The sequence below is a fragment of the Anastrepha obliqua genome, chromosome 1 (assembly GCF_027943255.1).
Source record: "Anastrepha obliqua isolate idAnaObli1 chromosome 1, idAnaObli1_1.0, whole genome shotgun sequence".
Classification (NCBI taxonomy): Eukaryota; Metazoa; Arthropoda; class Insecta; order Diptera; family Tephritidae; genus Anastrepha; species Anastrepha obliqua.
The window spans coordinates 135,127,841-135,272,019 of record NC_072892.1 but is presented as its reverse complement, the minus strand read 5'-3'; the positions used below and the strand labels follow the sequence as shown (position 1 = coordinate 135,272,019).

The window sequence follows — 144,179 nt, the reverse complement described above, 5'->3', positions numbered from 1 at the left end:
CGGGTGGTTTGATGTTTGAATGTTTTGAGAGCGTGCAACCTTTCATGCTCAAAAATTCGGTAAAATCTACAGATTTCTTTTTGCAACACGACCAACCTTTGTAGGCGTCATGAAAGTAAGGCGCTCCAGGATGATGACAGCAGGATTCTACGAGTATAAAAATATGTGCACATATACTTAAAAGCCGTAGGCTTCATATAGTATTCCAGAATGTTCTTGCCAAATATTTACCGTCAGTATTTTTTTCTGGGTCAAAAGTTTGCCCGCAACCGCGGTTGTAACACTGTTCCATTTTCTCTGTTTTCTGGATAATTTTTTATTGATTGGTTCAGCGATTTTATAAATAAAAAGCGTTTTTATGCACGTTTTTGTATGGCCACTATTCCAAAAGCTAAAATGCACAATTTTGAAGTTCCGAAATGTCAGTTGGATAAATCAAGGCGAATGTTGATTTGGTCAATTGGTCCAACTGCGGCGTTGCCACATTAACAACTGTGCCTTTTACTGTTAATTTGAGTTGTCGATAATCAACGATAGCTTTCGATAGTGTCTTATATTAAGTCGATATTTATAAATTCAGAGAGCGGTAGTGTGATTTACTAACTTTTAACGATTCGACAATTGTTATTTTTGCCTACAGTATTTGCCGTTTTCACTAACGATTTCGTTATTCACAAACTTATGTTAAGGGAGGGGGGTAAGGGATAAAAATCGATTTTTTTTGCATGTTATTGTAGTAAAACATTTCAAAAATACCGTGTTAAAATTTTAAGTCAATCCGAGCAAAACTTTTTAAGTTATAGAGCATAAAGCCGAGCCGTCTCAAACATCTGCCGAGACGCAGCAGTTGCGCGCGTAGTCCGTTACAAACTTTAAACGCGGTTTTCTCGAACCTTTTTTTTTAAAGTGCGTAGTCATTGGCATTTGAAAACTACTCAACCGATCCTTTTGAAATTTTGCACACATATTTTAATATAAAAAACCTCCCCCCAACGTTTTTTTTTCGCCATTTTTTTTTTTATATTAAGGTGGTTTTACACCTACAAAATGGCGGCATTTTTTCGTCAAAAATCACTTTTTACTTCAAACGACTACCAAATGGCAGAAAATGAAAATAAATCGCCAAAATAAACGTTGGGGGGAAGTTTAACTCATACTTTAACTAAATTATTCGATTTTTTTGATTTCAGATGATTCTACGCTGAGATATGCTGACTACTGCAAAATGTATTTTTGAAAAGACGTCTACGTTAGCGTTTATCCCTTACCGTTCGGAATCGGTCTAAAATTGTAATGAAACAACATCAAAACGCACGCCACAAATGGGAGGAAGAGCTCGGCCAAACGCCCAAAAAGTGAGTAAGCGCCAATTATATACATATATGTATATAAAATTTTAAGTTTCCGGAAGCTAGGTAAAAGTCGCATTTTTATGGACACCAAAGCGGGATTAAAATTCTCAACGAACAAATTTTTTTCTCTTTGAATGAAGTCGATAGCTTCCGCGTTATGTTGTCTTACTCGTGCATATTTTTCCAAATATTCAATTTCGTCCCCATTAAAAGTAGACATTTCCAGGTTGTTGCATACTTCACCTAATCTGTTTGTGATTTTTAGAAGTTTGAGAGTGCAAAATATATGAGTCAGCTTTTGACATCAAGAAGTCATGATTTATTTCGTTAAATTGGCTTAAGGGGTCCCGGTGGTATAGAGCTCGAAAATGTATGGTATTTTCAGGAATTTTTTTTACAATAAAAAAAATGAAAAATGATATTTAAATTTTTTAGGCTTTTTATTTAACTTCTTTTACCTACAAAAATGAAACAATTTTTTTTTTTTTTTTAATTTTAATAATTGTAAAAATGGTGCTGAAGTTGACCATCCTCAAAAATTGGGTCTGGGCGGTGTTGTATATTTTGGCTCTTCTATTTATCTGAAACACAAAAACCAAAAAAGTTATTATTAATCAGTATGACTGTAGCTACATATGTCCGACGATTCGGTTGAATAGTTTTTTTTTAGAACACCAGGCCGAAAAAAAATGTTTCGAGATAAATGAGTTTAAAGTTTGAGGTACAGGAGCGCCGGGACCGCTCTCTACCTAATTAATGGGCTGTAGAATCTTTAATTTTGGGAATTTCCGCATGAAAATTTCACAGTATGATCTTAAGATACTATACTTTCGAAATATCGAAAAAACCAAAAATCAATTTTTTGAAATTTCTAGACCACCGGGTCCCACCGGACAGTTTTTTCAGTACTAAAAAATTCTTAAGGGTTTTTGAGAATTTTTCCCTCTCGAGTGGCCAACCCTCTAATAACTGGACGCGGGCACTTGTTTTCCACCGAAAGAGTATTTTAATTCCTCATAACCGGACAGTCTACAACATGATTCTTACGCTGTTGCTTATTCAATAACACTTGTATGTATAGAGGGGAATCCCCTAAATACGAAGAAATGGTTTTTAATGAGTCTGCTAAAGCCCAAAGGTCTTAATATTGATAAATTGTGTTACGAATGGTTTGCGAAGGCACGAAATGAAGGCACTCCTTTGTCAGGCACACTTAAATGTAAGGAGCAAAGCTGAGAGAGCCAGTGAGACTCAATTCCGACGACTTTAGTGCATAATCCATCAAGATGATGCCAAAAGTTTTACCATATTTGATTGAAGGATATGATTTGCGAAACATTTATAATGCAGATGAGAGTGGCTTGTTTTTCCGAGCATTACCCGATAAGACATTTGCACTAAATGGAGAAAAAAGCACAGGTGGAAAAATGGCTAAGGATAGGCTTACGATTTTACACTGCGTCAATATGGCTGGAGAAAGAGAATGCCTTTTCGTTATTGGGAAATCTGCAATACCTCGGCCATTCGGCAAAATAAATTTAAACAATTTACCCGTTATTTAAATAATTTACCTTTAATATTCTTCTCATTATCTCTCATAAGCTCATTTTTGGATCAATGGGTACGTAAATAGGCAGAATTGTCCATTTTGGAGGGAATATCAGCCAGAAGAATTGCAAGAGCTACCAATGTATCCAGAAAAGGTCACAGTGTGGTGAGGTTTATGGGCTGGAGGTATCATTGGACCGTAGATCTTCAAAGATGCTACGAATCGTAATGTAACTGTGAATGGTGAGCGCTACCGTGAAATGATATCCAACTTTTTTTTGCTCAAAATGCAAAAGCTTGACTGGCATGACATGTGGTTTCAGCAGGACGGTGCCACATGCCACACAGCACGCGTAACAATGGACTTGTTGAGAGGCGAGTTCGGTGAACATTTTATTTCGCGTTCGGGACCTGTCAATTGGCCACCCAGATCGTGCGATATAACGCCTTTAGATTATTTTTTGTGGGGATATGTTAAAGCTCATGTCTATTCAGACAAGCCTGCTTCAATTAACGCATTGAAAGACAACATTAAAGCATTTATATGGGAGATACCGGCCGAAACATTGAAAAGAGTATGCCAAATTGGGCTAAGCTGATGGACCATTTGAAGCGCAGTCGCGGTCAACATTTGCATGAAATAATCTTCAAACATTAAATTATATGTACTGTACTATCGATTTGAAAAAAAATTTCATGCATTTTTTTGAATTTTACGTGTGGTTTTTTGAAAAACTTTCCTATAGCTTTTAAAAAATCACCCTTTACAAAAAAAAAATATAATATATTAATAATATAACTTCTGCTCAAATATGAACGAGACGGTATCAATAAAACGGTCCGCGGATGACATATGGCAAAAATAAATTTTTTGTTTTTTGGTAGGACTGTTATAAGCTTACATGGCAAATTTCAGCGTGATATGTCACACAGTTTGTTTTCTGTGCTACTGTAAAGAAGTCTAGCTCGAGTGTGTTCTTCGAATTTAATGATGGAAATTCAAGTTGAACAAAGAATTTGTTTGAAATTTTGTTATACCAACAAAATTTCGGCTTCAGACGCCTTAAAAATGTTGCAGACAACCTATGGGGACTCTGCTCTATCGCGTGCACGTGTTTTCCAGTGGTACAAATCGTTCAAAGAGGGCCGTACATCGGTTGAAAACTTGCCTCATGAACGTCGTCCAGCAACATCAGTAAAGGACGAAAACATCGGAAAAGTAAAGCAAATTGTGCTTGAAAATCACACAAATCGCAAAATCGGTTAACGCTGAATATTATTTAGACGTTTTAAAGCGTTTGCGCGAGAATATTCGTCTTAAAAGGAAGGAATTGTGGGACAAGAAGTCATGGTTCTTGCATCACGATAATGCACCAGCTCGCACATCACGTCTTGTTCGCGATTATTTGAACAAAAATAATGTTAATATCGTTCCGCAAGCACCGTATTCGCCTGATATGGCTCCCTGTTTCCCAAGCTCAAGTTGCCGCTCCGTGGAAAACATTTTGAGACAATTGAAGTTATAAAAGAGAATTCGAAGAACACACTCGAGCTTGACTTGTTTACAGTAGCACAGAAAACAAACTATGTAACATATCACGCTGTAATTTGCCATGTAAGCTTATAACAGTCCTACCAAAAAACAAAAAATTTATTTTTGCCATATGTCATCCGCGGACCGTTTTATTGATACCGTCTCGTTCATATTTGAGCATAAGGTATGTATGTATATACATATATATATATTGCTCTATATACATATATATTGCTCTAGCAACACAGAAACGCGGCCAGGTTTTTTTTAATGTGCAATAAAATCAGTAAATGCCATTATCAATGAAAGTAGATGCGTGGATTAATTTGGTTTAAGGTTATTTGTAATGAACCCATTAGTTGAATGTAATACGCCCAAGTTGCTAAATTCCATTCAAATAGCAGCTTATGAGATAATTTGAGGGTTGCAAGCCTCATTCGATTTTTTGGCTTTTTATTGGCCTTTCACTGGCAACGGTGTAAAATTTCATTAAAAATTTGCGGGATGCAATTCCATTTTCTACTGAATCTTATTTTGTTTCTGTGTTCTGCTGTACAAAACTTTACTTTAAAGTTATACAAAAATATATGCGCGGTACAATGATTACCTTCAATACGAGAGTTGCCTTTTACCTATATTTAGCGCCCAATAAAGGAAAAAATAGTAACATAAGAATGAAACTGGCTTTATTCTTTTTCAAAATATTCTCTTTGGCAGTCAACACTTTTGCATTCCCTTGAACCAATTTTTAAAGCACTTTTGTCACTCAGAAGTTTTGGAGGTATACTATAAACGAGTTGTTTAAAGGCTTCAACAGCTTCGCGCATTTTATTTCTGATGTTCGGGAACAAAACAGAAATCACTGCTGTTAGGCGGATGACCCATTAATTCGAACTTTTAAGTGCTCAAAAACTGTCGTGTGCGAGCTTATACGTGAGAGCTCGCACTGTCTTGGTGAAGGATGATTCGTCTTGGGCGATTGGTTTTCTTTAATTCTTGAAAAACTTTTGGCAAACAAATGATTATGCACTAGTCAGAATTGACTGTTTTAAAATTCTCTCTCATGACCAGATTTTCTGATTTTCTTTGAGGTGTTTTTTCTGTGTGCAACTTTTATTGGCTAAAGCTCGCCTCGGAACACCCACACTGTCGATTGCTGTTCTGTTTCCGCCTCATATGTATAAGTACAAGATTCGTCATCTGTTATGAAGTGTCATAGAAGTGCTTTGAGCCACCGCGGCTGAATTTCTGTAGCATTTCTTTACACCAACCAACATGAGCCCTCTTTTGGGCAATAGTCAAATTATGCGGTAACTAAAGAGAAGAAATATTCTTTATAACCAAATGTTCATGCAATATTGAATGCATTCTGGCCTCGAAATCCTGTAAGGATCGTCGACTATGCCTTTGCACTGGCGTTTCATAGTGGCTAAGTGTGCTGCTTTAATGCCAAAAGTCGATGTAAGTTAATCAATGGCGGCCCTGTATCGATAATCCACGTCGAAAATCGTAATAAGTCATCGCATGAATTCGAGGGTCGTTTGAAAAGCCCGTGCAAAGTCAGAGAGATGGCACCACTAGCGCGTATCGAGATTATGTTTAGTTAGTAGCATATCTTGGAAGAAGACACACCAAGTCTCAGGAAGATCGGCTTATTTCTGTGTGTTTGGCATTCGTTTGAATCGAGGAAATCAGGTAATTTTCCTTTTCCGCCTCAGCAGTTGTGCTGGCAAAATTAATGGACTTTGTATGACATCCCCTTTATTCCCTTGACTGGGATCCTTCGGACTACTATTTGTTCTCCAATTGAACAATGAAATGAAGAAATGGCTGGCGGGAAAAGGATTTTATTCAAACGAGGAGGTGCTTGCAGAAATGAATGGCTATTTTTCAGACTTGTACAAATCCTATTATGCGGTGGGGATTAACAAATTAGACAGAGTTGGACGAAGTGTTCAAGCCTAAAAGGAGAATATGTCGAAAAATAAAACAAAAAGTTTAACCCAAATGTTAAAAAAAAAAAAAATAATACTAATAATATTAAAAGGAGTAAATGGATAACGCAAGGTCTAGTTATTTCATGCAATACAAAAGAAATGCTCTACAATCTTTGGAGAAAAAACCCTAATGATGAAAAAAGTCATACATTATACGTGAAATATAATAAATTATTGAATAAACTACTAAAAATTGCAAAATATAATTATGAAAGAAATTGCTTAAACAATCTAAAATCTAATAAGCAATTTTGGAATTATATAAATAATAAAATAAACTCTAATAAAAAGAAAAATAAAAAAAGCACAATTGATTACTTACTCATAAGAAATGAAAAAGTAACAGAAAAAAAAGATATAGCCATAAAACCGTTTTTCAGTAGGTTGATGTGAACAATCCCTCCTAACTTCGCCAATTTCCATCCGATTTCGAATTTGTTTCTTTAGTTCGAAAGAACAAAAACAAGCCTTTCTGACAGTGTGTTGACATTTTTTCTGAAATGACAACTGACGAGACTGTAGACGGAAGTATTCGGAATTTTTTTATTTTTTCTCTATTTTTTCAACTTTGACATCATTTTTGCGATATTATCGGATATTGAAGATGTTTTTTAGTAGACTACTGTTATAGTGAATTTAATTCTGCGTTGAATGAGCTATATTTGACTATAATTGAATTAAAATTCATAGAGTTGTGCGAGTTGTGCGAGTTTTAAGATTTTATTTTTTTTACTAATTTTATAGCAAGTTTCAGTATAAACACATCATCAGTACGAAACAGTACAGGTTTAAAATTTTAAAAGATGTCGGGAAAAACTAATCTTCATTTCAAAAATGTTTGCTAGACCTGCTCCGTTTATAAGAGTCATCACAATTTTAGGGATCCTTGTCGGGCCTCAGATTCGAAAACTCATGCGAGATGAGAAATTTACGAGTAAGCTCAGTGCAGTGGAAAGACGGGCATGGGAAAGTTTTAAATCATTGTGTGAGAAGTTCCTTGGAAATAAAAAGAGCTCTGATTATGTTGAAGTCGTCAAAGAGTTTTTGAGTGCGTACGAAAAAATGGAATGCAATATGTCCATCAAGATATACTTTCTGCACTCACATTTGAATTTTTTCCCGGAAAACCTGGGCCAGATGAGCGATGAACAGGGTGAAAGATTTCACCAGGAGATAGGAGTCATCGAAAAACGTTTTCAAGGGAAGAACTCCATCAACATGCTTGCTGATTACTGCTGGTCCTTGAAACGTAAAACAAGTGATGACTCTTATAAACGGAGCAGGTCTAGCAAACATTTTTGAAATGAATATTAGTTTTTCCCGACATCTTTTAAAATTTTAAACCTGTACTGTTTCGTACTGATGATGTGTTTATACTGAAACTTGCTATAAAATTAGTAAAAAAAATAAAATCTTAAAACTCGCACAACTCGCACAACTCTATGAATTTTAATTCAATTACAGTCAAATATAGCTCATTCGACGCAGAATTAAATTCACTATAACAGTAGTCTACTAAAAAACATCCTCAATATCGGATAATATCGCAAAAATGATGTCAAAGTTGAAAAAATAGAGAAAAAATAAAAAAATTCCAAATACTTCCGTCTACAGTCTCGTCAGTTGTCATTTTAGAAAAATTGTCAACACACTGTCAAAAAGGCTTGTTTTTTTTCTTTCGAACTAAAAAAACAAATTCGAAATCGGATGGAAATTGGCGAAGTTAGGAGGGATTGTTCACATCAACCTACTGAAAAACGGTTTTATGGCCATAAAATGAGATTTTGGGGGTGTATTGGAAATTTCTCCTATACCATGTTTCTTAGTTTTACTATACCTACAAGTTGTACTAGGTCTCTATAAAAGTATAATTTCACTGTCGCACAGTGTACTTACTTTAATAGTGTAGGCACAGAAATGGCAAATAAAATCAAATATACAGGTGAAAAATGTGGTAAAAAAAGGGTCTTGATTAAAAATTCAATATTTTTATTTCCTACTCATCCAGATGAAATAAAAGAAATAATAAAATTATTAAAAAATGATACAGCAGTCGGAATACATGAAATTCCAACAAGCGTATTAAAAAAACTAAGTAATTTCATTATAAAACCTCTAGCTAACATTATCAATATATGCTTAGAAACAGGAGTTTGTCCTGATCATTGTAAAAAAGCAATTATAATACCAGTTCACAAAGCTAAAGAAAAGTATTTTGAATTTAATTATAGGCCAATATCATTAATTTCTAATGTAGCAAAAATATTTGAAAAAGTAGTGCATAAAAGATTACTTTCCTTTCTTAACAAATATAACGTGTTAAATAAAAATCAATATGGCTTTCGCCAAGGAAAATCAACAAAAGATGCATTAGCTCATTTTGCTGAATATATATATAAAAATCTTGATAATAGTAAACCAATTATTGCAATATTTTTAGATTTAGCAAAGGCTTTTGACACGGTTGACCACAAAATTCTAATACAAAAATTAAGCGATATTGGTATCCGTGGACTCGCCTTGAATCTTATAAAGAATTATCTTACTGGCAGAACACAATGTGTAAAGGTAGATGGTATTGTTAGTAGTGAAACGATTGTGGATATTGGAGTCCCTCAGGGGACAGTATTAGGACCTTTATTATTTTTGATATACATAAATGAAATATATAGTGCTGTACAATTTAGCCAAAAAAACCCTCACAATATAATATCGTATGCTGACGATACAACCATTCTTATAAGTGGCGATACTTGGGAGGATGCTGAATTAAATGCAAATTTAATTGCAAATAAAATATTTACATGGATGTGTCAAAACAAGTTATCTGTGAATATTAATAAAACGGTATTTCTAACTTTTGGAGTTTATAAAGATTCTGTACCTGGAAATATTAATATATTTATGCATAATCATGATTCTAACAGTAAATGTAACTGTATTCCAATAACACGGGTTGAAAGCACTAAATATCTTGGCATTTTAATCGATTATAAGTTAAAATGGGATTTTCAAATTAATTATTTAATAAAGCGAAATAGATATTTAATCTTTGTTTTTGCCAAATTAAAATATATATTAAACAAAGAACAATTATTAACTATTTATTATGCCGTATTTGAGTCAGTCACCTCTTACGGTATCGTAGCTTGGGGAGGTGCGTACAAATCTGAACTAAATAGGATTGAATTAGTACAAAATAAAATATTAAAAATAATATTTAAGAGTAAACAAAACTCAATAACGGATAATTCCTTAAATATTAACAACATTCTTTCGATAAAAAAATTGTTCTACTTTACAGCTTTAATACAAAATTACAATAACCTAAAGAATTCTTTTCTATCAAGGATAATAAATACTAGAAATAGACAAATTGAGCACATAAAATGTAAATTACGTATTGGTTCAAAATGTTACATAAACCATAGCATTAAAATATTTAATCAGCTTCCAATGAAGTTAAAAACCTATGATGTAATTAACGACAAAAATAAAAAAGATATAAAAATCTGGTTAACAAAAACTAATTTACAACTATGATATTTGTTAATATCGCGCTATTTCATTGTAAAATAAAAAAAAAGGAAACTTATTTTATGTTCTTCATAGAACCGCTAGATATAAGTAAGTTTGTTGTTAGTTAGTTAGTAAGTCAAATGTATGTTACGTATGTTGCATACAAAATTTATTTTGTTAAATGTTATATTTAGTTTGTAAGATTGTCATTATAAATGCTACTAGCCTACGAACAGACTTTTAATAGTCTCTGTAGGACTTACAGTTTATTGTAAATTATAATGTATTATTATACTAGTAATAAATAAATTCAAATTCAAATTCAAACAATTAAGGAGTTAGGGGTAGTCAGATGCCCGAAAAAATGATGATTTTCAATAATTTTTTTTTGCTAGTCAATTGCTTTATTTTACAAAAATAAAAGCATAACATTAATACATCATGTTTCGACTTGACTTAAGCAAAACTTCAATTAAAAAAAATTAATAAATGTAAAAGTTATCGCTGTTTGTGTGTAGTCCGTTCTCCAGAAGTCTCTTGCAGTGATCATCACAAGTTTTTGGTGATTCATCTAAAATCAATCGGACAAGAGAAATTAGTTTTATTGATAGATAATCTTGTGTCTGATCGAAGCTTTTTTTCCACAAATATATTAATATTTTTCAGATTTTCGAGAAAAAAACCGACAATTAATTAAAAGTCCATATTTAATATAAAAAACCGGAACAAATTTGCGCAACCAATGTTTCGTATAGAACTTGAGCCATCAGCAAAATTATTAAAAAAAGGCGAAGTGCATCCTATTTACAACCTGCGTTATCTACTGCATCGTAAAATTTCAATAGAAGAACCACTAAAACGTAAGAGTCCCGTACAATATATGGTACAAACTGCCACAAATTTGGCCACACTCGTAGCTACTGTACTTTACCAAGCGTGTGTGTGATATGCGGTGACTTACACTCCACATCTACATGTAGCAAACCAAAACAAGATGCAAGTGTTAAAAATGTAGCAATTGTGGAGAAAACCACACTGCTAATTATCGGGTCTGTCCTGTATTTTTATCAATAAAACAAAAAGAATTGCTGCCAAATAGAAAACCTGTCCTACCTACAACAGTAACAAATCTAAATTCTTTTAGTCGCCAACCAATAGCACAACCACAATACCAATTATATGCAAACGTCCTGAAAACCAGCCCAAATGTGGAAGCAAATAACACGAATAATTGCAGTATAGAATCTATGCTTCAAACACTCGTGCAAACTCTTAATCAATTTATGGTTGGATGCAAAGCATGATACAGGACCTAATTAGAAATCAAACCATTTTAAGGGGACTGCAGGGGACTTCAATGCCAAGCACCACTATTGGGGCTCTAGATTGGTCACACCTAGAGGGAGACAACTTTTTAGTTGTATACTAAGATCAAAACTTGATGTTGTATCTACAGGACAGCCAACATATTGGCCATCTGACCGCCAGAAGATGCCTGACCTGATTGACTTTGGTATTATAAAGGGTATTGATCGCAAGATTGTAACAGCGTCCTCATCCCTGGAATTGTCCTCCGACCATTCTCCGTCTATTATAACCATGGAAGGTAGTCCTTGCACCAGAACAGCGGGTAATCAGCTCCCCCATCCCAATCTCATAAACTGGCTTAAATATAAGAAATACATTAGCACTCATATAAAAACCAATATTTCTTTAAAGAATGATATTGATATCGATAGGCAGATATATACATTGACTGAACTAATGCATGGAGCTACTAGGGCAGCAGTGGCCACAAATAATAAAAGTAGTGTTAACACTCAGCGAAAAATTGATGAGACTATAGAAGATTTAGTTAAAAAGAAACGAGAGCTGAGAAGGTCTTGGCAACAATATCGTTCTCCAAAATACAAGAAACTATTGTATGAATACACAGTTAAGTTGCGTTGCGCCCTTAAAAAAGAAATGGAGAGGCATCTTCAGGATTTCCTTTCTAATCTTACTCCGACGAACCAAACAGATTACGCATTGTGGAAGAAAATATAAATCGGCCCATACAGTACGAATCACCAATTCGACTAGGTAATTGGGCACGTACGGATTCTGAAAAAGGGTGTGTATTTGCTGAACATCTGCAATCTGTCTTCACTCCCAATCAGTCTTCTGCAACTACTTGTTTAAAGTTAAAAAAAAATAACATATTCTCAGTTATTAATCAACTTAAACCTAAAAAAGCACCAGGTTACGACAAAATCACCCCAAAAATGCTAAAAGAGCTTCCCAATATCTCTCGTACTGCCTACTACCCAAAAGCTTGGAAATTATCTCAAATCACTATGATTGGTAAACCTGGGAAAGACTTAAGCCAAGCATCCTCATATCGGCCAATTAGTCTATTGTCCATACTTTCAAAGCTATTTGAAAAGTTGCTCTTGCAGAAAATAATGCCCTTTATTCAAGATAACAATATTATTCCTCAACACCAATTTGGATTTAGAGCAAAACATAGTACAACTGAGTAAGTTCGTCGCATTGTGTCATTTATACGAAAGTCCTTTGAGAAAAAACAGTACTGCACTGCACTGTTCTTAGACGTAGCACAAGCATTCGATAAGGTATGGCACCGCGGCCTAATTCACAAAATTACTAGTTTACTGCCTACGAATGTACACCTCTTGCTGCAAAACTATATCACTAATAGAGAATTTGTTGTAAAGCAAAAAGATTTTTTCTCTCGGCATTGTAGAATAGACGCTGGAGTTCCACAAGGCAGCGTTCTAGGCCCTATTTTATATGTATTATACACATCTGATATCCCAACGACGAGCCAAACAATGACATCAACATTTGCCGATGATACTGCAATACTTTGCACTCACACAGACCCAAAAGTAGCAACGTCTATATTACAAAGGCATATACTTGAAACAGAAGTATGGCTTAAAAACTGGAGAATAAAGGTTAATGAAACCAAATGCGTGCATATTACTTTTACTCTAAGAAAAGAAACTTGCCCTGCAGTTACAATAAATGGTCAGAGTATACCACAGCAAAACGAAATAAAATATCTTGGAATTCACTTAGATAGAAGACTCACATGGCGGAATATTGAAAAGAAAATGTCGAATATCAAGCTTAAAATGAAAAGCCTATATTGGATGCGTAATTCGAAATCAGTATTACCTCTAGAGCACAAAGTGCTACTGTATAAAGCCATGCTAAAACCAGTATGGACATATAGTATAGAAATGTGGGGAACGGCTACGCCCTCAAATATCGAAAAACTTCAGAGAGTGCAATCTAAAGCCTTGCGGATAATCACGGGAGCTCCATGGTATATAGAGAACGCTAACATTCACAGAGATATTTGCATACCTCGTTTAGCCGATGAAATAGTACGGTTGAGCAAAAAATACCTACAAAAGCTAGAAGACAATCCAATAAACTAGCGCGAAATCTACTTTTAGATGAAGGTCACACACGATTGAAAAAAAGAGACATCTTTAAGTCTGCACTATCTTAATTATCTCATCTCACACGAGAGTCCGTCCACAACTTCCTCCAACCACATCTATCACATTCGAAAAAAAAAAAAAAAAAAACAACAACATTTTCACAATCGACATGAGGGACAACGGAAGCTCTAAGGGAGACTGGAAACTAGGCCTTTCCGGCTCCCAGCTACGAAGAATCGGAGACTGGAAACCCGTCCTTTCCAGCTCCCAACTATGAAGAATTGGAGATTCACAACCGATTTAATCATATATGTAAATATATTCATTTGAGCAAATAATTCGTTTCTTAGCACTGGAAAGGAAACATATTACTCTAGTATATAAGATTTGTAAACTTATTGTTAGTTTCTTATACAAGAAAGATTCAATAAATACAGAAAAATGGGGAAAAAATTAATTAAAAAAAAAATCGAGATTTATGAAAAAAACCCTTCGATCAGCCACGAGTTTTTTATGTTTTTCAAAAGCAGTATACATTTTATTGAAATCTACCAAGCGGTTTTTCAGTTACAGTGATCACCAGTTCAAAATAAGTTTTGAGAAAAACGGATTTAAAGTTTTGCCATCGATTACCGGAGCGTCCGAGCGCCCTTTGTTCGTTGTTGAATAACTCGAAAAGTATTTCTCTAATTTTCACACAATATTTTTAAGAAACTATGCTTTAAGAAAATGCGAAAAAGAAAAAAAAAGTTTTTTGAAAATTCTGACTACTCCTAATCCCTTAAGCAGTTTTTATTTTTCCAAGGGCTGTTCAAACGACCTTCGTATTTTCACGTGTAAATCTCATGCTTTGGGCGAAATGAACTTTTCAGCTCACTGAAAAAAAAAAATAAATCTCTTAAGCGAAGATTATGCCAAAAATTACCAAAATTATCGATAAAAAGATCGGATTAAAGTAGTGTTACAAAGGCGCAAGAACAAAATGTAACCCTCGTAGCTTTTGAGTTTACTAAAAGAACCTGTTAAATCAATTGAAACCTTCTCACTGCTATCCACATCGGAATTGAACTATATAATTTGCCCCTAAATTTTTCTTAGTTCGAAGTTCACAAATTGCACAGTGTTGCTGCATCAAATACTCATAACAGTGCGCAACGCTTAAAATAATTATTTACGTACCACTTACAAAGATATCAGATTTTTATGTAACACAGAATTCATGGCATTCACGAATATGACCCACTTTTGAATAAATGCTTGCTGACACATACATATGTGTATGTCTGTATGTATATACATATCTATGCTGGTACATATTTTTTAAAGTACGCGCAACTAATCATATTTCAACACCATTTAGTTAATGCACCATTAAAAGCTTTCGTTGCAGGCAAATTGCTCGCCATTGATTTGCAGCAACCAAGCATGACTTCGCCTTGATTTACCTTGGCAATGATTTTCTGTTAATAAAGCATAAAATGAAAATGTAAAAATAATCATTTAAATATTAGGACACGTACGTACATTTGTATATCTTCAAATACAGACAAACGAGACATTTCTGGTAAAATAAAATACATACAATAAATATGTATATACGTACAGTTGTGTTCAAAATAATAGGAGTGCCCAAGCCAACTATATTCAATCATAAGTTTTTGGCAAGTAAGAAGAGGCATACAATGCACTCTTCTAGCGGTACTTCTAACGGCACTCGTTAAGTAATAAACGAATCATTATTACGAAGGGTGCCTTTTATATTTCGGGATTTGGCAACCCTAGTATTGCAATCTGGCAACTGACAGCTGTATCGCAAAGTTTGACATTTTTTGGCTTTTACGTACTCAGAACGTTTTGAAATACCAGCGCTATTTGTGTTGTTCACAGTAACTTAAAAGATTCATCTCGGTCCAAAAATGGAATTAAATCGTGAACATTTTCGTGCGATTATTTTTTACAACTTTCGACGTGGATTAACTCAGCCACATTGCATGGATGAACTTAATTCATTTTTTGGCGATGAAGCTCTATCAAGGACCAGTGTTTATCGATGGTATGGTGAATTCAATCGTGGTCGTAGTTCACTCCAAGACGAATTTCGTGAAGGTCGTCCAAAATCAGTTGTTGTTCCGAAAACCGTTGATGCTGTGCGCGAACTGATATTGCAAGATCGTCATGTGACCTATCGTGAGATTGAGACAATCTAAGGCATTAGTGGGACCAGCATACATTCAATATTGCATAAACATTTGACTGTCAAAAAAATTTGTTCGCGTTGGATCCCACACAATTTGTCAATCGCTCAAAAAAAGGCTCGTGTCGATTGGTCGAAGGAAATGCTCAAAAAAATACGATCGCGGGGCTTCGAAACACGTCTATGACATCGTGACAGGTGATGAATCATGGATTTACGCGTATGAGACCGAAAGTAAACAGCAGTCGACTGTATAGGTGCTTCAAGTTGAGCCAAATCCAACAAAAGTTGTTCGCGCACGAAGCACTTCCAAGCAAATGGTCGCCTGTTTTCTCAGAAAAACTGAATATGTTGCAACCGTACCACTAGAACAACGCAGAACAGTAAATTCTGAGTGGTACATAACCATTTGTTTGTCAGTTGTCTTCCAAGAAATTAGGAAAACCAATCGCCAAAGACGGATCACTCTTAACCAGGACAATGCGAGCTCTCACACATCGGCTTAAACAACTGCATTTTTGAGCACCCGAAACATCGAATTAATGGGTCATCCGCCTTATAGTCCTGACTTGGCACCGAATTACTTTTTTTTATTCCCGTAAGTAAAAAACAAACTGAGAGGTCAACGTTTTTCGACACCTGAAGAAGCGGTTGCGGCATTCGGAATGCATGTTTTGGAGGTACCTCATTCAGAGTGGCAAAAGTGCTTCGACAATTGGTTCAAACGCATTCAAAAGTGCATAGATCTTCATGGATAATATTTTGAAAAACAATAAAGTGATTTTATATGATTAAAATTTGTTTTTGTTCTCTAATCCCGACATATAAAAGGCACCCCTCGTATTAGCAGAAAAAATGATTATTTAAAATTATGTGTTGAAGACTGAAAAGTGAGTATAAACAATCAAATTAGGTAAGAATGAGTAAAATTTAAGCATTTCGCCTCGTTTTTAATTTTTTATAGTATGCTGTGCTATTTAAAACAATAGTTTTCCCAATTTTTAAAAAATGAAATGCAAATATAGCAAGAAATTATCGGGGAATAGCCTAATAGCAAGCAACAAACTGGATAGATGCTCACTGAATTTCATGCCGGCTTTAGAAAAAAGTACTCAACGGTGGATAACATATACAATCTTGCATCTACGAGTATAGTACATTTAAAGTTCAATGAAAACAAAAAAAAGTTTATGAATACTTTTTGCATTTCAAAGCAGCTTTCGACACGGTGCGAGGATATCATTAATTTATAAACTGCGACAGATGGGATTATGCAACAAAATAACAAATCTGATTGAAAATATTATATAATATATATTCGAATACGAGAACAGTAGTTTGGACAGGAAGGGAAGTATCAGATTACTTTGAAACTGGTACAGGGGTGAAACAAAGTTGTTCATTATCACCTTTGCTTTTCACATTACACCTGAATGATCTACTGATTGATGCAATAAATGTATGCCTTCTTCAATATGCTGATGATATTGTTTTCTTGGCGGATAATCCTAATGTCATGAAATCTATGATAAAAAAAAACTAGAAATATATTGCACTGAGTCGAGCATGGAAGTAAATTTAATAAAATCTGAGATGATGGCCTTTAGAAAAGGTGGTTAACTAGCCAAGGGAGAAAAATGGTGGTACAAAGGCGAGGAAATAAAAGTGGTAGCAGAATATAAATATGTTGGTGTCGTTCTCACATCCAAAATGATGTTTGCTAAACCTGTGCAAGCCAGAAAAAATTCAGCAAAAGCTGGCATTAATTGTACATGGAGCAATTTCTTAGCTAAGTCATACATCTCATACAAAGCTAAATGGAAGCTGTTTCAAGCTGTGTGCAGAGTCACACAAACATACGCTGCTCAAATCTAGTAGTCCGGGAGCAGGGGTCATTTTGACCTCATCATTTCATGCCGACTGATTTTAATACTGAAGGCAGATGCCATCCAATGGATGAAGAAGCCAACCGTCAGCTGGTCCAGTAGCGGTGGGTACGTGCGAGGGATGCGAAACGTGTCGAAAAAAATAATTTAATAACTCATTTAATACCGGCTGAAATTTTTTTTGGGTATTGTTGACATTTAGCAGCTGCGCTGTCGAAGCATTGAAATTTCCGCGCGCCGCCCAGATGTATGAACGCAATGATACATTCTTGCTTCGGTCTGCTGACCATCATTATTATATTTTCATATGTGTCCAAAATTATGTAAAAAAATTTCAATCGGCATAAAGTAGTTTTACTTTTTAATTTATTTTACAAGTTCGCCTGTTCAGCTGACGTATTTTCCCCCCTCTACGGCGCAGCTGACTATTTTTTTTTATTCTACTAAATGTCAACAATACAAAAACAAAAATTTCAGCCGGTATTAAATGAGTTGGTAGAAATTTTTTTTCGACACGTTTCGTACCCTCCCACAATCACACCCACCGCGGGTGCGCCAGCTGACGTTCACTTTCGTTATTCATGAAAGGTAAATCAGAAGTATAGTCAAGAATTTAACGGTATAAAAACGCAGTCCAAAATCTACCCCTGGCTCCCGGACTATAGGGTTATACGCTGTTTGGAGAAGTAAATAAACTTCAGCGTTATTTTATTAAAAGAATTTTCAAATTACCTGATTTCACCCCGAATTATGCAATAATGCATTATGCACTATCAAGCACGACACGAATATACAGGGTCCGCCATATAACGTTATGGAATTAAAAATGCTATAAAAAAGAAACTACTCAATATTTTTCCAAACTGTTTTTTTTATTTTGAAGTACAATCCTTCCGGTTAATGATGGAATGCAACTTCATTCATATGGCTGCCTCGGCTAGTCATGCACCATTCCATACGATCGGTCCAATTTTTCAACACATTTTCGATTGTATGAGGCTGTATTTCAGCTATGACATCGCGTATGTTGGTCTTCAGTGCATCAATTGTTGCTGGTTTGTTGGCATAACATTGGTCTTTGACGGCACCACAAAGATAATAATCTAACGGCGTCAAATCGCAGCTCCGAGGCGGCCAAACGATATCAGAATTTCGGCTGATAATGCGATCTTCGAAGACAGTGCGCAAAAGATTGATCGTAAAATTCGCTATGTTGCAAGTAGCGCCATCTTGTTGGAACCCAATGCCACCAATATCCTTCTCTTCAATTTCTCGGAACAAAAATTCGTTCAACATGGCCCGGTAACGCTCTCCATTGACGGCTACGGCCACTCCTCGCTCATTTTCGAAGAAAAATGGACCAATGATGTCTCTCGACCAAAATCCGCACCAAACAGTGACTCGTTGTGAATGCATCGGCTTTTCTTCGAGTGCGTGCGGGTTTTCTGAGCCCCAAATGCGGCAATTTTGCTTGTTAACATAGCCGCCGAGATGGAAATGAGCTTCATCCGAAAATATGATTTTTCGGTAAAAGTCTTTTTCGTACACATTCTGCAACATTACCATGATTTTCAAAGTAATGTCGCAATATTTTCCAGCGTTCTTTGAGCGTATATACAACCATTTTCGTTGAGCGGAAGAATAAAACTAATTTTCTGTCAAATCAGATGATAGCTAAGTGTTACCATTCTTCAAATAATAATATACCTAGTTCAAATCCGTAACGATAGATGACGGGCCCTGTATAAACACTTAGATCACTCAAAAGGAGAATCATACTTTAGAGAAGATATGCGGCTAGCTGACATAACTACAATATTTAAAGCAAGATGTGGTTTGTTAAAACTGAATGCCATAACTTATGGAAACGTGGTAAAAATTTGCACACTATACAACTCAAACGAAAAGAAGATGTGTATAACTCCTTAGGAAGGTGCCCTGTACTGAAGGAAATCAGACAAAGATATTTAAATGCAGAGAAGCTAAACGACACTAAGCCGAGATTGGAGAACACTAACTGGTCTCATAGACTTAGCCTGACACTTAAGAGCTGTGACAGACAACATCGTTTATGACACAAACATTTTTATTTATTTCTTTATTTACTTTAATATATTAAATGAATTAATGTATGAATCAAATCAATCGTTAACCATATTTTTTTTCAATTAAAATTCCTACTACTACCTACTACTACTAGTGGACTGCACTGTTGGAAAACCACTACAGCGAATAAGAACGTCAAATCACTAAAAATTTTCGAAAAGAAAAACTAAAACATATAGAGAAAAAAAATACTCCGGTGTTCTGATAAAATAATAATAAATAAAACCCTGTCGTATAGGGATACACCCGAAAACCTTGGTCGCAAACAGAAAACAACCAGAGTAGACGATCGGCAGAGTCACTTCAAGTCTATAAAAAAGAACCTTCAGCGTCAGCTGCAGAAATAAAAAAAAAATACCAGTCTAACGGTTAGACGCGATAGAAGTGAAACCTTCCGTAAAACAAACTGAGAGAGAATGAGGCGAAAGCAGCATTAGGAGCGGGATAATTATAGGTTCATTATAATATTGCTATAAAGTTCATATTTTATTTTCTTCATTTTATTATTATTCATCCTCAATGTTTTCAATTTCAACAAATGATACGAGTGGCTTATGATAGCTAAAATATGATACAAATGCTTTGGTTTCGATGTTGTCAACATATCTTTGAAATACCGCGTCAATGGTTGTTTTTGATCGTGTTGTCGATTCAGTGCGATTGTTACACATTTTTAAATTGAATGTTGTATTGAGAACGTCAATTAAAGGAACCGCTGTGTCCAATGCAAAATTTACGTTAAAATCGCCACTTTAAATCATTGGAACTTTATTGTAATCTTTTCTAAGTATCCGCGATACTTCTGGTGTATACTTTATTAAATTTTCATGAATGAATTCCGTGATGCTATTTATTGATTTTTTTTTCTGTCGATATTCACGACACTTTTCTGCATTATTTTTCGGCATAATTGCGGTAAATATTTAAAAATGAAAATATTTACGAATATAAAAATACACACGCGGTTGCTATTATGAGCGTCCCCAGCAAAACCTGCGTGACCGAAACACTAACACAATTACATTTTTTTGAATGTTACAAACACATATGCACGCAGGTTTTGCTGGGGCGTGACCGAAACTCTAACACAATTACACATATGCACTCGTATTTGTTTGAAAATCGACTTTTTTTTTTGGTTCTCCGTCACCTTTGGAAAATGTGTAAACAGTAAGCAAACTTTATTCATATATTTTTCCTCATTTTTGCATCAGTAAAATTAAACAAACGCCGTAGCCGAATGGGTTGGTGCGTGACTACTATTCAGAATTCACAGAGAGAACGTCAGTTCGAATCTCGGTGAAAACACCAAAATTAAGGAAAACTATTTTTCTAATAGCGCTCACCCCTCAGCAGGCAATGGCAAAACACCGAGTGTATTTCTGCCATGAAAAAAAGCTCCTCATAAACATATCATAAAATAAAATAAAATAACTGTATAAAAAAAATTTTTTTCTTGTGATTCGAACCAAGAATTTTGAATCGGAAGCTCACATTGCTAGCCGCTCGCCTATCGCGCCATGCTGTCGGCGCTGGCCTAAAAGTTATTTAGTTCGTCGCTACGTTTATATGTAATATTCGTAGCCAAGAGTGTCGCTTTTTTCGTTTCACTTTTTCTCAAATCACTCCCAACGATTCTAAAGAAGTTTTCACTTCAATAAAATAACTGTATAAAAAAAATTTTTTTCTTGTGATTCGAACCAAGGATTTTGGATCAGAAGCTCACATTGCTAGCCGCTCGGCTATCGCGCCATGCTGTCGGCGCTGGCCTAAAAGTTATTTAGTTCGTCGCTACGTTTATATCAACATATAATATAACGCTTCGTAGCCAAGAGTGTCGCTTTTTTCGTTTCACTTTTTCTCAAATCACTCCCAACGATTCTAAAGAAGTTTTCACTTCAAAAATTAGATCTTCATGTAAGTGGCGTAACAGTTCGTAGATGCTTGTTCGAGCACAAATTATATGCGCGAAGTCCACGAAAAGCACGTTGGGGCAACCTAAAAATTTGCAAAGGAATCCGTAGTCCGTTTACGAGATAAAGAAAAAATGTAGAAATATTTTGTGGACGAATGAAACTAAAGTCGTTCTATTTCGAGGAACTGAGTCTAGGCAGTATGTCCGTTGTGTGCGAAATGCTGAATATAGTCCCCAATACACAGTCAAGACAGTCAAATATGATGGTGCGAGAGCGATGGTATGGAGAAGTTGTTCTTATAGTGGCATTGGATAAATCCACTTGATAAAAGAAGCAATGGATCTGCAGGTATACATTCTCCCAAAAAAGTACCAGAAATTGCTCAATAAAACGAAGAATAATTATTTAATCACCAAAATTCATTTTGTCGCCTTCAAAATAGGCTTCATTCGAAGCAATACACAAATGCCAACAATTAGTCCAGCCATCCAACGCACCTTTTAAACGCGTTTGAAGAGATCTTCTTCAGCTCCTTCAGCGAATTCTACTTAAACGGCGTCCGTGGAGTGGCAATTTAAGTTTTAGGAAAAGGAAGAAGTCACAGGGGGCTAAATACGGTGAATACGGTGGTTGTTCGATGATATTTGTCGAGTTTCTGGTCAAAAAAGTGTTCAGAATATGAGCCTCGTGAGACGGTGCGTTATTAGGGTGTAAGATCCATGAGTTTTCTTTCCACGAATTGCGCCGTTTCCTACGCACACTCTATCTCAAACGTAGCATAACTTCTAAATAATATTTTTTATTTACCGTAGAACCATTTGAAACGAATTCCGAGTGCACAACGCCATGATAGTCAAATAAAATGAGTAGCATGGCTTTCACTTTTGACCGAGTTTGACGTGGTTTTTTGGGTTTCGGCTCATGTGCATAGCGCCACTCAGGCGCCTGTTGACTGGCTTGCATGTCAAACTCATATACCCACGCCGCATCACCAGTTATGATGCGCTGGATAAACGTGGGTCCGAATTCACTTGCTCAAGCATGTCTTCAGCCACCTTCTTCCGATGAATTTTTTGAAAGAAATTCAACTCTCTTGGAACGAGTCGAGCAGCCACGCGTCTCATGCCCAATTGATGGTGTAAAATGTTGTGCATTGATTCGTGAGACGCGCTAAGGTCACGAGCTACCTCCTTCAATCTTAAATGATGGTATGCCAGCACCATTTCCTTGACTTTGTCGATGTTTTCATCCGTTGAAGACGTTGATGGGCGACTAGATCGGGGCAAATCTTCCACGGCTTCTCGGCCCTCTGCAAAAGCCTTATACCACTCGTAGACCCGTGTTTGTGTTGTTTTGATAAAGCACACTCGCTGTAATGTTTTCAACGATTCGGCACACGATTCCAATCTCAAAATTTAAAACAAATTCGTTGTTCGATATTTTTATCCATAGTGAAAATGGCAGAGCTTACCTGCGGTTGACTGATATACATACACTGATTAAACACTAAAAACAAGCTAATTGATAGATTACGCTCTGCGACACTATAGAGGACAGTTGTAACAACATTCCAGTAAAAAAATTTTGACATTTGTGTAAATGAACAATTTCCGATATTTTTTTGGCAGAATATATGCATGTTTTTGCACTAACTTAGTTTGTGCTGAGCTTTCTCGAGGCCCGTTTCTCTAGGGCGAGTCCGAACGGGAAACTTTTTCATGGAAGGAATATTCTCGGCGTTAAGCCGTTGCTTGGCGATACCGAGGAGTCCGATGAATTTTAGGCGTTTGTTGTTTTTATTTTATAATTAAAAGAAAGAATACTCTTTTATCCGGGAATGTAGCTTCGGGTTCGGGAAATGATATGGACTTATAAAGCTTAGGGGCGCTCTAAACACCGTTCACGAAATCCTCAAGTGTTCTTAGAAGAATTTATTCATACCTTGAAATCATCTGGATGCTGTCGAGTTTTCTGGTAGTACCTAAATCTGATTGTCTTTTGACTTACTTTTATCCTCATTTTTCCCCAATCGCAATGTATGGCCCGTTGTGAAACCAATTATTGCTTCTACTTTGTGACAAAGAGGTGAGAAATCTCACTCCAGATGTTAAAAGTGTACGAGTAAGTGCTTTGTTGATGATTTGATGTGCGAAGAACTGTACCGATTTTTTTAATGCGACGCTTGGCTCGATAATTTTATCGATCCATCCAATTCTATTGTAATAGCAGATGATTCGGCTGAAATTACAGATGGCTGGAAAAGAAAACACTGCTTTTTCGTCTTACTCGACGCAGAGTGCGATATGCGCATCGGAGCGGTACAAGTGCTCCTCTGCATATTCTAAGGCGATGTCTGTTTGAGTCATCCCACTATTCTATTGAAAAGTAGACGCAAACGAATGATAGGTGGAAAACTCCAATGAAAATTGGGTTTAAGTAATCGCAATTTAATTTCTCCCTGGTACGCTGAAACTTGTGGACCTCCCGGATATTTCCCTGGTTAAACGGAAAAGTTTATAACGCCAAGAAGCACCGTATGAGTTTATAACAAGTTATGCATATTATGGCTATATGTGTGTGTATATACTGATTCGTTTATTTTATATTAATATCCATGTGTAAACTATAATAATTCCAACGACCCATTGTTAACCTTACGACTTAAAATGCAATTATCAACAATTAATTCCTATAATAAAATTTACATTTCACAGACTGCATATACATAAATATGTATGCATTTACACACAAATACACACACACACACGTACATACATACGTACAATTTCGAATTCTTGTAACCACGCGCATGGCTAACAATTACCAGCACGCCAGTATTAGTCTTATTGAGTTGGCTAATGGACCGTTGCTACCGCAATGCAGTGGCAATTGGACGGCTACCCGTCAACCGTTTCTAACGTCTCCCGACCACCAACCAAACGGCCAAGCGGTCAGTCATGTGTGCATTGACGCTGTGTTGCGATGGTCGCTTGGTTGGTTAGTTGGTCTACGTGACCGCCTTGAAGCCGTGAGAGATCTTGAGCGAACTCACCGCCACGGACTGGCACAATAGCGAATACAATTAGATAAATATTAAAATATATTTACTACTAACACATGCACTTTTTATTTACTGTATCCACTCGCTTATGTAAACTAAAGACATCTGATTTATTTGCATATTCTTCGAGGTGTAAATAACGAAGATGTGTCCATAATTCGAGCGTTTTCGTCGGAAAACCTTTTTGGGTCCAATATTTTATGGCCCAAACGGACCACACATTTACAGTTCAATATTTATGCAACCTTTGTTGTTTAATAATAGTTTTTCAACGAACATAGGCGGAAAAATAATTTTCCATAAATTATTGTAACTCTGTATTCAAAGGCTTTAAAAAAGTCATAAACAGGTGAAAAAAATTGCTTATTGCAGCTAAAAATTTTTGCTTTCCCCAATACCAGGAATTTTATTTCCCTTTGTCCAAAGTATTTTTATACGTCAGCAAAGTGAGTTATCCCCTTTCGGCTTTTGTGGCTGAATGCTTTGCTTTGCAGCGAATCAGTTAACAAAAAACAAAAAAGAACATAACAGGCTCTACTGTATTACAATTTAGTTCTGGTTAAAGTAGGTTTTTTCTTCTTCTTAGCTTCACAATCCGTGGTGGACCATAGATTCATTTCAATGTTTCGCCACTTTCCTCTACCCTTGGCTTCATCTCTCCAGTTGTGTACTTTCATTTCCTTAATCTGATTCGACGTCATCTAACCATCTCTTTCGTGGGCGCCCTCTTTTTCTTCCTCCAATCGGTGTGAAATAAAAGTTTCCCTAGCATTTCGCTCTTTCGGCATGCTCAGTACGTGCCAATCGATCTAATCCATTGGGCTTTGATAAAACGATTTGTCTCTGAAGAAGCGAATGCGGTAGGTGCCATCTATTGCTTTAACCGGAAAGGCGGTTTCTGAATAGCTCAACAGCTTGTCAGTAGATGTTAAAAAGACGTTTTCGGAACCTGAAGAATTTTCATTAAAGTCTCCAATTAGTCTGGCTGCTCCCTTGTATATCTTTCTTGTAGACCTCCCAAATGACAAACTGATTTTGTCAAACGAGAATAATAAGAGAACAACCTTAACAGTAAGGTAACGGGAAGTACCTTTATTGGAGTCAAGAAATAGTCGTAAAATTATTCTTTCCAAAAAAATATAAGGGGATTTCAAACAGAATTCGTTGAAGTTGTATTCGTTATTCGTAAAATCTATAAACTTTTCTAAGTGTAAGCACCCTCTTGCATTTTCATTCTCGTTAAAATGAAAATTAATATTGTACATCGACTGCGTCTCTTTGGTGTTTCATTTATTAGTGAATATAATGAAAAATATAGAATTCTAAAATCTAAAAATATTTGATAATCAATGCAGCTGAGTGTGTATCAAAGCTCTCAAGTAGACATTTGCTAGTGGCCTAAAGGTCAATAAGGACTTGAAATGTACCTATGGCAAAAATCAGCTGATGTGTTAACGAATTTCGGTAAGATATTCTTGAGAATATTATCAACTTGATGATATAAGTATAAGTATAAGTATAAGTATAAGTATAAGTATAAGTATAAGTATAAGTATAAGTATAAGTATAAGTATAAGTATAAGTATAAGTATAAGTATAAGTATAAGTATAAGTATAAGTATAAGTATAAGTATAAGTATAAGTATAAGTATAAGTATAAGTATAAGTATAAGTATAAGTATAAGTATAAGTATAAGTATAAGTATAAGTATAAGTATAAGTATAAGTATAAGTATAAGTATAAGTATAAGTATAAGTATAAGTATAAGTATAAGTATAAGTATAAGTATAAGTATAAGTATAAGTATAAGTATAAGTATAAGTATAAGTATAAGTATAAGTATAAGTATAAGTATAAGTATAAGTATAAGTATAAGTATAAGTATAAGTATAAGTATAAGTATAAGTATAAGTATAAGTATAAGTATAAGTATAAGTATAAGTATAAGTATAAGTATAAGTATAAGTATAAGTATAAGTATAAGTATAAGTATAAGTATAAGTATAAGTATAAGTATAAGTATAAGTATAAGTATAAGTATAAGTATAAGTATAAGTATAAGTATAAGTATAAGTATAAGTATAAGTATAAGTATAAGTATAAGTATAAGTATAAGTATAAGTATAAGTATAAGTATAAGTATAAGTATAAGTATAAGTATAAGTATAAGTATAAGTATAAGTATAAGTATAAGTATAAGTATAAGTATAAGTATAAGTATAAGTATAAGTATAAGTAACGGAATAATTTGTTTTTAATTAGTAAAAAAGTTATAAATGGATGATTAAGTTGTTTGTTTCCATTTGGAAATTAAAAGTGTTAAGTAAAGTTAAATATTTACTGTATTTAGTTTTACTACTTTCGGTTTTACAAGTGCCACACAGCCGAATATTTGACAATTTTCATTAGTTTTCAGAAAAAAGTTTTCGAATTGAACCTGCAACATTTTACAAAGAGAAGGCTAAGTTTTTATAATTATTGAGAAAGGAAATGTTTTCCTCTAAATCCTATAAAACCGTTTTAATTATACTTACAGTTGTGCTTTAAGGGGTTAGTCGTAGTCAGAGGCACGAAAAAATTATGATTTTCAATAATTTTTCAATTTTTTGAAAATTCTGACTACCCCTAACCCCTTAAGTATTTATGATTAAGCTTCATTTATACGAAAACTTTATTGTATTTGTCAAATCCCTTCTGAACTCGCAATAAACGAGCAACAGCAATGTTAGAACTTTCTTGTGAAATGAGCTCAAAACTCTATCACTTCAGTTTATTTTTATTTTGTTATGAATTCCGTAAAGGAAGTAACAGCACACGAAATTTGGAAATCCCTGGTGTAAGCCGTTGAGCAACATTTACTATTTCCAGGGAGGACTAACTGCTACGCAACAGAATTGGCTTTACCTTTTCCCGGTAAGAACGAATTTTACAAAAACAAGGCTCAAGAAAATTCAATACAAATCTGCCTTTTCACTCTTTAAAAAAAACCAAGAGAAAAAATTGTGTGGTTTTTCCTTATTACCAAAATTCACTTCAGCCAGTGTTCTTATAACTGAGTGGATACTGTATTTGCATATAATTTTCAGTAGTCAAAGTCAATGAAAATAAAATACTAACAAATGCAGTGGCTAGCGCCTCTATACATCGAAGGCACTTTGGTCAGCGGACGCGTACTTATGAGGCGCATGTGGCTTTGTGTTGGGGGTAGAATTGTAAAGTGTATTTGAGTGATATCTACGGCTCATTTTTAAGACAATCATTATAACTTTTTTCTTAACTGTTTTCTGTTTTGCTGCCTTCGAAGCGGCCATAAATACAGGTACGAGTGTAATGAATATGAGTTGGATTTAGCCGAGTTGCTAATCATAGGGGCTATATTTGTAGAGTCTGTCTTTTAAATGCTGCCCGATTGCCATTTGCATTGAAGAATGCGCTGATATTTAATAGCTGCCTTTTAAGAGAAATATTATTTAAATATATTTTCAAAAAAACGCACATACAAATTTATGCGCATAAAAACTAATAACTAATTTTTCATTTATCTATAAAATTTGGCAGCTTTTTTGGATATCTTTTTGTGTTCGAAAATATTGCTTATTAGCTTCTGAAGCTGCTTAATAAATTAATAATAGTTTCGTAACGGTATTAATTGTTTTAAATAATATGCAATTAACATATGCGCGAAATATGTATACTTTGATCGGCAATTACGTTGGTCAATGTGATGAGACAGCCTTTTGGCAATGGAATCTATAATGGCCCATGATTTAATAGTATATTATTTTCAGCAATAAAAGAATGCTATATTTAAATCGCATTCTTGCCGGTTAGAAAAAAATCGTTCTTATAAAATGCACACTAATACGAATTAATCAGAGTAGGTCTCAAGGCGATCAGTGTCACATAACTTTACACTCTCGTTATTTTCTGTTTTTGTTGCTGCAACATTTTAAATACAACGTTCCTCATAAATTTGAGGGCAAAGCTGCTGAAGTGATGATATTTCGTGATCTTATACGAATAGCCGCCGTAGCCGATGATAGAAAAGGGTTTTTCTAATTGCGGTCGCCCCTCAGAGGGAAATGGCAAACCTTCTGCCATAAAAAAAGCTTCATAAAAAACCATCTGCTGTTCGGAGACGGCATAAAACTATGTATAGTTCCCTTGATTTGCATCCTTCGTATTGTATTGCTGGTTCCCCCTGCAGTGCGTTGAAGAATTTAAAGACTTGGGCGTTTTATTTAATTCTAAGTTGAATTTCCTTAGAATAATATTTGATGCTCTCATCAGAGGTTCTGTATAATTTTTCATTAGGGCAGGGTTTTTAGGTGGCGGGTTCCAAACCCAGCGCACAACCACATATCCTGAGTTAATTCGCCTTCTCACATTAGCTCGCTCTCAAGCGGGTGTTTGGGAGCTATCCAAAGGATATTGGGCGAAGCCCGGAAGTTGTAAATGGCAATCAGGTACTTTCCCATTTGCGTGGACATCTAGACACGGAACCCTCCTCAATAACAAGTGTTACTTTGGACTAAGTAGACAATTGCGTAGTAAAGTCCTCTCGACGAACAAAACTACTCCATTGTATACTGCATTTATCGTGATGCAAGAGCCAATTTTTGTTCTTCCACAAATCCGGGCGTTTCTGGCGGATTGACCGTTTTACCCTGTGGCAAGAACTCATGATGCACAACGCCTCTGCAATCGAAGAAAACGGTAAGCAAAACTTTTGCATTCGACCAAACTTGGCTCGCTTTTTTCGGCCTTGGTTCGTGCGGCAGCTTCCATTGAGATGATTGAGCTTCGTTTTCCACGTCATAACCATAAACCCACGATTCGGCCCCAGTTATGACCGTCTGGAGCAAATTTGGGTCGTCGCAGACAGAGTCCAACATCTCATTAGCAATGTTCATGTGATGCTGCTTTTGGTCGAAATTGAGCAGTTTTGGTACGAATTTGGCGATGACCCGTCTCATGCTCAAATCATTGAAAAAAATCGAATGGCACGACCAAATAGATATGTCTAACGGTGATACTCATAAATGTTTTCGTCTGTTGTTGAAGTGGTCGGGCGTCCGGCACGCTTTTCGTCGTTCACAGCTTCTCGGCCTTCTGAGAACGTTTTGTACCACCGACAAACGTTGTTTTGGTCCAACGTAGCTTCTCCGTATGACACAGTCAACATTCGGAATGCATCCGCGCAGTTAAGTTCGTTTTTCACACAAAATTTGATACAAAATCTTTGATCCATTTTTTTGAATAGGTAAAAATCGAAGACGAGCCGAAACACGTGCAAGCAAAGCAGCTGTCAACAATTAACTGTGGTGCGATTCACTAACACATTTTATCGATATTCGCTTTGTTATCTTTCCTTAACCACAATTTTTACGATTTTGCTATTCAGTAACCCATTTCATTACGAAAATCGACAAGACAAAATCAGCTGTTTGGTTACGATGTCGATAATCGACAATAATTTTGGTGTTGTTAAATCAAACGATAAAGAAGAATTAGTGATTTTAATCAAAACTTTGAAATTATATGATCAAAAACTTATTTAAAAAACGCGAGTATGTCCTTTGAGTATTTGGCTTATGATTGGCGTTAGATTGTTGAATGCTTCCGCGGTCGCGCTTAAACCATTCCCCAATACGGCTATTGCCTCCGCCATCATTTTATTCGCCTGGGCACTTGCAGAGCTGCTTTCGGCTAAGATCTATTAAAAAATAGCAAGAACAATTAATAAAATGCCACCTTTATGTGTTGAAAATAAATTACCTTTAAAGCATCTGCTTGTTGTTTCGCGACTTCTACGGTTTCTACACTCGACTGGGCTAGCATCTATTAAAAAACAATCACCAATGGACAAATATAATAAAATTATTTTACATAAAGTTCAAAAGAAATTACCTTTAGTGCATCTGCCTATTTTTCTGCTATTTCCAAAAATTTCTTCCGATCATCACCGCCTTCTTCCATGCGCTTTCTTTTCAAGCTCGCCCGTGGTGTTCATCTTCCACTTCGATACCCATTTGGATTACCTAAAAATTTACACATTAGTAAGTTACACTTTAAAACATACACTTCATGCAATGTACCTCCTCTAGTGGAATATTTTCAGCTGTTAAATCGTACCCATTCATATATTCTTCCCCTAGAAGAGCAGATACCCGGCTTCCGTTAGGGGCTCCTCACAGATAGGCCTGTTTCCAGTTAAAGCTTGTTGCCTTCGCCGATTTCGTGCTTTGATGCTGGTGCGGCTTTTTAAGTCCCGCCATACCTTTTTAGGGAATTGATTAACATCTCTCTACTTTTAAGTAATAACACAATAATTACCGTGTGCCATTGATTGGCTGTCTTCACTGCTCCACCCAGACTATTTAACTTTGTTCCTAGCTCGCTCCACTTTTTGTCGCATTTGAACTTACCATGGAGGCTGTGGAACCTAGATCCTGCTAGACCCGGGACTTCCATTAGGTAGTAAAGCATACGATTTAGCCGCTCGGGTGTGGCACGGCTTCTTTTAGTAGCTGTCGATGTCATCCTAAAGCAATATACAAAAAGTATTAATAAAGCAATAAATTCAAATAAACAATTATTTTATTGTACTTACTTTATGCAAATATAATTGGTAAAAAACACTTAAAATTAAATCTAACAGCTTGGCTCGTATGTTTCTTTGTTCTTTTTCTTTGTGTTAGTCGCTCATTTTGACATTTAATTTGACAAAGATGCCACTCTCTATCAGTTTGAATAAATAGAAGAAAACAGCTGTTCAGTGTTAGTTAACATAAGTTGGTGAATAGCACAATCGACAGTGCAATCGACATATACTGTCGACAAAACAAACAATTGTCGAATCCATAAGAGTTAGTGAATCGCACTACTGAACATTCAAAATGGCCGAACTCGTCGGCATGATTGAGTGACATGAATACCAACATATCGCCACAAAAAATTCGAATATACGTCACCTGCGAAAATTCAAAATTCGCGATACTTTTTGAACACACCTCGTACAAGTTTATTCCTCAAAAGTGATATTATCATCTTCAAAGCGCTCCCCATCAGCAGCAACGCACTTATGCCGGCGTTTGATCCAGCTCTCGAAACATTTCTGGAACTCAATTTTTAGTATAGCCGTCTTCGATTGTTCCATTACCTCCTTGCGACTCTTAAAACGCATTCCTCTTAGTGGTTTTTTGACTCGATCAAACAGAAAAAAGTCTCAGGAAACTATGGTATATCAGGTGAATGCGATCGAATAGCCATGGTATTCGTTTCGTTCTTGGTCACAAATTCATGCCTTAGTGCATTCAAATAAAAGTCCTTAGCAACTACCTGACCTTCTGTTGAAAACTCATGGTGTACAATACTGTTACAATCCTTGAAGTTGAGAGCATCACCTTCTTTTTTAACTCAAGTGGACTTGGTGTTTTTTGGTATTGGTTCATTCGAAGCTCCCCACTCCCCACTTGTCGTACTCAAACTTACGTCTTGTCTCCAGTAATGATGCGTTTGATGAATGTTGGGTCGGATTCTGTCTTGCAAATCATGTCTTTCGCGATATCAGTGCGGCCCCTTTTTTGCATGAAATTCAGGTCCTTTGAGACCAACTTTGCAGCAACACCACGTAAACCCAAATCACCAGCTAAAAAGTTCTGAACGGATCCATAAGCAATGTTCAAGTCCTCTGCCAGTTTTCTGATGGTTAATTTGTGGTTATTGATTAACTTTTCTTTCACTTTATTGATGTTTTCATTTGTTTTCAATGTCGACAGTCTGCCACTGCGTTTGACAACCTCGATGGACTTACGATCTCTTCTTAAGCATTCATGCGACTCGTAAATGGCTGTTTTCTTTAGAGTATTATTACCGAAATAGCTTTCCAATATTTTTAAGGTTTTTCCCCATCGAATCATTTTTAACGCGAAATTTAATACAAACTCGTTGTTGCAAATTCAGATCCATTTTTAAAACTGTTAAATTAATAATACGAGGTAGATTTTCTCAAGATGTCTTAACTCTTGCAAAAGTCAAGCAATGGCGATAAATCGCTAAGGAAGGCTCTGCAAGCGCACCACTAGGCCCTGAACCCTTCCAAGGTGTCAATTCTACATCGATTCAACTATGGATTGATGACTTCATGAGGCCAACCCATAGAAGACGTTGGTGTAAGTTGGTCTCCTGCAGAGTAGCCAAGAGCTGTGTGAAAGAACCAAACAGGAAAACAGCGACCTTTCTCCTAAAACCTTGTAGGAGGGACCTGAGAGTATTGGTGGGTGTAATCGCAGGGCACAATGCCTGTGGTCAGCATATGGCTACCATGGGAATCATTGGCGGCCCAATATGTTTATTCTGTCTTGAGAATGAAAACACTACAGATCATTTTCTCCATAACTGTCCGACGTTTTCTTAAACCAGGCTTAGGCTGTTGAATCTCTAGCGAATCTCGTATGATTTATCTATGTATCAAACCAATTTTTTCGTCTTACCAGCCATACTTTGTCTATCCCGTCTCTCTATTCCTTCCCCTGTAATCTATCCAGATTGAGCTCTTGGTCTTGTCCAACTCTCACAAATCCAGTCGAATCTACTGTAATAGCGATAAAATTTTGGTGGGCAACTTAACATAAAAAACAGAACTCAAATCAGTTGAATTTGAGCGTCACCCGGCGATTGCTCCGGGAACATTTTGTTCAAGGTGGTATAAAGATAATTATGTATTAACCAATAAAAATTGGAAAATAAGATATGCTTCAAATAATTAGGTTTATATCATGCAATACATAAATACAAATGAAATGTATATACATTCTTCTTTGTTACTTAATTGTTTCAAATTTTTCCCATAAGACTTTACATTCTCTAAAATTTGTTGGCCAGTTATCGTATGTATGCAATAATTGATATTTGAATATTAAGGGATTGCCTCCAGCTGTTTAATTTTGTATTTTAAACGGTAATTATTATTACTGTGTACATACACACGCATGGGCTAAATATATTTAATCTCTTTTACATATTTGCCACTTTCCGCTTTTTTGTCGGTTCAACGAATTGAATGGCTAATTTTTTTATATCTCCTTTCGGTTTTGCTTGTTTTGTTGTTTATTATTATTTTTTTTTTTAATTTAAGTATTTCCTTTTGTACAATCACTTAGGTCTCTGAACTTTGAGCGGGAATTCGTGCGAGCAAACGCAAATTCATTTAAACACAAACACACACGTGCACACACAGAAGGTTTAAGATCAGGCAATAATCGCCAAACGAAACAAACCGGAATCACTGTGTGAACTTTTGATTTCATTTTAGTTTTTTATTGGCTCAGTTTGTTTTTTTATTATTTTTTCTTTCTTTCATTCGCACAAAAGCACTTACCATAAAATAGTTTATTTCAAGGGCAATGCTAGCCGGTAATAGAAAAGACAATCCAAATGGCAAAAAAGTACAAAAGTAAGACAAAGAAAAGTAGAGTAGCGGGGGGGAAATGGTAAAGTAGCTGTTTCCTCTTTCAATGCAAGCAGCAACCTAAAATAAGATTTTCGATTATAAACTTCAAATTAAAAAGTGTGAAGCTAATCCCGTTTAAAGGTCATGGCTGAAATGCAATGTTTTAGAAGTAATCAAGTGGGCAACAGCCAGCGTTGGCTGGTTGTAGTGCATAGAATGGTTAATACAATACGCGTGAGTAAAAAAAAGAAGATAAATCACTCACTTGCATTTGGCTCCAAATGAATATTTGCAAAATTTTATTATAATAAAAATGTATTACTGCCTAAAACTACCCAGGAGCGCACGCTGCTAAAACCCACAAATGCAAAATCGCAAAAAAAGTAGCTCAAAAAAATCTTATAACAGCACTAATACACCAACAGTAGCAAGTTGCTGACACTGACAAACCCACAATCGCAACAAATTGAACGGTTTTCTGTTGTACTTGTAGATCATGTCATAATTTGTTTAAATTTGAATTTGTATAGCAGGTAAAGGAGGCAAAAAATATAAACAGTAATGACAATGCGAAATTGTCAAAATGACTGCGAGGCAAATTAAGCAACAGTCACCACAAATAAAAAGAATAATGCAATAAAAGTGACATTAAGCGGTAAACAATTGCTTATTACACAATTTCGAAAAGTATTCGCAATCCGTATTGCAAAGATACTCGTAACCTCGTTGACCGCAAATTGATCACAAAAAAACCACATTGAGGCTGAGAAATGTAAAGTGAGTTAGAATCAGAACTTGCGAGCGGTGGCATATTTGGTGGAGATTAAATGATAGCACGATAAAAGTGCGAAAGCTAAAGTCCTTTGTTGCGCCAAATTCTAAATTGATTTTTGCGTTCGAATTTACATCTGTAAGCCTTTAGATTTGAAATAGAAAAAGTAAACCAGATAAAAGCATATACTTTTTTTATAGCTAGTGAATTGATTTCTTTCGATGCAAGTCCAAAGAATCGCCACGGTGTGAGCAGAAGAAGAGCTGCCCTCAAGGGGGTGTGCTGTCTCCATTGCTCTGGTGCATGGTGACCTCTACTTACCACCTTAAATGATGCTGGAGTTTACGCAAAAGCAGTACGGAGTACGTTGCCTTTTTGGTAACAGGTCCTTCGCTTAAGAACATCTGTAGGAAAATGCAGAATATGATTGACACTTGGTGCTGTCCTAATGGGCAATCGGCAAAACCAACCAAGACTGGTATTGTCCTCTTTACCAAAAGGAGCAGCTTCACGGACTCGTTCTGTCTAAGCTTAGATGAATCACAATCAAGTTATCCAAAGAAATCAAATATTGTGGAGTATATATATTATATATAATTGGCGCGTACACCCTTTTTGGGTGTTTGGCCGAGCTCCTCCTCCTATTTGTGGTGCGCGTCTTGATGTTGTTCCACAAATGGAGGGACCTACAGTTTCAAGCCGACTCCGAACGGCAAATATTTTTATGAGGAGCTTTTTCATGGCAGAAATACGCTCGGAGGTTTGCCATTGCCTGCCGAGGGGCGACCGCTATTAGAAAAATGTTTTTCTTAATTTTGGTGTTTTGTGGAGTAATCCTCGATAGTAAACTCATTTGGATGTCACACGTTGAAACAAAGACAGCCTTCTGCCAGTGCAAGGGTGTCTTTGGGGGAAACGTAGGGTCTTTCTTCTATCAAGATCCTACGGATCTGCACATCTATGATAAGTCCTATTATCACCTATGCATTAGTGGTCTGGATGAGTAGACTCTCTCTCGTGGGAGTCAGGAGGACCTTATTGAGACTCGAACGCACTGTTGCACCGGAGCTTTTCCGACTACTTCAGGCCCGACATTAGATGCTCTGATCAGTCTACCACCACTTGATATTTTCATCCAAGGAGAGACCTTGAAGGTCATCAGCAAGCTGAAACACAATGGGAATTGGTACGGTTCCTGTCCGGCATTGGACAACAGAGAAGGCATGGACTTCGGTCCAACGATTCTCTCCATGCCCCTTGACTCCATGCCATTAGGAGTCGTACTTGAAAAGAGATACAGTGTAGTGGTGCCTGAAGCTCAGTTGTGGTCAAACTCTGAAAATGAACCCGGCAAACATTGTTTTCGCATTTTCACAGATGGCTCTAAGACCGATCACGGTTCTGCCTCTGGTGTCTACGTGAAATCCAGCAGGACAATTTGCTCTTGGAATGTACGCCTCTGTGTTTCAATTGGATTTGTTGCTGTTCAAGAAGCAATTAACTTTGTTGTGAAAAACAGGTGTAGAGTCAGATCTGTAGATGTTTGGAGCGACAGAAAAGCTGAACTCATAGCCTTAGACAGCCCTCCAACCACTTCGAAGGTAGTTGAGTCCTTTAAGGGGTTAGGGGTAGTCAGAGGCCCGAAAAAATGATGATTTTAACGAATTTTTTTTTGCTACTTAATTAATTTATTTAACAAAAATAAAAACATAGCATAAAAACATCATGTTTTAACTTGACTTCACCAAAATTTCAAAAAAAAAAAAAATTAATAATTGCAAAAGTTATCGCGGTTTGTGTGAAGCCCGTTTCTCCAGAAGTCCCTTGCGGTGAACATCACAAGTCCTTGCAGATTCATCTAAAACCAATCGGACAAGAAAAATTAGTTTTATTAATAGATAATCTTGTGCCTGATCGAAGCTTTTTTTTTGTTTCAAAATGAAGAAAATGGCGGCCTCAGAAAATTTGTTCCAGATTTTAGAAAAAAAAACCAACAGTTAATTGTTAAAAAAAAATCGAAATTAAAAAAAAAAAAAATCATTCGATCAGGCACAAGTTTTTTATGTTTTTCAAAAGCTGTATAAATTTTATTGAAATCTACGTAGCGGTTTTTAAGTTACAGTGTTCACCAGTTTGAAAAACATAGTTTTGAGAAAAACGCATTTAAAGTTTTGCTATCGGCTCCGGAGCGCCCTTTGTTAATTGTTGAATAACTTGAAAAGTATTTGTCGGATTCACTTCAAATTTTTACACAATATTTTTAAAACATTATACTTTAAGAAAAGGCAAAAAAAAAAAAATCGATTTTTTGAAAATTCTGACTACCCCTAACCCCTTAAATCCAAGCTGAGCTACAAAAGTACATGTATCGGTAGACATAATATCCTGATGATAACATGGATCCCGGGTCACGTGGGTATCGCGGGTAACGAGTCCTCTGACTCTTTACCTAGGATGGGCTCTCAGAGCCACTTCTTTGGCCCGGAGCCCGTTCAGCTACTCCCTTCCGCAGTTAATAAAGCCGCGGCTAGCAAACAGGTTGCTTCAACCCACAAGCGAGCTTGAAAAGCTGAGATAGGCTGCAGATGGACGAAACTGATGCTTCCTGTCATGTCCGACCGACTGTCACAGATCCTCCTGTTATTAAGCAGAAAGGATTGTAGGCAGCTGGTTTGACTAATGACGGGCCACTTTCTGTGGACGAAGCACATGAAAATGGTAGGCATCTCAGACAGTGCACTCTGCCCAGCATGGAGAGAGGACGATGAGACAGCGGCCCACTTTCTGTGCGTCTGCCCGGCCTTTGCTCGAATCAGGATTGAAGTCTTTGGCACTGATGTGTTAAGAAACGACCCCCATGGCTCTTTGGCACCACAAGATCTACTCAGTTTTCTTCGGAGCTCGGGTAGATTTAAAGAAAATTAAATAGGGAACCCGAGTGCAGTACTATGGACTTAATGTTGTCTGAGTGCTGCATTTGCTAGTTGTTCCGACAAAAAAACAAAATTTATATATATATATATATATCATGTTTTTTTATAAATTTTCGATATTTTTTCACTTTCAAATCTCCGAGTGTATTTCTGTAAAAAAATTGTAGGTCACTCTGTTTGTAGAGCAACACCAAAACGCACATTAAGAATCGGTGGACGAACCCGGGAAAACAACCAATAAACGATGTAGATTATGCATATATGGAAAGTAAATTTAAATGAAACAGCAAGCAAATAAGATTAGAAATTTAGTTTGAAATCATTCTGAAGCTACATTCATTTCATACACATAAACGGAAAGTCAGATTACGTTATTCCACAAGTAAACTTTGGCAAGAGGTCTGGTTTTGTAATAGAACTGGATGGCTGACAGAAAACCCGATTACAATGCATACAATTTCTTTACAGATGGACCCTGAGATCTATGCTGTAACAAATCAGCTGAATTAGAGTTGGAATCTGCTCCCCTCGATACTCGATCAAACATCTTCATCGATAGTCAAGCTGCTATTATAGCTTTAATGCCTAGTTCGGAACGCGTGCAACACTGTAAATTCAAAATGGACGAGCTCTGCGAGAATAGACAGGGCACAATTTATTGGGTGCCAAGGCACAAGGGGAATAGAGCGAAATGAGAGAGTTGAAGAGCTAGCCAAGGTAGGCATCAGCTTTCCTGAGATGAGTACGTCGAGCATATGCAAATTCCTCACAATCCGTTTTGATGGCGGAGCTAGACGAGGAACTAAATCTGGAAGTACAGTTTATATGGGAAGACTCGACTTCCAACAGGATTGCCAAAATAATGCTGTGAACTTGCAACACGAAAACAACTAACTTTACTTTATTATTTACAAGAAGGAATGTAAAATATTGGTTGGAGTACCTACTGATGGGTCATTGTCTCACTCCATATGATTCAGCTAAAATGGAATTGTTAAAGAACGCAAAGAAGAAAGAGATATTGCTGACAAAAGTTTAAATTGTTTATTAAAAGCTCGTCAATACATGTATCGCGAACTAGGTTTAACACGGCTCCAACAACACTGGTAGCACTACGAACTTTTGTAGTATACTATATATGAAATCTATTCAGATTATACCTAACCTAACATATATTCGTATCATAAAGTAAGGAACAGCATATCACCCAGTTTCGCTGGTATGGCTTCAAACTGCCAATCTAATGTTTGATGTCTCGGTCTAATAAATCCTCAATTATTCCGGAAATATAATAATAATAATAATAATAATATTCCGTCGTAAATGTTGCCCTGAAGCTCATTTTAGTCGTTGTCTTGCTCTTGTAGAGTAAAGAATTAATGTAGGACCAGAGAAAATAATCAAACATGATAGAACATAATAATGGGAGGTGTTCACGTCGTTCTAAAGATATCATATTTTTTGTATGATAGCCAATTCATTAACCACCGACGTGATTCGACCCAAACGTTAATTTTTTCCTTCACAACTTCAAGCGTTTTGTCGCATGCATGGCAGGCAGAGCCATGTGGTTGAATCCGCAGCTAGAATATATGGATGTTTTCGAGCTCTGGAGACATAGCTCAATACCGAGGTAATGTTTCACGGGTAGATTAGATTAGATTTTAGATTTATTGGTAGTTTTTACTTCGATTTCAATGCCTTTTGCGTCCTCTACCCATCACAGTATCTCATTCGGACCCAGTTCTCTTATTAAACTTAAGATAGAGCTGGGTTGGACTGAGCGTATGTGCCTTTCTTCCAGCTGGAAATGGCCGAGATGTCTCAACATTTTTCGTGTTACAGCGCTGTATTCAAGGGGAAGGTGCTCCTGGGATTGGTCACAGAAACGACTGGAGTCAATGGACCAGTCTGAGATATGAAAAGTGCGACGACACCCTGATGTTAAATCGCTGACAAAGAACAATTCCCTTGTTTGATAAAGTGTATCTGGCAAAACAAGCCGTATATTTTTAACTTAAACATAAAGAACAAAATTGCCATTGATAAATAATCTAAAAAATAGTAATAGTGCAATGCTTGAGCCTTGCGGTAAATCAGATATCAGCGGATTTAGTTGAAAAAACTCAGAACCAATTGTGACCTGTCAGATACATAACTCCGAAAGTGGCTCTGTAGTTTAACATCTGAAGTCTAGAGCATAGTTGCTATGTAGTGCATGGCTAATCAAAAACTTTTAGAAGTCAAATAGGCATAATAAGTTGATTGGTTGATTTCTGCCAAAAATTACGCATACGTCGGCAAGAAGTTTTCTTCTTTTTAACACACTTTTATTAGCTCGGGTTGTATGTATGTATGTATGTATGTATGTATGTATCTAACGGAATCTTTGAGCTTAATTTTCACTGGCTTCTAAAAATCTGATCGACTTGAAATTTTGCACACCTATCAAGGACCGATGACAATGCAATAATTTGATAAAAGTTTCCCATTATCCTTATTAGGATTGCCAGGATTAATATTTTCTTTTTTTACCTGTGGGCAAAAAGTAAGGTGAATTTGGTTGTAAAATGAAAAATCTTTATTTCTAATGAAATCCGTCTTTTATGCGTATTTAACCCCAACATCTACCGTTTCTACTAAATGTGTCTTATAATACGTTCACATATAAGTAAATGATCTACTTTTTCGCGCTTAACTCAAAATCTGTTATTAAAAAGCGCGATTTCCCATACAAAATTTGTCTCCCAAAATCTGAGATTATAAAATAATCCTAAATAATAACGATATTTTTCGGCATACAACCCTGTGTTTTCTGTGTTATCGATAATTATTATTACGAATGTAAGGAGAAACAGCAAAATAAAAACTAAATGAAATGGATGCCGGGAAAGAAAACAGGTCTGTAAACATAATTCTAATAAAATTTTTGTCAAATATTATTATATAGGGATTCATTTTACAGAAAAAAGCGTGTGTCCATGAACGTTTTGTCCTCTTATTACTTATTATAAAATGTAATGCAGCAGCTAGTCCTTGACAATTTGCGCAGAATGCTTCAGGCCATTATCTTGCTGGAAGATCCAGCTCGAGCCTAGGTCTCATTTGGCATCAGGTTTTGTTCCAAAATGTGCTTGTATTAGAAGCGATCCATATTTCCTTCAATGAAAACGAGGTTTCCAGTTCCTATGGCTGCAACTGCTCCCCAAACCATGACACTGCCACCACCAAGCTTTACAGTCGGAATCAGATTCCTAGGATCCATGGCAGTGTTTGGTTTTCTCCAAACTTTGGTTTTGTCGTCGTATCCAAATATGTTGTATTTGGACTTATCAGTGAATAAAACTAGTTTCCAAAATTCTATTCCCTTATAAGGTACTTTTTTGCAAACTCCATACGAAGCTTTCAGTTTTTCTCGCTTATAAGGGGCTTCTTGCGAGGAGTTCTGCAGATGTTACCTTCATTATTAAGGGACCTGCTTATTGTACGTGGGTGGACAACAATTTGATACCTCTCGGCTACCTCCTGGGCCAAATCAGTAGCATGTATTTTCGGATTCTAATTCACTGCTTTGCGAATAAAGAATACATCTCTCCGGTTGAGCTTCTTGGACCGGCCACTACGCGGCTTAATCTCCAGAGAATTGGTTGTTTCAAAGTTTTTACAAACAGTTTGTACCGTAGACTTGCTTAAATGCAATAAATCAGCTATTTAACCAAAGGATGTCTTATTACTTCTGTACTCAACAACTAATTTTCTCAAATCAGTAGAGATTTCTTTGCGGAGCGACATTTTTCCGATCATACACAAAAGACAAAATGCCATAAATTTTAAGAAGAATGAAAAGTAGAACCACAAAATAAAATAAACGGTACTTTACAGTTAAGTATTCGCAGAAAAGAAGAGCAAAATAATTGTCCTAATATAACGTATGTACACCTTTGTCAGGGCATTTTTTTGGTTTTTCGTGAATAACTTTTAAAGTAACTACTGAAAATAATTTTTTTTTACATTTGTTAGACTGTTAAATAATTATACTTAAAACAAAATTGCATCATTACATTCCTTTTGTATGCTTTAGATCGGGAGAAATTAAGAATAAAAAATAGTTAAAAAAAACTAAAAAACACGGTTTTATTGCTAATCGAACTAAAAAGTAGAAAATAAAAAATAGTTTAAAAAAACTAAAAAACACGCTTTTATTGCTAATCGAACTAAAAAGTAGAAAATAAATTTTAATGACAAAGGGACCTATAATGAAGTAATAGCAAATCGAAGGATCAGTCATAGTCAACTACCTCAGAACAGAATTATAACAAAAATTAAGATACAAATAGAATAATTCAAATTAGAGTTAAAAGCGTGGGATGCATTTTGCTTCACTTTCATAACCCTCTGTGCATAGGTAGTTGCCAATAGAATGATTGTAATATTTACTATATCAAGCATCCCACGCTTTTAACTCTAATTTGAATTACTCTATTTGTATCTTAATTTTTGTTATAATTCTGTTCTGAGGTAGTTGACTATGACTGATCGTTCGATTTGCTATTACTTCATTATAGGTCCCTTTGTCATTAAAATTTATTTTCTACTTTTTAGTTCGATTAGCAATAAAAGCGTATTTTTTAGTTTTTTTAAACTATTTTTTATTTTGATTGGCGCGCTAACAATAAGCAATTTTGTCCGAGTGCAGCATAGTGCGCCAGCCGTTTCTCTTTCATCCTAACTGGCATTAGTTCAACAAACTAAGCCAAGCTCTTCTCCACCTGATCTTTCTAACGCAGAGAAGGACCTTCTCTGTTTCTGTTGCCACTTGAATACTTTCAGAGCCGGACCATTTATATACATTAGGATGACATGGCATAGTCAACGGAACCGCTAGATATGTATTTGACGCAAAGTTCCAAAATTTTTCTTTGAAATACTCGAAGGGACACTTCATCAGATGTGGTCATCGCCTAAGCTTTTGAGCTATACATTGGGACGGGCATGATGATTACTACTCAATTTACCACTTAGTCCAAAGTAGCGGTTGTGGGCAAGAGAGATTCTCAGTTGAATTACTAGGCAGATATTATTGTTGGTGTTAATGCTGGTTCTCAGATAAATGAAGGCCTCGAAACCATAACTGTTAACAGTGACGTGGGTGCCTTTATGTGAGTACATCGACTGTCTGTTTGATGGTAAGAGTACTTCGTCTTGCCTCGTTCACTATCAGGCCCATTCGTTTTGCTTCTTTATTCAACTTAGAAAAGGCAGAACTAACATCGCGGCTGTTAAGACGAATGAAGTCAGTATCATCGGCATACGTCAGCAATTCTACGCTCTTATAAAAAATTGTACCAGAGCGATTAAGGTCTGCGGCTCGTACGGTCTTTTCCAATATCAGGTTAAATAAGTCGCATCATTCTCGTTTTGTATCAAAGGTCTCGGAGAGGTTTTTACTAATACTGATGGTGCTACTGGTATTGATCAAAGTCATCTTGCATAGCCGGATTAATTTTGCAGGTACGAGGTGTGTTCAAAAAGTATCGCGAATTTTGAATTTTCGCGGTTACGTATATTCGTATTTCGATTTTTTTGTGGCGATATGTTGGTACTTATGTCTCTCACTCATGCCGACTAGTTCGGCCATTTTGAATGTTCAGTTAATGTTCAGGATGCATTCCGAATGTTGACTGTGTCATACGGAGAAGCTACTTTGGACCAAAACAACGTTTATCGGTGGTACAAAATGTTCTCAGAAGGCCGAGAAGATGTGAACGACGAAAAGCGTGCCGGACGCCCGAGCATTTCAATAACAGACGAAAAAATTGATGAAGTGAAGAAAATGGTATTGGCCGATCGTCGAATCACCGTTAGAGAAGTTGCTGAGGACCTAGACATATCGATTGGCTCGTGCCATTCGATTTTTTCAGTGACTTGCGCATGAGACGGATCGCCACAAAATTCGTACCAAAACTACTCAATTTCGACCAAAAGCAGCATCGCATGAACATTGCTAATGAGATGTTGGACTCGGTCCGCGACGACCCAAATTTGCTCCAGAGGGTCATAACTGGTGACAAATCGTGGGTTTATGGTTATGACGTGGAAACCAAACCTCAATCATCTCAATGGAAGCTGCCGCACGAACCAAGACCGAAAAAAGCGCGCCAATTCGGTCGAATGTAAAAGTCTTGATATCGTTTTCTTCGATTGCAGGGGCGTTGTACATCATGAGATCTTGCCACAGGATAAAACGGTCAATAAGGAATATTAACTGCAAGTTATGCGCAATTTGCATGAAGCAATCCGCCATAAACGCCCGGATGTGTGGAAGAACAATCACGATAACGTCCCTGCTCACACAACGCAACGGCTTGTGCGCGACTTTTTGGCCAAAAACAACACACTAAGGATGCCACAGCCACCGTATTCCCTAGATTTGGCCCCCTGTGACTTTTTCTTGTTCCCGAAACTGAAGAGGCCCACGAAAGGACGACGCTACGCTACGATTGACGAGATGAAGACGGCATCGAAGAAGGAGCTGAATAAGATAAAAAAATGATTTTTTAAAGTGCTTCGAAGATTGGAAAAAACGTTGGCACAAGTGCATAATATCTCATGGGGATTACTTTGAAGGGGACAAAATAGATATTAATGAATAAATAAATAATTTTTCAGAAAACACAAAATTCGCGATACTTTTTGAACACACCTCGTATATCAAATTCAGATCTCGCGGCTTATAGGCAACTGCTTGAATGCGGTTTAAAGATCGCGCTTGTCGACGAAGAGATGGTGTTTGTCGATTCTCTTTTCACTGGGTTTTTCCAAGATTTTCCATATTGTGAGTATCTGGTGAATATCGACAAGAATTGTCGACTTAAAAAATTGTTTATCAAAATTTATGTCTGTTGGCTAAAACTAAAAGTGATGGAATTTTTTAAGCATAAATTCATATTGTACTATAACATAAAACGCGAGTCGAATAAAAATCGAATTTGTTTTTTATTATTTATCAGATATCATTTATATATATTCAAAGTATTAAATGGAAAAAAAAAATCGAAAACTCCGATTCACAAATAAATTAAATAAATTTAAAAAAATTATTCAGTTTTTATAATATTAATCCAGCCTTTACCTTTGTCTAGTGTACAAATAAATAGGCACATGTGAATTTTTAAAAATCTCTTTTCATCCATGTCCTCCATGCATTCTCAACTAAAATTATTTAGCATTTTCTTTAGTCTTATTCTTTTATTATTAAAATGTACACGGAAGCTAAAAAAAAAACAAAGCGCAACATCAAGCACAAGCACAAATCACTTCATTTCAAATTATTTTGGTAATATATTATTTCCCAGTGGCAACAAAAAAACTCAGTAATCACTCAACCAACACAGCGCCGTCATGGCCGCCCTCTCGCATTAAACTGTTCTAAACTGTCGATTTAACAATTGTTCTGGCGGTGGTTGTTGTTGCTACCACAAATTGCTATTATTGCTACAAAATGTTTTTTCTTTTTATTGTGTCTAACGCCAGCAACTCGTTGCATTACCCAAAAGCGCATTGAAGCCATTAAAAGTACACCCCTCAATTTTTCGGCTGTTACCCTAGTTAACTGTAGGGATTGCTCATTGACTGACTCGAACACCCAAAGTGTCGTAAATCACATTTTTGAATGGTGCGGCGATTGAGTTTGTTTTTTGTTTTTATTACCTAATGGCGCTACTTTAACTTTAATCTGTTGGTTGGTTGTTCTTGTTTTTGGTGTTTGTAAATTTCAGTGCGGTATTGATTCATATGCAACAATTAGAATTTTGATTGTGTAAGTAATTTGTTGTGAGGTCCGCTAGCTGACTAGCTGGCTGGCTAATTGTATCGACCAAGCCAAATGGCCGCTGACTCAATGACCATTGACAATTACATGTGAACGCGAACTCTCAATTAATGACAGGCATGACTGTGAGATAAAGGAAAGGAATGCTTATTGATGAATTTATTTTCATAATTCAACGCATGACAAGATTACTTTAAGGGGACAGATACTTGTAAAATTTCAAAAAAAAAATTTTTTTTTTCATAAAATATTAATATAGATGCTTTCCATTTCAATTCAACCGGGCTATTCGGGTCATGTTCTTCGATTTCGATGTAACTTAAATATGATGCTCTCTGGTCAAAATAATGAGACACGTATTTTTTTGTTCGCCCGAAAAAATTTTTTTTCAAGAGTTATCGGCAATTTTGTTTTTCGGCTCAAACTCGATTTTTTTTAATTATATAAGAAACATTTTTTTTTTAAATGCCCATAACTTAGTCAAAAATGAACCGATTTTAATAATTCTGGGTTCAAAATGATCGTAATTACTTACACGAGCGACTTCATGTAGAAACAATTGCAAACAAGTAGTTGAAAATTTTTTATTTAGCAAAAAAGAACAAAAATTTAATTTTTTTCGAAATTCAATATTTCAAAAAGTGTATTTTTTTTTTTATAACTTTTTCCAAATCAAAAAGAATATCTCAAACTTTAATTGAGCTGAATGCCTAGTAGCTAAAATGAGTTGTTTTTGAGTAATGAATTTTTCAGTAAAAACCGTGTTTCGCATTTTTTGTTTTTTGCAAAATAAAAAATTTTCAACTACTTTTTTGCAACTGTTTCTGCATTAAGTCGCTCATGTAAGTAATGGCGATCATTTTGAACCCAAAATTATTAAAATCGGTTCATTTTTGACTAAGTTATGAGCATTTAAAAAAAAAATTTCTTATATTATTAAAAAAAATCGATTTTGAGCCGAAAAACAAAATTGCCGATAACTCTTGAAAAAAAATTTTTTCGGGCGAACAAAAAAATACGTGTCTCATTATTTTGACCAGAGAGCATCATATTTAAGTTACATCGAAATCGAAGAACATGACCCGAATAGCCCGGTTGAATTGAAATGGAAAGCATCTATAATCCTTTAAGAATATGTCAATTCTTTGCGTTCGAGCGCTGGGAGAGGTATAGTTATGTATTCATACTTTAGGCGCGTTTTTCTCAAAACTATGTTTTTCGAATTGGCGTACACGATAACTCGAAAAGTTATTGACCGATCTCCCTGAAATTTTGCACACATCTTGTGTATAATATTACTTTCCATGTGAATATAAGTTTCCGAAATTAATTTTTTCGAAGTAAAAATAGTAGGAAAATTCGCCCCAAATTTCATTTTCTTTTTAAGCATTTTATTCCGCGATTTTTTTTTCCATTTATTGTAATTCATATAGAAATTATGACATTAATAAACAAAAAAATTTTTAGTTTTTTGTATTCAGGTCACTGACGCCGATGCTCCAATGCCTGTCGATTGAGAAGCCCCGCTGCGACCTTCCTGGAAGAAGTGAGTGTACATTCGCCATTTTAAATGATTAAATTAAAAAAAAAAATTATATTATTTTAATGTATAAAGAATGTGTATGCCAATTTTGAAAAAAATATATTGACTTATTCATTTTAAATAATTTTATTGAAAATCGGGGAAAATATGGGCGTTTACAGGTATCTGTCCCCTTAACTCTATTGGCACAACGTGTCTTTGAAAAGTACGGAGTCGAGTTGGATTAGGCATAAATTTATGTACTTTATATGGGCTCTTAATTGCATACCAAAATAGGTAGAGAAATGCATGAAGTTATGTCAGTTTCTAAGAGAAAGCAGTAAGTTTAATACAAATTTTAAGCCCTCTATGGAACGCAGTGTATTCGTTTGTTGTTTTGTTTTTTGGTGGGTGAGGTGGTGTTCAAAATGCTGTCGTACTTACAGCGACCGTCGTCTGCTACGTCACGTGGTTTGGCCACTAAAATTTTCCGTCCCCTCCTTCTGGGGAGACACCCTTCTCGGGGACTATTGTTGCATTACTTCGGGAGGGCCCAGAATGGGATCCACAAAGGACCAATTCTATTCTTCCACATCTGAGACCACCGTATTTGTAGCCAGCTTTCATGCTATAGGCTCGTCTTCTTGTGTCTCTATCTGTGCGACTTCGCTTTGTTTTACTATGTCGAGGTCTACCCTTTTTTTCCGTAGTACGTCCTCGATGAATCTCTTTATCGGGTTCCAGCTGTCCTTGCGTTCGAGCATTTTGCTGATTATATTACTCGGCCCGATGTCGCCAATCTGTTGCCTCAGAGAATCTATTTCCGCGTACCATCTGTCACAACTAAAAAACATGTGTTAAGCGTCAACGCTTGGCGCTTCGCAGTATATGCACTTGGGATCGCTTACCTTGCCCATGCGGTATAGGTATTTCCGGAAGTACCCGTAGCCCGAGAGGAACTGAATTAAGGAGTAATTTACTTCCTCGAAGTTCCTTTGGACCCATTTGCCTATTGATGAAATGAGTTTCGCTGTCCATCTGCCAGTCGGTTTAGTGTCCCATTGCCTTTGCCACCGCATCATGGTTTGACATCTTCTTTCCGCGATGCTAATGATGAGGTGTTTCTTCTTGGAGTCGCACGCATCCATTTATTCCGGGACTACGAGGTCGACGAGTATCTCCCCACTGATCGCAAAGACTGCAGCGCCAGTTACAGTGCGGTAGGCTGAGGCAACTCTGAGTGCCGTTGTTTGCTGCACAGCCTCCAATGCTTTGTTCTTGGCTTTGCAGTTTAGCTCATTTCTCCATATTTTGCTGCCGTACAGGAGAATTGAGTTTGTGACCGCCATTATTAGCCTTCTTTACCTTTGTGTTGGCCCACCGATGCTTGCTATAAATCTGCTTAATATTTCCGTGACCTTTGCTGCTTAGTTTTGCATGCCGTATCTGGGCCCAGAAAGTAAGCGTGCAGTTAATTGCAATACCTAGGTATTTTCCTACTTTCTGGGTCACTAGGGACGTTTCGCTTTTACTATAAGACGGTAACCTGTCAATATTTCAATATTTTAATATAAAGATAAATCATGATGATGAGTTATTCTGACAACCCCATGAGAACTCTTTATGGCTCCCTAAAGGGGCACTGGACATATAAAGTTTCACTCTGTTCGAACAAAGATAATTCTACACTTGTTTTGGGTGGTTTGCAAAATGGCTTATACGAAATTTCACTTACTCAAATGCCCAGTTTTTAATTTGAATTTTAATATTACTTTTTATATCATTCCCATACGCGAAAGTATCTCAAATACGAACAAGAAATATACGACCGTCAGTGTTCGCCTATTGAAGTTTTCACTGTTGAATTGATTTGAAAGCCCAAATTCGTAAGCTTCAGGCATGCAAAGTTGCTCTAATAGTTGATCTGTACTAAATTGTGCTACTAATTTTCTACTTGAACTTAATTTTTCTGGTACTTTAAAGAAATTAGGGTGAAGGTAAAAACTGCCGCTGCGCTTATTAAAAATGTAATGAAAATTCAAAGCTTTATTATCAAAATTAATTTAAACGCTTAATTATAAAAGTAAATAGCAAGGCTACATATTCGGCGTGAATAATACTTTTTTCACTTTCAAACAACTTCAAACTTTTCATTTTTTTGTACTATTTTTCAACTAATTGTGCATTCCGTGTAGTGCCACGCTCTTAACCAATCTGCTTACCACAGCTTGACATTCTACACTATTGTTTGTGTGAATTTTTTTCTTTGCATTTATTTAAAAAATTCACACGTACCCTATCTCGCACAGAGCCATGTTTAGTTGTCGGAAAATGGAAAAATTTCACAAAATCTATTTTTTTCATTTTTTTCTTCTGCCAATATATCTTTTCTGTTGTCTTGTTTTTGATACCCGCGCATTTGTACCCAAGGGTATTATAATTTTGCTCGCAGTAGAAAGGAATCGAGATAGATGTAGGCATATACACCAAAATTCTCAGAATTAGGAGAGCAATTTTTGGCAAACTATAATGTCTTTAGTAATGAAACTTGGTGGACATGTTTGGGAGGCGTTAAGGAACAATCTTTATAATTCCAAATTATTCGGGAAATAATAATTTCGTAATTATTTGCCTTCAAAGTGCCCTCGGGAACTTCACTATAGTTTGGCACATTGCACTATATATTTTTTAACACTTCACTAAAATTCAATAAATATACACTCACACGCGTGGTTTTACTTATTTTTATCGTTAAATTCGAATTATTTTCATTAAAATTAAATGCAAATGCATTTGTCCATACAATCTCTTTGCAATTTTAAACGCGAATAAGAAGAAGATTGGAATGACAACAGTATGGTGTTGCCGGATGCATGCAAATGAAAACAAAAATATGAACAAAAATGAAGTATTTGAGTTTAGTGTTAATGTTGGGGATGGGGGTTATTGTTCCTCCTTACTACATACACGCATATGACGTTTTAATTTTGGGTTCAATGGTTTTAACACGGAGAGGAGCTCCACGCAAAAATACTGCGTAGCCGAAGTTGGATTGATGAGGGTTATTTTGTTGAAGCGCGGCCGAAGGCCGCCCATGCGAAAAAAATTCTATGCATGAGGACCCGTTTGTAAAACTGATCGAAGAAATACAATACACTTATAAACCGTAATTTTTTTGGCTTTTATTTACTTTATTATTTTTTGTGGTACGCTTAACATTATTGTTTTTAAGTTTCGAGGAGTTGTATGTTTTATTTTCCAAAATATTTCTCAATATTAAATTACAGCAAAAAATACTGCAGTTTTACAATCAACCCTCCACTGAACATCTCTGCATACGAACTTCGTTTTTATTTGAGGTGTATGGCAACACCAACTTTTTGCTAAATTGCAGAATTTTATCATTAAATTACTTAAAAACTATAAGCCTCCGGAGGGTGCGGTTTTCAGTTTTAAGATGGAGACACATCCCTCTATTCCCCCTTTTAACCTTTTTTTTTCAAAGCAATAGACATTATACTAAATATTTCCCTTCACACGTAGTAACGACGGTTACTGTACCAAAAGGAAAAAAAAATTATTGTGATCTACGCAGGAACCACTTGGCTTGAAGTCATTTTGTTCTCTACGCGCTTATGCGTTGAGGATGGGCGATATTGTTTTCAATATGATGAACGCTAAAACTTTTTGTACTGTTGGAAGTGCTGTGATACCGTGCCAATTACTTGAATAGTTGGGCTGGTAGATCGTCCGGCCAGCAGATTTGTGGTTTTTTAATTTACTTACTTGGATGTATAATCCAATTAGGGTTTCTTTTAATTGCGTTCTGTTCAGGTGCTATGATCTCTTCATTAACGGCATCGTCATTGAAAAATTCTGTTATAAACAAAACAAAATTACTCACATTGGTACAACAAAGCCCGAAGAAAAAATTAAATTTTTAAAAAATGCGTGTATCTCGAAAACGGCTCGAGATACGTGCAAGTATTAAGCTCCACCTCTTTAAGATCCAAAATTTATATTAATGCCACGCCCTTTCCTAACATGCTAAAACAATATTCTTGTTGATCTCTCTGCTGTTATAAGTTATAACTCTCATTTTGTTTCCAAAAACTAACAGCAAGCCTAAATTAAATTTTCCTAAAATGTGCGCTGGTATATAAAGTTCGGTCTGGACCGAATTAAGCCTTCCTTACTTGTTTTTCCTGCCTTTGTTTGCTCTTCATTTCCATGCCACGTAATGCAATGTGATATCGACATGACAGCACTCGCTGCGCGCACTGGCGCTTCGCATGCATAGCGTTCAACTTGTAGGCATGTGTGCGTGACAGTTGTTGCACATGCGCTTTTGCGTCGCGCAACATTTTTCGCATAGTCACAGTATGGCTTGTTTAAACGCTACATCTAACTTATTCACACCGCTACCGGCTACTCCAGTGGCTTACTTTCAGCTCAGTCGGCCGCGGCGTTCACGTGATGCGGGGGAGCCACCCTCACTCCGCTCACTGTGTGCAACAGCTTCTGTCGAAGCCATGTGCGCGCGCGCATGATCATCGTGCGTTCATTATAGCCGCGTCATCAGCAGCTGTTAAATGTAATATAAGTATGAATGTAAGTGTGCACGCTGCTAACTAACTGCAGCCACTTTTGTTTCATTGGTCTTGCCAAAATATGGTAAAAGTGTGCAATTTCATGCCATTTTCTGGTCAATAGCAATTTTTTCTTTATTTGTATGTTTATGGCCGGCAATTTTCTTTATCCCCATTCAACGATATTTATATACGTGCGAGTACTTCTGCTGCTGCTCTTACTATCCGCAGTGCAATTTGCTGTCCATTTATGGAAATTGCACTTATTTATTTACATTTTCGCATTTGGTTTGATGGTAGGAATAAATGATTGCCGAGGGATGGCGAGTAAAGAGGGAAATGTCGAATAATCAAGTTAAGTTAATCAATTTGATAACAACTGGCGGTTTAAGTGTGTATATATCTATTAGGGGGTAACACCACTGTAGAATTTTCAAAATTTTTTTTTTTTCATTTTTGTAGTTTTGGTGGCAAAAAAGCGTAAAACGAGCATTTTTGGCGAAAAATTTCGCCATATTTGTAAGTGAAAAACAACCTTAAAAAAAAAAATAAAAAAAAAAACAGTGTAGGGGGGAGGTATTTTTGATTTAAAAACGTGTGCCAAATTTGAAAAGAATCGGTTGAATAGTTTCGGAGTTGTGATTGGCACCGACTTTTAAGAAGTCGTTTCGGGAAAAACGCGTTTGAAAAAATGACTCTGAGAAATTATCGATGCTCCGCATTCGAGGTAGAGTGCCTACAAAGGCTATAACTTTGAGAGTTCTGCTCCGATCCACTTAAAATTTTGACACAACATTCTTGAAATGATTTACTATAAGATGAGTGAAGAAAAAAAATTTCGATTTTGTGACCCCTAAAATATGATACAAATGCTTTGGTTTCGATGTTGTCAACATATCTTTGAAATACCGCGTCAATGGTTGTTTTTGATCGTGTTGTCGATTCAGTTCGATTGTTACACATTTTTAAATTGTATGTTGTATTGAGAAAGTCAATTAAAGGTACCGATGTGTCCAATGCAAAATTTACGTTAAAATCGCCACTTAAAATCATTGGAACTTTATTGTAATCTTTTCTAAGTATCCGCGATACTTCTGGTGTATACTTTATTAAATTTTCGTGAATGAATTCCGTGATGCTATTTATTGATTTTTTTTTCTGTCGATACTCACGACACTTTTCTGTATTATTTTTCGACATAATTGCGGTAAATATTTAAAAATGAAAATATTTACGAATATAAAAATACACACGCGGTTGCTATTATGAGCGTCCCTAGCAAAACCTACGTGACCGAAACTCTAACACAATTACACATATGCACTCGTATTTGTTTGAAAATCGACTTTTTTTTTGGTTCTCCGTCACCTTTGGAAAATGTGTAAACAGTAAGCAAACTTTATTCATATATTTTTCCGCATTTTTGCGGGTAGTAAAAAACAAATGAATAAAGTAAGTCGTTTACGACTATACAAGTATATTTGATTTGGTTGCGAGCAACTCAAAATGTTATCCCAGGAAGAAACTACTTTGGAATTTTTATAAACATGTATACTCTGTCATCACATTATACATAGGTGAAGAACTTTACTTGAAAATCAATTTTTTTTCGACTCATTTGATGTGGGAATTTTAGAGTTAATTTACCAAGCAATATTTTAAAACTATTTAGTCAATTAGAAAATTTAATTAAACTTCCCTTCTTTAGTATTATAAATTTTTTATTTATTTCAATTTTTTCAAATAACATTTCTTTAACTACAACATTTAGTACATTTCTACATATAACTATGACTGGTTTCGGACGCATTCAAAACAAAGTAAACTGATGCGAGTATGGATTGCTGAAGTAGTTAAACGCTGTGTACGAAGTGGCAGGTACTCGATAAGCGGTGCTGTAGTATGCTTCCGCAGAATCTGAAATGAGAGATAGGGAAGAAGGGTTTTAAAAATTATTTTTTTTTTTATTTTTTTGCCATTTTAATATATAAATCATAATACGAGTACCAACTGTTAAAAGAAAAATGCAACTCAGGTGCAAATAAACAACTTAATTTTAAGTGTCAATAAATGGTAGTGACCCATTGTAAAACAGTTTTAGTACAATGGCAGAAGTGTAGTCGTATAATATAGATAAGTCAATAATTATTTTATGCATGCATTAATCTTAGAAGCTTGCATGTAGGTATTAGTTAACAAACTGGTAACGCTTTACACCAATAAACGCTAATTACAGCACACGCGCAGTTAACTGCATACCTACTCGTTTATTGCATATTGATGTATGTAAACCTGAGTGAATATACACACAAATACATAGTCATATATGCAAGCATTGGCACGTTAAACATCTGTTAAGCACTTTGTGTTGTTCTGTTTACTTTTTTTTTGCTAAATTTTTTAATTGTACTTTACTTTCTGCTGCACCTGTCACAGCAACATTGCGGCACAGATGTTTGATCGGCTGTGGTCAGAGTGGGTGTAGCGACTCATAACAGATTTTTGCTCTTAGCAACAAAGCAATTACAGACTACATTTGTGCTTTTTAAATAGCAACACCTTTAGCAATTATAATCGGCATGCTGTCATCCTCCGGCAATCAAAACTGAATTAATAAATTTATAACTACATCGGAAAAGGGCATTAAGAAAACAAGTGCAGCGACTTGGATAGAATTGTAATTACTTTTTAGCAACACAAAAAAAAGAAGAAAGGAATAGCTACAGCTGCGCTGAATTTTACATTCTAGTAAAATGTAGTTATAATGAAGATTACGTGCCTTTCTCTATCGATAATAATCACTTAATTCATTTATGATTCAGCCTTGAAGATAAATCCCTCGATTACACCTTTCATTTTTTTAGTAAGTAAAAGTAGCATTTTTCATACTTCCAATTGCTCAATAGGTTAACAGTGAGGTTTCAAACCTCCTATGAATAGTTCACTGAGATCTTATAGTAGTTGTAGGCTCCATAATATTCTACGTCTTGATGAGTGTCAAAGCTAAAGAAGGCAAAAATAGTGGTGTAAATACACAAAAAAAAGCGACTGATAATAAATTGAATTACAATAACAATTTATTGTCTTTACTAGAACAAAACGGTGACAACATAATTAAGTGTCTTAGGAACATAGGAAACATAAAACACCTGCTCTTCAACAAATACCGGTGCGATGTCAACCACACCATTGAAGCACTGTATGCGATATTAAACTTACTTCCGGTAGACCTGCAGGCAAGGTACATTGCGCGCAGAGCGGCAAAAAGGCTGAACACTCTAAGTAAGTGGTCAAGCACGGATTATGGTCACGGTAAAATCCTGGCTGGCACTTTGGGGCTTACCGGACTGGTGGACTATGCATTTCCGCCTATACTTGCCATTACAGCGTTTACGAGCCTCCTGCCCTCAAGGGAAGAAAGGGAACGGGACGATGTAAGACAGGGCGAGTATACACTATAGCTCAAAGCTAAAGAGCAGGTTGGGCGGAGGTGTATACTTCGAACATCTGGGGATCTCCTTCAGTTTTCAGCTCCCCGACTACTGTAGTGTCTTTCAGGCGGAACGGATGGCAATAATGAAAGCCGCGGCACTGATACAGTGTGATGCGATATCCGGAAATGATATCTACATTTTCACTGATAGCCCATCGGTGATAAAATCCCTCACAAAACAGTCGACCACCTCCAAGGCAGCCATGAAATGGCGAACATAACATGGGTTTCTGGCCATCGCGACATTGAGAGTAACTGTAGAGCCGATGAACTAGCGAAACTCGGTGAGTACATAGACAATGACATAGGGATACCTTTACAAACGTGCAAGCTACTTATCCTTGAAGAAATCGTAAGAGCAGCGAACGACAGATGGAGTAACGAAACCACCTGCAGAATCGCCTGGCAACTGTGGCCGATTCTCAATGCTACACGCGCAGTATCTCTGCTAAGCCAAAATTAACACGGTCTTAGCACACTGATGTCAGTCATAAGGGGCCACCGCTTAATAGGTAGATACACACAAAGGATGGGTGTGCAAACACATGACTTCTGAAGAAGTTGTCGAGATGAGGACGAGGAAGAGAATCTCGCACCTACTGTGCCACTGTCCTGCCTCTATCCAGACACAGGTTTACTATTGTAGACAGACAATTTTTTAATGAGTTAGAAAATATCAGTTCTGCAGAAATCAGAGATATTATATTTTAAAATTTTTGAAAAGCATACATCGGTTTTAGGAGAGATAGGAACAAGCTCCCCACGCGGCATCACAATGGGCTATGAACCTGAGGGTGTCCCTCCGGACAACCGCTTCAACCCAACCTAACCTAGCATAGTAAGAAGTAGGCACTTTGTATCATTGGTGTTTCGGTGATAGAAAGGAGAGTGCAAAGCGAAAGGAACAAAGTGAAATGCAGAATAGTGTAGGCACCGGCAAATAGTTACATATCGAGGATGGAAGGCTCGACACATGTATTTGGGCATATTTTTTTTCGGTTATAAAGTATCAGAAGCTCCTTCCACTTTTTATTTATTGCTCAAAACAACCGCGGCCATTTCGCTGCTTAACACGTTGACTGCCGCGCCGGCACCCATTGCGCATGGCTTTTCAATGGGTGCCGGCGCATTGTTTTTGGTGTGGTGGTGATGCACACTTGCGGCGCTGTGTGATAACCTGCAAATTTCGCTCGGCAGTCAACGTGTTAAATATAAAATTATTTAAAAAAAAAAAAACGTAAGTAAATAATGCTTTAACTTAAAATGTATGTGAATTTTTGTCACAAAAGTACTCGGAAAGGTCGGGCTGGAAACTAAGTAATTGCGAATTTCACTCATAGATGGCATCAGTTGAATTTTTAGGTTCGCAGGCGTAGTACAAATGTAAAACACATTTTGTTATTTGATAGTTGGCGACTCAGCTGTCAATCAGTAAAAGAAGTTTTTTGATCGGTTGCGCAGTTCTCGTTTGGCGTTAGTTGAAAAATTGAAAATTAAAAGGAACATTTTCGTCTTATTTTGGTTTTTTATTTCGGCAAATTGAAAACTGCATCGCAAGCTCATACAAAGTTATGTGCTGTTTATGGTGACGAAATCTTATTTCATTCTGGTGATTTTTCACTCAAAGATGAAAATGCTCTGATCGTCCAGTTGAAGTTGATGACGTCCTAATCAAATCAATAATCGATTCGGATCGTTATAGTACAACACGTGAGATTGCAAAGAAGCTTCATGTATCACATACATGCATAGAAACTCACTTAAAACAACTTGGCTCTGTTCAAAAACTCTATACGTGGGTTCCTCACGAACTGAAAGAAACGCATTAACAGCTGCTAAAGAAACGTAATGAAAATGATCCATTTTTAAAACGGCTGATAACTGGCGATGAAAAATGGGTTGTTTACAACAATGTCAAGTGGAAAATATCGTGAAGCAAGCCAAGTGAACCAACTCAAACAACATCAAAAGCTGGTATTCATCAAAAGAAGGTTTTGTTATCAGTTGGGTGGGATTACAAAGGAATTGTCTACTTTGAACTCTTACCACCCAACCGCACGATCAATTCTGATGTCTACATTGAACAACTAACGAAATTAAACAATACAGTTGAAGAGAAGCGGCCCGAATTGAGAAATCGAAAAAGGTATTGTATTCCATCATGACAATACAATGCCACACACAACTTTGGCCACTTGGCAAAAATTATTGGAGCTTGGTTGGGATGTTTTGCCACTCCCACCTTATAGTCCTAACCTTGCACCATCTGATTACTTTTTGTTTCCATCTTTACAATACTCCTTGAGTGGTAAAAATTTCAATAATGATGATGATGTCAAATCGGTTTTTTGCTAATAAAAATCAGAAGTTTTATGAACATGGGATTATGATGCTGCCTGAAAGATGGCCAAAGGTCATTGATCAAAATGGGCAATATATTACAAAATAAAGTTATTTAGTTCCATGAAAAAATTGTCTTTGATTTTCTAAAAAAAATCCGCAATTCATTAGCTGCCAATCCAATATTATGACAATCCACATTGTAATCTTTTTCCAGTTTGAATTGAAAACTACCTGACTCGCGGCGTTTCATAAGCAAAGGTTTTAATTGTGATGAGTGATGAGATGAGCTATGTTGGAAGTTAGGTATCTATTAGAGCCAAGAATAGGCAACAATCACTTTGCGACGACCTTCACCAAATTTGTCTTGCAGCAAAGTATAACTACGATTGAACTTGGAGAAACATCGTCTCGAGATGTTGCTTGGAAATCAGGACGATATTTACACAAAATCCATCGCACAAAATCCTCCACGATTTAATTCTATTTTAAATCAAGAAATAAACAACAAAATAGTAATATACCCGTTCTGGGGATGATTATTATTAAAGAGGTCAAACTTTGTGAAGCCAGTATCAGGTTTAATATATGGTATTGGTGTTGCCATATCTCAAAACTTAAGCAGCAACCTATTAACAAATATTCTCACAAGGACTCTTAAAAATTGCATATCAAATGTCTATCAAAATCGGGTCGGCCGTTTCAGAGATTAGTCCATACCAAAATACAGGCAGGTAAATTTTTTTAATTTTATGGGCTTAAGGAGAATCGACACGCACCATCTTTTGTAAATATTAAAGCTGCATTCGACAGCACGAAAAAGAGTTGCCTCTATGCCGCGATCTCTGAATTCGGTATTCCCGCAAAACTAAAACGGCCGGGCACGATGGCGTTGAGCAACACCAGCAGCCCCGTCAGAATTGGAGTATCGAGTATTGTAGGCGATGGAACGATGAGCTGCATGAGCTTTACGGTGACATACGTAGACATAATGTAGCGAATAAATATCAAGCGGCTCTGCTTGCTAAGTCATGTCATCCGCATATATACAAACGCTCCGGCTCTGAAAGTATTCGATGCGGTACCAGCTGGTAGTACCAAAGAAAGAGGAAGGTATATCCTGCGTTGAAAAAATCAGATCAGAAGCGCTTGGCTTCACTTGGTGTGTCGAACTGGCATCGGTTAGCACGAGAAAGGAAAGACCAAACTCGGCCAAAATCACGTTAGTGATTATCGCGCCAGTCAATCAGAAGAAGAATTGCAATGCAGAATATGTGACAGCAGGCGTCTTCTTTTCGCGAAGCGTTCCCAAGTGGCGAATAGATGAAGCAACTGGTACAAATGAACAGCGTTGGAATAGAGTTGCCTAAAATTGCATTTGTTTGTAAAATAGTGAGCTATACAAGATGAGGTCCACAATAAATATGACTGAGCTAAAATAGAAACGACAGGAGCTTTGTTCTGATAACTTCGACTTTATTTATTCAAAATAGTCCCCTCTGGCCTCGATACACCGCTTTGCGCGATCTAAAAGCTTTTCGAAAGAGTGTTTCAGGTCATTGACCGGAATGTTCTTCAAGATGTCGGTACAAGCCTTTTGGATGGCCTCTGCGGATGCAAAACGTTTTCCTTTCACGACGAAATGAAATTTTCCGAATAGGTAGAAGTCACAGAGAGCCATATCAGGCGAATACGGTGAGTTTTTGATGGTTAAAATGCGATTTCCAGTCAAAAAATCAGTTACAAGAGTAAAACGATGCAATAAGCGCTAGCTTCCTTCTTCGTGGTATTCCGGGCGAATTCGACGAATGCGATGCAACAAACGCTTCAAAACGCCAAGTTAAAAAATTGCATTGACGGTTTAGCCCATTGGCGCGAAAGCCTTGTGAACCATTTTGACTTCTCCAAACGCGATTTTTTGGGTGGTGGCTCGTCTGGGGCATTCCATCCGGCACTTTGACGCTTAGTTTCATGTTCATGTTAGAAACGCCATGTTTCATCACCAGTTACAAGTTCTCGTCTTTTCTCGCCTCTTTAATGAGGTCTGGCAAATGTTGAATTCTGAGCAATTTTTGGTCCTCAATTAACTTGTGCGGAATGAAACGAGCGCAGACCTTTCGCCCAAATCCAAATGATCAGTTAAAATGCGATAAATCGATGTTTTGGAGATATTCAACTCCGATTTAATGAATTGCAACGATGATTTCGGTTCATTTTTGATACATTTACCAACAATTTCCATGGAGTTTTCGGTGATTACTGATTTTGGGCGGGCCGTATGTTCATTGACATTTATGTCCTCACAACCATCTCTGAAACGTGTAAACCACTCATGAACTCTTACAGGAGATAGATAATCATCGCCATCAACTTTTTCCATCAATTCAAATGTTTCGGTAAACGTTTTGCCGATTTTAAAACAAAATTTGATATTAGCTCTTTGTTCGAAACTCATTTTTGTACCCATGACACAAACATACTGACATTTTAGACGCAATAACTTCGCTTCCACTGAACTGAATGTGACCAAGCTTTCCCTAGCTGATGTAATTTCCAACGCACTAACTAATTAAAAGGATGGCGCCATCAAAAATATTTCCAAATTTTTCTTCAACTGAGCCAAGCAGAGAAGTGGCGAATAGAAAAGGCCTAATTATTTGCGGTGATAAGCAAAAAAGAGGTTACAACAGTGCTTATGTATGTATGTGTGTATATGTTTTAACAGCGGTATAGCATGACATAAATTTCTTTCTTCACAGTGCAGAATCTTACATTATTTTATCTTTGCAGATTTTTTAGAATATCGAATTGTGACCTAAAGAAATTTAGACTGCTTAAAATTTCTTTCACATCTTTTCCAGAATTCTCATCCATAATATATTTAAATATTTTAACGCAAGTTTAAAGACCGCTCCCTTGCTAATACAGCACTTAATGGAAACCATTTAAGAAAATATAAAACAATCACCCCATTAGTGCCACATACCAAGAAAAATAAGTCATCTTACAAGCATTTAACTATCAATTCAATTCAACATTTTATAGCTTTTGCCATTAAATCCAAACATCAGAAAAGAACAAAACTCAACAACCGCACCTATTTAAGCATAAATTGCAATATTGATTTATTATTTGCCTAACATGAACGGAAGGTTGTCATATTAAAAGAACACAATCGTTTAAGTAATTTATGTGACTACTTACGTAGTCCTATCAGCAAAACGAAAAGACCAAAAACAAAAAAACGTCACGTGTATTTCCAATATTTATTGGCACTTAAAAACTTCAACAACACCCACAACGTACAGCTACCATTTAAAATGCTAATAAAATGAGCAAGTGGAGTCAAAGCTTAGCATCAACTCTGAACTAACATTTTTTAAAAAGAAAAGAAAAAATGAAATTTACACCAAACAGCTGCCCACTAGAGCCTCTCGTAAGTACAATCCGAAACGCAACAAGTTCGTAGCTTAAGTCTTTCGTTGTTGCTCGTTGTTGCTAGACTACACGTGCCACTAATATGCAGTGGAAGTTTTTGTTTAACTGCATTTTTGTCTTGTGTCATTGTAATTGGTTAATTTCATTTACATAAAAAGTGAAGTGTTTGCATAACGATGCTAACAGGCTGAAATGAAACCAGCACAAAAATGGCAACGGCTAGTGAAATCGGCAGGGAAAAAAGCTGGAAAAAGCTGCTCAACAAAAGCAATAGAAAAAGGTGAACAAAAATCGATGCACTATTTTGGGCAACTCTCCTGCAAAATTGGTATTTTATTTAAGCTAATATTTGTAGTAGTGCGCGCTGCTCCTGCGCCTTTGGTTTTAGGCTATGCTTTGTCTTACTTCGAGAATAATTGCGGCGCATGCGCACTTCAAATGGGCTGGCAGTCTGCGAACATTCATATGCATTAAGCTGCACAGAGCTTTAGGACGCCGAGATTAATGTTCAAATGTATAGTACAAATTAAACTTCGGACTGTGCGCATTCCGGCAAGCATCCAATGGCCACCACCATTGGACTGCCTAACGCTTATGCTTCAGTTCGCAACCACCCACAGCAATGCTCTAGTTGCAGGGGCAACTGCTCAGCTCATTTGATTTGCGCACACATGTCCTCACATGCAAATTTCCAACAAACGTAAAAAACCTTCTGCTGCCAATAGTTACAATACATACACACACATTTTGTTGTTTTTGTTTTTTTTTTATTACCTTGTTGCCTACCTTTTGCCAGTCATTAGGTCAATAAGTGTGCGAGCGTGTGCAATCACACAAAAATTAAACGGACAGTGCTTGCAATTTGTATGCAGATGAATGTGCGATGATAAGCAAATTTTAGCATTCTTGTGCAGTCAAAATTTCACAATAGGTAGAAAAATTAAAATAAACAAACAAATTGACAAACGTGCCACACAAAAATGCGAATCAAGCAAAAAACACATCAATTTTTCAAACGCAAGTGTTAAAAAATGACAACTGCCAATGTCTGTTTGACAGTCGCATGCAAAGTTAGAAATCAAAAATCGCCAAATCGCTAATCAGCCAACAAATAATTGACAACACTACGCCCAGTTGATGGTGATTAGTTTTTTCTTTTTTCGTTTTTTGTTTGGCTTTTTTTAATACTACAAATATTTGCCTACTCAGCCAAGAAATCGCAGCATAATATGTTGCTATAAGCTTATAATAGAATGACAAATCACTTATTATGGCAAGAGAAAAACATAGCAAAAAGTTGAACTGGAACAGGTGCACTAGTAACTAAAAGTAGTTTGAAGCAATGACAAGGCCAACACTGCCAAATTGGTGGCAAATCGTAGCTCAATATTGAAGGCGCTGGTCTTCATTTCAGCGTTCAATTAACTCGAATATATTTCGTCACATAACGCGATAGGTAGGTAGGTCGGGTGGCCGTCGCAAAGAGACTCTTAGACCTTTCGTAGACCCATTGTGATACCACTGGAACCTTATACTACGGACTCCTTTTTAAACCCTTCCATTGCTCTTATGAATGAGCAAAGCTTCGTTAGTTTTAGATGCGCTATATCCGCCACATCTATTAGGAATGCAGTATCAAGATTGCGAAGCCTCCTTTTGGCTAAGCCTTAACACTCACATAGGAGGTGTCTGATTGTTTCCTCTTCTTCAGTGTTAAGACAGCTTCTACAAAAATCGTAGTATGGGTATTCTAACCTTCTGGAGGGGTTACCTGTTGGGTGGAGGAAAAAGTTGATAGCGTTCTTATAGTTTCTTTTGTATTACAACGATGCTGTTTGGCAAAGGGTAATATAGAGAGAACTCTTTCTGCTCTACAAAGCTATGTTCATTGTATTTTTGAGTTATTTAATTTTTTATTAGTTTTGAGGCATAGAAATGGAATACCCAGGAGGAAAAAATTAACATTTTCGACACCTGCTCTTCTTCGCTTTTCATTGAGCTCAAAAAGCTGCCAAAGCAGGTCTGGAGATTTGCGACGTGTATAGAGAAGGTATCATAGGCGAGTCTAGGTAGGTAGGTAGGTAAAATGGCAAGAGTGTCACAGGCACACTTCAAGTAGCACTTACGTGCCGTTTTGATACCATAATGTGGACCATTACCTGTGCAAAGAAAAATTATTGAGAAGAGATAACCTTCTACAGCCATCCATTGCTGTTGATTAGGGGTGGGATTATTTTCGAATAATATTCGAATAAACATTATTCGAATAAAACGAATAATACTATTCGTTTCAAATAATTCGAATAGTTTACTAGTTTAGTAAGGTATTCGAATAGTGAGGTATTCGAATAGCATTATTCGAATAAACGAATAAAAAATTCGAATAAATATTATTCGAATTGCGAATACCTCTCGAATAAAAGATTTTATTATTCGAATAATTTTTATTCGTATAGTCCCACCCTTACTGTTGATGTAGTGGAGGGGAGAAAAGGGATCTAGGCTGGAGAATTTCTTCAAGTCATCCCCAAAGGGCATGTTCCAAGCTGCTCCGCATGAGTACCGATCACCCAGTGACCAGTGACCACCGCAATGAGTTTGGACAATTCCCATCACTTTAAGCGTTCTGTTTCTATCGTATTGGGGCCATAGTGTTTTCGAAATACCACACGATGAAACAGACCTCCATCTGTCTTGCGCTTTTTTAGAAAGAAATTGACAACGGATAAAGGGACACCGATGTCTGAGAGGGGGACAGTTGAAACTGGTTTTGTCCATTCCTTCCTGGCAAGCTCGTCGGCAATTTCATTTCCCTCTATATTCCTGTCCCCAGAAGCCCAGATAAGGAAGATGTTTCTTGCTCGATCGAGAGGTTTGAATTCCTCCTTACAGGAGTTCACCAGAAGAGAGCTGCAATACGGCGACGACAGGACCTTGATCGCAGCTTGGCTATCGGAAAAAATAAGCGAGCCTACAGCATGGAAATAGTTTGCAAAGTTCAAATATGGAGACTTTGACGTCAATGCCGCGTCCCGTAGTGGAAGACCTTCTTAATTCGATGAAGAACGTTTCAAATCACTCATGAATGAGAACGCTCGTCAAACTAGTCATGAGTTCGTGGTAAAAAATGAACTGCGATCATAAAACGATTCTCAATCACCCTCATTCAATGGGATTTACCGAGAAATTGTGAACCTGGGTGCCTCACGAGCTCAACGAAAAAAAAATAAAGAAAGTTGCCTTCAAATTGCTTCTCATAATCTCGCCCGTCATCGAGCAACACGCGGTCATAAACAGCGCTTTTTGTACCGAATCGCCGATACATCAATATGAAACACAGAAAGGAATGGGTGGAAAAGACGTCAAAGCCGAGAGTCAAACCGGATCTTCATCCAAGAAAATCATGATATGTGTTTGGTGGGTCTGGGGAACCATGGTGCACTGGGAAATACTCGAAAAGAATGCCACGGTCAACAAAGAGCTCGTGAGTGAGGTTATTTGACTGAAAATACCTCATTGAAAAGGACAAAGAATGCTCCTTCACGACAACGCCAGGCGCCATGTTGCATAAGTCGTCAAAGTCACACTCCAAGTGCTCGAATGGGAGGTCTTTAAGCATCCATCGTATTCTCCGAACCATGCACCGACCTATTACCATCTTTTCCGCCCTCTGTCGAACCGTATGAAGGGCGTTACCTTCCATAACAAAGAGGTATTGCAAAACTGGCTCAACAACTTCTTTGACACCAGACCAGGCGATTTTTGGCGAACGGCATCAACAAATTGGTCGAAAGGTGGGAAGGTGGTTGTAAACAGCAACGACGAATACATAATTGGTTATAGCTTCCCTATCTATCAGTAATTTATGGACATAAGAATCAAAAGTCTGGATTCTAGCTCTTTTATAGTTGCTTGACTGACTGAGTAAAGGAAGACTTCATTTGTGAATAATACTCTCGTTTTTATTACTGCAAGCCCCCCTTTACGGCCTTGACTTCCGCTTGAAAAACCCTGCAATAATCAGGGAGGTGAAATGATTGGTTAATATCAAGCTCAACAGAGTACACCACTCCGTCTATTTTATTCCATCGGTACAGATGGTTATACACTTTTTTTTAACAATAAATTCTCTTTCGAAGGAAACGCCGTCATGCAGAATTTATTCAAGCTATGTATATCCTAGATCTTACAGAAATACGTTATACCAGGAATGCAGGAGAATTTTTCAAAGATTTATGTGTGCCCTCTAGCGTACTCGATTGCTCTCAATCTGAGAGCTGACTTGGCAACTGTATAGATAATAGGTTGAGCATAATATTGAGTGCCTCTGTAGGTCTAGTCCTAAGGGCCCCGGAAATGCAAAGACTGGCCATCCTTTGTACATGATCCATATAATGTTCCCGTTTGATGCCCCCCTATCTAAAGCCGGCCACCATACCAGAACGCCGTAGGTTAAGATTGGTCTTACTAAGGCTGTGTACAGCCAAATATACGATAAAAGGTCAAATACCCCAATTTAACCCAAACAATTTTTCACAAGATTTGAGTGCTATTGTCGCTCTTTTTACTCTATCTTCGACATTTGACTACCATCTGAGTTTTCTGTCTAATATTGGACCTACGTAGCGGGCATCATCCACCTATCGTTGGAGGAGTTATTTCAGGAATTCTATGTTTCGTTCTAAATAAGATGAGTTCCGATTTACTGGGGTTGACGCTTAGCCCATTTGCTTTTGCCCAGTTTTCAAACATGTTTCGTAAATCTTGCATGATTTTACAAAGTGTATTGGGAAATTTCTTGCTTTCTACCATCGCTACATCAACCACATAAGCTACGGTGGGCTGTCCTCTCTCCTCTAGGTTCTTAAGCAAGAAGATTATTGCGAGTACCCAAAGGGGAATGGATAGCACTTCACCTTGAGGTGTTCCTCTACTGACTCTTTTTCTGATCTTCGAGGCTATTAAGGTCGCGATCACAAATCTTAACCAGAGTCTCAGAGATCTTGAAATCGGTTAGTGTCTGTATTATGGTGCCCGTTAGGATATCGTTGAACACGCCCTCGATACCGAGGAAAGCATGAATTAAAGTTTTCTGCAAAAAATAATGTTTCAAAAACACGGCTCTAATTTACAGTCTGTCGGTCTGGAACCGGCTAAATTCAAACTTAGGGTGCAAGCCCCATGGAGGATGTCTCTGCTTGCTTGACTTCGAGAACTGTCAAAAATGAATAGAATAATACTGAAAACAAGGCAAATTGAGTACTATAGGTCGTTTCAATATTTTTCTCGAATTTGACAAGTCTAACGTCAGCTCCCTTTCCAATACAAAAAAAACGAGCAGAACAAACAAAAGGAGGAGAAATTACATGTTTGTAAAAATTCAGTGGATTCAGCGCTTTCACCCACTCTTCCGCTTCACAAACAAGTAATTCCCCTTCCTTTTGCTTGTTTATTCATGGGCTCTTATGACACGGCGAATTCGGAATGCGCAATCTTGTATTCTATTAGCTTTGCTTGAAATGGTTGAAGTACGGCGAAGTTTCAAATAGCTCAATGCTCTTTTTGCAGCGCTTTTGATATTAGGAATTGAACACCCCTGCCATCCATTTAATTTGATTTGGTGTAGTATCAATTGTGAATTTTAGTTGCAGACAGACCGGAAGCGAAACCGAAGACGAAGACAAATACGTTTCGTTAGTGCTGGTAGCTCATAGCAGTACTCATTTTCTATTATTTAAGAATTTTAAGTGTTGTAGTCACTTGTGTCAGTAGTTGGAGTAGTAGTAAAAGGCTAGCAACGCGGGAAAAGCCTAAAGACATGCTTGGTTTTTACAAATAATGAGGTATTTAGAGCAACTGTTACCTGTCCCAAATATATAAAAGTGGAAAAAGGTTCACAATCACTGTTATTGGCGTCTTATATTGTACATTTTTACTATTAAAAGAAAAATTCGCGAAATCTTAACATCCAACCAGCTTCTAGTTAACATCCTGATTCAAAAATGTATTATGTTTTATTGAATATGGCTAACATCTCTGTTTCCTTTTTCCTTTTACGAATCATCTGATTGTTATGATAGCGTTCAAAGTGCCCATTTGGCCATACAAGCTTTCAAAGTCAAGCAAAACAAGTACAGCAAGCAAAGCCAGCTTGCATTGGGCCAGCACCTTTAGAGTTCCGTTATAAAAAAATGGTAAGTGGGCGTTTCCTTTCCAATACCCGTTGCGCAATTTGTTAGTTTTGTGAGAAATTTATAAAGCATAAGTCGTTTTTGCAAAATGAGTTCCGCTCATGAAAAACGATTGAAAGCAGTGTGAACAGCTATGTACACACCGAAGGTTCACAAATTGAACGTGCAATAGCAGCAAAATATTTGAAGAAGTCGAAGACGAAATGGGTGCAATGGTATACCGAAGTTAAAAACGTTAACGACTTCTCGAATGAGGCAAAAAAAAACCTCTCGAAAGCAAAATTTGAAGATTATTGATTTTATTGTGACAAAGCCGAATTTACCGTTGCAGGTTTAAAGAAAAGTGGTGATAATACATCCAACGACACGATTCGAGAACGTTTTCATGCTGAAGATCTGAAATTCCGGAGCTCATTGAAAAAACCGCTGCTCTAATTATCACACATTGAAAAAGGGCTTGCAAGGGCTAAGGGGACTGTAGGAGACTGGTTGGACTGTTGACGGCCACTTCCTATGGGCGAAGCACATGTAAAAGGTAGGCATATCATATAATGCACTCTGCCCAGCATGGGAGAGGAGGGTGAGACGCCGGACCACTTTCTGTGCGTTTGCCCAGCCTTCGCTCGAATCAGGCCTGAAGTCTTCGGCACTGATATGTTAAGAAGCGGCCACCTTGGCTCCCCGGCACCACAAGGTATACTCAAATTTCTTCGGAGGTCGAGTAGATTTAAAGAAAATTAAAAAGGGAATTCGAGCGCAGTACAATGGACATAATTGTGTCTGAGTGCTGTACTTGCTAGTCTGTCCCGACAAAAAAAAGGACTAAGACAAATTCAGAACGAAATTGGGCAAACGCATTATTCACGGACGAATCTTCTTTTTGAGCGAATAGTTGCGTAAGTTGGTCTTAGTGTACTATTGATAAACGACAACATAAATCATTCAGTGAGGCTCATGTTTGGGGCTTTTTTCCGAAAAAGTCTTTAGCCATTTATTTATGTTTACCGCCAATTTGCTTGCAGATGAATAAAATATACCTAAAAGTATCATTGCCATAGACTGCAAAGATGTTTTGAAATACTAGTCAACCTTATACTCTGAAAGAGGACAACGTTCCCAAGCATCGAAACCGAAGGTGGGTGGAGTGGAAGCAGTAAAACGCGATTGAAATGTTAGATGGGCCTTGATTGAAAATGTTTGGCAATAGTTAAGCAAATAGTCAAAAGAAAGCAAAAAAATACGGAGGTTAAAATACGGGGTTACCAAGGCAAACTCGGCTCAGTTGGAGCCCATTACCTCCACAACTTGTGTGGGAATTAACACAAAAAGTCCTGGTGGAAGAAGTTATATTTTCCAAGTTATGACGGCCACGTTTCTAAAGTGTGATCAATTTAGAGGTATCGGATCTTAAATTGATATAAAACAATGAAACAGCTAATTTATTGGACAATCTTTATTGTTTTTGTGTAGAACCATTCATGACATCTATTTCTTATTTCTTCTATAATGTTGGCTTCGAATACCTCAATCGAAGCTGGTTTATCCAGAAAGCATTTAGACTTTACATATCCCCACAAATAAAAGTCCAAAGGGGTGATATCACACGATCTTGCTGAGCAGTCCACTAGTCCGAGACGAGAGATAAATTGCTCACCAAGACGAGGACGCAATAAATCCATTGTTTCGCGGGCTGTATGGAAAGTAACGCCGTCTCTGTTACATTGGTGCCAGCCTCAACTTTTAAGAAATATGGGTCTACGATTCTTTCAGCCCTTAGGCCTCACCAAACGGTTGTTTTCAATGGATATAATGGCTATTCCTGAATGGCTTCGGGTTGCTCTTCAGCCCAAATACGGCAATTTTGCTTATTGACGTGTCCATTTAGCCAAAAATAGGCTTAATCGCCATAAGTTGGCATGAGCGCGGGATGGAAACTTTTCACAGAGCGTCGATTTTCGTAAAACAATTCAACGATTTGGAAACGTTGTTGACGCGTTAGTCTTTCCATGATGAAATGCCAATGAATACTGATAAAAAATGATGTAACGGGTGATCAATCATGAGGTGCTTTTTTCAATAGTTAAAAAAAAACAAAAATGTAAATTATGTTCAAAACCTTTATTTATCATTTGAAAGGACATTCTTTGACATTTACTTTTTGAATATGACTTCATTCAAATGTTGGCCGCAACTACGCTTAAGGTGGTCCATTCTGAAGGTCCAATTTTCAATCATTCGACTGGTATGTCGTGAATAACACGCGTAATGTTGGCTTCCAGAGCTTCAATCGTAGCTGGTTTATCAGCATAGACCTTGGACTTCACGAATCCCCAAAGAAAAAAGTCCAAAGGTGTGATATCACAAGATCTTGGTGGCCAACTCACAGGTCCTAAACGTGAAATCAGCTGCTCTCCGAAATGACTTCTCAATAAAGTCATTGTTTCACGAGCTGTATGGCAAGTGGCTCCGTCTTGTTGAAACCAAATGTCGTAGAGATCATTAGATTCAATTTCAGGTAGCAAAAAGTCCAATATCATGGTACGGTAGCAAGCACCATTCACAGTTACGTTGCGGCCATCATCATTTTTGAAAAAATATGGACCGATGATTCCACCAGCCCATAAACCACACCAGACCGTTGTTTTCTCTGGGTGTAAAGGTAGCTCTTGAACCTGTTCTGGTTGCTCTTCATCCCAAATACGGCAATTTTGCTTATTGACGTAACCATTGAGCCAGAAATGCGCCTCATCGCTGAACAAAATATTGCTCGCAAACAGCGGATCTTCTTCAATCTTTTCAAGAGCCCAATCAGCAAAACGGTGACGTGCAGGAAGGTCATTTGGCTTTAGTTCTTATACGAGCTGTATTTTGTATGCTTTTAAATGAAGATCCTTCCGTAAAATTGACCAAGTTGTTCCATACGACAGTCCAAGTTGCTGAGAACGGTGCCGAATCGATTCATCGCGGTTTTCACTTACACTGTCTGCTACTGCCGCTATATTCTCAATGCTTCTTGCTGGACGTGGTCTATTCGGTCGAGAATTATCCACCAATGAATATTCGGATTCAAATTTGTTGATGGTATGTTGAATAGTGTTTAAGGCAGGCCGATTATGTTGACCATAATGCGGTCTAAGCGCACGAAAAACATTTGTCACAGAACGCTGATTTTCATAATACAGTTGAACAATTTGTAGACGTTGTTGCGGTGTGAGTCTTTCCATGATGAAATGCCAAACGCTGTTCAACAAATCCACGATGACAGTTTGCCACAACTCGCGCGCGATCTGTAAAAAAAACGCAAATGAAAAAACTCCTCTTAATTGATCACCCGTTATTTAGTTTGACAGTAGTCACGCGTGATCTGTCAAACCTATTGGAAAAAGTACTTCCAATCTGATCACCCTTTATTAGACATACTGTTAATCGGATATTGAGAAATATAAATATATATATATAATTGGCGCATACACCCTTTTTGGGTGTTTGGCCGAGCTCCTCCTCCTTATTTGTGGTGTGCGTCTTGATGTTGTTCCACAAATGGAGGGACCTACAGTTTCAAGCCGACTCCGAACGGCAGATATTTTTATGAGGAGCTTTTTCATGGCAGAAATACACTCGGAGGTTTGCCATTGCCTGCCGAGGGGCGACCGCTATTAGAAAAATGTTTTTCTTAATTTTGATGTTTCACCGAGATTCGAACCGACGTTCTCACTGTGAATTGCAAATGGTAGTCACGCACCAACCCATTCGGCTACGGCGGCCGCCGTATTTAAATTTAATTAGTTTATAAAAATATTAAGACGGCCATTGTAGCCGAATGGGTTCCTGCGCGACTACCATTCAGCACAGGATACCCAAAAAGTTTTAAGCGTCTTGGTTAAAATATTGAAAGTTTTGTAAATTTTTTTTTTTAATTTTGTGCATGGTTTGAAAGTTTAAGTTATATGATTTTTGTTGTAGTTTGAACTATATTTACAAAAAAAAACAGTTGTGGTGTGTTTATAATTTTGTATCGGCAGGCGTAGCAAAGAAGTAAGAGCCAAGATGTCTGGATCTTAGCCCCGCCAGAGCAGGGCAGCTAAAGAGAAGGTGCGGGGATGATTCCACCTCAGCCTCCATACATCCATCGCAAAAGGGACTTGAGGTAATTCCAAGCCTTACAGCATGCATTCCTCGCGCATAGTGACCGGTAAGAAAACCCCATGAGATGCGAGAGCTGATATTTTGCCAACCTCAGAAGCTCGCCCGAGCGCCCCCGTGCCACACGTGGCCATCTTTTCAGGAGCAGACCGCAGATAGTCAGAGGGATCCCCATTCTCTCCTTTCGCGGGGAGATGACCTCACATGTCCCTTGTCTGGCCAGCTCATCCGCTTCGCAGTTTCCCACAATGTCGCTGTGACCAGGAACCCAGATGAGGCTAATGTCAAAGAATTCGGACGCAGTGGAAAGTGAGGTCTGGCATTCCCTGCCCCCAAGTGTAGCCCCCCGTCTACTCTTCCCTTGATGGAATATGAGTGGACCTTGTTTAAACACCGATATGAATTTCGATAAGCCTACCATTTCATGCCCAGCACTACTGGGCCAGCTGATCTCACCATGCACAAACATCTCACTTAACCTTCACTGCATGCCCAGAAAATACCAGAGATTGCCACTCTGTGCATGCAATTTTTCTAAGAGCTAATAATCTAGCATAAATACCGTTATAAATATCCAGTACATACATACAAAGCCATGCATGTAGTGTAGCCTACACGTTCATACGTATGTTTATTTTCGTTTGTTTTGTTTATTGTTTTGCAACAAAAACAAGAACCAAGAAGGTTTATAATGCGGGCAATGGCATACCATGATGCCAAATTGTCAGCCAGTAGCACTTATGCCGAGCAGCAACAGATCGAGCAAATAAATTGGATTACAGCAAACACCATTCGTCTATCTGACCTTCTAGCGAATATGAAATATTACCTGGCATTAGCTGATTCATGTCGGCTTTACCTTCACCTACAGCAGGACAAAACATGCGATTCGCTTGATCTGACACGCAAATGGCACGCGTGAGTTAGCTTCCTTGCAAACTATGATACTAAATTTACGATTTAAAAAAAAATTTTTTTTGAGGCAGCGTAACTAACTCACTGTCACGTGTCACATCCCGTTTGAAGCGGCTCCCCTAAACGGAGCAATGGCGCCACTAATGTCGCTACTAACACACCAATATGTCAATTAAAATCGTGCTTAGGCGCATACGCGTCTACACTTCAATCACTTTCTTCACAGCCTTCACCACTTTTCGCTTTCTTCTCACAGTTTTGTCAGCAGACATCGAAAAGTCGTGGGTAAATTGTCAAATTAGAAAAATTATCTCAAGCTCAACTGATTATGTACATACATATATACATACATGTGTGGGTATACACATGCAAACATATGCAGGCCACAACTAGCGCTGCCATTACGACATTATTGCTTACAACATGCAAATCTGCTTACGAACAACGCTTGTTGTGCATTTTATCAGCGCATTTTTATTATGCCATCCAGTGCAAAGCGTTTAGCATTTGAAATATTTTGCAAACAAAATTGCATAAAAATACCCTCACCATGCGAAAGAAAAAACTGCAACCGAACAAAAAAAAAGCACAACAAAAAGGTAGACGAGTTATTTGCGCACGCTCGCTCGCATACGTTCGTCCACCTGCTATTGGCATGTTTTGTTTTCATTTTCGCTCATTGCCAACGTCACCCCTGCCTGCACATGCATGCACAAGCATATCCAGCATCCAACCGCAACAGGCCAAGCGCGCTAGTGGCCAGCATTCATCCACGCGTGCATTTATTCAGTTCAGTGTGTCATTTGGTTTTTGGGTTGCCGATCAGCTGGACACCAGCTGCCCAAATCTCGACAAGCTGCAATTGTGAAGCTTTGGTTTGTGGTCTGTGCGAATTTCCATTGTCCGTCGTTGTGATGCCGCCGCTGAATATGAGTTCTTTTGCCAAAACAAATGAGATCTGATCGCTGCACGCGGCTCTTGTGCGCACGAAGAACTCCAACAATTTGAGCTCTGCTGATCCACTTAGCTATGCATATTCGTATGCACATACACACATACATGCGCGTATAGGTGTTTCGGTGTGCTGATATGCATGAATATCTGTTTGGCTATTAATTTGTATGCAAAATTCTGCTAATTGACAGGCGGCAAAAATGCTACCGCACAAAAGGAAATTTGTGCCACACTCGTGTTGCAAATTGTCGGCGCATTGGTGCTGTTTTTCTTGCAGTTGTTTGATTTGAATATTTTTCAACTTTTCAACTTTAGTATGAATGTACATAATTGTTAGAATGCTGGTGTTTTCGCTGAATTTTCTGTCCCATCAACGCTACGGCCTTTGCATTTTGACAATTTAATGGACTGTTCCTCTGCGAAAATTTAATTTCAATGAATGAATTTTATTATTTGTATCCATTGCAATTTGTTTTTATAGCAATATCACTTTTTGCAATTAATTTAATATTTTTCTTGAAATATATTCGAAATAAGTTGGCTTTCATTGATCAAACGGCGCGATACAAGTTTATATAACAAAATCACAAAAATTACAGAAAAAAAGATTGCGCCTTCTGAATTCAAATAGAAGGAAGGGAAATTACTTTTTTGCAAAGAGGTTAAGAGTAGGTCTCAAACTGGCACCATATACACCGATTTTTCGAAAGCGTTTGACACGGTTTTGCACAAAATTATCCACATTAAACTTGAAAATCTGCAAAGTGAAGTCCAAAATAAACAAGACGGGCATCATAAAAATGTTTTTGATGGCGCCATCTTTTTAATGAGTTAGTGCATTGAAGGTTACACCCCTAGCTAAGCTTGGTGACACTCGGTTCAGTGGAAGCGAAGATATTGCGTCTAAAGTGTCAGTATGTTTGTGTCATCGGTACAAAAGCGACTTTCGAACAAAGAGCTAATATCAAATTTTGTTTTAAAATCGGTAAAACCGAAACATTTGAATTGATGGAAAAAGTTTATGGCGATGATTATTTATCTCCTGTAAGAGTTCATAAGTGGTTTACACGTTTCAGAGATGGTTGTGAGGACATAAATGACAATAAACATACGGGACGTCCAAAATCAGTAATCATCCTAGTTTATGAAAAATGAACCGAAATTCATGGAATCGAAGTTCAATATCTCTAAAACGTGCACGTTTCACTGGGGACCAAAAATTACTCAGAATTCAACATTTGAAAAGACCTCATTAAAGAGGTGAGAAAAAACGAGAACTTCCTTTACAACAGACGAGCCACAACCCAAATAATCGCTCCTTTGTTTTTACGATTCTAAGGCAACTATCCACAAAGAAATCGTGCCAACCGGCCAAGCCGTCAATGCAATTTTCTATCTTGGCAGTCTGTTGCATCGCATTTGTCAAATTCGCCCTGAATACCGCGAAGGAGGAAGCTGGCGCTTATTGCTTGATAATGCGCTATTCTATCGATCCACTCTTGTGAACTGATTTTTTGACTAGAAATCGCATTTTAGCCATCAATCACTCACCGTATTCGCCTGATATGGCTCCCTGTGACTTCTACCTATTCGGAAAATTGCATTTGGCCATGAAAGGAAAACGTTTTGCGTCCGTAGACCGGTCAATAACCTGAAATACTCTTTCGAAAAGTGTATCGCGGACTGAGGGGACTATTTTGAATAAATAAACTCGAAGTTATCAGAACACAGCTCCTGTCGTTTCTATTTTAGCTCAGTTTTGTTTATTATAGACTTCACCTTGTAGGTATTTATTGACCATACACCTTTTGAATTATGTAGGCAAGCCTTAGAGACAATCGAGCAAATTGAAGAAGTGGAAAATAACGCTCGCTATCAACAAAACGAGAAACAACAAAAGTTGTGGTTCGACCAGATAACGGCTGAAGTGTGGAAGCAATGTTGTATGGAGAGAGTAAAATAGCTAAAGCATCTGTTTACCAAAATATACAAAGAAAGCCATTTCCGAATGCAGGGAGAAATGGCTACCTGATTCCAACATATAAAAGCAAAGGAGATTTACAAAAATTTGAAAATTATCGAGGCGTCAAACTTACAACCTTAAGATATGGAAAATGGTTGTGAAATATTGCCTTGAAAACATGGCAGAAAAAACACCAAACTAAGGAAGATTTGTAGCCGAGAAGCCATTAACAGATGAATTATAGGCAATTAGAGCACTAAGGGAGAAATGCCGCAGTAGGAAGAAAAATTTGCATATGGTTTTTGTAGATCTAGAGAAGGCTTTCTATACTGTACTTAGACAATTAGTATGGCTGTTCTTAAGAGCCAAAGGAATACCAGAAGAATAAATCAATCTGATTCAAGATGTACCACGAAAGCACCACGAAAGTATGTACACCTGGCGGACTAACGCAAATCTCCCAGTCATGGTCGGTGTGCACCAAGGTTCAGCACTCAGCCCGTTGATTTTTAAGATTGTTATGGATCATCTGACAGCTAAAGTTCAAGACAAACCGCCATGGAATATCATTTACGCGGACAATATAGTTTTAATTACTGAGGATTCCACTTGCCGGGAGAGAAAATTGAACGCTTGGCATGAAATATTGACACACAACGGAATGCGCTTAAATGTAATGATAACAGAATACCTGCATCTACCATTCGGCGAAGGGGGAATAGACCAACGAGAGGTGCCCTGTATTAAGGATATGTCCTGAGCGTAAATGGAAACATAGACGAAGATGTGATACACAGAGTTAAGGCGGCGTGGTTAAAGTGGTGCAGTCTGACGGGTATCTCATGTGACAGGAAAATGCCATTAACGTGAGACCAGTAATGCTGTACGGGTCGGAATGTTGGGCAACGCAAGCTAAGCACAGCCAGAAGATGCACGTGGAGGAAATGAAAATGCTTCGCTGGGCAACATGAAAAACGCGTGTGGACAAAGTGCAAAACATCAACGCACGAGAAGATATGAAAATTGTACCGATCTCGGAGAAAATGCGGGAAGGCAGGCTAAGATGGTACGAACATGTAATGGGTAGAGTGGAATACCACATCGTCAAACTCATCATGCACATAACTGAGCCAACCAAAACTAGAGGAAGACCACAATCGACATGGCTAAATAGACGACGCAGGACAGAGGAACCTGGCGCATGAGGAGAAGGATGGCCGATTCAAAATAGGGAGAAGGCAAAGAGAGAGAGAGAGGGAGAGAGAGATTAATGACGTTGGTCGTTGCTTTAAGTATTTGAAATATTTACTCTACGCAGACGATTTGAAATTTTTGCACAGAGTTTCCTGTCTTTGGGTACATTGTCATTACAGAAAGACTTGAATGCTCTGAATGATTGGGCTCTGCAAAATAAAATATGTGGTAATAGTAGTAAGAGTTATCACACGACGTTTTCCAAGTCCATGATTACCCTTTTTCAAATTATTATGTTTTAAATGTAACTATTGTCTCAGTCTATGAAATTCGTTTCCTGGCGTTATATTTAATTCATTCTTACGTTCGATATCCATATTAAGAGGCAAAGCTCATCCAAGCAACCAACAAATGATGTATGCAAAAAAATAAATAAATTTTCTTATTTTGCTTGACCCCAAATTGATATGGTATTCAAAAAATAATGTGCTAATTAGGTTAATAAATCTGTTTATCAAACGCAAATCTCTCCTTAACGGAAGAGATACCATATGATTCTGGAAAAGACCCAGAAGTACATAATGCGTATATTACTTTTTTGAAAAAAGTTAAAGTCCAACATGTCTAACTTTTTTACAGTGACCGAAGTTAAAAAGATTTTATTTCATATGTAAAGTATCTAAGTCGATTTTCAATACAAAATTTTAATAGAATTCCCCGAGCATTATTTTTGCGGAATATTTTAACATCACAGCTTCCTGCTCGAACTAAATGATGACGGGTCGTTAGATTTGAAAATAAAATTGCGTTTTCTTTCGATGTTTCGTTTTCAATATGAAATTATACATTATGCGTTGGTGAGCAAAATTCGATCTGCATGTACGGATGTGACTATTGCGTGGTCGTTTTGGCCCGTTTCAAAGTCTTAGCAGGAGAAATTGCGCTTTAGCACTTTCTATCTTTACGGTGCTCAATAATTAGCAAGGAAGATGAATTTCATGAAAAAAATTTTCAAGGCAAAAATACACCCGGAACCATAAATACATTGCCTGGTAAGGGGCGACCGCAATTAGAAAAAATATTTTCTATAATTTTTGTGTTTCATGGCCACAGTGGATTTGAATGGTGGAAATACCTGTTTGGTGTGGTATGAAATGTATGACTACCTCATAGTAGTCCCGCAATACTTCATTTGGTTATGACGACCGATTTAAAGATATATGTATGGCACGAAAAATGTATCCAAATATATTAAAAAATATTCACATATGGAGAAAGGCATAAAATATCATGCTGGCAACTCTATGTGCATATGAATTATAAACAAATTTAATGCAATCATATTCATTTTTAATATAATGTGTACTAAGGTGTATAATATAAGGTGTTTTTTTACTTTACTATAGCAGTACTGATTTTCGTTGTTTAATGCCTGACATCTCTACATGCCGACATCCAGTGAGTACTTAATAAGCCATTCTATACCTTTTTGCAATTTTTTGTGTTTGCGTTTATCTCTTTGCAGCAGTATTTGTTATATTGTATTCCGTTTGATTCATGCAAAAAATATGTTTAAGAAATATTTTAGTTCATTCTACCAACTTCAAGGCTTACAAAATATGAATACATGCACGCGTCGCCAAACATTCCTTAGTACTCTCTATGAGTGATAACGAAGTCGATATTTCGCTGACTCTTTACCAAAGCGAATTTATTAAAGGCAGTCAGCCGAGAATGAAACAAGACGAATTCGTTTTTTTATTTTCCACTTTACAGAGGCAATCAAACGTACAAAACTTTGTTGTCGGTCTAGTGCCACCACCTTTAATGAATGCGCCTTGCCTTATAAGCACCTGATGCGGCTCTCGCATTTTAAGTCGTTGTGTTCAAAAACGCAACTCCAGTATGGGCGGCTCAAATTATCTTCAGCCAACACTACCAGTCTTCGAACAACCTCACATTTGATACACTTTTCAGCAAATACAAAAAAAAAATGTATTTAAATGTGTATTTCGTAAACTTAAGTGAATATTCTAAGCCGTTAGGATGGTGAGTGGTTAAAATTAAATCTGAAATAAGTTGACCAGTAAAGTAGAGAGTAGGGTTTTGTAAATCAGTGTTGTGTGTTTCAGATTGTTTTCCAAATGATTTTTGACCCTTTTTTTTGGCAGATTTTTGAATTTTCACAATTTATACTAACCCAAGTATTCCGAGTGTCTACCATCAGCAAGAGTTGTTGTCTTTAAAGCTCGTTAGTAGCTTTTCAAGGCAAAACTAAGCGGTGCAAATAAATTTGTGCTGTGACGGCTACTGCATAAGTAAAACATAATTCAAATATAAATAAAATGAAAATTATGCTAAAGAAAAACTTCAAAGGTTTTATTGCATTACAAAACTTTATTTCTAATAACTATAATAATTTTGCTATGAAATAAACAGTGGGCAATTAAAATAAGGCGTACATAAAAAATAATGAGAAAACCGTAATAAATAAAAAATAAAAAAATAATAGGAAAAAAAACAAAAAATAATAATAGGTTAACGGTAATAAACACAAAATAAAAAAAAATTGGTAAAAAATAAAAGATATGTAAAAGAAAAATCAAATAACAAAAATAATAGATGAAAAAAAGTATAATAAAGGTAAAAAAAAAATTGAAAAAATTAAAATCAAATGGAACAAAATTAAATTTAAAAATAAAATTATAAATATAAAAAGTAAATAAATTTTTTGTAGGTAAAAAAAGGTAAAAGTAAAAAAAAAAAAATAATAAAAAAATAAAAACAAATGGAACCGGATTAAATTTAAAAATAAAATGAAAATTATGCTAAAGAAAAACTTCAAAGGTTTTATTGCATTACAAATCTTTATTTTTAATAACTATAATAATTTTGCTATGAAATAAACAGTGGACAATTAAAATACGGCGTAAATAAAAAATAATGGGGAAAAAGTAATAAATAAAAAATTGGTAAAAAATGAAAAAATGGTAAAAAAAGAGTAGGTAAAAAGAAACAAATTACAAAAATAATAGGTGAAAAAATAATAATAAGGGTAAAAAAATAATTGAAAAAAATTGAAAAACAAATGGAACAAAATTAAATTTAAAAATAAAATGAAAAATATAAAAAATAAAAAAATTTTGTTTTATACAATCAAATCAAACAATAAATAAATATCGAAAAAGCTGTGAAATAAAAATATTGCTTAAAAAATTAACACAAAAATGTACAAAGTATACAAATTATTAATGGCTTAGAATCATATTTAATAAATTTTGTTGTTTTTTTTTCTTTCTCTTTTATGCATTTAACAATTTTGAATGACTACATTAATAAACGATAAAAACTTAAAGAATTTCTCTTTAACAACTAAATAAAAATAATTAAATAAAAATTTAATATTATTGATGACTAATGTTTAGTAAAAATGACTGATTGTGCATTGATTGCTAAGTAGGTGGCTGGTGAATTAAGCTGTGTGTTGCGTACGATATCTGAATTTACGAGAAAAATAATTTAAAGGCTTGTATATCCGCTTCCGTTTGCAAAGATGCAAATTTCTCTATAGACTCCTGTTACACCAATTACATTTTTTTTTTTTTCAAATTTATTATTTTACCTACATACAAATGCCCAGTGAATGTTGTTTGGTATTGTTGTTGCCATACTACGGCCGCCGCTGCTGTTGCCCATATTGATGTGCTTATTTTTACTGTTATTTGTGCAACCGGTGATATTATTTTGCAATTAATCAGTGCGTTAATAATTTATTTAAACTTAATTAGCGATAAAAATGGCGTTCAATCCAAGCAAAGCTTATGCGTGTATGTGTGTGTGTGTGTGTGTATGCAAGTGAGGTTCAAGCATACGTTGCGCTTAAATATACTTTTGCGTGTGACTTATATTTATTTATACTTATATATTTATGTATATATATATATACATATATATATATTTATATGCGTGTGTGTGTGTGTGTGTGTGCGTATTTCGATAAGCTTGTAAGCGTGTTGCAGTGCTGCTGTATGTTGGCTGTTTTAACTTTGGCGATCGCTTTTGTGACTCATAAGCATTTAATGCTTAACCGCGTACGAATCCTGTTAGAAAATAACAACAACAACAATGATTGTGACATATTGATTAAAATGTATGGATTGCACTGTGGTATTAATTAATTATTATTTATGTATGTGAGTATGTATGTATGCATGCATGTGTGTGTGTGTGTATGTGTATATGCAATATAAGTAATACCGCCTTTCGTTTTGCATGGCTACTCAGAAGTGCTCTAGTTGCTTTCTATTCTTTCATTTCCAATACAATTGTCTCTACAAGTATACACATACACATACACATACACCAGTATGTAGAACAAAAACAATATTGACTTATTCATTTATCTACTTATGCATAGTATTTGAACTAATAAAGCTTTTGTTTTCTTTGTCCTTCGTATTTTTGCAATAATCTTTTGCTTCGATTCACTTTCAAATTGCAAGAAAATTATTTTTGTTTTTTTTCTATGTTGGGTGATTTGCTTTTTAATTTGGTTGGTTGATTGAGGAGGTGTAAAGCTTTAGTTTTTTTTTTCTTTTTTGTTTGTTTTATCAATAGTTTTTGGTAGGAGAATATGTGTGCTTGAGTGGGAAGACGGATGTATGTGGCTGACTATATGGGTGGTAATTGTTTTTTAAAGTTTACTTTGTTGTTGTGGCGGCACGAAACCATATCCGGAAGCGCCAACGATCACGCCGCTGGTCTCATCGTAGGGATTTGGTGGCGATGGTGGGAAGAGTACGGGACCTGGTGGGAAAATAAAAAACGAGAAAGTGATAAATTATGCGCTAAGAAAGGATACAATTATGAATTTAATTACATACACTAAGATATTCTTTTTTGGAAGGAGTATGAAAGTTTGTAAATTAAAATCGTAGACCGAATACAAAAGTCTGTGCAAAGTAATGGTATAAGGTATTAAACAAATTCCTAGACTATTACTACTATTACTTTCACAAGCTTTGCTCTCCGGACCACTGTAGTCTTTTCTAAGCGGAAGTAGTGGATTGGTTGCTTTTCTATAATTACAGTAAAGGATGTAAATATCTACCCCGACAGCCAAGCGGCAATAAGCGCCTTGGGCTTGTTGCTTATTCGTTCGAAATTAATCGGGGAGTGCCTGACTTCATTCTCAATTGCATCCGCATACTTCGATATTAAGCTCATTTGGGTACCCGGTCTTAGCGGCATAGAGGGAAACTGCTGGGCTGATGAGCTGGCTAGACAGGGGACCCTGGAGATGGTTTCATTGCAAACTTAGAGGTTATGAGCTCTCCTGAAAACCTATGGTCTACTTCTGGAAAGAGTACTCCTGATTGTGCACTCAGCGAGCGCTGGGCTTGTTCACTATCCTGCAAAGTCGCGAGATGCTTGTGGTTACGGGTAGATCGGGAGCGCTCGAGGAAACTTCTAAGGCTAACAAAACCGTAGGTCTCGATTTTGGTATGTATCCTTGTCGGACATAGCGCCGTCTTGATCAAAATAAACGTTGTCCAGATCAATACCATCCAATTCCGGCCATAAAAAATCGTTAATCATCTGTCGTTAGCGCAATACATTCACCGTAACTGTTGCTCCAGCTTCAGAAAAAGTAAGGTCCAATGACTCCGCCGGACCATAAACTGCACCAAACAGTCACACGTTGAGACTTTTCAACAATAACTCTTGGGTTTTCTGAGCCCAAGATTCGACAATTTTGCTTGTTGACGAAGCCATCGAGGTGGAAATGGGCCTCATCAATCAAGATGATTTTTCGATGGAATTCCGGATCATTTTCATGCATTTCAACGACCAAATAGGCAACGACACGACGTTGTTGCTAATCGGCTGACTTGAGTTCTTGTGTTAACTGGACTTTATAAGCCTTAAGACCCAAATCTTTATGCAAAATACGGTGTAATGACGTTTACGGAATGCCTAATTCCAAAGAATGACGAGGAATGGACAAACCTGGGTGTTCTTCAACACTTTCAGCTACAGACGCAATATTTTCGGCTGTTCTTGAGCGACGTGCACGGGTTTTATTCTTCACATCACTAACTTGTCCCAACAGCTCGAATTTTTTCATCAATTTTTGTATTGCGGTCCGACAAGGTGCTTCACGATGACCCAAAAATATTCGAGTTTTACGAACCGTCTCTGTGTATCGTTCCATTTTTATTAAATGGCGTAGTTTCTATGTACTTGTCAAATATCAAAAAATGACAGCTTCAAAAGTGACATCTACCGAAATAGCGGGCTATTCAAAATAACACCTGTTATTGGAAAAACCTTTCCTCTTCCGAAGAAACGTTTCTCACTAAAATGTGTATTATAAAAAAATGGCGCTTCATCGATTACCAGTTATGCTTACCTCGGTCATTGCGCGCATCCCGGATTGCATTTGGAGACGATAGACCACCAGCGCCCAATGGGTTGTAGTTGAACTTTGTTGGAATGGGGAAGAACTGTTGACCGGCAACCAGAGCCAGTGTCATGCAGATGGCAAGAAGGCAAGCGAACTGCAAAATAAATGGAAAATATAAATAAATAAAAGTATAAATTTTACCATAATAATTTAATTATAATTAAAAAAAAAAATCCAATAGGTGTTGCGCAACATTTCAAATGAATAACATTTTGCTCGAGTGGTAGTATCAAGGTAATGTTTCGTAGAGCATTTACTTGTTATAAAGTAATTAACCATTAATTTTTTTGTTTGTTTTGTTTTTTTTTTTTTGTTTTGGTTTGCGCACATTTTTGTTTTTTGTACCACTTTGTCTGCCTGCCATCTGCCTAGCCCACTAAATGTGCGCTTTAGTGTTTATCGAAGCGTTGCCAATTTGTTGAAACAAACGTGGCGGACTTGAGTTTGATTTATGCGCGAATATGCGCTTTTATGTATACGCGTCTTCTTTATTATTTATATTTTTGTTTTACTATTTTTACGGGAAATGAAAATTGTGTGTGCCAACGTTTGGACAGCCGTCAATTAATTTCAAATATTAAATGATAGTTTGGCATAATATCTTTTCTAAAATATTAAGTTCAAGAAGTTAAAAAGTTCATGTTTCCTTTTTCTGATAGAAAAAATTTCGAAATTTAGATGTAATGGTGTTGTCTATATACACACACTGAAAGCCTGCGGATACCGTATAGAGCAGTTTGAATGTACGCACTTTCAGTCAGGTGATCCATAAGTAGAGTTTAAGAGGTGTGTCGTGTAAGTGAGGCTATATAGAAGGTTCACCCTTAGTGGAGGATGTATAAATTTTGTTGTAGGTTTGACACTTGTGAATGAGGCAGCTGTAGTATACAAAGAAACAAGCACCATTTTTTTGTTATTTAGTAAAAAAGGATTCGAAATCAAAATTGCATGATTAATTTTGCGCCACATATGTATGTCTCTATGATAAGATAACCCTCTTTGGATGATTAATTTTGTGCCACATATGTATGTCTCTATGATACCTTCTGCTCAAATATGAACGAGACTGATTTAATAAAACACAAACGGTTAATTATTGTTCGATTTTTATTTTATCTCCTTCAAAGTAATCACCATTGGAGGCGATACACATATGCCAACGTTTTTTCCAATCATCATAGCATTTCTGGAAGGCCGATTTCGGTATGGATTTCAGTTCCTTCTTCGAATTCTCTTTTATGACTTCAATTGTCTCAAAATGTTTTCCACGGAGCGGCAACTTGAGCTTGGGAAACAGGAAAAAGTCAAATGGAGCCATATCAGGCGAATACGGTGTTTGCGGAACGATATTAACATTATTTTTGTTCAAATAATCGCGAACAAGACGTGATGTGTGAGCTGGTGCATTATCGTGATGCAAGAACCATGACTTGTTGTCCCACAATTACTTCCTTTTACGACGAATGTTCTCGCGCAAACGCCTTAAAACGTCTAAATAATATTCAGCGTTAACCGATCGGCCTTGCGGAAGGAACTCCGAGTGCACCACACCTTCGTAATCGAAAAAAACAGTCATCATAACCTTAATTTTTGAGCGACTTTGGCGTGGTTTCTTGGGTTGATGTACGGCCCTCTTTGAACGATTTGTACCACTGGAAAACACGTGCACGCGATAGAGCAGAGTCCCCATAGGTTGTCTGCAACATTTTTAAGGCGTCTGAAGCCGAAATTTTGTTGGAATAACAAAATTTCAAACAAATTCTTTGTTCAACTTGAATTTCCATCATTAAATTCGAAGAACACACTCGAGCTTGACTTGTTTACAGTAGCACAGAAAACAAACTATGTGACATATCACGCTGAAATTTTCCATGTAAGCTTATAACAGTCCTACCAAAAAACAAAAAATTTATTTTTGCCATATGTCATCCGCGGACCGTTTTATTGATAAAGTCTCGTTCATATTTGAGCAGAAGTAGAGTAGCCCTCTTTGTCATCACAGCAAGACCAACAAGGATATCAGATGTACAATGCAGTTGGAATGTAATGAAATGGAATTGTGAATGCCTGAAAATTTCTTCCAAGCACTGAGGGGATATTACCCATTGCACTTAAAGCTAAGAGAGCAGATTTAACGGATAATGAAGGGCAAGTGGAGTGTGGATTTTTTTATGAATCTTAGCGCTTTGATTCGTAGAAGAGAATGGAGTTCGTTCATTGCCAATACATCCGATTCAAAATTGTACCATCTCAGCTTGGCTGTCCGATTGTTTTTTCCTTGTTCACTCTACTCGGAAGCATAAGGCCTCGACAAGATTCAGTCTTGCGTTGGTTTCGTTAATATATTTGATTTCTGATAGGGTAGGTGATTAGCCTGCCGCTGCAGACCTGTCCTAAGTAGGCGGAATGCCTACCTGTCGTTGCTTAGGAACAACGCCTTCTTACTACTTGGAGCGCCATCTGTGTTTCACATTTTTCTGGCAGAAGGATCCCACAGATGATTGACGACTCCGCTACCACAATTGCCCACTTTCTCTTGCTGACGCCACTGTTGCAATGTGTAACTGTGCCTTTTTCTTTTGTTTTTTGCTTGTTTTAGCAGCCACAATGCAAGTAATGTGCTGACTTTTGTGCGGGAGTAAGGATGGAAAGGATAATGTTGTTGGGGTTGAGGAATGAAATTATTACTTTTTTTTATTTTTTATGAAAAACTAGGAAAGTAGGTAAGTTTGGAAAAGTGCGAGGACCGTGCTTTACGTTTGATTCGAACCCAGAACCTCTGCGATGGCAGGCTAGTGCACTTACGTTAGACTACCGAGGCCGCCTTAGCTGTCTGATTGCACTTATTTAATTATTAGTAAAGGGTGGACCATATAGCGGTTTCTTAAAATTAACAAAAAACAATTCCTGTATATTATCCATTTATTCGAAAATGTAAACATTCGCATTATTTATGGAACATGATTTCATTTATGTGACTCTCCCAACTGGTTTCGTGGGAGTGGGCCTTGTTAACCCAGGTTTGCAAGACTTTGATGATGGTCTCACGAAATGTTTACTCAATACTCGTCTTAAGGGATGGAGTTAATATGTATTCACGGCAACTAATGAAAAAAACAGTCTAACGGCGTCAAATCATAGCTCTGAGCTGTTGAATTCAACTGATCAACTACCAGCGACCTCACAGTTGTTATAACGGGTCACTGCACTATTGGACCCTAGCCAGTAGAATCGGTGTACCTCTAAATGATTTCTGCAGAAACTGTGGACGAAGAGATGAAGAAGAAATTGAGTCGGTACAACACCTCCTCTGTGAATGTCCTGTGAATGTCATATCTTGTCTCCCTGGAGGTAACTAGTCCCTCCTTCTTTAAAAGGTCTAAGTGGTTTAATCAACTTAGTTAAGGGAAGGAAAACAAATGCAAGTACCACAATGGGCCTTAAGGCCGCCGAGTGTCTTGTCTTACACAAGCAACCTGACTAACCTAACCTAACGGCTCCGATTGTAGTTTCTCCTAGAATTTTCAGAAGGCATAGAGGCATAAAGAGTTACAGAGTTTAATATGAAAATGCAGGGTCATTGGATTCTGTTAGTAGACAGAGGGATCAATTGAAGAATATGCTGGCGAGTAGTCCAATAAAGAATGGAGCGAACGAAAATGACTTTTGATATCCTATATGAATACCGAACTGAGAGTGAACTCATAACCAAACTAAGTTTTCCAACATTCATAGTATATAGGAAATTTGATCAGAATTGGGAATGAAGAGCAAATTGAGAACCATAACAAGGAGAGAAAAAGTGACACATTTTAAAAAGTTTTTCATTATTAGAAAAACTTGTTTCCTCATTTGATGCTTCGTGCCTTGGTGCCTCGAACCCGTGCACTTCCGAACGGTAGTCACGTACCAATCCACTCTGCTATGGCGGCTGTTTTTAACCGCGGCGAGAATTTTTAGTTGTTTTTGCAGCATGTTGCAAAGAAATTGTTCACTAAGTTACTTCCTTCCAGCTACTTATACGGCTCTAGAATAATCGTATTTGTAAGCTAATTGAAATGCAACCCTTAGAAGGTGTTAAGACCAATGAAAAATAAAAATATGTTTGTGTAACATTTTTGTAATTTTAATTTAAGGGAATAATTCAAGCAATCTCCCGTATACACTTTTTTTAATTTCCTTCTGTATTTCAGTACCTGCGTGTCCTTTATCAGTTGGTGCCGTTTTGTCTTTTTATTCCCATTATTCTGTTCTTCGCCCTCTGTTCTGTTCTTCGCCCTCTGTTCTGTTCTTCGCCCTCTGCTATTCTCTGTGTGGAACAATGGATTCTTTAGGGCTCTACATGATCAGCCAACCTAACATATCACAGATAATTGTGCTTGATAGTCTGGGTCTGGTGATGAACAAGGACAAAACGAAGTACCTCATGTCATCAAACAAACAGTCGGCGCACTCGCGTATCGGCACCCACGTCACAGTTGACAGCTCCGATTTCGAGGTTGGAAAATACTTCGTTTATTTAGGAACCAGCATTAACACCGATAAAAATGTCAGCTTTGAAATCCAACGTAGAATTTTTCTTGCCAACAAGCACTACTGTGGACTAAGTAGGCAATTGAGTCGTGAAGTCCTCTCTCAGCGAATAAAACTTACACTCTACAAGGCTCTCATCATGTCCGTCCTAACGCATGGCCCAGAAGCGTGGACGATGACAATATCCGATGAAGCGACGCTTTTACTGTTTGAGAGAAATATTCTGCGTAAGATTTTGGGACCTTTGCACGTTGGCAGCGGCGAATATCGCAGGCGATGGAACGATGAGCTGTATGAGCTTTACGACGACATAGACATAGCGCAGCGAATAAAGATCTAGCGGCTACGTTAGCTGGGTCATGTCGTCCGAATGGATACAAACGCTCCAGTTCTGAGAGTATTCTCCTTTGCGTTGGAAAGATCAGGTGGAGAAGGACTTGACTTCACTTGGTATGTCCAACTGGCGCCGGTTAGCAAAAGAAAGAAAGAACTGGCGCGCTTTGTTAAACTCGGTCAAAACCGCGTAAGCGGTGATCCCGCCAATTAAGAGGAAGAAAAATCTTTACATGGCTAAAACGCAGTGCATGGGTTTTGGCTTTTGGTTTTGCGTTGTTTTAAATTCAACTTACTTGTTTTTGAAGGCATCGAGCGATCTGTTTCTTATATTTTTTCTTCTTATCTCTGCCTTGGTTGGTTGGTTGGTTTAAGGGTGACCCCGCATCGGAGTGCCACATAGACTACAAGTTGGGTCCGTTGTGTTGCCCTAGAGCTCATTATCTTATTTGATTTCCCCACCTAACCGAGATTTTTATTGTAGATTTTGGTCAAAGATATTAATTCGTTTCGAGAATTTGATGAGAGATTCGATTCTCAGGTCCGAGAGTACTAAAAGATTGTCAATTGTTGGAGAGCCTAGAAGAGCGAGTCGACTTCTGTCTAGACCGGGACAACTGCACAGCAAATGTCTGCTCGATACTTCCTCATCTTCGTCCTCGCAGTATCTGCACAGATCGTTTTGAGGAACCCCGAGCCGACTTGCGTGAGTGCCCAAAAGGCAGTGGCCGGTGATAAGAGATATTATATGCCTTAGTTCGTGTTTCGAAAGACTTATAAGGGTTTTTTTCTGTTTCAGATTGTAGGATGTCCAGATTTGTCTGGTCGTAACGCAAGTAGTTTCCACTCGCCACCTCCGATCAGCAATGCTGTGAAATTCTCGATCAATGAGTAATTTACAATGATGAGCAATTGCATTTTAACATAAATAAGTTACATCGCCAGCTCTGTGGGCTTAAATCGATTTAAATTTGAACAAATTTATTAGAAAATAGATTAGCACCAAAAAAGCCCAACTTAATTTCCAATGGATGTATAACAGATTATTTTCATTTTTTTTCAAAACTTTGAGCTTTAAACTTTTACTAACAAATTGAATAAATAAATTTTTTCAAGCAAAATCAGAGCATTAATGAGTTTTTGAAGATCATTTTTGCAACTAACTTCAACTATTTGCTAATTTCAACCCGCATAATTGCTGCACCTGCTATTGCACAGCCATGTTTGCTTGCACACGCAGATATATAAATATACATTTATATATATGTATCATGTTGTATATATATACACATGTTTTGCATTGATTCGTGTCTGTCCATTGTCGCACTCCCGCACCGCTGATATGCAGCCAAGTGTGAGAATATATATGGGCGTACTTGAACTACTTCTGGTATATGTAAGTGCATACATGCATATATCCATATCTATGTATGGACTTTTTTGTAACTACATGTTTCTGTACACATATTTTTATTTAGATGCTTGTGTGTTCGCATTCCTTTCGAGGCCATTATCACACACAGTTTTCGTACACTTCCACTTGGTGTTGACAATCTTGTTTTCGCCCATTTGAATAGTTTTCGTTTTTTTGCTTTTAATTTTTGTCCTCTAAGCACCGCTTATTACGAAAACAAATAAATCGCAAATGAAAACAATTAAGCAACTTTTGGTTGATTGTGCGTTGTACCGGTGGCAAATGGCAGGTAATTACATGGGCACCCAGGCGTATGAGTATCATTGCAAGTGCAATACCGTGCAATAGTGACAAGCACGCGATTCTAAATTTTATTATATAGCAGTGTTAATTACAACTTTCAGCAAAGTACCTACATATTTGTTGTTCTCAACATATGCACACACACATTTTTCGTATGTGCATTGGTGTGCGAGTACCATTGAAAATTTCAGCCATATTGAAATTTAAATGTATGACCGGCGGTAGCTATTCGCGCCATTTACCACAATTTAAATATAGTTGCAGGCATAATAATGCAGTGTACATTGTATACGGGTATGTCATTGTTCTTTGTCAAAGTCAAAAGCGTAGTTTCTTTTTGAAATACACACATACATACACATATGCACATATAGGCATTTTTCTAATTGATTTTTCTTTTCATAATTGTTGGTTTTATTGCTTTTACAGTTTTTTATATATTTTTCTATTTTTTATACTTATTTTGACTTCAATTCAGTTGAACTGCGCTTACGTTCTGTTTGCCATGTCTCGTGTTTGCTGTCTGTCAATTTTGTTATTATTATTGTTATAACGACTATTATAACAATAACGAGTTCTGCTCTTTTAATTTTGTCATTGGCATACACGTTAACAAGTCTATTCGAAATCAAATGTTGACCTAAACGTTAATAAAAAAAAATACCTCAAGAAAATATGAGTAACATTCGTCGATATTAGTCCACTGAAGTGACGTGATTTTGCAGTTGTTGCGCAGACAATAATGAAATGTTCAGTGTCAGTGAATTCTTAAATTGTTGCCGCAAGAACACAGACACATAATGCAGCAGGCAGGCACAGACTGTGGTGCACTAAATGACATATCACACATACATATACATATATTATACTTACATATATATGAATGAATGAATGAACGAACGAATATGTTCGCTTGAGATTTCGATAAGTAAAAACGTGTTTGCTTGTAAGTAAAAATATTTAAGTAAATGCAGTTCTTTGTAGTCATGTGTAATTCCCACCTTTACATATTTTATTGATTATTTGACTGACTTTGTATTTAATTTATTGATTTTGACTTTTTTTAAGATTTTTTCCTCCCACAGCGAAAATTGTGGAAGTCGTGCGAAAACACCCACAAAATCAAGATAGTTGGTAAAGATAATATATTATAATTGATTATAAATAATATATGAGGCACTCAACCATTTGAAATGTTAGCGTAAAAGGGGCGATACAAAAAGTCAGCAGAATAAACCGCATATTTGTATGGTAATTGACCAAAAATAGTAGCAAAGCGCAAAAAAAATTTAAAGCTAGCCATTTTTTTGGCAAAAAAATTGTACAAAAACAATTCTTTTTTTTGTAGGAATCTTAATTTTTTTATATAATAGTAAGAAGCTCTATATCTTATAAAATAATGTGCCGAAATTGTATGCAAACAATTAAATGTAGTATAGGTTCCAAGCATCATTTAGGTATCTCGATCTCCAACTTCCCTAGCTATCATGTCAACGAAAAGGGGAACAGATAAACTTGGCTAGAAGTTATTGCTCTCGCCTATATCAAACTCAATGCAATTAGACTGTTATAAACAACCTCAACCATCTGTGCGATCCTTCTGGCAGAAAAATGTGAAACAAAGATGGCGTTCTAAACAGTTGGAAGGCGTTGTTTCTAAGCAACGTCAGGTGGACATTTCCACTATTTAGGACTGGTAGCGGCAGGCTAGTCATCTGTCACCTACCCTGTCAGAAATCAAAAACAGATTAGCGAAACCAAAGCAAGATGGAGGCTTGTCGAGGCCTTATGCTCCCGAGAGGAGTGAACAAGCAAAAAAACAAACGATAAGTGGATAAATTCCCGATGCCATTGGTGCAAGAATCAAATTGTACGTTAAAATAAACAAATTGCTCACCTACTCAAGGTATCATAAAAAGATATTATTCGACCAAACTTAATAAAATATTGCATAACTTGGTGTCCTCATTTGCTAGTACTAAATTGTATTTATTTAGAATTAATTAATTATTCCAATAAAAATAATACAAAAACAAAATTTGCGTGAAGAATAAGTTCGTATTTCTTACTGCTAGGGATAGCCAGACATGATAAAAAATACTAATAAAAAATATAAAAAAAAATTGTCAAATAGCGGTCCCCCCTTGACAGGCAATAGTACATTTTTGCCATGAAAGTTTCTTATAAAAAACGATCTGCCGTTTGGAGGGCCCATCATTTGTATCACCACATTAAGCCACACACCCAAAAGTGGAGGGAGAGAGAGACGAAGAGAATCTTGGCTGTTTAAAGCTTTTCAGGATGTTTTCTAAAATCCTGATGTTTCATTTTTTTTTTATTACAAACATAGATACAATATAGAATACATAACACTGTTTGTTGACACTGCAACTAGTTACACATGAACTAACGAGCAGCACAATTTTAGTAACATAAAGAGAATTTTGTGAAGAGATTTTAATAGTTCCTTTCTTAAGTTAATAGCCATCATGCCAGGTCATGTGGTTTCATTCGATGGAGTCATCGGGTTAGGCCTGTGGTATTCAGTAGTTTGTTAGCTTCCTCATTCATGTGCCTTTGAAACCTGAGGGAGTGGGTTTCTGCTTGTTTTTTAATTTCTTCAGCGACTGTAGGGATCTTGAGGTCACGATGAATATCTTTATTGCGAACGAACCAAGGTGAGTTGAGAATATCTCGAAGGATTTTATTCTAGAGTCATTGTAGTATATTTATATTACTTTGACTAGCGCAACCCCATAGTTGCGTGCCATGGGACCATACAGGGTTTATGATTTGTTTATACATAGATTATTTTTTATATATGGATAGCTTTGATTTTCGTCCAATTAGCCATTTCATTTTGATTATCTTCAGATGGATTTCATGCCGTTTGAGTTTTACATGCTCCTTCCATCGAAGCTTAGCATCGAGGTATTTTGCAGTATTTGCATGTGGTATTGCGGCACCTAGCAGTATTATTGGATTGTGTTTCACTTTTTTGTTGGTGAAGTGTACATGAACTGACTTGACATTGTTCAATTTTATGCGCCAAGTCTTCGTCCATTCTTCAGTAGCGTTTGTTGCAATTTGAAGTTTGGATGTTTCATGTGCATATTAATAATCGAATCCAGTACCTAATATTAAAATATTTCTTACAATGCACTTTCTTCTTATTCTAAAATTTTTTTTTTTTTTGAAAAAAGTGCTTTCACATATCAAACATTGAGTAGGTTGCGTTACTTTGCTTTTAGTTTTTTTGTTTTTTTTTTTGTACATATTTTTTACTTAGCAAAATTTCGTACTTCACCTACTATTACCATTACTTTTTGCTTGCATTACAAATTAGTTGCATGTCGCAAGCCGACTGCGTGCCGTCGTACTATTTTCGCTTTTAACTACCAACATTCACTTGGCAAATTTGCATGTTAAAAGGAATTTTACTCTTTGTTACAAATTTTCAGCATTTAAATCAACTTAGTAGCCTGAGTGTCTTACCAAACGATTTTGCTGTAGCTAAACGATACGATTTGCATAATATGCTAAGCAATTAAATACTTCACTCTTCCAAGGCAATAATCCATGTATGGAATTTCGTTACGAAAGATTAATACTTAAAAAATGTTTAAATAATAATAATAACTAATATTATTTAATATTGTGATATTATTATTATTTAAATTTATATTTATTAATATTATATTTATCCAGCTGACTAAATTCAATTTGCTTTTTTAGAAACTAGAGAACGGAATAATCATGGAAAGTTGCCAGAGAGGTAGATTTAGGCCAGCTAACCTAATATGGTAACGCATAAGTTAATCATACCCATCTAGAAGAGACACTCAAAGTTGATGGCATAGTTGAAGGGTGACCTGTTGATTGGTGTGGCTCAAATCCAAGATCTTTTCTTATCCACAAAGGTGCTATACTGCGCCAGAAAAGCTATGCGAAACTTGTTTGTTGAATACTGATTCGGAAAGTAAATGTCCATGTCTCAAAAGCGTGGCGCGGGTGCAGGTTTTTGTGCGATTATTTTTCAGAGTATGTCGAAAAATAATGGAAAAAGAAAGCTACAATATTTTTGAAAAATTTTATAACGTCCGACATATACATACCTACGTGTGGGGCACTGCTCTTCTCAATGCTTCTTCCAAAAGACTGAATGAGTTTTGTTAAGGGGGGGGAGGGGGGGGGGGGGGTAGGGTCACAAAATCGAAATTTTTTTTCTTCACTCATCTTATAGTAAATCATTTCAAGAATGTTGTATCAAAATTTTAAGTGGATCGGAGCAGAACTCTCAAAGTTATAGTCTTTGTAGGAACTCTACCTCGAATGCGGAGCATCGATAATTTTTCAGAGTCATTTTTTCAAACGCGTTTTTCCCGAAACGACTTCTTAAAAGTCGGTGCCAATCACAACTCCAAAACTATTCAACCGATTCTTTTCAAATTTGGCACACGTTTTCTAAATCAAAAATACCTCCCCCCCACACTGTTTTTTTTATTTTTTTTTTTAAGGTTGTTTTTCACTTACAAATATGGCGAAATTTTTCGCCAAAAATGCTCGTTTTACGTTTTTTTGCCACCAAAACTACAAAAATGAAAAAAAAAATTTTTATTCATGTGGGGGGGAGCATTACGTCATACTTTAACTGAAAAATTGGACTTTTTTAGTTTTAGATGATTCTACGACGAATGCCGATTGGCACCGCAGAGCACCTCTCGAAAAACATATCCCCAAAAAAACTATGTCATGGGCTTATTTGTCAATATTTTATTATTATAATAATATTTTTTAAAAACTTATTGAAAAGATGTACAATAACATGCAACTGATTTTATTAAAGTATCTTAAGCCATATTTCTGTAAAAAATCGAATTCGAACCTGCAGCTAAAAGTATGAGATGTTTGAAGTCCCGATGATTAATTTTTAGATGCTGCTTACTCATTTTTTTATTGCAATTTGTAAGCAAAGGCTTGCCAATGCTTGACTGATTATTAATATTTTTCAACATGATGAGTGGCAAAGAAAGTGTCGACCAGAAAAAGTTAAAGCACTGCACCGATTGAATGTAATTTTGCGGATTATATTTTATCGATAAAATTGTAAAGTAATTTTCTGAAAAGTGGCCACCCTACATAGAACGTAACAATATTGTATTATCTTTATCTACTTTGTCGGAAAAGGTAGATTTCAAGAAATCGATACAGAATTGTTAGCCAGTCGGCATGTCATAGAATTGGATGACCGAAAATTTTTGTCGAAACACTCACACAATATGCAATGGGCAAGCACTTAAGACCAAGAGCTGTGATTTAAAATAATAGAGGGGGTAGCGAAGGGCTTGCCCCAGTGCTGCCCTGAATATTGTTTTGCACTTACTTCACATCGACTTTTACGTTATTTAAAGGAGGTGGGCCTGTGGAGACAATCTCTCAAGAGACATGGTAGCATTTTTAGCCGGTTAACACCGTATTTCCCTGAACTTTGGACAGATTTCTCTATTCGAAAACTGGAGTTTGAGGGTCGTGCCAGGGCAATCTTTCCAAGTAGACTGGATTATAACGAGGGAAAAATCTGCACCGTAGCTGGCAACTTCATATTCACTGACGGGTCCAAGATGGAATGAGGAGTCGTAGCAGCGGTTGCCTGCTAGAATTTTTCAGGAACAAGTCTTACCGAACTTGCAGCCATGCAAAGTGCCTAGGGGACGTGGGAGCTCGGGAGACATTAAAATTTTTTCCGATAGTCGGTGCGGATCCAAACTAGTCAACTCCTGCAGAAGGAAATCAAATATCTTGGGTGTGCAGGTAACATTTCTCTAATCTGGGTTCCAGGACGTAGGAACATATTGGGAAATGAAATTGCTGATGAGCCTGCCGGGAAGGGGACTGAATTGGTCTCAGAGATTTTCTACCCTGGAATTCCACTGTTATTTCGAAAACCCTCTGGCACTAGTACAATAGACAAAGTACTCAGAAAGTTCTGGGAACTCCACGCCATTCGATTTTCAAGCTCGTAGCTGTGATTACCGGTCATCGGACGATCGGCACACACACCCAAAGGATATGGTTACCATTTAACCCCAACTGGAGAAGCTGCAGACCTTTGAGAGCAGTAGACTGGAGAAGAATACTTTCTTTGTAAATGTCCGGGTTTAGCAACTATACGATTAAGGTCTCTGAGAGCTCATTTCTTCGGCAGCCTGGGGCAATGCGTCCACCTAAATCCCATCAATCTTCTCCATTACATCAGCAGCTCAGATAGGCTGCATCAATCTGCCTGTTGGAGGTCTCATAATGGTATCAAAATGGCGCTTTAGTGCTACTTGAGGTGTGCCAGAGCATTTCATCTACCTACCTACCTAAATGATAGGGAGGGAAAGGTGTGGTGGGATTTCGCTGCTCTTCAGCAAATTTTTTAAATTTTCGTATCCAATCGAAATACTACCTTTCAAGTTTTGCAACAGTAAATATACCCAGAATGAATGATTAACTGGATGATTTAGTATTGCTTCTACAACAACAATAACACGAATAGAATGTTTAAAAGTCTACTTCTGTTAATTCTCTCTATTAGTTCTTTATCGAAATGGAACTAATTTTTCACATTTCAAACATTTTATATAAATTGTAATCAATTAAGAAAAAAACATTGCAATTGTTTTAGAAAATCTCTGCCACACATATTCTATTACACCAGCAAACCATGCGCAAACATTCAGAGTTTAAAAATCAAAAGTCTACCACCTCACTGCGCACGTACTCGTAAAATCACTGTTGTCAATTTGCCGTTACCGTTGCTGTCTTGTCGATTTACATTACTCATTTCGAACAGAAGCTGTCACAGTCGCTACGAGCGAATATCTGTCTGCCATCAAACACGAGTCTCTACAGCTCCTGCTGTTAAATGACTGCCATTGTTGCTATGTGTGCATGTGAATATGTAGCGATAGCATTGTTGTGTTTCAAGTCAACGGCACAATAACAATATTCACTTATAATGTTGCTGACGCAGTTGATGCGCATGATAATGTTGCCGGAAATATTGTTGCTAAGCTTTGCCTATTGTTAGTTGTTGCACTAACAGTTGATTTATTGCAAGCTTTGGACATAATTTATGAATGTGTATGCGTATTCGTGATGTTCATATGAAGATAAAGCTCAGGGAGGCGCTCTTTTGTAATTTGTTCTGAGGATAATTAATAATATTTCAATTTAACTTAGAAAAATTGGTAAAGGTGGAAATGTGGGCAGCTGTATTTTTTTTTTTATTTTAACTTTTAATAAATTTATTTTTAGCATTTGCTTGAAAGCAGACAACGTTTTTAACATAAATTATTTAACATGCATGCAGATATACTAATTTCTTCTTCGTTAAAAACTCTGTTTAACGCAAAATGCTGGTCATTTTATTCGCTAAAACTTCTCATTGCTGTTATGTCCACGAAATCGTGTGGTATATTTAATTTTTTATTTTATTTTTGCTTGCGTGAAAAATTAGATGATATTTGTTAAAACATGTGCTGCACAACATGTCTTTTTTCAACTTCTCCGACTTTAACTTCGTTTTTGCCTCAATACACAGCGTTGTGACGTGTAGTTGAAGTTATTTGTGATGATGTTATTATCGCTCTTGTTACTGTCAGCTTTTCGTGCTCGTTTACATTTTTAAGCTGTCAACAGTTGTAAATGTGACTTGTCAAATGAGTGCAACTAAAAATTTAGCAGTTGCTAAATTTCGCCTCGATTTTTGGTTTTCGATTTTCATGACTTTTTTGTTGGTTACTTTTTAACATTTAAAATGTGGCCTCTTTTGTATTTTTTAGTTGGCAATTTTAGCGCTCAAAAAGTTTAAAAGTTGCTGTTACAATCCATGAAATATTTGGAAGTGAGGAGTATGGAAATGCAGACATATTGACATAGTCAAAATAAAAGGTTCTCGATCAGTGCCTATGTGTTTGACATTCTTTCATACAAAAATTAGTGAATCTCAAAAATTTAATACTGTTTGATTAGATCCAAGAGGCACAGATTTCTGCCTATGCGAATGTTATCATAATAATAGCCAAAAAAAAAATAAGCTCTGAAAGAAACATTTATGCGCCTACAATCATCTGCTAGGATGGTAGAATCTGCCGCGATCAAGCCGCATCTTAAATACAATAAGGCAGCTATGGCCTTGAAAAAGTCAATGGATTGCAGTAGCCAGGGATTATCCTGAGTGCGCAAAAATATACATCAATTACCATATATGATGCATCAACTACCATACATGACAGGATACAACTGCAAAAAAATCTTACTACGTGCATACAAAACTGCTAAAGTCGAGACTTCTTTCAAGAAAATTGAAGCTTCGAATATATAAAACCGCCATAAGGCCTACACTCACATACGGTTGCGAAGTCTGGGTGCTGAAATCAAATGAAGGCAATCCAAAAATTTGTTTGGAAAGAAATACTCTCAGAAAGATAGATATTTTGAAGATGAAACCTACCGCATTCGGTACAATGATGAGTTAGGCGCACTTATCAGATGTGCAAATGGTATCAGATGCGTTAAAGCCCAACCCAACGTATGGCGCAGACAATATCTAATGAGCCGTACCTTGGAGTGCTTAACAGAAAGATTCTGTGGAAGATTTTTAGATATTTTCACGTAGGTGATGGAACAATGAGCTGTATGAGCTTTACGACTACATAAACATAGCGCAGCGCATAAACATCCAGCGGTTTCGTTGGCTGGTTCATGTCGTCCGAATGGATATCAACGCTCCGGCTCTAAAGGTATGCAATGCGGTACCAGCTGGTGGTAGCAGATAAAGAGGAAGACCTCCTCTGCGTTGGAAAGTTCAGGTGGAGAAGGACTTGGCTTCACTTGGTGTGTCCAACTGGCGCCGGTTACCTTGCGAAAGAAATGACTGGCACGCTTTGTTAAACTCGACCAAAATCACGTAAGCGGTTATCGCGCCAATCAGAATTGAGAAGACAAGTTGCCACTTCAATATGGAATAACGCTCTCAACATAGTCTTTAATGGAAATGTTACAATAGAAAATGAATTTTTGTGCTTTCAGAAAATCAATCATGGACATCAAGTTCTGTGTACGGTTCTGTGATTCTTATTTATAGTCTTTAGTTGGTATATTCGAAATGGGCTGTGCAAACTTTCTTCCACTAATATATTCCATATTATTATTTTACTCTTCTTTAAATATAAAGTAGAGTAGTTTGATTGAGAAGTGGAATGCTAGTAGAAAAGTTACTTTCAAGGATTTAGTTCCACGCAGGGCAACAGCTCGGCAGTACTCAAAAGTATTTTACTTCGCCAATAAACAAACTCAGTGGAACTATTTTCTACTTCATCTTATAATCATTTTATTATAATGCCTTCCTTTTTGCTTCATACTTCAACTTACGTGAATTCTTATCCTAATCTATCACTCTAATCTCTGGATTAATTGTCCAGCCGCTTTAATCATTTCATTTCTACTCAACGCACACTATCAATTTTATACGCACCAGCGCTTACAACAACAACTAATTGAACTAATTTGCAGCAGGCGTCCATAAATATATATTCCGAATGCGCGTTTAAAATGAATTACCATGGCAAATTGTGGCGCCAATTCGACTCAATTCAGTTTAAAACCGAAATCAAAACAACACCCAGGCGTATGAGTAATCCACAATTAATTGTTTTCACACTCGGCACGACTAGCAAAGTAGCAAATAAAATAGTTTAAAATGAATAATAAATTGAAAAAGTAATGTGCCGGGCATTTATTTTGTGAAAGGCCAAGCGCAGACAAGCAGCCCACTAAGCTGCCCAAATTAATAGCAAAAGAAGCAAATAGCCAGCAAACTAGAAAAGCAGTCATTCAACCCGCCAACTGCTAGTCGTACAGCTCTTAAAAGCCGTAATCAAAGTACTTATACATATTTGTTGAGTAGCTTTTCAAAATGCATGTTTGAAATCGTATATCCCTGGCAGTGATAGTGACTAAGCTCTTTCTGGCTACATTTCTGGTCACTTCAAGCCATTCCAAGCCGTAGTAGTTAGGCGCATGCTAATTGCACTTTTCATATGCAGAACCCGCACTCACTCACTCACTTACTTATACTCATTTTTGCGGTGTATTTATTATAATTTGAGTTATTTATTTTTAGTTGTTAAATGCCTGGCAAACATTTTGTATGATGTTCTTCACTATCTTTGCGGTCGCATCGGCAAATGGCTTTGCTGTGGTCTCTTGGCGTGCATTTGTTGATATCAACATACGTTTTATTGGTAAACAGATACGGCAGAGGTGCACGCACACTGCAATACACACACACAGAAAAACCCACATGTGCGCATAAACTACAAGTCATGTGCTTCGCTAGCAATAAATGCAGCCACATGACTAAATATTCAGTGCACATGTATGTTTGTGTCTGTGTGTGTGTGTGAGTACTTATGGCAATCCACATATCTATATATTCAGCTCATATGTATGTTTCTATGGGCTTGTATGTGGCAGTCCAATCGGTGAAATGCATTCAAATGAAGTTATTCCGTTGTCTACTTAACGAGTTTCGCGCATGCGCGCTTCACTGCGCCAAAATAAATAGACAAATTTAAAGATGTGGGCATGTGCCAATGTACAAATACATGCTTATATATGTATGTACGTACAATAAATGCAACTATTTACACCCTGCAGGTACCAGTTGGGAAATGTGGCTTTTATGAATAAACCGATTTATTTATGTGGGAACATTTACAGAATCGATTCAAAAATGTGCCACAAATATAACTGACCATTTTTCTAAAAAGATTTTTGTTAATTTCTTTCTGAAAAACACAGCAAGACGGACACCTAGTCACTTTGAAACTGCAGGAAAGGAGGCCGTAAGTGCTTTTCCCCTATGTGGTCTTTAATAGGTTTTGTGTAGGGATCTAGTAAATCATTGGCTATACTTGGAGTAGAATAAGCATAAATTAAATTTGGCAAAAAGCCTAGCGTCTTTATAGCGAAAATTTACATAATTTCTTTACAGATGGGTTCGAAATGGCGGAAGAAGTAGAAGCGGCTCAATTTGGTCTCCAAAAGTCTTTCAGACTCACTAATAATTATAGTATATAGAATTCTCTGCCTTGTTGATTGGTGCGATAACCGTTTACGCCAGTCGTTTCTTTCTCATACTAACCGGCGCCAGTTGAAAACGCATTTCCTCCCCTTCTCAACCTGATCTTGATAACGCAGAGGAGGCCTTTCTCTTCCTCTGCTATCACCCGCTGGTACCGTATCGAACACTTTCAGAGTCGGAGCGTTTGTATCCATTCGGACGACATGACCCCGCCAACGAAGCCGCTGGATCTTTATTCGCTGCGCTATATCTATGTCGTCGTAAAGATCATACATCTCGTTGTTCCATCGCCTGCGATACTCGATATTGCTAACGTGCAAAGGTTCAAAAATCTTCTGCAGAATCTTTCTATTAAAAACTTCAAGGGACGCTTCATCAATTTCCGTCACTGTCCACACTTCTGAGTCATACAATAACCCAAAGCAGCACTTGTTGGCAAGATAATAGAATTAACTCCTCTTAATAAACATTTTTATTGATAGTCAAGTGGCTATTAAAACAATTATGGCTCCTTGGACTAACTCAGAATGTATTCAACAGTGCAGATTCATGAACTCTGCGGAAATGGGCAGCTCACTATTTACGGGATAACCAGTATACAAAATAGAATAGAAGGAGATAAGAGAGCCGAAGAACACGTCAGAAATATACCCATCACTCACCTTTCTCTAAACGGAACTGAATGAGGAACTAGCTCTGTAAACCAAGTCGATATGGGAACACTCAACCTTGTAAAAAACTGCCAAAATTATTCTAGAGACTTGGAATACGTAAACCACAAACTTTATTTAATCACTCTCTGCAAAATATTGGTTGGAATCTGACGGGACAAGGCGAATTACGCAGCCAAAATGGGATAAATCCAAAGCGAGGTGTGTAACAAATGATGATGCAAAGCAAATGGGTACCGGTTGGCACGAGAACGAAACAATTAGCGAGCTTTGTTAAACTCGGCCAAAAACTTGTAAGCGGTTATCGCGCAAATCAAGAAGAATAAGAAAGTTTTGCACTTCGCCCTGAAAGATCTATTGTGACCCCTATAAGGATTCAGAGTATTTCTCTGAGCCCAACCTCCACAATAAATTTTAGTATTTGTCCTCTTCTAATTGAAGCTTATTTTCTCCTCTCTGTTTAGCCAGGTGTTTGCCATGCTTATGTATGTATGACTGCTGTGCACGATGCCAGCACTATTTGGCGATTTCGTCTTCATTCCTGCAGAACCTGCTAGTTCCATTGGAGTATATTCCCAGTTTAGTAATACCAAAATTCAATCTACAATGCCATTTTAGTTTCTGTGATGGTTCGAATATATATTTAATTCCATACCATCTCTAAAGCGATTTAGTCGGAAGCCACCTATCACTGATTTTGATTGCGAATGTGGTGGAAAGAAGGTCCGCTACGGCATAGCTCTCAGTAACACAATAAGCCTACAGTTACTTTCTGACTGCATTCAAGCTCAATGTGCACGTGCTATATCGGAATGGCCGGGGCGGGTTGTTTAGTAATCATTCCACCCAGTCATGTACCCATATTAATCTGGCATCTTCAGACTGACCTCTCCAACATAGATGGCGCTAATAGTATACCTAAGCAAACCGATTGTGCCCGTCATAAATGTACGCGAACCCAACTACTAATTGGCAAAGTTTATGTACCAATGAAGGGATTAACCGGTAATAGAACGTTCGGTCCCACCAGTGCCTAGACCTTATCTAAACTTGTTGGTCCTTTAGTGATTTGTGTATAAATGAGCACCAATGCTGAACTACACCTATAGCCTGATTTTGTACTATTGCCAAAGGGATAGATCGAGGGCGCGGTTAGCTCTTCGAAATGTTAAAGAACTAAAATGAAAGCGAATCCCATGAATCATAAACGGTGGATTTACCTGCAGGTCACTTTACTCGTAGCAATATGGCTTGATGCCCACATATGGTTGCATTTATTATTTATTTCTTACCGCTATTGCTCTTTTAATTTCGTTTACTTTTTCTATGGTTTTTGCTGTTTTTTGTATTTTTGCTTTTAATTTTAACTCCAACATAACTTTTTATATTTCTTTTGGCGATTTTGCATATTTTTCGCTGTTAACAAACAAGCACTGCATTGTTAGATTTATAGATCCTATTAGCATTTTAAGCAATATCATGTTTCACTCAGCGGTTAGCCCGCTGGCCACCGCCAATTGGGTTACTTGAAGTTTTTTTGTTTGTTTATTTTTGGCTAAATTTAATATTATACTATTTTCTTTGGTGCAACGACTTTTTAACGAATATAAATTTATTGCATATTTTAGTTCAAACAGTGCAGTAGTTTGGAATATTTCGTTAAAGTTATGTAAATGTGTTTGCGTTTATTTTGACAACCGCAGTAATATTTAATTATGCCACTTGAATGTTTTGCATCAAAAAGTCAGCATCACTGGCTAAACACAGGGTAATTGCATAAAATCTGAGAAAAAATTTGTATCAGATAGACAATCAAGCCAATTATTTGAATAATTTTTGGATAAAAAATATTACAGATATTCCGCGTTCAAATATTCAAAATCAGTTAAAAAGTCGACTTAGAAAAGATAGTCACTAACTTATTTAGAGTATTTAAATAGCCCTTTATGGCTGTAAATATAAATACTAATGATACAAGGGAATAAAAATTACAAAAAAAAAAATATAGCAAGAACAATCGACCAACCAAACCAACGACTAAAGGCTAGTACTTACTTCACAGCTGTGAAATGTTGCCAGCAACATGCATTTGGCTTGTGGTGAAATGTTGTTAGCAACATTGATTGCAAATGAGAAGAAACGTCAAAATTATGAGCATCGCTCCAGAAGCAATTGGCAAATTCTGGTCAGAAAAGTGTTTTAAAACAAACTACCACAAAACAATATAAATATAAATAAATTATACTAATAATAAAAAAATTAATAAATAAATATTAAAACTCAATTTATATTGATTTGCACAAAAATCTTTTCAATGTAAATGAAATACTTTACTTAATTCTTTATATTGTTATATTTGCGAATTAGTTTTTCAAAAATAAGACAATTTATATGAAATTTAATAAGAAATTATAATGAAAGTGGTCTAAGTCAAAACTTAAAAAAATGACTTTATCAGTTATTTCACACGACATTATTTTAAACTAAATTTATTTATTTATCATTATTACCATATCGTCTAAAATGAACCTTTAGATGGTTGTTGTAATTTCAACATTATGTGGAGTTCATTAATGAAAGAGGTCCAAGTCAAAAATTTGAAGAAATTATGTTCAACATAACTTGAAAATGGTGCTTGGCTCTCTTTGATGCGTTGCTGAACTGCATAATTAGCCGATAAATGACAAGCAAACTAACTAGTATAGCTGCAATGGTTTCGAGAGCACCAAGTAGATTAAGGAAGGGATAGTTCCGGTAGTATCACAAGGGCCTAGATGCGTCGAAGAACAGCCACTTCACCTAACCTAACCCAAAAATCAAATAACAACAGAAAAAACAATTTATTCGTTTCTATCTAACGATGTAACTTAGTTGGGCTCTTCAGAACTAATTGTTGGCGGGAAATAATTTATATATTTTACGACTAAGTCAACAAATAGCGGTTCAACTGCTTTGAGAGGTGCACAGGAAGTATGATAGTATCATGCATTTTAGTGCATATGTCAAACATCGCAACATTAAAGTAGAATTGAGATGGATAAAAATTACGCAGTCATCAAATAATAATATTGAAAAAAATACACCACAAATTTTTGATATCAGATAATTCTTTTCTGCCGAATGGCCGTGATTTTGGGTTGATAGAAATAAATATAGAAAAAGCAAATTATTTATACAATTTTGAGCATTATTAGGAACTGATAAAAAAATGTCGAAGAAGAAATACATTTTGGACGAAACGAATGCCACAGCCAGATTTTCTTTCAACGAAATCACTTGAGGAGTAAAAAATGCCGTGGGCGAAGCAGTCTCTTGGTAGCAAATACTAAAGTTGAAAAATGAATCTTATAAAGTTTGCTATACAACTTCTTTAGATTATTGTAATATTCCAAGTTTGGATATTTTACTTAAAAAAGGAAGACCAAACATGTACGAAAATATTAAATTAGTTTCATTATACACCACCCATAGACCAGTAACGCAAGAAAAACATAAGATATTATGTGTTTACTCCAGTTTTTCAGGAACATTTTAAGAATCTTAAAAACTTGAAATTATAAAAATAGATTACTTTTTTAAAATAATTAATAAATGTTCATGAATTAATACTCCAGTTTTTCAGGAACATTTTAAGAATCTTAAAAGCTTGAAATTATAAAAATGGATTACTTTTTTAAAATAATTAATAAATTTTCATGAATTATTTCATTAAAGTTTTTGTTTCACATAAAACTCATAGTTTTTATTGCTATAAGTCGTTTATAGGGGCATTCAGTTAATTTTGAAAACAATCTAAGTCAACTCCAAATTTCAAAACGAAATTCGTATGAAATTCACACAAAATTTCATATTCATAATAAATTTCAGTAAATTTAAACTAGTAAAACTCTAAATAAAAAAGTCATATAATGGAAAAATATTTTTTAATTTATTCAACCGTAAATCATTAAATATCTCGAAGCAAGAAATATATGACTGAGACCACTTTCACAATTATGGGCACATATGAGACAACGATTTTCGAAAGAGATTGTTTACTCGATTTTTTCGTTGTAAACTAATGTCATATAATCTGAAAAGTATTAAACGATTTTCGGCACATAGACACATTTACTAGAATATTCGTTGACTTTCGCAAGTTTATAGATGAAATAAATAACCTTAGACGCGCTCATAAAATTCTCACAGATAAAACGTAAAAGATTGAAATGTGAACTATCGACTCTTTTGAATGTAGTAGCAAAACTAGCATCTGTAATGTGACAGAAATCTAGTTTATAGTTAGATATAAGCAGGGCATAATCTTTTGGCTGCACATGCGTACAAGACAGGAATTGCTAACACGGACAAATGCAGGAAATGCAGAGAGGATGTTGAGGAAACTTTAGAACACCTTCTGTGCGTTTGTCCGGCATTATTAAAAACGCGCTTAGAATGCCTGGGAGCTCCACTGTTTGAGTGTCTGGAGTACGTCTTAAAAGCGGATCTCCCATCTCTGCTTAGATTCGCTAAAGGCGTTGACATTCTACATGATGTCTACTCTCAGTACTCATAGAGGTCGGTCTCCATCTGGTATCGCTAGGGACCAAAAGGTCTATGCATGACTTATTGCAATCCAGGCTAACCTGACCTAACCTCGATATTTGCAAAGTTGGGAAATATTAAAATAAAATACCCGGAAATCGAATAATCGATCGAAACGATGATGCCATTTGGGTGCCTAGAAGTTGTGACTGGAGTCTATTGGATTAATTTTTGTAGTGCATCGTTAAGTATGAATGTTACGCCAACCATCAGGAGGAAACGCAAGAGTTCTTACATGAAATACAGACTGCCATTAGTCTGAAACTCATAAAAACTTAATAACAAATTGGGTTCCCATTTGAATGAATTCGTGTTCCGTGTGTAAGGTTTACTCAATGGTGAGGTTTACTTTTTCCCATGAAAGAATTATTTATTTATTTAAGTAAGGCATACAATTATATTCCTACTAGTTATGCAGTTATGAGAAGGATGGATGAGTTTATACATCACTTCGGGCCATGCTTTTCAAAGATGCTACAGTAAACGATAAGTCGATATCTTTGATTTTTTGATATCTGATTATTATTATGAATATTTATTTGAAACAGTTAATAAATTACAAATTTTAATTCAATTTCTAGCACTAGCAGTGCAAAGAGATGACCTTCAGCTCCTTCGTCGCATTCTCTTTTATTTCCTCTATCGACTGAAATCTCCTTCCACGAAATGGTAACTGTAACTTGGGAAACAAAAAGAAGTCCCACGGGACCATATCAGGTGAATACGGTGCTTGCACGATGGTATTTACTTAATGTTTGGCCAAATAATCCAACAAAATTTGGGCTCGGTGCGATGGCGCGTTATCATCAAGCAAAATCCAAGAATTGTTTGCCCACATTTCCGGCCATTTACGACATACAGCGTCTTTCAAACGATCCGATGGCGCTAATATTATAAGTGACAGATATGTGTCTCACTAACATAAAAAAAATAAGGATCGGTTCTTTCGTGCGCGGTTCGTTTAAATTAAACATTCCCGGTACTTTTTGATCACAGGATAGGTGTTATTCTACTGTTGAATTTGCTGTTAAATTCAAAAGCTGACATTAATTGGCAAATATTCCGATAAGTTTTATTCATAACCAAATTAAACTAAATTCTCACCGTCCTCGTATGACAGGCTTTTGTTATTTTCACTGGCTTTCATAAACAATTATTTAAAACACCATTTCCAACACATATTCATTGAAAACAAATTGGCTTTAAATTTGTGCCTAGCTAAGATTTATTATGCCTAGGCCTCTTTCTCACGTCTTTATGGCACTGGTGCCTTATGCACGCTGGTTACATTTTGTACTCTATAAACTCTACAAACGAAATGACTCAGCCAAGTCCATTCGAATAATTGAGCACCAACACCAGCACAAACATCATAAATCAAACTCGCAGCTCTCCGTGAGTTCAGCGAATGTATAACACCTGCACCTGTTAAAAATAAATTTCGGTAATGGCAAGCCAATGACCAGCCAAAAAAACATAAAAAAGAAAGCACTACAGCCAGCAACATTCACCATAGCTCAACGTGATCACCTCGGGAGTAAAAAATAAATACACAAAAACAAAAAAAAACGGCAAACTCTAACATCTCTTAGCACACAGCTGGCACTCAGCTATTGAGCAACTAGAGCGGCTTCCGCATTGAAAGTTAAGCCTTGAAATATTTATTTTTAATAGCAATTGTTGGTGGGCGATAATGCCCACCACCACCACAACCGACGCTGTTCGCCTGGCACAGCAAGAGGCGTGTACTAGCTGCCGGGCTATAAACAAGTTAACAACTGGAGAGTAGACAAACAAATAAACAAACGGATATGCCAATAAAAGAAGCAGATTAGCGTCAGAAATAAACTTTTTAAGCCCATTCGAAATGCCGTAGTAACGTGGCGTGTAATTGAGTTACCAGCCAACAAAGGCGAAGGTGGGTGCGCATTGCGTGAAGTGCAAGCTTTTTAACGGCAAATATATAACATCAACAATAATCACGTGCTGCACATTGCGCTTTTTCTTGAATACTTTTACTTATTACAAATTATGCAGGCATTTACTACACTCTTTGTTCGGGGCATTCCTGTCATTGGCTTCAACTGAGACTTCAACGAAAGCGCAGCAGTGAAGCAATCAACAAATACCTTGCTGCTGATTTGCCAATTTTATTAATGATCAATTAGTGTATTGATTGATAGCTAAATTGAGACAAAAATGTCTATTAAATGTATGTAATAAAAAAAAAAATGTGCGCGCGAAATAGCAATGTTGATTGAACGACATTCACTTTCAATGCATAGGTACACACGCGCAAACGGAGATCCGGGCTAGTGCACCACACTCGGTCGATGCAAACACTTCCTTGTCGTTAGCGGCATTTAGTTTTCAGAGCACTCACTATTTTGCTGTTTAGCTGTTTGGTTGCTCGACTGCTAGGCTGCTTGGCTACTTGATAGGTGACTCAACATGCTGGGGCTTTCACGCGCTCTGCACCAGCGAATTAATCAGAAAATGTGGAGGGAGAGAGCGCGCCTTGATATTGAGGCAATAAAAAAAGGTGTGCAATAACAGCTGAATGGCAGGGGTGATGGCATGTAGGAGCTACTTGTAATATGAAATAATAAATTTGTGGTATATAGGTGAACTCCTATAGAGAACTGGTTGGGCTTGGTGCACTATTAAAAATGAATGACCTAGGGTGAATGATAGAAAGTATAAATTACAAAAAGAAAATTACGAAATTTTAACTAAAAATCTTAGTTACTGCAACCGTATTTATTTACGCATGAAAGTATTTCACAGTTGCTTACGGTTAAACGGGAAAACCCAAAATTAAATAGAAACATACGGGTTATGGTTATGGCGCTATGGTGCGGCACCTATAATCGTTTGCTGTGATCCCCCTATGTTTGAACAGCTGATTGCTATGGTTACGATTATGGCTACGGTACTTCGTTTAAGACACATTACAATATATTAAATTCGTCGAGAAAAGTTTTAGTTCGAATTTCGCCCCTGCTGCTAATCGACAAAACCAGCTGACAATGAAAAATATCAACATATCTTCATCGCAAATATTTTCTCACTTGCACAAATTCCCTGCACATCATAAACTTGATCTTGAAGACTTTGATCATTTGAATGAATCGAAAAATTTGGAGATTCATCATTTCGCTTTTGAAGCGATTTTCATTCTGATTCTGTATTACTAGTTGAAATATTGTGATGAATATCACGCGTCGGCAATGCTCCGCCCGACGCTGTTCGGCTGTCTAGGCATTGTTTGTGTCCTACTCAGTGCTGTCATCGGAGTCAACAAACATAGTTTGATTCTGCTTAAAACATTACTAAGCTCAGTACCACCAAGGTGCTGCAGTCTTTCTCCGCCTAGTGCAGAACATTCGCAAAGAATGTGTTTTTGAATTTTCACAGCCCATTTCACAGAAACGAAAGGTCCAAGAGACTCAGAGTGACCACTTGTGTTTACGTGATTTCTTAGGGTGCAGTGGCCTGTAACATAATCAGTTTTAAGTCTTAAACCTACTCTGCTGAGCGAGAGAAATTTCTCTGTCCTGCGTTAGGAATTGTTTCACTTGTCACTGAAAATAATTTCGCTATTTTTGTAAGTACACAGAAAGACTCAGAACCAATTAGAGGCTTTTTAGCTTAATTATTACCAATTTCATTTCACCTCATATCCCTCATGTCTACCCCAGCGGGTCGGGGAAAATAATACATCCGCGGTAAGGCATGTCTGTCGTAAAAGGCGACTAAAATCCGGACAAAAGGAAGGGATTCGGCTCGAAAGGCCTCATATACCTCGAGAGCCTCCAGTGGTAGGGCTGTAAAGCTCATCACGATCGAGATCAGTAAGATCCTGATTACGATATACTGGAAAATATTTCAGATTAAACAGTCTAAGGGCTGGTGAAGCTAATGCTGCAATCGCCTCCGTCCCGTTAATAATCTAGCAAGACTTAAGGTACGTTCCTTACTCGTTACCATTGAGTTGATGGTGCAGGCTCAGTTGAGAAAACTTGACTAGTTCCTGTTCTAGCTCTGAACTCTATTGTCCATGAAGCGTAGAGTTAACCCTCGCATGGCCTCACTTAAGGAAGCTGCACTTTCGTCTGAGGATAGAGGCCTTAAATCGTAACTCTAAAGAATTAAAAATCCAAAGTCAAAAACAAACCACCGAACAGAAAATAGAAGAAAGAAGCAAAGATGGCCGAAATGACAGCGTAGATCCAAGAGCAGCCTTCAGAAGAAGTAGTCAACTCCTAAGATCGCCGTCGGCAAAGAAAGCACCCATTCTAAATTCAGCTGGAAGCGGACCAGCTCGCACAGCGTACAAAAATGTCAAAGCTCCTACACTCGCAACAGCAACGGGCACACTAATATCAGCACTCAGACGAAATATGCATCCAGTACCAGCATTGGAGGACTATAACCGGCGCAGTGTTCTGCCGCAGCTCTTTTGCAGCGGCAGAACAGCTCATTCCTCCCACCCCAGCAGATGTCAATACAGTAACAATCGCCACAAAGAGAGCGCGTTAATTGGCGCAATTGAAATGTGCAAGAATAAACTGGAGTTAAACCTGCTACAATATCAAGAGGGTGACTTAGCCCACGTGGGTCTCTCGAGATAACTCGAGCTCTTCGTATAGTGGCTGGTCCATGAGAATGGTATTCATAGGTCGAAAGTGAAGCAAGGTGTTAATTGATGCTCGTTGAATGTCATTTATAGCTTGTTGGTAGTCCGTCGCGTCCAGTGGTTGGCGTAAGTAACCGCCTAAGTTGAAAATCCTTTCGTGAAGAAGCACTTGACTATGCCTGTGCATCAAGTAGAAGCCATTATGTTTCTTAAGATGACTTAGATAATTAGTGCTTGTGACTACAGATATGCGTTTTGTGTAATTCAAAGAAAAATCCTATGTAAACATTTAAATAGGTAGAACTCAATGTGTCTGCGATTCAAAATTTTAATGATTGAGGAAATATGGCACATAGCTGCAAGCGATTTTTTCGCCATTAGCAATTAACGTCCCCCCTCACATGTTACACATACACACAGCCACTGAAATCGAAAAGCGTACTAACTGTAATTCAAACTTTGCCTGTGCATAGTTTTTATATGTGTTTGTGTGTATGAACATGCATATATTTTACCTGTATATAAAATATTCCACACTTTACATAAATTACTCTTGCTCAAAAGCTATTAAAAATAAATATGAGCGTTCGCTACACGTAAACGATTGCAATCAACAATCATGTCAACTCAGTTGAAAACATTTTTGGTGTAAAAAAACAAAAAAAAAAAAATGGGGAAAAAGGGAATATTGAGCGGCCATAGAGCTTTGAAATTTGTAAATTGACACTCGAAACTCCCGCATAAGTCACACAAGTCTTAGGCAAAATTGTGCAGCAGAAAATAAAAAAATGTTTAAGCTAAAAATAAAATGAAATTTGTATACCCGATAGACAATATTTTGAATAAAAATTGGAACTTTTGAATAAATAATTTGTGGCTATGAGACGTGCACAAATTCTCTGTGCAGTGATTGGATTACAAATCTTATAATTCGAAAGGCAGATGACTGTTATGAGTAGCTTTTTCAAGCAATTTTCGGGCTACCGTTGCCTTCCATGTGGTAAAAGTCGTTCAGAAAAAGATGGTCGGTATTATTACAGCACACAACTCATGGGGCCAGCATATGATCACCATTGGAATCATTGAGGACCCGATTTGCCTGTCTTGTTTAGAGGAGCCGGATAGCACTGAGCATTTTCTCTGTGACTGTCTTGCCTTTGCTAGAGCCAGGCTACGAATTTTGGGTTCCGACGAGAATGAGTAAAATACGTTCTCTCAAACTGGAGGATATTTTCAGATTTTCGAAAGACTCTGGGAAATTTTTACACGACTCTCTTTCTCTGTGTCACTTCTCTCCCTTCCTCCTTAACTACAAACCCTTTTACTTTCCAGTGCTTCGAATAAAATGGGATTTTAGCCTGAGTGTTTTAGTAGTTATCAATCTCTCGGTGTTTCTTGGTTCGCCTTTTTCAAATTTCAAATTTGAATGAACGATAGAAAAATTATTTTTATTTAAATTTCAAGTTCACTGTTGGCATATTAGCTTATTGTAAACTGGTGGAAATCGTACAAAATCAAATTTGGTTTGATAAAGACCTGTGTAAATGTAAGGCAAAAGATACTACTTTTAGATTGTTTTTTTTGAGGTTTAGCTCAACTTGGAAAAATTTTCGACGAATGAATTACGGGATATATGTATATACGCTGATCGAAATTCCTCAAAAATTAGGATTTTGTATTTGTTTTTTTTTTTTTTATTTGAATAAAAGTAGATTTTTTTTGTGTTTGAGGTTATGTTGAAAAAGTGGAAAATTTTTCGTCGAAAGAAACTTGAACGAAATTTTCACAAAAAAAGCTTTTTTGTATTTTTTATTCTTTTGATTTGAATAAAAGCTGATTTTTGTTTTCTTTTTTTTTTTTGAGGTTATGTTAAAAAATTTTTTTTCGTCGTATGAAGTATTACATTACATATTGTTCTTCGATAGAAATTTCATAAAAACATACTTTTTTAGTGCCGTGTGTTTGATTTGCATAAACGCATGGAATAAAATTACTCTCGCAGTGTGACATTGTTTAGTCTAAAAAGGTCAGTCCCATTTGAAATAAGACGTAATAACATTGCACTTTCACTTACTTAAGCAATTTTGAGAAAGGGGTTCCCCAAATGGCGCAAATTCTCCCATTTATGTTAAAATTGAAATTAGTTTGAAAGTGTGGGCTAACTCTATTTCAGTAGTAAAAATTGGAAGAACTTCAAACGACTTAGCAAATGTTTATCTGAAAGAAATGTAGTTTTTAATTTACAAAAAATTCAGCTTTCCCTGAAAATATGATACTTTCACGCTTAACATCTAATTATTTTTAATTGATGTACTTGTATTGATATTTTTGGTTCCATTTACTCATGGCTTACCATTGGGTAACACCCAAAAAAATGCATTTAAGTTTGGATTATTTTAGGTTTTCACTACAAAATCAATTTTATTTCCATTAAAAAAAGCTCCATAATAGCCGGTTATAGTAAAGTGATTTATCCATTGAAGGTATAAAACCACTACAAATCACTTAAACGCACCTTTACAATGCGCAAATGAACATCTTGTCTAAATGTTTTATAGAGCAAACTTTTTACTGAAGCAAGACGGTTGATGTAGAATTGGCCGTTGGCTACGCAAACACCCCATTGGCGCTATACTCATAAGGCTGAACACCCTGTGCGTTGATTTTGCCAGCGTTTTGTGGCTGACTGTTTGGTTAATAATTGTTATGGCACAAGTACAAGCGCTGTAGTTGTTGTTGTTGCAGTTAAAGTGTACTTAATCATGATGTGGGTGGGTGCCTCCAGCTGAACAAGCTAGTCGAACAGACTGACAACATGCTGGCTAGACAAGCGTACATCCAGTCTTACGTACAATCAAAATTGCTTTTGCACTGACCAAGCAGACAGCCGCCGTTGAGCAAAGCCAGGCAATTTACCAAGCGCAATTGTCAGATCAAATTGGCAGCTAGCACCTGGTACTCAGCAATGCTATGAGACGCAATCACAGCAAGCGATTGACTTCAGCACTTTGGGATAGAACTGGAAGCTGTAAACTACCAGCAGCGCCACTTGCCACTTGCCACTCTAAGCGATAACACACACATTACGCTGCCTGTAGGAGGGGATGGAATGAATGTTTTGATACGATATTTGTATTGGCGCTTACGCCATACTGCAAAACCATATCTAAGGTCATTTGTTTAAGTAATTTGCTAGCCACAACTTATTAGGCTATGCAGCACGTAAAATTATTACTGAATTTTTGTAAGTTTTAACTCACAAACGCACACATACCCACGAGCTATTGTTGAGCATGTGTCAGCTTGTTGGCTGATGAAATGCATTTTACGCTTGCCAAATTGTCCATTTAAAATGAATTTGAAGTGGTTTGCATATGGCAGCCGAACATATATTTTTGTACATATGTCTGCTTGTGCGGCATGTTTGTTGGGGTGTAATGAAGGCTTGCGCTCAAATGCGATCGGTTAAACTACTTGTGTCTGATAATCGCATATTGTTGAGTCAACAGCTAAGCATTTTCGCTTCAGAGCAGCCACCACCCAATTACAAGCTCGTAAATTTGCGCACCCAAGAAGGTAGAGGGAGGGTGGTGGCGTATTTTGAGTTCTTTTTCGACTTATACATTTACTTGTACATACAGCAACATAAGCGTAGTCAAATTTTGAATTTATAAATAGGTGTTTTTAAATTAGTAATGCTAAAAAAAATGTAAATGGCAGCAACAAATAATAGCACATAATAAAACATCTGAGGTGGGTAGAAAAATCCTTGCAAATGGTAATTAATTTTCCAATGTTCCAATTAAACCCTTTCTTCGAAGCCTTCAAGCTTGTTTCATTGATAAACTCTTCACTTGATGCAAATTCCTTGCGGCCGAAGCAGTCGTTTCTTCATATTTGAACACAGGAAATAGTCGAAGCAGGTTAAAGCTGGCGAACATTTTGGTTGAGGATGATATTCATCACATAAGTTATGCAAATTTGTTAATGCCTCTGCTGACTTGTGAGTTGGTGTGGTGTTCTGGTAGAAAAAAACTTCTTTCCCCACCAAATGTGGTACTTTTTTCTTCAAATCGACATTGAATCATTCAACAATTTTAAATTTAATGTTACTCTTCAAGATAATCAATGACACTACCACTTTTTCTGGTGACATATCGCAAACGACTGATAAATTATTCATTCTATTCTCATTAATATTTTCATTATTATTATTATTATTAAATATCTTCCAAAACTCCAATCAAAATCGTCATTTAGAAATTAGTCTATTTTCTAAAGATTTCCACAAATCACGTTTTTTTGCCAGATATTTTAATTCGCTGAATGATTTGCTGGGATTCTTATTAACAAGTCAATTTAGGCCGGTCCCTATTTCGGGCTCCTTGACTGTTCCATGGTAAAGCTGAGTGAGCTATTTCGCCTGGATTCTTTCTCAGTTTGTGTACAATCCATTTATTTTTTCTGCGCATGTTTTCCTCTTCAATGGGCTTCTGCTTAGTCAATTGCCATAGTTGTTGGTGAGAGAGATGGTTCACGCCCACCAGATACAGATAATACGACGCAAACATCCATTTACGAAAGACTATAGTTTTTTGGTGGAATATTGTTTTAAACGCCATCTTTTAGTGCCGTAGATTAAGATCGATTTTACCCAGGTGTCATTATGGGTTCTTAATACAAATATTAAGATCACAGCACGCACAGTAAGTGCATGCCCGGCTAGTGAACCCAAGTGCCGGTATGGCATTTATCAAGCATGAAATTTACTTCAAAAGCAGAGCCTCAAATAGTTTCACCAAATACGAGAGTTTAGGTTTAAACAGATGTATCTAAATGTTTGTGTTTAGTCCATTCTAATTCGTAAATTCACACCAGTTTCCATTACATAGCTTGACAAACTCTTCGCTGCTTCTGAAGAGATGCGAACGTCATTTTCTTTTGCTGATAGACTTACCAAGAGGACCATGGAGAATATTTAGGTTACTTGTAAGTGATAGCTTCACGAGAATGGCACTGGACTGTATGCCCCAGAACCGTGAATGATAGAAGAGTCTTGTCGGATATAAAAAAAATTCATCCTTCAACAATGTCTGCAGTTTTTTTTTATTTTTTGTAAGAATGTTTTCTTGAAAAATTTGTCCAATTTTCCCACAAATGTTGGTGCTGTTGCCTCAATCAACTGACTTGAGCATTAATAGCCTTCAATACACACTCCGCCTTACTTGTAAGGTCAATGTCACTATTTTATATTTTAACCTTTTTTATGGACAAAAATCCTCATAAATAGTTGGCGTAGCTGTCATAATGATCCATGGCGCTTACTCTTGCTTATATATGAATTTATTGATGGCCCGAAACTCAACTTTTCCAATAGCTGAAGTTTTCTCCCCGATATTCTTCTTCTTTCTTGTTTCATAGTCTGCGGTGGACCATAGCTGCATCGGCAATATTTCTGCAGTTCACTCTCTCTCTGTCTCTCTTGCTGCATCGTTCTATAATAATTACGAACGTTCAACTATATCAAGTCTGTTTCGGCGTCATCAAAACATCTCTTTCTTGGTCGGCATCTTTTTTTTCATCCTATTGGATGTAAAATAAATAATAACAACAGTAACAAGTAGAAAATATTTTTAATTTTTGCATTTGTCATTCTTATAAGGGGACCAATCCATCTAATCTGCTGCGCTCTAATAAAACGAATTACATTCGCCCGATTAATAAGGTTTTCAATTTCGTTGTTGTAAGGGATACGATACGTGCCGTCTTCAAGCCGAATCGGACTGTAGATTTTTCCAAAAATACTTCTTTCAAATCTTAATAGCTCGGTTATATCATGAACTTTCAATGTCCAGATTTCAGCACCATAGGTAAGACTCGAACGTATCAAAGTTTTATACATAATTATTTTCTGCGTTCGTGATAAAACTTTTGATCTTAATTGAATATTTGCGTAATACACCTTGTTGGCCGCTTTAATTTTTTCATCTATAACTATTGCTGAGTCTTTATTCGCCGATAGAACGCATCCCAAGTATTTCAATTTATTTATTTGGGTTTTAAAAAACCCAAATTATCTATAATTAATTTCTTGCCATTAAATTACGTGCTGAGCGTAGCACAAACTATGTTTTTGCAGTATTGACATTCAGTTCTATATCTTTTGCTTTTGAATATGCGAGCTAGCTTGTTTTTGTCTCGATATTAATGAACCAATTTGACTGAAAATTGTCATTTATAGTTTAATTAAGTCGCCAAGTAGGACTGTGTAAAAACAAACCTCATTTACTACATTCTATGAACTTTTTGACCCTCCCTAGTCTATAGTATGTTGTGAAAATGAGTGCCCAGAACTGATGGAAATAAAAAAAATCGAATCTCCTCGCCTTTAATTGCATACTAATTGGTTTAATATAGTAGTGATTTAATTTGTAATATTCTAAGACCTTTAGTTAATGACAACTAATTAAGTATCTGTGTGAAAGTTTGTATGACTTTCGTCATGCTTGCCTAGAAACCTAGTCTGCCCTAGGGCTATGAGTTTAATGAATTTTCAAAGTGAAGGAAGGATTAATGTATTGTTTTTTCCAATCATTTAAAAGGCATATTCATACTTTTTTTCTGAGAACACAAATAGTGTACTTTTGATTTAAGGCGAATAATTTAATTGTTAGTTTTGGTGTATCATGAACAAAAAGCAATAATGACACTGAAAAACAATTACCAACATCAAAAACAAAGAAAAAATGTGTTGCTAAATACTTATTTTCATATTTAATTAAAAGGTAAGTTACTAAGCTTTCAAAATTTCTTCTCTTCATAACATCTTAATACTCGTTTATAGGCTACGAACTCACAGCCGCCGACGCCCATGTCTTTTCTTATCTCCTTTTGAATGCACTACATATAAATACATACATACATACATACATTGGCTTTCATGAGAAAAACAATAGTGATTAGAAAAAACATGTGTTAAATTTTAATTGAAAATTTAAACATATGAAAGGCATGTACGCCGATAAAACCCCGACTGTTCAAACAGCAAGCAAAATATGAAAGACTTAAGCAACGAACTTGCCTAACGTGAATGCTGCTATTATAGATAGCAAGCGAACATATGCTAGTAGTTGCATTTATTGAACTAATAAAATGAAAATCTATTTCTTTTTTCTACTTTTTAAAGACATATGTTTTCTCGAAAATATTAAAAATTACAAAAAAACATAAAATATTGTATATTACTACCAACCTTATATCTTTAGCTTTTTAATAAGGTTATTAGTATTATTGTTTTATTCACACATGCAAATCAACAAGGAAAATAAACAAACAAATAAAAAATAATAAAAAAACCTTCTGCTAAAATATGTATGTATTTAGAACGCCTAATAAAGAATAACAATGCATAGCAACACGCGAGCATACTACTTTCTAAAGACATATGTTTTCTCGAAAATATTAAAAATTACAAAAAAACATAAAATATTGTATATTACTACCAACCTTATATCTTTAGCTTTTTAATAAGGTTATTAGTATTATTGTTTTATTCACACATGCAAATCAACAAGGAAAATAAACAAACAAATAAAAAATAATAAAAAAACCTTCTGCTAAAATATGTATGTATTTAGAACGCCTAATAAAGAATAACAATGCATAGCAACACGCGAGCATAGACAACAACTCACACACAGGTTGCACTGATTTGTACTTAGAATGTTGGTCAAGTTTAACAAATTGCAGCAATATGTAAAGTAGCAAAAAACTGCGCTAAAAAACCATACTCACGGTGACGTAAATCAACCATGAAGCAATAAAAGAGAACAATAAGTTTGTGTATATACATAGATGCATATTTTTTTGTAGCAGAAATAGTTCGTAAAAAGTGCGGAAAAAAATAATAAATCTTAAACATAAAAAAAACAGCTTACAAAATAATAACAAAGTAGTATTTGCAGAATTTGTCAGTGTAGAAGTTATTACTACTCCCGTGTGTATTGTTAGTACTGCTAGTAAGTACGCAGCGGTGCATTAGCCTGTTTGTGCAAAAAATTTATATACAAGAAAATAAAGAAGTAAATCAAAATAAAAACTAAACAATAGCCATGCAATAAAATCGTAATCACAAATTTGCTAGCTACCAACTGCTCAAGTGTGCGTGTTTTTGCATGCAATGTGAATGAGTGTGTGAAGCAAGTGCGATTACTGCTGCTGCAATTAATTGAGAACAGCTGTGAAGTGACAAAAGCCAATTATTTACATCTCGATGTTGTATAATTATTAATTAGACATTTTTATTTGATTAATTAGACTTCACAGCTATGTTTGAGAAAATGTGCATGCAAAATTAAAATAATATAATAATAAAGATAATTCCATATCCATAGGTTGGTAACCAATTTCTAATATTTCAATCACAAATTGTGCCATCAAATTTTGAATTTCTGTACCCAAATATGAAGCTCGACATGCATTACTAAGCATAGTGTTCGTAAGTTCAAACACTGTGAAAGAACTTTAAATTGTGTGTTTGATAAAGAAGGAAATAAATCAATAGTTAAATAAAATTATTAGATGCCATTCTATTTTTCTATATACCGATCAATCTTGCGACTGCCGTAGCCGGATAGTTTGGTGCATGACTATCATTCGATAGTGCGCAGGTTCGAAGCCCGATATGAGCAGGGCTTTTTTTAATAGCAGTCGCTCCTCGACAAGCAATGGAAATGTATATCTACCATCAAAAATCCACTCATAAAAATCCATCTGCCATTCCGAGCCGGCATACAACAGGAGGTCAATCTATTTGTGGAGCAAAGTCAAAGCGCCTACCACAAATTGGACCGAACTTCGAACAAAGCATGTAAGTGCAAATTACATATATAATTTTATGTCTAATCTATCTATTTTATTTTGTTTTGCCTGTTACAATTTCAAATTCGTGTAAAAATTTGAAACACGAGCTTTTTAATAATAATTCTGGAATATGAAAAAATTATTCCAAATAATACAGCCTCTTAAACGGCTCAGCTTCTGTCACTTAGTGACATGTGGCAATTTTTGCATATGAAGCTTTGAAGTTCCCACGCCTCTTAACAAAAATAGTATTAAACAGAAATGTTTCCTGGGCTAAGGTTTTAAATCAAATAGGATTGGCTTACAAGTGGGACGGAACGGGGGTGGGTGTAAGAAAAACTCATGTATATATATTTTTAAATTGTATGTATTGATACTGCCAACAGGCACAAAATGTGGAATAGAGCACTAAAGAGTACGGGCAGAACATATAAAGAACGGGACCAGAGCGTAGATCAAAGCTATTTTAAGCCTGGCATAGAAAAATTTTAGAGTTCATGGATTTTTAAAAATGTATTATCTTAATGGCCTCTACAATAAAAACTGCTCTTTCTGTAATTTAAATGAGAAGGAAAATGTCCAATATTTTTTTTGGACGATGTCCAATGTTAAAACAATATAATGATTTTCAATGGAAAAAATTGACAAATTTTCACACTGGCGTTTTCAAAAACAGACAATTTATTATAGATAAACCCCAAATAGCTTTGCAAGATTTGTTGGGAAAAATAAATGAATCTATCCGTATAAGGCAACGTGTGTTTTCCATAGATATGGAGGACGCTACTTGTTTGAGATTCTCTATATTTTGGTAACAAGCTGTGCAGGCCACACTTTTTAATTCAAATCATAATTAGCAGTTGGCAAGGTTTTATATCTGAGCTCTCCGCGTACCAGTCTTCAGCAATATTCTGCATAAAATAATAAGGATAACTTCTTTTGCAAATTGCAGGATCCCGAAATTGACTTTAGGGCAATGCTCTAATAAACTTTTCTTAGTTTCCATACAAATTGGATCACCCTAGTATATATTTATGAACATGGTAAGTAAATACTTATAATTAAAAAAATAATTTTCAATAAAATCAAGTTTTCAACAAACAAAAATTTCAAAAAAAAAGATAAAATTAACAAAAAAAATAATTTTTAATAACATTAAAGTTTCAATAAAATTAAAGTTTCAATAAAATTTAAATTTTCAAAAAAATTAGGTTTTCAAAAAACAAAAAATGCAAAAAAAAAATAAATTAAAAAAAATTAGTTTTCAATAGATTTAAATTTTCAATGAAATTAAATTTTGAATAAAATTAAGTTTTCGATAAAATTAAATTTTCCAAAAAATAAAACTTTCATAAAAGTTAAATTTTTCCAAAAAAAAATAAATTTTCAATAAAGTTAAAATTTTTAAAAAATTTAAATTTTCAATAAAAAATTTTTATTCAAAAAACTCGAATATACAAAAAATGAAAACAAAATAAAAAAATATATATTAAAACAAAATTTTTTATTAAAATTTGTTAGAAATCATTTAATTAAATTTTCAATAAAATTTGATTTTCAATAAAACTAAATTTTCAAATAAATTAAGTATTCAATAAAACAAAATTCTAAAAAAATTTATTTGGCAATAAAATGAAATTTTCAAAAAATTAAATTTAAAATAAAATAAAATTAAAAAAAATTAAATTTTCAAAAAACAAAAATTTCAGAAAATATATAAAATTAACAAAAACAGTACATTTTCAATAAAATTGAATTTCCAAAAAATTCAAATTTTCAATTAAATTAAATGTTCAATAAAATTAAATTTTCAAAAAAAATGTCTCCAAAGAAATTTCTGAGTTAGATAAAGTGCTGAGAATTAGTTAGAAACCACTTTGTACCAAAATGAAGAAGTCTACTGCGGGTTGATACATCAATTATTATATTGTAGTATGATTATAAGTCGGATATGCCTTAACATTAATATTCATAAACATTTTGTTTTGGTTTTTATTTTATTGTCCACTTATGCATTCACTTTGCTGTGCCGTTTAAATAGAGTATCATATTTCTTAAAAGGTTCATTACACTTGAAACTAAACGCAAACATAGCTAACGTAATTATTTTATGTGCGGCGCGTGAATGCTAGAATCATATTACACAAGTAAACACCGAAAAATTGTTATTGGCTTGCATTGACAAAAATTACTATAAAAACGCTTGTACGTAGTATGTAAGACACAAGAAAGAAAACAATCGTTTCACAAGCTGGATGCCTAGCTTGAAATGATAAAATAAAATGAATATATTTAAAATTAAAAACAATACATTCTTTCAATCAATATATTTCTTTACAATATTGAGCCTTTTGTTAAATCAATAACATTTACAGCATCTTCGAACAAATTATGCATTAACAAATTTCGACTTGTTTCCTCATACCTTTTTCCGTGTTACTTCACTCTATCCAGCTGCATATTTCAAAAAATGTAGGACAGCATTGAACTAAATTGAACCAAAAAAACAACCAAAACACAAAATAAATATCCAACTGACCTACACGCATTTCAGTAACCTCAAAGTGATTTAAAATTTCTGGTTATGAATTTTACTACAGCTTTGCAAATATGTTGCATAAATAATTTGTACGAATTTCCTAATATAACTACACATGTAAAAGCATTAATATCAATAAGCCGCAAACCACGCTGCGAAGCAATAAGTAGCCTATATTGCAGAGTTGTAAGTACCCCGCATTGCCCACGCACTTCAAACAACCGAACAACCTGAAATACCAAATACAGCAAGAAAAAATCTACACAATAATCGCTTTACCGATAACCAATGCACTAAATCATAGCGCATTGAAAATAAGAGGCAAAAAATCTTTCAAAAACCATGCAGCTAACAGGTAACAAACGCACAAAAAAATCGCGCCAGCACGCCCCGAACAACGGCGGCAATCAATGGCCGACCTCTCCAAACGACCATAGCGTATACGCAACACACGCAGAGCTGCACAAGCGCACGCACATGCAATCCATACATAAATGCATAGTGTATAGTTATCTATAAGGCAAATCACATTTAATGACAGAGTAATGTAAATAAATTGCGCAACAACCACAACGGGAAAAACAATCAATACGGACGGTCATAAAAATGCAACTAAGTCAACAACGCATAGCTAAGATTTTCAAGTTCATGTTGAAGGACGTCGCTCAACGCAAAACGGCAAACGACAAACGACAAACGATAAGCACCAAACGCAACCGGTGGACAGACATGGACAGACGCAGCTTGCAAGTCTACTTGGCACGCGTGTGGTAGGCAACAAGCAACCGAACAAATGACGTTGCAGTCAAACGCATGCGATCGAGTATTTCAACTTTTCGATTGCTGCGTTTTTGTACAAGCACACATTCATACATACACAGCGACATACATATCTGGTGTAACGAATAAATTTCAGTTTATTACTGCTTAAGTGCCAAAGTTGTTGCAAAGTTGCTGGCGCTAGCGCTGGCATTGTATGGAGCGCCAAGTGTAGCCAATACCTGCCTATCTGCAGCGTCGATTGCGTGAATGAATCAGTTAAGTTGCAACCAATGAAGCGAAAGAAAAAAATGAAAATGTTGCAAAAGCTGTAAAAATAACTGCAGGCACATTCGAATACCCGCACGCACACAGACACACACAAAAGTCACTGGTTCGGACAAGCCTACCAAAGTACGTATTTTTGTATTGCATTGCCGCGCCAGCTCAGACACTTTGGCGTCTAACCAGTGTGGGACAATCGAATCGGGCAACACGCATCGACAACAATTTGAACTTGGACTTCTATTTGGGAAAAAAATTTGCAGTTTTCGATTTTCGCACTGAGTCGCTGTGCACTCGAATTCCGATGAATGCAAATGTGACGTTTGTAGGCACGCATGTGCCAATGTTTGTATAGCAGTAGCTGATGTGCGTGCGTGTGTATGTGTCAAATACTGGTCGTTACTTGGCGCTTTGATTATTCATTCATAAGTGGCGCGTGCGCATGCGCACATAAAAATCGCAATCGCACATTTGCAACCAGTTTGTCGCTGCCGCAATTAGTGAAACTTGCAATCGAAATATTGGATGATAATATATGTTAATATGACGGATAAATCAAATTATTAGGAGCATCGTGAAAGTGAGCTGAAAAATTGAAAAAAATAAAAATTACGAAATCGTATACGCTGCGAGTATTAAAAGTGGCAGTTTGAAAAAATAAGTGATATTTTGAGGGAGAAATAATAATTTTTTTTTCATTTATTTACTGGCAGGCTTTTGAAATTTTAATAATAATAAAAAAAATAATTGGCGCGTTCACTTCTGTTAGGTGTTTAGCCGAGCTTCTCCTGCCATTTCTGGCGGGCGGCTTGATGTTGTTCCACAAATACAGTTTTAAGCCGACGTAGAAATACACTCGGAGGCCTGCCATTGCCTGCCAGGGCGATCGCTGTTAGAAAAAACTCTTTCTATTACTTTGCTGTTTCATGCACTGAGATTCGAACCAACGTAGTCTTGAACTCGAAATTTGGAATTTTAAGTCTTGTCCATTTCTGAAAATATTTCAGCTCAAAATTTAAAGTGAAACGAATTATCTAAAACTAAAATAAATAGTTATAGATATATCACTTGAATTATAAAAATTATGAAACAAATATTTTTCATTTTTGGTTTTGCTATGATTGAGAATCTTTTTTTAATATTTTTACTTTTTAATAATTTTTAATATTTAAATGCTAGTCAAAGACAAGAGTTGTAGAAACAAGATTGCGCCCATCATAGAGTGTGTGCCGTCATGCCAACCCTTTGCTCTTCGCAATAAATTTAGTGCTTTTTTATACCCAAAATGCGAAAATTTGTGAAATATTTGTTAGATGAAAAAATATTTGTATGATTAAAAAAGGCTAAAAATGGCCAATCTGAAGAGATTTTAGTGTTATTGAAGATTTGTTGATTCTTATAAAATTTGATGTTTTGAAAGTGCAAATCTCAGTTTTTTCTCCATTTGAGGGTATGCAAGTTACGAAAATTTTTAATTTGGTCACACTGAGAGCAAAGTAACGGGACCACGATAGGTGCCATCTCATTATTCTCTCCATCGTGAGTCAAAGACAAAGCTACAAAATTGAAAGCAAGCTGGAAGTGTCCTACGGGAAAATCAGAATCTGCTACATTACTTTGCAAAAACTTTGAAATAAAAGAGAGTTGGAAACCTCTAAAAATATATTTTGTAGTATTTTTTTGTTTTCAATTTTAGGGCAGTATACTGACGGATCTATGCTCTAATTATCATTACACAAAATTTTATTGATTTTCAGAACCAAGAACTAGACTAAGGATTTTCCGAAGGTTCTTGACGCGCTCCATCCAAATCTCACTTCACACTCACATTTTTTGATTATATTTGAGGCTATGTAACCTCATGAGATTTGTAAAGCCATTTGCATACGTAAAAAAATGGGTTTGCCGCTGTAATAGATTATAGTGGCACCAGGAGACAGACTCAGTTTCATAGGCCATCGTGATATCGCATGGGGAACTTGTCGTGATCTCTCTAAAACCAAAGTGAAGTTTTCAAAATTTTTAGCAAATCCCTGATCTTCAGGATCTGAGATCTTCAAATTTATTCAAAAATTGTCTACTTAGTGTGGTGAATCTATGTGGAGACGTCTCTTACTTTTCTTCATCAGAGGAAAGCTCCTGCAGAAATCATGTGGCTGCACACGTAGCCTCTTAGCGTGTCCACCTATGTATAAGACAGTGTCCCGTTGTAACAGATATCAGTGTGCTTTGACTATGTGTATTTTGGCTCAGTGTGATCACAAAAAAAAAACAAAAAATAAAAAAAAAACGAAGAAGCAAAACATAAATGTAAAAAACTAAATATTAAAAAAAGTTAAAAATAACACTCAACAGTTTGTGAGAAAACTCTTGAAATCGTACTTAGAGCAGCTAACACAATTTTTTTTTTCCTTCACTTCACAAGTAAAAGAAAATATTACTCTTTATATGACGACAGGGTATAGCCCAAACATTTTACAAAAAATGGCATAAGCCACAATATTTCATAGTTTAAACCCCTCTTAACTCAAAGTCCTCCTCAGAGTTATGAGATTAAAATTGTATTTATTGAAATTTTATTCTATTAATTTAGCGCACTAAATTTGTTCAAAACTTTGGAATTCCACTCTTTTTTTATAAGAAAAAAAAGTTTTGGATAAAAAAGTAAAATTTTGCAGTTGATGAATTAAAATACATTTTTATATATTTTGAAAATTTAATTTTCCTGTAAGAGGATTGAACTCAGTTTAGAAATATTTTGAAAATAATTTTTGTATTGTTTTTCTAACTTTCTTTAGATAAGATAATTTTAGATAATTTCTTGAATGTTTGTCATTGCCCCACAAGGCGAATTGGGTATCTATGGTGGCGCCATTAAAAACAGTTACTTTATTTTTCGCGATTTGACAAGTCTGACGTCAGCTCAGTTCGCAATACAAAACAAACAAAAGTAGGAAAAATTTCTTTTTGTAAAAATTCAGCTAATGGCTTTTTATTTTTGGGATTTGTAAAATTTTAACTAATCAAACTAATGAAAACGAAGTGCCGTGTGTTAAAATGTGAAAACACAAATTAATTTAAAGACTCCAAATGCAGTTTGTTTGCGTTTGTTATGTGAAAGACGCCATGTTAAGAAAGGATGTGTGTGAGTGTACAATTTTTTGTGTTTAGTTGCTTCCATTGCTTTCGCCTACTCTTCCTCTTTTGCTTGTTTATTCATCCACTTTTACAACACGTCGAATTCGCAAGGCTCATACGTGTATTCTATCATTCTTGATTGCCACATTTTTCTATTATTTGATGTTTCAATGGGCTTCGAATCCGGGACGAACTGAATGGCAGCCATGTACAAGTCATTCTGCTACAACGACTGTTAGGGCATTTAAATACCAATATTGAATTAATTTAAATGTTGACCTTCACCCTTCGACTAAAATACAATCTTTACCTAATTGCCAGCATTAATGTAAAATGATTCTTTATTAAAAATTTAAAAATAAGTTTGCAAGATATTTAGAAAAAAAGTAAAATGTCTTATTCCTAATTTAGTTGGCAATTTTCCTAGCAATTGTATGCTGATAATTTAAAAATGCATAATTACAACCAAGGCGACTCTATTAAAGGTAATATCGGTAAATCAGCTGATTTGTTTTTTTCTTTCGCCGTATCCAAGTGGCTGTTAGCCAGAATGAAACAAGACGAATTCATTCTTTGTTTTCTACTCTGCCAATACTTTGTTTTGACAATCAAACGTACAAAACATTGTTGTTGGTCTAGTGCCACCACCATTAACCTGTTAACCGGGGAATTAGCTATTGCTCAACTCGTTTCAGAATGGGGACTTTTTCTTCGCAGCGATAAGTAATATCACACCTCAAATAATAAAGGAATATCGTTTTTAACTTATGGTTTTTATTTATTTTGATAAAATATTTTATAATTAAAATGTATTCAATATATATAACCACTTTAAGATTTAATAGATAACAACAACGTATCAATATATTACGATTAATTTCCATAATGAAAAATTTCGTCATGCCCATTGCAGAAGGCTTTTATGTATTTCGTCATACCCAGTTAACAGGTTAATGAATACACCTTGACTACAACTTTAAAAAAGTCAAACCAAATTGTCGTAAACCCACAAATTTAAGACTCACCAACCAAAAACCGACAATACAAAAATATTACCTGCGTACTTAAATTGATTTAAAGCAAACATATTTTTGTCTACATAAATAAATTACTTTTCACACTTTTGAATAGTAACAGTTCAACTCAATCCACCTAATGAACGCCTGGCTTAAAACAATGAAAGAAGCAAAAGTTATTATGTGACTAACATTCCGGGAGTGTGCTTCAGCATGCATGTGTGTGCGCGAGTTATGGTTATTATGTTATTATGTACCCTGTATTTATTAATGTATTTACTAATGTACAGGGTGGCTGATGAAAGCCGCTACCAAAAAAAAATTGAATAACTTTTTTTCTTTTTAAGTTATCTGTTCCACTTTTGTTTTAATTTGCAGATTGATCTTTAAAATTTATTAAAATGGATAACTGGGACACACAAACAAGAATTTGGATAGTCCGCCGCTATCACGCACTGGAGTCCGTAGTTTTGGTACAGAGAGAGTACAGGCGGATGTTTGGCGGCGATCCTCCGAGCAGATGGACCATAATGAGGCTGGTGAATAATTTTGCTGAGCAAGGAACAGTCGCAAGAAGGCCTTATCATCGAAACCCACCAGTTCGGACGGAGGAAACGAATGACCTTCAACTTGAAAAAAAAAATAAATGAATTCCATACACTAAAAAAAAAGTTATTTGAGTTTCTTAATGTAGCAAAATTCATCAGCCACCCTGTATGTATGTATTATATTATTCACCTGCTTAACATAGCTGTACACATTTCTTCCAATATCTATGCACATAAAGGCATCGAGATCACGCCACTGTTGGCTGTCCGATTGCAGTTATATGTTTCACAACTTCCCTTTTATGATTCATGTTCTATGCTAGTTAATGACATTAAATATGAGATGATGTAGTTTTAGTTTTTAAGTTGAGTTCAGTGAATAAAGTCATTACAAAAAAAAATAAAAAAAAAATTTCTTTTAATGATAAAAGAAAATTTAAGTCGCGTGTGTGTGTGTGTGCTATGCAACTCGCTACGGTAAGCTACTTGGTGCGAGGCACGAACATAAGAGGAGCAACAAAGCCAAAAATATAAAAAGCATAAAAGCCATAACGTAGCGCCATTCATTACCACCGGCCGCATCACACCAATTGCGCGCGTCAATGCTGCTACTTAAGCAAAATTGGCTTTAGTTTTGTTACGCGCACTTTCATGCAGATATTTAAATACTACCAAACTTATGCGGACGATGTGTGTTTACTAATCCCAGGAGTGCCAGTAGAAGCTATGTGCAATAAAATGCATATAGCCCTAAACGAGATTGATTGATTCGAATTGCATGGTCTTTCGGTGAGTCCCATAAAAAGTACCTTGGTACTTTTCACTACGAAACGCAATATGGAAAGCTTATTATTATTCACATTGAAAGGAGTAACATTGCAGCTGTCTTCTAATTGTAAGATTGTAAGATGACCTGGAAGATGAACATCGAACAGAAGGTCTGTCAAACACTATAAGTCTTCTGGCAGCGTAAGAGAGCCTTTGGCAAGATATGAGATCTAAGGCCGGCGACAGTACATTGGTTGTACATCACCTTGATTAAACTCATTATTACATATGCCTCTGCAGTCTGGTGGAAGACCACTATGGTTAGTTTAAGAGGCAAATCCCTAACCAGACTGCAGAGAAGTGTGTGCTTGGGTATCACGCTTAATGCCATCCTGAACTTGCAACCTCTAGACCTTCAAATTCGATAGGAAACGATGAAGGCGGTGCACAGGCTCAAGTTAAACGGAGTTTGGGGAAACGAAGAAAACACTGGCCACTATCAGATGTGCGGTGCACACAGTTCTCCAGTGGTCAGTCGGGTGCCTTGCGTTAGCTTCCGTAGGAGGTATGATGTTTTGATCCCAGATAGAGATCAATGGTTAAGCCCAGATAACCTATTAACGGGTTTTCAACACACGTTCTACACCGATTCGTTAGCAAAACTGAACGGTCTTGCAAGACACCACAAAGTTTGTCTGCAGGGAACGAAATGGCTGGTAAAGTGGCTAAGTTCTGCAAGAAAACTAGTCCCTGAACCCTTTCTAGGGGTCAATTCGGCATCGATTCAACTATGGATTGGCAACTTCAGGAGGTCAACCCCTAGAAGGCGTTGATTTGAATTGGACTTCTGTAGAGTAGCCAAGTAGTTTTGTGAAAGAACCTAACAAGACATTAGCGACCTTTCTTCCAAAACTTCGTAGGAAAGAAGAGTACTGGTGGGCGTAATCACAGGTCAGCATATGGCAACCCAACATGTCTCATTGTTGAGGATGATCACAAGAAAAAAATTCAAGTTATCTGATTGCACCTATTATAAATGCATTATCTCACATCGACAAGTCTATTTCTTGTGAGTACTGCCCGCATCTGGAGCTCTGCACTAACTTCAATGCATAGCAACTTAAATAAGGTCAGTTTCAAGAATGTTCTGCATTCATACTTACGTGTGAGTATTGCTTCTACACACACTTTTATATTAGTCTAGGTAACATTCATATTGTCTTGTCATTCTCACTTGTTTCCACTTGTTTTATGGTTACTCATTTACATCTAGTTTTGTTTTTCTACTCACTTTCATTGTTGCACTATTCATGATCTGTTAAGTTCATCATCTTACTGCACTAATGAAGTGTTAGATAAATAAAGGAAATTAAATAAATGAAATTAAACAAATGAAATGCAAAGTTTTCCTAGCATCGAAGCAAATTTGTCCATTTGTACATTTTCTCCCCGACTGCGCAGTTTAATACTCATATGACTCGTTATGAAAAATTGCTTTAAAAATAAACTGGTAAATGCAAAGATTCCAACCGTTGCGGGCGATGTATTTGCCGGCGCTATTGGCTACTAACTCGACTTCTCATGCAATAAAGTAATCAATTTTAATTTTTCTATTTTTTTAATTTTATTTTACTCAGCTCAAAAAATTAATGCTGAAGTTTAAAGTTGACACTATAAATGCTATGTACACGCGCATGCCCATTCACGCTCATTGACATCGCATTAAATTAAAGCGATGTGTTCGCCGCCTGCCAGTGGCAAGTGAGCAGGCGCATATTTTATCTATGCATAGATTTTCCCAGGTAGTCAAATTGAGTAGTCACCAAATTGTGTGCAGCGGTCAATTGAACTGCAAGTACATGGCCGCTTGGATGTGTTTATGTCAGTGCCAATGAACGTTGGTGGTAACTCATGAGAGATTTATTATAAAAAATAAAAAAAAATAATTGGCGCATACAGTTCTGTTGGGTGTTTAGTCGAATGCCTCCTTCTATTTGTGGTGTGCGTCTTGATGTTGTTCTATACGATTTTATATCTCTGTATATAAAAACGTAGACAATTTCTTTTTCTAAAACTGCTTTTAATATTTAAAACAGCTTATTGGTCTTACACACAAATCAGTGGCAGTAATTTTAGATGGGTGTTGCCTGCCGTTTGTATTAAAAAACACAGCAATGTATTAAAAAAACAGACATAAGTATTCCAATATGGTGAAATATTTTTAAGAAAAATATATTCCAAAAACAATTGTTCGGCAGCGTTGCCACTCGTATTTTATTGCAAAACTAGCAATTCATATTAACGAACATTTAGCCATAATTGGGTATTAACACCTTTCATGGTGTTAACAAAATATTTAATAAAAAAATATTTTTAACAGGTGTTGCCACCTATTTATATTAAAAACACACGGTAGTTTATTAAAAAATAGTCTAAAGTATCACAGCATAGGTGAACATTTTTAAGAAAATTATATTCCAAAAATAATTGTTTTCAGAGTTGCCAACTGAATTTTATTGCAAAACTGACAATTCATTTTAACGAAAATTAAAGCATACTTTGGTATTAAATGAAAAGTGCTTACAGAGGATTTGATAAAAAAATATTTTTAACTTGTGTTGCCACCTATTTTTTGGAATTAGGAATTTTATTGCAGAAATCTTTTAATTGTAAGTAATATACGTACAAATATCAATACTATATTTGGTATGTCATTTAAAAAAATATTAAGAATCAAAAACATTTCAATTAATAACATAATTTAATTCGAGGTTAGAATATGGGTATCAACCGAAATGTGTTAAAAAAAATTAACAAAGCTTTAATTAATATTATTTGTGGATGTCTAATTCTTAAGACGCAAATAATAAACAGTAGTACAAATGAATTACATAAGCATTAGGATGTGGGTATCACGCGAATTGTGGTTGAGACAATTTAAATGAATACTATTTTTTAAATGGTGCTGCCATATATTTAGTTAAAATTGAGATATCGACTGAAAAATTTTATTAGTAGTAAATATACCATATATGTATTAATTTATGTAATATATGTATATATATATAAATGTAATATAAAGGTAGAGATATCGTATATCCAATAATATTCTTAAGCGGCGTTGCCATGTAATTAAAAAAAAAATTTCATTAAAAACAAAATTTAATTGAAAATGTGCTCAAAAGAAAAAAAAAAGCTTTAATTAAAATTGTTTGCGTATGGCGTTGCCACCTAACTCACTAAAGTCAAAATATTTAATAACAGTACAGATGAATTAAGTGTTAGGATGTGAGTATCACGCAAATTATGATTGAGAACATTTTTTTAAAAAGCATTTTTTAATGGTGCTGCCACATATTTTGCAAAAAATTGAGAAATCGACTGCAAAATTTTATTAGTTGTAAATATATACATACATACATATATCAATATAAATGTCGAGATATCTTATGTCCAATAATATTTTTAAATGGCGTTGCCATCTAATTAAAAATCAAGAGAATAAAAAAAAATCTTTAATTAAAATTATTTGCGTATGGCGTTGCCACCTTACTTCAAAGGTCAAAATTATTAAGAACACAAAAACACAACATTGCTAGAATGCAAGTAATACTTGCGCAAATTATGTATTACGCAAATTATTGTATGTATTACGTTTTCTTTGTTTACTTTTTTTTAATAGCGTTGCCCCATTTTTTAATTCGAATAATTTTAGAATTGTCTTGAATTGCTTTAGCTTTGAAACTACTTTAGAGGAAAAGTGCTATCGAAAAGAGAAACCCATGCGATTGCAATATTACTGCAGCAAAATGAGCACCCAGCTACAGTAAGCCACATAATTCCGAAAGAAATGGAAATAAACAGCGTTCGAGCGCCCCGAGACGAATAAACTTTTTATGCAGTCGAATTTTTAAACAGCCTAAGATTACAAATTTCAGTTCGGATAATAATTTTAAGAAATTTAAAATCTATTGAATTCTGCATTGGCAAACGCTTGAAAATTAAAAAACTGCAAAAGAAAATTGTTATCGAATTATTCCATCTGACTGCTGAAAAGGATACTCTGTTACAATTACACGAACTCCAATAGCAACAAACAATTAATCATTTAAGGCAATTTTCGATTACCTTGTTTTGTTTTTAGTGACAATTAACAAGGCTCAAGGGCAGACGTTAAAAAAACGGATATTGATCTGCGTACTGATTGCTTCTCCCTCATTCAATTATACGTTGGCTGTTTGCGAGTAAGTTGCTTAAGTGAATAGCTACGTGTTTTCGTTGTACATTTGCGCTACGGACAATAATTTTAATTTTGTGTGCAGACTGAATGTGTGAAAGTATAGAGAAATTGTGTGAGATAAGTGCATCAATAAAAACGAAAAATTGCTTTAGCCTCTCCATTTCAAAAACTTAAAGGTGGTAAATTTAATGCCAAGCCGCTGGCGCCAGTTCGATTTTAATAAAATTTTATTACAGATAAAGTAGATACTCGAATGTATTTATAAGCGTGCGGAATTAACAGTGCAGAGAGGAAAAGAAGAAAAAACATATTTTCATTTTTGTTTTTTAAGAAAAAAACATTTTCTTCGTCTTCATCTTCTGCTTGCGTAACCATCGCAGCATTTACATAAATTTTTGAATATTAAATAGTATTGATTTTGGCGGCATGTGGATTATTGATGAGAAAGTGAGACAAAGGTGCAGCTTAGCGAGCCACCGTGAAATTCCATCAGTGTTAATGGAAGCAAAATATGTTGAAAAATATAAATTTTTGGGGATTATAATTTTGTTTTTCTTATTTTTCATAAAGTTGTTTTTTATTATTTCGATCAATTAAGCAATTTCGTATTAGCTACACTTGTGGGATAATGTTACACCATCGTTTGCTTACATATTGCCTACAACAACAATGCTAATCAAAAGCATTAAATGCAAATGACTTTTCTTGAGCTGAGATACATAGTTTAAGTAACTCAAAACAAGTGTAACAATGTAGCTGCGGATGCAATTGAAACTGGGCTTGCACGCGATTTTTGGCTTAGTTGTTTTAGTTTACTTTTATTATTTTTTTTTTTTTTTTGTAATATATATATATTTTTTTCTTAGTTTTTTTTTTTTTTGTTTTAGTTGTAATTTTTTTTTATTTGTTATTTATTTATTTGTTTCTTTGAATTATTTTTTATTTTATTTTTTATTGTTGCCCCGTTTCTCACTTACAAAAATACGTACATAACAGTTTGCGTAATTTTGGCACGACGCGAAACGGCGTATTTCCGAAATGCATAGTGATTGCCATAATATACGAGCGTTACGCCCACACCTTCGAAAAAAAAGCTGCATAAAAAACAGCAATCGGCTAAAAGAAACAACAAGTGTATCACATGACAAGCTTTGGGTTGGTTTGCACAATAGTATTCTAATTATTTTGTACATTTTTTTCCCTTTGTACCTCAAAAAGTTGCCACAAATCGACTACACGTCAGTTCAACACACGTCAATCGCATATCAAAAGTTATGTTGCACTTAACTGCAATGACCCACAAAAAGAGAAAAAAGTAAATGAAAAATGAAATATGAAAAACGAGCTATAAGAAAATTATGTTGTGCGTTTTGTATTGCCCAGAACATTTGGTATTTATTTTTTTTTTCACACATTCAAGTTTATACAAATATTTTATAAATGTTCAAACATTTGATCTAATTTTTTGTAATTGTACAAAATGTGAAGGAAGAAAGAACGAACCCCCTCAGTGTTGTCACAGGTCACGAAATACTAAATAATGTTAAAAATTAGAATAGCGAAAATAGCGCATCAATGTACCAGTTAACGCACTGATGAATAAAAATCTGTTCTATCGCTCTTTCACAGCTGCTAAAATTCACAAGTTTGTTTCATAAGTCTTTTGCTTCAACTCCTCATTACTAACAATTTAATAATTTGAAGCGCGCCATCGGGTGCAGTGAGTTCGTTTAAGGTTAACTCGTAGTAGACCAGCGAAAAAAAAAATCAAATTTGAGTAAAGTGTTATTATTAATATTTTTTTTTAATATGAAATCACATTATATTGCATTGAAGTTATTATTGCTTAGTTTCAGCAAAATTTCTTTAATTGCATTGATTTGCAATTAATCAATGCTATTGTGAAATAAGGTATGAAAAACGCTCAAGACAATGTTTGTTGTGCAAGCAAATTTATTAATTTAAATATAAAAAAATTGCATTTATATTATAAAACGTTGTTTTTATAGACAGTGCATACAGTGAAACCTCTCTTGAACAGACACTCACCGTCAGCCAACTTTTGTCCTCTCTATAGAGGTGTCCGCTCAAAAGAGGATACGGATATTGATGCTTCGATACTTAAGACTTGAATAGGAAATACTGCGTGCGCTACGGAAGGAGGTGCCCTTTCAAAAATGTTACACTGTAGCAATATATTGTATAATATATTAAAAAAATATCTGGTCAGTCTATAAGTTCGTGCATATTTTACCCATAATTTCACTTTTGTACGATTTTTGCATACAAAAAATTATTCGCCGAGTATACCGGAAAACATAAATAGTTCGCAAACGCCAATGGTTAGATAAAGATGAAACACCAGAACCGACCTCTAGAGATGGCCTTTACTCCAAGAAGATTCTCCTATCTATTTGGTGGGATATGGCCGGTATTGTTTATTATGAACTTCTGGAACCAAACCAGACAAGATAACTGATGATTATTATTCCCATCAGCTATCAAACCTGAATGAGGCACTTAAAAAAACGACCGTCTTTAGTGAATAGACGCAAAGATTTGTTTCACCACGACAACGCAAGACCTAATACCGCAAGGCAAACATTAGGCGAACGAGATCGGATGGGAGCTAATGCCGCATCCACCACACTCTCCGAATATTGCACCTTGTGATTATCACCTCTTCCGTGGTCTTCAATCCCATATGAGTAATAAGAACTACTCCTCAAAAGAAGCTATAAAAAGGGATATCGAAGCGTATTTGGGCTCCAAGGACAAACAATTTTTTGAGCAGGATAATAAAAATTCTCCTAAACATTGGGAAGACATTGTAAATAATGAAGGAAAATATATTATTGATTAATAAATACTTTAAACATCTTTTTTATTAATTTGAAAACCACCTTTAAAAAACGCACGAACTTATGGACTGACCTGATACTACATTTAATTAAATAATAAAGATCTTAAGCTTTGACTTTAGAAGAAATATGAATTATATTTTTGGTTTTTAACCCTTCCTTTAACAGATGTTTGGCAATAACATTCGCACCTAATAAGTATGGTTAGACTCACATACATTTTAAGGGGGGAAGCTGGTCTAGAATTTTGAAAAAATCGAAAAATTTTTTTTTGTCTTAAAAGGTGCTTTAGGGTCTTAGAAATAATATACCAAATGAGGGATGCCAGCAAAAATGTCTAAATGCCCAAATTTTTCATTCGACGGCAGTGCCTCGCAGGTATGCCCCGAACGCTATTTACAACTTTAAACGCGTTTTTCTCGAAATCACTTTTTTCAAATTGGCCGAAGACATAACTCGAACAAATCTTTACCGATTCTTACGAAATTTTGACAATACATTCGAAATACCTTTCTCCGGAGACGTACGTAGGATTTTTTATTTATATTACATAGTTTTTTTTTTAATCAACAATTTTATGTCGTTCTTTATAGTGAAAATTGTAACTTTTTGTTCAAACGTGCACCATTTCGCGAAAAAACAAAATATCAAAAAAATCCTACGTACGTCTCTTTCTGTTGTTATATAGAAACTAAAAAAATTTTATTTTTTGATCCAGGACAAAAATTAAGGAGTTTACGTCTTCGGCAATGGACCCACTAGAAAAAAAGGCGCCTTAGGAGAACTGCTGGACAGCGGCCATTTTGAAATTAATTCAGACGAAAAATTTTGTATTTGTACCATGAAAGCTATATTATTAAACCTATTTCACAGATTTTCGGTTGATTCCTTTGTTGAGTCAAAATAAATTCATAAAATATGCCCATTTTTTTGCGCTCTAGACCAGCTTCCCCCCTTAATTAGAAAATAATGGGATATTTAAGCCTGCTATTTACAGTTGTTCAGAGTTTATGGAATGTTTACGAAGGTTTATGGCATTCCCTTAGAGATATATATTTGCTAATTTATTTATAACAAAATTAAGTAGAATTGTCCAGCCTGTGCTCCTTAAATTTGTTCCAGATGTTTACTTTAAATAAAATAAATATCAATTTGTTCTTGTTTTAAAAGGAAATTTATTCAATTTAATAGAAGTAGCCGTTCGTTTCGTTGAATTCGATGCACCGGTAATGCTTTCGACGGAGGATTTTTATATAAGCACTTCCCGCTTATAAGCAGCGAATTTGTGCTTACAGCCAGGAAATCTATATATATAAAAAGAAGTTACATTTCCTTGGTAATCTTATAACTCAAGAACCGCCAAACCGATTGACACAAAAATTTCTTTCTTTTCTATCTTTGAGGAGGTGGTTTGTGTGAAGTTTGATTGAAATCGGTGCAGCCGTTCCTGAGTTATGACATTTTATGTGAGTAATGGTTTCCTCTCATACGAAATGCCTGTATGGGGAAAACAACAACAAATACACAGCCGCTTATGAGGGTTTCTGTTGTACTGTTGTGGTTGTAAGTGTATTATTATTGTATTAATTTTAGACGAAAATGTAATAAAAACTGGAGCATTCAAGGAACTGGAAAAACATTTTTAACTTTATTTATTTTAGCATAATTTATTTAGCGTAAAAAATTGAAATGGAAATTAAAGAATCAAAGTTTAATTACAAGTTTTTATCGGCTCTTTCACCTTACCTGTATATAGGTGACCACCACAATCAAATTTTGAAAAAGTACAGAAAAGGCTATTGTGACATCTTTAGAAAGTATGTTGAATGAAAAAAATCAATTAATTCAACTGTTTAAACATGAAAAATTTCTTGCGATATAAAAAAAACATTTTATGTATGGTGGTGCGAAGGCCACTGGGAAATGCTAGTATTTTATATATAATTTAGAAATTACAATATAATTAACTAAATTTTTTACTATAATAATGAGACATTTAAAAAAATATTTTAAAAATGATCACCATTTCGCCTTTAAATTTTTGAACTAAAACTAGCAAATTGTTTGTACTTCAGAATTAACCAAGTCCTTGAATTCATACACAAAGTAAAAACATTCATATCCTTAAATTATCTCTCTACTTTCGCATTGGTACTTACGTATTTCATTTTGTTGTTTTACTGTCACAAATTAGTTGCGAATGCGCGTAGACTGCCAGTAATGGTAATTGCACCCAAAAAATGCACAAATCACAACAATTGCAATGCGAACTTTTTCTCCGAAAAAGCAAATGCTACAATTACACTTCAAACACTTTTATGCACTTTTTATGCAAATTAGATACACTTTTTTTTTAAAACCACTAATTTCTTTGCTATCCGCTTTGGATTTCTATTATTTACTCAAATTTTCGCTTCGCTTCAAAAGCACAATTGGTGGAACACAGCCAAGTTGCACTTTGAAAAAACAGAAACCAATAAAAAGTTGCAGTTTTGAAAACAAACAAAACAAAAATATTAATATAGTAAAATTTTTTCGTATTTGGCTCGGTAGTAAAAAAATATATAAATAATATTTTTTTCTTAGTTTGCGTTTTTTTGAAGTTAACCGCGCGTTGCCTTTATCTGTAGCAATCACAATTGGCGTTGCAACTCCTTCGATTCGATTCGTACTTTGTACAATTTTAATCTTTTTGTGTGTTCACTGGGGCGGTGATGCGGTTTGGTCAGGCGTTCGAACGGTCTGTGTGCTGGGGTAGGTTAGTACTAGTCGACGTGCTGTTGGTTGTTTATTTGGTTTGTTGGTTGGTTGGCTGTGTGTGCTTTTGAGGTATTAAGAGACTTGAGGTAAGGCACTTAATGAATTCCAGTGGATTTGCTTAGTTGGTTTTATATTAAACACGAAACTCTAAATTTTGCTTGCGTTTTGCGCTCTCATTGGAGCATAAATACAAGTAAAGAGACTAAACTCAGTGGCAGTAAAAGCTAGCGAGAGAGAGAGAGGGAGAGCAAGAGTGAGAGCGCGCATGTTGGTGCACCACTCAGCGAGTGTGTGTGTGTATAAGTAAATTTTCCACCGCTTAACTGTGGTTGCCTGGCTAGTTGGCTGGCTGGACGGGCGTACGTGATTAACCGTTGTGATTTTGAGTATTTAAAAAGTTTTGAGTGCATTTGTTGATATATGCGATTTTTTTTTACTTTCTTTTACTAAGCTTTTTTGTTTGTGTTTTTTTTTTTTGAGTTCGTCGTTGGCTGTCGCTTCGCAAGCGTCGTGATAAGCGCTCGATTCTGATGTGTCAAGACATTTCACTGAATTTTATTCTTTTCCTTAATTTATTCTCGTGAAAAACGACTTTCACTTGTTTTAAGGGTCATTTAACGATACGTTGCTTTCGTTGCCAACAATTCTGGATGTGTTGTGATGCATGCAGCCGTTCAATGAATCATTAGCAGTTTGTCACTAATGCAATTAAACTGAAAACAGAATCTTTATGGAAGTTAGCCGCAGAATGCAAAATTAATTCATATTCATGTATATGTATGCACTTTATGGCATTTGGGCACGTTTTTGAATTTTAAAAATGTCTAAACAAAATATTACAAATTAACGAGTACTTCATAAACTCAAACAAATTTTTGTCCGGTACGTTTGCTGACCTCTAATCGCATAAACTCAACATAGTTAGTATTTATTTAAATTTTTGCACTTCAAACGTAGCTCATTTTTATGTACAGCCACACGAGGGTTGACTGATCAGTATTTAAGTTAAGTATGAAAATATCTTCTTTTTTTCAAACATAAGTACCTGGTTCTATTGAATCTATTGAAATCTCTTCAAATCTCTTGAAATACTGATTGACCTGCACACAAGAAGCCAAGTTCTTCGGGGGCCCTTGTCGCATACTCAAGGTGCTTACTGAAGAAGCAGATCAGTAGAATCTGTCTTACATGCGATTGTTAAAGATATAGAGGATTCCCTATATCAGAAGGAGCTCGTAGTGGGTACCTTTCTCGACATTTAATAATGTCCTTCCAGAGGCATTCACTAAATCTTTGAATAAACTGGTGGTCGGAGCCGATCTTGTCAAGTTTATCTACAGAATGCTTATCGACAAAATGGTCGTGACAGAACAGCTTAAGTTAGCCTCTCGCCTAAAGTTATATTTTGACTCTATAATACCAATATAAAACAAATTCTGTTGTATGGAGCCGTTGCCTGGTAGAACTCACTGGAAAAGATGGCCTCGGTGAAGAAGCCGAGGAGAGTCCAAAGGTCTGCTCTCATTGAAATCAGTGGGGCACTTCGAATTACTCCGACTTTAGCACTGAATACAATGCTAAATGTGTTGCCTGTAGACATTGTAGGTAAAGCTACATATGCCGCAATCAGACTGAGAGGCTCAGGCTGCAATCTTGACCTGAATTGCGGACACTCAAATATCCTTAAGAGCTTTGGGTTCATTCCTTGGGCAACCGATAAATGCGCCACTCTGCTTGATCCAAGTGGAACATTCTGCACTCACATTCCTTCAAGGGAAGAGTGGGCGGCGCACGTTATTTGGAGGAGGGGCCGGATTAGCCTGTTCACGCATGGCTAAAAATTAGATGGAAAGCGTTAACGGAGGAGTATTTTGCAAGCTCCCCATCAGACTCAAGTTCAGGTTACCGGACCTTCACAGAACCAGCTGATTGGCTTTTCACTTTGTAATAAATGTCACGGAGGTTAATATCGCAAAGGGGCCATCAGGGCCTGGGGTCGATGTTGATGCATTCGGAACTTGGAATGGATTGAGGAATGCCTGACTTCACTTTTGGCCTCATCCGAATTCTTCAATATGAGGCTTATCTTGGTACCTGGTCATAGCGACATTGCAGGAAACTTCGAGTTGGATCAGCTGGCTAATCAGGGGCTCCCGTTGAACGCGGTCTGCTACTGGAAACGTAGACTTCGTGTTAACTCAGCGAACGCTGGGTAAGTACATAAACTCAAATCTTTCTGGCCACGAGTACATCGGAGACGCTTGAGGGACCTTCTGAGATTAACAGCGCTCGAATTACGTGGACGTGGAATTTCGAGATTACAGGACATTGACCGCGAAGTATACATGCTATTAGACTTGGTATTACTTCGAATCATCTCAGAACTTTCTTCTTAGCACCCTACTTTTGCAAAGCTAAGTTTTGAGTATCTTAGTTCTCATCCCTTTCAGTAGAAAGTGGTTAGCAGCACCATAACTCAGTCATCTCCCGCTCGTTTTCAACAAATACAAATCCCCTGCCACACACATACAAATACATCGCCCGACGTGATATGCCGATGGTGTGTGCAAGATTATTACCAAGATGGTTCGAGTAAACAAACGATAGTTAAACTTCAAGTGGTGCATAGATGTATCATTGGGGTTGAATGGGTCAAAGAGACTAATCAACTTCATCTGAGATGTTAGTTTGTTTAAGCACAGTTTGATTTACAAATTTTTAGTATCCCCTGTTTCGGTGTATTAAATTTTCACCTAATCGCATGTCTTACCATCAGCCACTTAAAACTAGTCTAAGTGAAGACCTCAAAAAAAATTATTTATTGTTATTAGGCTGCGTTGTTTGCGAGATAATGTCAACGCAGGGCACACTTTGGACCATAATATTAGCATCATCGAGCATCTAATACTAAGTAAAAATTTTTTTTTTTGAGTTTGTTCGAAATAATGGCTTAAGAATCCTGCCAATCCGATCCTCTATTCCACTTGGGCCCTCTTGGAAAGTCGATCTCTATTTATTTATTAATTTATTAAATAGGTTGTGTGCCATAACAGTAAGATTCATGTAAAGAGTCCATAAATGTAGGTTGCACAATATTCCAGAAGTATATATATGTATGTAAGTAGCTACTAATTTAGCAGCAACAACCTTGTTTAAGCATGTTTTAACAATCACAATTACTGCTGACTGTGCCTTGCTAAAACTAATTTTCTTAATTTTCACGCCTCTATGAGTTGCCTTCAAAAAACATCGTTCCTGTTGTTGTTATTTATGCACGCATTTAATTTGCAGGTTTATATGTAATAAGTAGCCAATATAAAATCATTGATCAATAAGCTAATTTCGCATAATTCAACACAGATTTATTTATTCCGTAAATGTGCAGTAAATGAAAGCTTGAACTACTTTTATTTTAGGCTTTATTGTTGAACTCGTTTTTTTCACACTGCAACCAATTAATATTTTCTATTTTTTGTTCATATATTTTAATTAGAATAACTTACAATTTATATGCATAAATACAGTAGGCACTGGCATATGTGAACAAATTCAAACCGGACTTACAAAACTTTGAGAATTTTTCATATATTGGTTAAGGAATTTATACGTGCATTTTAATATATGAACACAGGTTGGCTAATACTTTATTTGGTATTAAAAAAAGTGACAAAATTTATTCTCAAAAAGTGGAAGGTGCGGTCCGAATCAAAATTTATATACCCCGCGTGTGGGTTATTCTTATCACGCACTTCAAAAAAAAATTTTTTTTATTCAATGAATATGAAATGATATGTAAGTAAATATGCGTAGAATTGTAAATTCGTAAGTCAACAATTGGCGATTGCCTTTGCTTCACAGTGTTTTAGTTTCCTTGAATTTCTTATACTTGCCCTAACCACTTCTAGTTCGTACCACTACGATTTCCGCTTGTTTATACCGGATTGCAAAATTATAAACATTTCAATATTTTTTTATCAGAATATAGTTCATACTACAACAAAAACCATGCAACCGAAAGTTTTAAACTTTGTAAAAAATGTTTAGAAATTTTTCAAAGTTCCATCAAAACTTTCAACTTAAAAATTTCTTGTGAGTACGCAGTTCTATAGATCATCGAATTTTATATATCATAGTAAAGTGCAAGTTATATGTAAGTGGCAACCAAATACTGCTGATTTTAGGCAATTTTAATCCTTTGCGGTTGAAACATTCGCAAGTCAACGAATCAGCCGGTGTCGATAAGTTTGCTTTAAATCACTAAGGGACAAACAACTCCGAAAAGCTAAATTTGCTCCGACTACCAGAAAACTTCTAAAAATTCAGGTTACAAAATTGCAAGTTTTGATGAAAATTTTACGCAATTTGTACAAAGTTTAAAACTTAGAATTATGTGGTTTTTATTGTAGTATGAACTGTAGTTTTATAAAAAAACAAAAAGTAGTGAGTTTGTAATTCTGCAATTGGGTGTATATGAGAGGAAATCGTAGTGGTCAGGGTAAGTAAAGCGTTTTTCAGTAAGAGCGCTTCAACTTTTTTTTTTTTGAATAAAACACAAACGGTTTGACTTTTTTAACTAATTTTTTTTTTATTATCGAGTTTGAACATATACATTTAAGTATGAAATTCGATTTCTTTTGCATGACCACCGCGTGCACGTTTTACGAAGTCCAATCGTTGAACCCAATTTTCGACCACTCTTTTGCATAAATCGGCCGAAATTCCAGCAATTTCGCGTTCAATATTGGCTCTGAGCTTACAAATCGTCGCCGGCTTGTTACTGTAGACCAATGACTTCACATAACCCCAAAGAAAATAGTCTAGAGGCGTCAAATCACACGAGCGCGGCGGCCATTCGACCGGTCCATTTCTGGAAATAATGCGCTCATCGAACTTACTCTTCAACAAATCAATTGTAGCGTGTGCTGTGTGGCTTGTGGCCCCGTCCTGTTGAAACCACATGTCGTCTAAGTCCATACCATTCAATTGCGGCCAAAAATAATCGTTTATCATGTCGCGGTATCGATTTCCATTCACAGTAACGTGGCGATCGTTCTCGTCAACGAAAAAATATGGGCCAATTACGCCGCCGGCATGTAAAACGCACCAAACAGTGATTTTTTCGGAAAAAAGTTGAAGCGCACCTATTGAAAAACGCTATATATAAAGCATGTGGAAATATATAAAATAATAAAAAAAATAATTGATTACTTTAGATATCTTAATTTTCATTCAATAGAGAGACGGATACTTATTCCACGCAATCATTGTTTAAAGCAACCTGGGATGCTTCGTCAACACACCGCTTCATCTTCTCCTTAAACGATTGAGTTCAACAAACTGCATTTTCTCGCGCTAATTAGTGCCAATGGGAAAAACAGAGGGAAGCCCAGTCCTTCACCACTCAATTTTTCCGATGCAATGGGGGTCTTTATGTTTCTTACGATCCTCGGCAAATCTGCTGTATCCATTTTTGTGATAGAACAAAGGAAGCGGAGCAGTTGGATATTTATACGAAGCACTATGTCTATGTCCCTTATACAACTTAAGATTCCATTCACTGCAATATTCGTTCACTTTTGAATATTTCTCTTGCATACTCCAAGTCCCTACGCCTTACATTTTTGTTCAACGAGAGATGGTTCCTACCACTCATCCCAAAATAGCATTTGCTGGCAAAATTCCCTATCTAAACGAAGCTCTCCACCATTGCAGATTAGAATAGGCAGCAGAGACATCGTTGCTGTTAACGTCGATTATATCAAAATCTTTTATAAAATACAGATTTAGCTAAAAAATGTATTCAATCAGATTAAAGAAGTCACAGGTAACCTCGTTCAGAGACCCTTAATAGGTATGACGTAGCTGGTGACATTGCTTAATGCCAATTCAAAATCGCAAGGTAACTAAAGGCAAAAAATTAATAATTAAGCATATAATCTGACAATACAGTGACACTTTGACCGTTTCGGAAACATATAATTTTTTCTTTTATGCCCAGAAAAAATAGTGAACTTCACTGCCGGAC

The 144,179-nt window shown here is 36.2% G+C and overlaps 2 protein-coding genes across 3 annotated transcripts in view; both read right to left on the bottom strand.

Moving 5' to 3' along the window:
* Positions 1-458, bottom strand: part of LOC129236228 (cysteine and histidine-rich domain-containing protein morgana) — a 1,524-nt gene extending 1,066 nt beyond the window's left edge. Inside the window, exons 1-2 of the mRNA XM_054870486.1 lie at positions 232-458; positions 1-147 (exon numbers count right to left, since the gene is read on the bottom strand). The exon at positions 1-147 is cut by the window's left edge and continues 199 nt beyond it. Coding sequence (XP_054726461.1) covers positions 1-147; positions 232-292 — 208 coding nt within the window. The 5' untranslated portion in view covers positions 293-458. The remainder of the gene's footprint in view (positions 148-231) is intronic.
* A 52,912-nt stretch (positions 459-53,370) lies between these two features.
* Positions 53,371-138,239, bottom strand: LOC129236226 (uncharacterized). Of its 2 annotated transcripts, XM_054870483.1 has the most exons (5): positions 138,067-138,239; positions 137,554-137,850; positions 82,714-82,861; positions 81,006-81,107; positions 53,371-53,587 (listed from the first exon to the last, which is right to left on the bottom strand). In XM_054870483.1, exons 2-5 carry the CDS (start codon positions 137,560-137,562, stop codon positions 53,481-53,483), a joined length of 366 nt encoding a protein of 121 aa, XP_054726458.1. In that variant the 5' UTR covers positions 137,563-137,850; positions 138,067-138,239; the 3' UTR covers positions 53,371-53,480. The 2 variants fall into 2 exon arrangements, with proteins under 2 accessions (XP_054726458.1, XP_054726459.1); XM_054870484.1 differs by lacking the exon at positions 53,371-53,587 and adding an exon at positions 79,482-80,401 and having other exon boundaries at positions 137,554-138,239.
* Between the last annotated feature and the right edge of the window lie 5,940 nt (positions 138,240-144,179).

Bases quoted from the DNA above. Each gene is read 5' to 3' on its own strand.
- LOC129236226 (XM_054870483.1), bottom strand. The intron at 81,108-82,713 runs GTAAGCATAACT...TTTTCCCACCAG, and splicing joins GGATGCGCGCAATGACCGAG to GTCCCGTACTCTTCCCACCA. The intron at 53,588-81,005 runs GTAAACTTTAAA...CTCTCATTTCAG, and splicing joins CGTGCCGCCACAACAACAAA to ATTCTGCGGAAGCATACTAC.